The sequence below is a fragment of the Rhinolophus hipposideros genome, assembly GCF_964194185.1.
Source record: "Rhinolophus hipposideros genome assembly, chromosome: 5".
Lineage (NCBI taxonomy): Eukaryota > Metazoa > Chordata > Mammalia > Chiroptera > Rhinolophidae > Rhinolophus > Rhinolophus hipposideros.
Window position 1 is genome coordinate 52012811 of NC_138051.1, and position 144179 is coordinate 52156989.

The 144179-nt window shown below is 40.2% G+C and overlaps 2 protein-coding genes across 6 annotated transcripts in view; one reads left to right on the forward strand and one right to left on the reverse strand.

Moving 5' to 3' along the window:
* MYO1E (myosin IE) overlaps positions 1-3465 on the reverse strand; it is a 171143-nt gene extending 167678 nt beyond the window's left edge. The window contains exon 1 of one of the 2 annotated variants that reach the window (XM_081047466.1): positions 3087-3465. In XM_081047466.1, coding sequence (XP_080903592.1) covers positions 3087-3089 — 3 coding nt within the window. In that variant the 5' untranslated portion in view covers positions 3090-3465. The remainder of the gene's footprint in view (positions 1-3086) is intronic. The other variant, XM_081047467.1, reaches the window with a different exon arrangement.
* Positions 3466-48703: 45238 nt separating this feature from the next.
* On the forward strand, positions 48704-112200 carry FAM81A (family with sequence similarity 81 member A). Of its 4 annotated transcripts, none has more exons than XM_081050061.1 (9): positions 48704-48864; positions 64853-64921; positions 65911-66184; positions 83375-83493; positions 97014-97143; positions 99374-99480; positions 105466-105601; positions 107178-107373; positions 109902-112200. In XM_081050061.1, the coding sequence occupies exons 2-9, from the start codon at positions 64875-64877 to the stop codon at positions 110024-110026; spliced, it is 1134 nt and encodes a 377-aa protein (XP_080906187.1). In that variant the 5' UTR covers positions 48704-48864; positions 64853-64874; the 3' UTR covers positions 110027-112200. The 4 variants fall into 4 exon arrangements, with proteins under 4 accessions (XP_080906187.1, XP_080906188.1, XP_080906189.1 ...); XM_081050062.1 differs by having other exon boundaries at positions 48712-48864; positions 64853-64950; XM_081050063.1 differs by having other exon boundaries at positions 48721-48864; positions 107178-107334; positions 109902-111612.
* The last annotated feature ends 31979 nt before the right edge of the window (positions 112201-144179 follow it).

The following is a 144179-nucleotide window of genomic DNA, read 5'->3' on the forward strand; positions in this document are numbered from 1 at the left end:
CAAGGAAGGAAAAGAGAACATATCTTGAATATATTCTGAGATATATATTGGCCACTTCAGATTTACTAAAATATTTCAGTATGTCTAAGTCACAGAAAACCTATGAATCATAATTTTGGGGTCCGAAATAAACAGCAGAGGTATAGACAGGGGTCTCAGTCCATCAGCAGTCCAAACTGGTCACAGCCACAAAAGCTGAACTTCCATTGTGGATGATGATAAAGCCAGATTCTACAAAGGAAACCTTAAACTTTTACATTTAAATTTGAAAATTTAAAGCTTGACTTTAGTTAAAGGCAAAAGAGATTGTCCTACCCTCTTAACCAACGTACACTAAATTATAACAACATCAGATTTTTCAGTTCTTCAAAAAATTTCTATTGCCTGGTAGTGTTCTTGGTTCTCCAAAGATGGAGAAAAGTGTCCCAAAGTGAGTTTTCAGAAGGAAGATAGGAGATGATCTATAAATTGTACAATGCATTCCTAAGTCAGAAAATGGCAATGTTTCTTATGAGTCACAGCTGAATGAGTCTTGGTAAGGCCTTGGGTATAGATGGAGAGCCTTCCTAATGTACTGCCAGACTTCTTAAAAGATCATGACCGGACTCATGGTACCACTTTCTCAAGTATTTAAATCCAGTGCTCTCCTTACAGCCCAGCCAACAGTCTGATGAATTATATTCTCCATGCTAACCCTCAGTCACACCCACAGAAGGCAATGCCCCTTCTCTTCCCGTTCTAAGCAGCTGAGGGATGCAGCTGGGCAGACCCAGACACAGGTGAAACACAAAATGAAGTCTCATTCGGCTTGCAAGGGTCTTAAATAAACAAAAAATATTTTAACTGAGGTTCCTGCCTTTATTTAAGAGGCTGATGCTCTGTTCTAAGGCAACTTCACATATTTAATGAACAGACAATTCTTCAAGCCGCAGAAGAAATAAATCGTTTAATTTTTGCCAAATTACTCTAGATCCAGTAGATGGAGTGATGGCACATCTCGTATTTCAGAACAGCCAGCTGTTCCAACTTTTCTGTCAGGGAATCGTGGCCTCAGAAACCGTATCTGATGCACTGATGATAGTCTCCTGGCGGCCCACAACATGGCCATCTGTGTGCTTGGCAGGGAAGCCATCAATAGGTAAGTCACACCCTGTCCTACAATATACATGGCTACACAACTCTGGAAACCACTCTCTTCTTTAGAACATGCCTCCTCTGCACACATTTGACTAACCATCTACTTCAACAGCAATGGGCACTAATTGATCACCAAGTTTTCAAAGTTGCCAAAAAAGGTATCCTTGACTAGTTTTTAGTCTGCCCAGCAGGAAAAATACGTTAACTAAGGGAAAGTTAATTTTCTCACGGTACCACTTTTTCAAGTAAATTCAGTAAGATTCTTTAAGCTCTTGACAAAAACATTGTGTTTTCTTTTTTGTTTTTGTTTTTTAGAAATATTGAACCATGGAAAATAATTACAGCAATTCTCAAGTACTAGGACTATCACATTGCTTAAATTCAAGTGGCCAGTTAGGCAGTGGCCCAATTAGGTAGTTCCACCCTGACATACACGCAGTGCAAGTAAATTGTTCTGTATAGGGGTTCCAAATATAAAGTAAGGTAGTCTGACTTCTTAAACCCTAAAACTAAAGAGGAATTTTATTCACAGATCAAATGTCCTCTTAGTTAGGGGCAAAGGTGACATAATTTTGAACTACGTAGAAAGAAAAATCTTTGGTCAAGGCTATCCTTTTAAATATTGTTTGTTTTTAATCTTTTTTTTTTTTTTTTTTTTTTTTTTTTTTTTAATAAACACAGCACTGGGGCAAGGGCTGCTTTTGAGTTTTGTATGTAGGTTCCCATGGGCCTTTGCTACGTGTCCCTCAGACTGGTCATGCGGGATAGATTTTTAAATTACTGCTGTACTGGTTATTATTTTGACTTAGTTCCACTTTCACAGTCATTAAAAAACCAAACAAACCAGAAGAGGACCAGTTCATCCACCTAAGCAAGATTGAAAAGCAGCAAGTGTGGAAACTATGAAGCCTTGCAGTAGAACTTTTTCTTTTTTTTCTTCTGATGGACTGCCAATCTCTTCAAAATAGAGTCCTTGCTTTTGTGCTTCGGAGAGTAAAGTAGACCAAAGCCCACGAGAGGCGGCTAAGGTTATTGGGGGCGGGGTGGCTGGGGCGGGGAGTTGGGGCAAAGGAGGAAAAGTCAGAAACGAGTCGGAGAAAAAGCCAGCCACTTCCAGGTATTCCCAAAGTGCCAAAGGAAAAGGAACAAAAAAACCTCGACTTCCTCCTGTGCCAACAGTTCACGGTACACCCGAGAAGGGCCAGTCACCTCGCACCGGCGAAGGGGAGGGACGGGGGTGTTTACTCGGCCTCGTGGGCGCAAAGACCCTCGGGGCCGGCCCCGGGCACCGTGCAGGCCGGCGTAGCTCGGGGCTACACCCGCTCACTGTCGCTCACGCCGCCCGCCCCCCGCCAGGTGTGCGTCCTACCTGGCGCCCCCACCGGCCTTTGTGCCGCCTGCGCCCCCGCCAGCGTGCCGACGGCCCGCGGGACAGCTGTGGACGCGGGCCCGGCGGAGGGGGAGAGGGACGCAGCCCGCGCCGGTGCCCGCGGGCGGGAGGGGCGCGCGGGGACAGAGGCGGCGCAGCCGGCAGGCTCCTGCGCCCACGGACCGGCGAGCCACCTCCGGGCCATGGGACCAGAGGAGCACAGGAGGCTGCTCCACCTCCCCAGCAAGAAGAAAGGGATCCCCTCCGAGGGCCGTGCCCCTAAACACAGAGCGCCCCACACTCTGGCTTCCGACAGCTGGCAGCCATCGCAACCCCGCCACAAAAAGTTTTGCGACGCCGAAAGGGACTTGAAAGAAAGTTTTCCTTGGCTCCTCACTACCTCTCCCCCAACCCCGGGTTAAGGAAAGCGGCAGGAAATAAGGGCTCGCGACGTGCCGACTCCCGCGTCCACCTTCTCCACCCCTGGCCTTGGCAGCGCGCCCAAGGTGGGTGCCCCGCGCCGGGGCTTCCTGCCCCAGCCCAGGGTCAGGCGTCCCGGGACGCTGCGCAGCCAACTCACCATGGTGACTCGCGCCGCGATCGCGCCTCTGCCGGGTCCGGCTGCCGGGAAGCTGAGCTGGAACGCAGTCTCCTGGGCGAACTTCAAAAGTTGGTTCCCTTCGCCAAAAACAGGCTCTCGACACCCAAGCACTCACAGGAGCCAATGGGAACCCTGGGGGCACTCCATCCAGGCGGGATCGGCTGCTCTAGGTAAGGGTGAGACCGAGGCGACTTAGCAGGCGGGGCGCATGCTGCGGAGGGCAGGGGTCCACTCGGACCAGGTGCTCGCCGCCCGCCTGAGTCCGATGCTCTCCGCGCGTCAGCCTAGCTCCCCTGCCTCGCTCCTCTTTCTTCAGCTACTTACTCCGTACTCCTCTGGCTGAGCCTCCGCTCGGGCTGGGCAATCTGTCCATAAATGGAGAAGTCAGCTCAGGTCTGACCAATCAGGGTTTGTTTTCACAGCGTCACTCCTCAGGGAAACCGTAGGAGCCAACAAGCTTGGAGCTGCTGGAGTTTCCAAAGACCTCTGGATGCTGTAGTCCTGCTCCACGCCAGCCTCCGAAGAGCGCTGCTGACCCAGCTCGCTCCGGGTTGCCAAGACCTGAACTGTCAGGAAGAAAAACCTCTGTGAAAAAGACGTAAACCTCTCAGTTTTTGGATTTGTTTTTTTCTTTTAACGCGAAAGTTAGACTAGATGTAGCTTCCAAGCTGAAGTGGTATGATTTTCCCATAACTTTTTTTTTTTTTAGAAGAAGGAAATATTTTATCAGCATAAAAGATCAGAGTCGTGGCAGCAGCCCAAAGGAAATCCTTTTTCTTTCCAACGTCTGGATTGTGAGGAAAGTCAAAAATACCATTTCCCTCACCCCTCCTTTTACCTGAATTTCCTTAGAAAACAAAGGGAGGCTTTTTTGGTGGGGGTGGGGGGGTACATTTTGATGGTGAAGTTGCACGTGCAGTGAGCAGAGGGACAGGGGAGAGATAAGTGGGAAGATAAGTGGGAAGAAAGCATCCAACCCCAGTCAATGCATCTGTTGGGAACAATTAGCAGAACAATAGACCTGTAAAAGTACATTATTCCAGAGTGTGGTTTCAAGAAATCGGGTGGGCAGTGAGGAGAAGATTGGGGTGGGGGAAAAGCAGAATCCTGAAGTAAAGGTAGTGAGTCTGATTTTATTGTTTTAAGGGTTGGGGAAGTAACCCTTAAATCCTGATCCTGAATTTAGGATCCTGAATACAGGATCCTAAAGTTAGAATGGATGTTAAAAATCATCTTGTCTAGAATGGGTAAACAAAATGTAGTATATTCATACAATGGAATGTTATTCAACCATTAAAAAGGAAGTACCGACCCATACTGTATATAACATGGATGAATCTTGAAAACATTAAGTGAAAGGAGCCAGGCACAAAAGACTAGATATATATGATTCCATTTATATGAAAGTAGAGAATGGGGGAAATTTATAGAGACAAAAAGTGAATTATTGATTGCCAGGCTGGGAGGAGGGGAGGACGGGAGAAAGTGCTGTTAGGTATGTGTTTTCTTATTGGGTCAATGAAAATATTCTGGAATTAGACAATAGTGATGGTGGGACAACGTTGTAAATATACTAAAAAACACTGAATTGTACATTTTAAAGAGGTAAATCTTGCAGTATGGGAATTATATCTGTATTTTCAAAAATTGAAAGAAAATCATGTTGACTAAATTCTTGAAATAATCACCCACATAGTTAGGCAATAGATCTATTGAAAACCTTACTATATAGATTAGCACAGCAACTGTGAGTAGCACGGTCTCTGCCCTCACCAAACTTAAGATTTTAGAATGAAGGAGATAGTAGATAAATTTTAAAACAATAAATAATTAAAGGAAAAGTACACATATAATGAGAACTGACAGTAGCTGTGCCATATTTGGAGCTATAGCTTAGGTTAGAGAATTCATCTGTCAGCAGTCTGTAGTACAGACTGGAAAGGAAACTGTAAGACACCTGTTAAGCACTCACTGTGTGCTAGGCATTGCTGTGTACATACAGATGTGATTCACCAAATTTTCAGGTAAATCTGATTCCATGTCTCGGGCATGTCAGCTTCAGAATACAATCAGATATTTTAGGAACTAATGACCAGAGTTTACCAGTAACACTAGAAACACTACTTAGGTTGAAAATAACATGCCTAAGCCACCATCTAGTCTATGGTCAACCCTGATTACTAGTTGGATTGACATAGGCTTCAAGGGATACAGACCAAGATGTAATTATTTACCCTAAGGTTAACCCTTGGGGATACAATGAGACATTGAAAATCACTTAATAATCCATCAACAACCTATCAATCTTCGATTTATCTAAAACTACCTTGACACCATTTGTCAGTTGTATTAACATTTGAGATTTTTAAAAAATGCTTACCTTTATTTGCCCTAAAAACCTCTTTTCAGTTTCAGGAGGTATTACCAACTCTAGTAGGTGTTTGGTTTTAATGATTTTGTAATATGATTCCTTTCCAGATTGAAATATAAATATGTATATATTAATGTTTACGTCCAAGGAGTACTTAGATTATGAGATTTAGTGACACATAATCCTGATTTTGAAGTCTGGCTTTTCTACTTAACTAGCTGTGAGATCTTAATTTCTCTGAATTTCAGTTCCCTCATCCTATAAAGTAGATAGCTGTGAATACAAAATGAAATATGTATAAAGATGGTCAACAAATGTTGGTTCCTTTTCCCCTTTACTTATGCTCTGCGTCCCTAGGTTAGGGATTCAGACCTGGGTTCCTGGATGAGATCAGACAGACCGTGGCCCTCTGAATTGCGTGCCAAGTGGTCCTGCTGTTTGTGTGTTCCCTTTTCTTCAGGGAGAGTTAATAGCTTTCATCAAATTCTCAAAGATGCTGTAAATGCCAAAACATTAAGACCCCCATAGCTCTTGATCATATTTGTTATGCTTCCCTGAGTCTTTGTGTGTGTCATTGTTTTTATTGAGGCATAGGGATTAGAACTGAGTCTGACATTTTAAGGGCAGAAGTTCCGCTTCAATTCTCAAAGTAGAATCCAAGAAGAAAATAGGACATAGTGTGCGATCATGTGATAGAGCCTAAAATTTCATGGAAAATCCCTTTAAATGTGCCCAGCTCCATCTTAGGGAGGTACATTGTCAGTTTTGGCCTTGGTGACCATATGTCCTGGTTTACCTGGGAGAGTCCTGCCTTATGCCTTTATCTCAGTGAAATTATTAATTCCACCCCTCTTGTATTCCAAAAAAGGCCTAGTTTGAATGATATACTATGGTCATCCTAGATTTTTTGTCAAATTGCACCCCCTTCCAAAATCCTCACTTTTTAAAGTGAGAATTTTTTTCAATTTTATTGATTTACACTTATTTTTTTCAGAGGACTCAGTAATATATTACCAGATATTTATTCTTATTCGAAGTCATAGTAACAATGAAGTGAAATCAGCTTTTAAAATTGTAAAACTCATTCTAGACACATGATGGAGCTAGTCAGATGAGACTTTATACATATGTTGGCATGGTTAACTGCATTTCATCTGGGGCTGAATCAAAAGGAACAAAGGAAAATATCAAGACAGATAAAAAGCACAATTTCCCATATCAATCTATCAGTGAAAAAAAATCACTGCTCATATATTTTGGGAAACAATCAGTACGAAGATCATATGAAGCAATGAAACCAGGTCCCATGTTAGTACCATAAAAGAACATCAAAATGCATCCACAGCAATAAAATTAAAGAAAAATGTGTTAATGGGAAAATTAGGCCAGAAATCTTTAACAAGATGCCAATGAAAAAGAGATTTGTATCACATCAATGTGAAATGTCCTACAGTTTCTACTATTAACAGGCATCATTTATTAGGTACAGGAGGTATCAGCTACCAAGCTAAGTGCTTAATGTACACTACCTTATTTGATTTTCTATACAACTCTATTAACTTGATTTGCAGTTAAGAAACTAAGAGAGTTTGAACTAACTTGCCCAAGCCAGCATGCCTCAAATCTGTATTTTTCCCTGACTCTGCAGCCCAAACGCTTACCATCTAAGCCGTGAGACTACATACGCAAAGTACAAATGTCCATCAGAAGAAATTTCCCTAATGTAGGCCCAGGATGAATAGGAACACATTTATTAAAACTCTGGGAACCTGTCCAAACCAGGACTCCTGGAAAAATTCTCGCTGTTTTATGAGACATAAGAATTACATTTGTACAGAGAGTTTAACTCAACTTTACGCATCTTTGTTCTTCACCTGATATGTTAATATTGATTTGTGAAAAGGATATTGCAGAGAATTTCAATGGATAGATAGTGTAATATGCTGATTAATATGTTTTTGCTATACTGTGACAATTAGTGAAATATAACAATTATTTTGCCAAACTAAAGGAACAGCAAATACTCAGCTTGTAGTATGTTTATCTATATTTATTATATTTTCTCTGATTTAAGCCAATATTTTCTTTTTCTATTTCTTCCCATTTTAATTTGATTTTTTTACATCCAAAAGATAAGCCCTGACCTTTCTCCAGATTTAAAAAGATTAAATAATGAGTAACACTAATTAGTCCTCTGTGACCTGTCAAGGAGTGAAGTGTTCCACAGAAGTGAGCTTTGCAGTTAACTGAATCTCCTCGATCAATTCTAGGTCCTCAGCCTGGTTTTCTTTTTCTTCCCCGTTACTGTCAATTCATGTTATCTGATTGCATTTTATGTATTCTTGTAAGTCATCCTTACAAGATGACTGGAACAAGGCAAGGCATGTGTAAATAAATATATGCATTTTAAAAAACTAAAAAATAAAAATAACTGCATGAACCTTGCCTTATTAAAGCATCAAAACTTTTTTGACTTTAAGGAAAATTTTTCTGCAGTAAATTACATGCTTTGTTGCTTTTTGAAAATATGCTGAACATCAAGCAGCCTTGTCCCTGAAGGTTCAAAGTCATCAATCTAAATATCGATTACCTCACAGGGTTGTCCTGAGCTGAGGTCCTGGGGACTATTGGATGGAACAGCTATTTGCCCTGGACCATTTCATGGCCCTGGACCACTGTACTTTTACAATTCTCCTGTCTTTTTTGGTGTTTGTTATTTTTAAGTGTATACCCTCCATTGCCAGAGACTTTTTTCTCCTGCTATCTGCTGTTCCAGTGTAGTCTCTTTTAGTAACAAGAAGCAAAAAAAAAAAAAAAAAAGTAAAGGGTTACTTCATGAGAAAATAATTTTTAACGTATGTATGCCCAGGAGCCCAGAGAAAGCAGAATACAAAGGAAGTAGGGGTTGTACAAGCTCTTGGTCCTTTCCTGGCTTCCTGGGTTTTCTGCACAGATGGATGTTCTCTGTCTCTTCAAGCTTCGCCCAGTTACTCATAGTGGCTCCTCCACCCATAATTTCAGCTTGCTGAGTATCTTTGTCATGATCCTGACGCAGGCCCTCAGATGACCTTTCAGCAGTGTTCCCCACAGGTCCCTAGAAACTTCCCTCTTGCTCTCTTGATTCAAGTTCCAGAGACAGAAAGAGAGGGAGTGAGAGAAAGAGAGAACCTGAATCACCCAACTCAAGCTCCCTAACCATGCCACCTAGGTCACAGGTCAGTATGCTGCGGAACTATGGAAGGCTCTGCTTGAATCTGCTGTGTGTAAGTTGCATTCCAAGCAAATGTTGTCATGGGGTTGTGTCCTAAAGCTACTGCCCCATTAAAAAGAGATGGTGAATAGGGACAGAGTCTCTGAGGAGGGGACGGGGTAGGCACTCCAAATTTGGGACACTCAGCAGTTTGCCAATTACATCTGTCCACTGCCTTAACTTACACACCGTTGTCTTAGTGAGGCCATGAGGGAAATTCCACTCATCTCTTCAACAGAAAAAAATACATGGGTTTTGCAACAATCTTTGTCATTTCAACTTTATCATCATACACCTAAAAATGTATTTATATATTTAAGATGTGATATATGTTTTGCCTTTATGACCATGTACTTATAAATGTGTGTTTCTATATATGTTTATATATATTTTATATATACATAGATGTGTATGCATGTGTATTTAAGATGACATATTGTTCAAGACATTGTTTCAGACACTTGAGGGGATTTACTCTTTTTTAGTAGACTTTATTTCTTAGAGCAATTTTAGGGTCACTGCAAAATTGAGGGGAATGTACAGAAATTTCCCATATACCTCCTGCCCCCACACGTGCCTCCTCCATTATCAACAGGGGTATTTATTTGAATATAGTGTTTCTTCGTGTTGGTGCGCCCTCCGCATGTTGGCCGTATGGTTTCCAAATCACTACTGTTTCACTCCCTACCACAGCAGACATTTGCTGAGCACTTGTAGGCGCTGGCGCAGTATGCGACAGGTGCCCCACCCCCTGGGGTTCCACTCTTTCCATGCACATCAAAGGCATATACAACAAGGGCTTCCTACTTCCATACACACCGTGTTCCAGAATATACACACCAATGTCAGAGGTGTGAAATTCAAAAACAGATTTGTGCTTTTCAAGGAGAGGATTCTATTTTCAAACAGGTAAAATAAGTATAAAATTCCTAATTGTGGCTTCCCTCTTAGATATAGTCTTCAGGGACAATTTCAGAATTTAGTAGATATCCTTTAAGTTTGGGTTTCTCCATCCCTGCTGAGCAGAGTTGGCCACCTAACGTCTAAAAGGCAGCTTTCTGATTTAGGTCAGACTATTTACCTCTCTATGAATTGTGAATCATTTTCCTTATCTGTAAAAACAGATAATGATAGTGCTTGCATCATTTATTTCTTACATGGTATTGTGAGAATTCAGTAAATTAAGTCCTATAGAGTGATTAGAATAGTGACTGGTGTGGAGAGAGCACTCAGTATGAGTTTTCATCACTAAGGCTAAAGATTCACCACCTTTTGTACACCTAATGATCTCCTTCTTTGTCACGATTGTTTTAAGTATATGAGAACTACACTTATACTTACTGGAGTTCACATGGATATTTTCCCTGTAGTTCACTAATTTTGCAACAAAGCTAAATGCAACTTAGTTGGAACATAGTTAAATAAATGCTGAGGTTGACAAAGATGGAAATGAACTGTGAGCTGAGCTGCAGGCAGCACCCCCAAGAGATCAATAAACTGTTCCTTTGTTATCTAGATTATTGCCTGATGCCGTATGAGATAGATGGTTCAGGTGCATTAAGATATAATGTCCTTATCTGTACAAAAGTGAATGTACAAAGGTTAAGGGCACAGGAAATGGCCCCTCCCTTTTATTATATGAAATTCCTGGAAATCCCAAAATACTTGTACAGCCAAATGTCACAAAGTTGTGATACCGTGTTTCCCCAAAAATACAACTTAACCAGAAAATAAACCCTAGCATGATTTTTCAGGGTGCTCGTAATATAAAATAAGCCCTACCATATTTCCCTGAAAATAAGACCTGGTCTTATATAAAGTTTTGCTCCAAAATACACATTAGGGCTTATTTTATATTATGAGCATCCTGAAAAATCATGCTAGGGCTTCTTTTCTGATTAGGTCTTATTTTTGGGGAAACACTGTAGTTTTCCACAGGAGGACACTTTGATAAGGCGTTGGTAACAAAGGAATTCTGTATTTGACCAACAATGTGATTCTAAAAAGCAGCTCTGACATTTATAAGCTTCTCTAAGCTAAGGTAGTACAATTTCGCTTCAAATGGAATAAAATGGTTATAAATATGCACTTATATAAGGGATCTCAGTGGATTGAAAAGCGCACTATCGCCCCTAAAAAATACCACACGGCCGTCATAAATCCTAACTATATAAATTTGCCCTAAAATAGTATCCTAGCTCTGATAACTATTACTTAAACATTTCAGTAATAGGTTTTTTTTCTTAATTTTTATTCAATTTATAAACTGAGAATGGGTATGAGAGTGATGACAGGGGGCAGTGCTTAGAAATAATTTATAAAGGAATGAAATTAATGTTTTTTTCTTGATAAGCTTCCCTATAAAGCTAAGGTATTTAAAACCATTCCCCTAGGTATCTGGCAGAGAAAAACAAAAAGAAAGAAAGAGAAAGAAAACCAGCTAACAAAATAAAAAGTGGTTGAATAGATAAATAAAAACCAAGAGAAAAGTCACGAGAATTCCAATTTTTTTTTGCAATACGTTACCGTCGGTTTTAAGTCACAAAAATATATGCACTTCTTGTTATAAAATAAAGCACCCACATTTAGAGTGTGTAAAATAAAAAGTGAAAGTCTACCTGCCCACACTCTCTCCTACAAGATTTTCAATGTGAGGAAATGGTGCTTCCATTGGTGGAAAAGGAAAAATCAAGAGGAGGTTCAGTGAATTCGTGTTAGATGCGTTCAAGTGAAGCTAATAGAGGTTCCCAGAATCTCTGGGAGAGACTGGTTGAACCTCAGGAGCGGTATTGTCTATACTTTTGTCAGTTTTCTTTTTTTCCTTTTTAATTAAAGTTTATTGGGGTGACAATTGTTAGTAAAATTACATAGATTTCAGGTGTACAATTCTGTATTATATCATCTATAAATCCCGTTGTGTGTTCACCACCCAGAGTCAGTTCTCCTTCCATCACCATATATTTGATCCCCTTTACCCTCATCTACCACCCCCCCTTACCCTCTTTACCCTCTGGTAACCAAAAAACTATTGTCTGTGTCTATGAGTTTTTCTTTCTCATTTGTTTGTCGTTCTTTTGTTGTTTTGGGTTTATATATCACATATCAGTGAAATCATATGGTGCTCTGCTTTTTCTGTCTGACTTATTTCACTTAGCATTATATTCTCAAGATCCATCCATGTTGTCACAAATGTTCCTATATCATCTTTTCTTACTGCCGAAATAGTATTCCATTGTGTATATATACCACAACTTCTTTATCCATTCATCTATTGAAGGACATTTTGGTTGTTTCCATGTCTTGGCCACTGTAAATAAAGCTGCAATGAACATTGGAGCACACGTGACCTGAAACAATAAACTGCACAGAAGAAAACATAGTTACTGAACTTATGGACCTTGGGTTCAAAAAGCGTTTTATGAATTTGACTCCAAAGGCAATGGAAATAAAAGCTAAAATAAATGAATGGGACTATGTCAAACTTAAAAGCTTCTGCACAGCAAAAGGAACCATCGACAAAATAAAGAGGCAACCGACTGAATGGGAAAAGATTTTTGCAAACAGTGCCTCCGATAAGGGGCTAATATCCAAAATATACAAGGAACTCGTGCAACTCAACAACAAAAAAACAAAGAACCCAATTGAAAAATGGTCAGAGGACCTGAAGAGGCATTTCTCCAAAGAGGACATACAAATGGCAAATAGACATATGAAAAAATGCTCAACATCGCTAATCATCAGAGAAATGCAAATGAAAACCACAATGAGATATCACCTCACCCCAGTTAGAATGGCTATCATCAACAAGACAAATAGTAACAAGTGTTGGAGAGGCTGTGGAGAAAAAGGAACCCTCATACACTGTTGGTGGGAATGCAGACTGGTGCAGCCGCTATGGAAGGCAGTGTGGAGGTTCCTCAAGAAATTACAATAGAATTACCATACGACCCAGCAATCGCTCTCCTGGGTATCTACCCAAAAAATCTGAAAACATTTATCCGTAAAGACACGTGTGCTCCATTGTCAGTTTTCATCTAGTTGTCCTTTTGTTGCTAAACCGCTCCTTCCTAAACTTTCCCTCTTTATCTCTCTGTTGGCAAGGCTGTGGGAAACAGGTTTTTTCTGTATTTTTGGTGGGAGTATAAATAGGTAGAAGCCCTGTGCAAAGCAATTTGATACCATCTAGCAACATTACAGAATTGTGTGCAATCTCTGACCCAGGCATTCTGCTTTTGGGAATTTATCCAAAGATGTAGACACACAATGCAAATTAACATATGTCTGCATAGCATCATTGACATAGTAAAAGATTGGAAACAGCCCAAATGTTCACCATTAGTGGAACTGGTTAAATATATGAGGAGATAACATAAAATAGAATTTTTAAAATTTTAAAAAACTTTTAAAACAGAATGGGGAATTTCTCTCAAATGATATGGAAAGATTTCCTTGAAGTTTGTTTGATAAGGTAAACTTAAAGGCACAAAGCACAGAATAGTATATCAAGAATAGTATGTATATCTTTTGTGTAAGAAAAGACAGATGGGGAAATAATAAATTTATATTTATGTTTGCATGAAGTAACTTTGGAAAAGACACAAATTCAAATCCAAGAAGTGTTTGTGAGATGTGGGAGCAGGGGCAGGAGCAAGACTGTACACTGGGTATGTTTTATATTGCTTGATTTTGAACCATTGTAAACGTATTACTCAGAAACATTTAAAAATATCATTATTAAGCAGAATACATTGTTACATATGGCAGAATAATACAAAGGCTACATAGAGATGATGTAAGCAAAGATTTTGAAAGCATAAGGAGGACTTTTTGGAGGTTTTTGGAGGACTTTTTAAGGAGGACTTTTTTTCAGTTCATATGAATGAACTGGCTGGCTTTAAAAATCAATTTAGAAGGATGGAGAGTAACATAGGATATTCTAGGTATTGGGGTCTGCATAAGCAAAAGCCCAGGGTTTTGAAAGCTTATTGAGTTGACTGAAAATGCTTCTCCCCAGGACACTTTCTCAAACTCACTGAGAAAATAATGAATTAAGGGTCCACTTTTGTCTCTTTGGGACTGTAGCAAAATTAATCTAGTTCCTCAGTCTTTGATCAATGTAAAATGTAATTGATGATGTGCCTTACAGACTGTTGATATTCTATCCTCAGGTATGTCAGGTTTCATCCATTGCTCATCTTTAAGAAGAGACACCAAGTAAATGCGAAGTTACCTATGCCATAAAAATGGAATCCTAATCCATTTTAGGACAGGATTTATCAGAAAATTCAAATGATTAAACTTGATTTTTAACCTCTTTAACCTTATTCAGAAATAGGTCTATTGTGACTGAGGAACTCAGGTTTGCGTAACAATTTATTTAAGTATTGAAGTCGTAGCATGTGCCTTAGTTACATTTCTTATATTTCCATCTCTTGATTTATATGTAGTTATCTTTTCCACATGAGGAGAGCAGCTGAATATGAGATGATTCCTGATGACAGGATAAAGAAAAGTGAACTTTGTTTCTACCAAACCTCATGAAGTTGCTCAATAATCCTAAAATGACTCATTTTAGTATCTTTAAAAAATCACATTAATCCTGTTGCCTTGAAAACAGTGCTTTAGGGAAGTGAATCCAATTATGTTAAAATAACCTCTCTCTCTCTCTCTCTCTCTCTCTCTCTCTCTCTCTCTCTCTCTCTCTCTCTCTCACACACACACACACACACACACACACACACACACACACACACACCATCTATGCAAAGAACAAGAAAAGCCTTGAGGGAAATATAACAAATGTTTACATTGATGTGATTCAGATGGTAGGGGCATGGATGATTTTTTTCTTTTCCTATAAATGTTTCTATAGTTCTCCGATTTTATTTAATGAGCACAAACTATTTTTATAGTAAAAGTGGACAAGCAAAACAACCAAAGCACATATTTAAAAGCAGAGAGTTTGGTGGACCAACGCCTCGCATGCAGCTCGTCTCTCTCTTAGTTTATCTTCCAGGAAGCCCTGTTTGAGCCTGCTGCCCCTGCTCCATTCTCAGATATTTGGTCATCTATTTTGAAGCCTTCACACAATCAGCTCTGGAGGAAGAGAAACAGATGCTCAATATTCATTTTACTTAGTTAACCTGAACGCATCTGGGCCCTTTGTAGCTTCTGTTGTCACTCCAAAATCATCTTCAGGCCAGACTCAGCACTTGGTCCCATCCCTCAGTTACCCTCCTCCAAAATAAACAAATCCAAAGCTATAAGCAGTCTCCAATAAGGCAGAGTTCACTGACTTTTCTTTGGGAAGGTTAGGCAGGTTCCTCATAACACATAGTAAAATTTCCCTAAAAATACCTGTGTACGCTTCTGCTGTGTGTTCAAAGTCCTTCTCCTAGCAGCAGCTTTATCCCGCTTTGTGCCCAAATTCCTCCCATTGTTGCCTTCTCCCTCAGCTGGCACGTGCCACCTGGGTTGTCAGCTAGATTTGCACCACCTCATCTTCCTGAGGCACGTCTCCAAGGCCCATAGTTCAATTGAATTAAGTTTAATGGTCCCTGGGAGCTAGATAAAAGTTATATTCTGTTTAATGTCCTAAGCAACACAGATATGAAAACTAGTATTATAATAACAAGTTTTATTAAAAACATCAGGCCATGAGGATGAAGCTTTTATTCAATGCCTTGTAAGATCTAACCACTCTTGGGAGTCAAAATAGGGCAGTTTGGAGAGTGGGAAACATGGGAGGCTGCTCGGCAGGTGGCTTCCGCTGGACCACTGAGCCGTGTGGGCTGTGAAGGCTTCTCCCCCAGAGGGTGGCAGGGTGGGGTGGCATGTATCATAGGCCCCATGACAAGAGCACAAACGGAGCCCACAAACCACATGTCTAAATATTATGAAGTTATAAATTAAGCTAACAGATCATTAAATAAAATATGTCCTCCTACCCTGACAAAAATACCTTCAGAATGACCAGGAAGGCCAGGTTGAATTTAGAATTCTTGAACTCCTTAGAGTTCCTTGCCAGACTGTGGCAGCATGGGGAAACCACGTTTCGGCCCTCCTCCTACTTCCCTTTCTCCTCCCCCTCTTATCAGAGATTCCTTGCATGCCCATATCAACGTTCCAGCCTATATATACAAGTTCTTTCTCTGACCTCCAACACTCACTCTTAGTTGACTCCTTAAGCCTGAGGTGCACATACCAGCATTAGAATGACCATTAGAAGGACTGACTAGGAAAAGGCTTGCTCTCAGTCTGGAAGCAAGCTTGGGGATGTTTGGGCAGAGAATTCTGAGGTCCCATGAATTGTCCCACAAAAGGGGGTACCAACGAATTTGTTCCCAACTCATAATCATTGTAGGTCCTCTCCTAGATGATTTGGGTAAATTCAAGGTCAATGTCACTGTTTACTAACTGCCAGTGCTGCTAGGAGGGAGGTGGGTGGATTTCATGACTTCTAAAGGTTCTTATGCCACCTCAATGTCCTCTGCTGAACAGGATGTTGGGGGAACTCAGTGAGCCACGGTGCCACGGTCCATCCCTCACCCATTAGTGCCCTTTTCCTAGCTTTTAGCATGAGGCAAAGTGCCCCTCTGTTCCTCACAGCTTTCTGCGCTATCAGGGATGAGGATCAAGATCTTTAAAGGCAGGGCATATCAGCAGAAAATGTTAGTTTCCCTAACTTGGTCACAAATGACCTTTCCTGACACCTAGGCTGGGAGGCAGAGTGGGAGTATGAGGAGGTAAAGATGTCTAAGGACCAGAGAAGTGTCACCATGCATTCTATCTCCACACCCTTGGCTCATGTGCAGCCTGTTCTGTTGGGAGACAGGGAGATGAACTGTATCACCCCAAAGCCTCTGATCCTTTTCAGATGGTATCGGTCCAATCATGAGGCCGACAGGGCAGCTCTGTAGACCATGAGTTTAGAACTTCCAAACTGGAAGGGATGGGGGAGGGGCTTAGAAGCTGAGCATGATGCCTTGGGGCAGGATATGCTGTTGCAGTCTCTTCTCACCCCCTGACTCGGGCTAGGAGGGAGACAGGTGTGCTCTGAAACCAGGGAGGGTATCAAACCTCTCGTTTCCCATCTTAGTTTAGCTGCCAGGCTCTGAAAGTCTCTGCCTTAAAAGCTGCTAGCTCCATGGGATATCAGCCAGTAATGGTGTAAGAACTGGACACGAAAATTCCAGAGAAGGGTACACACACACACACACACACACACACAGACACACACACACACACACACAGCAATACATGAAGACCCACCCTGCAGAAGAAAATGTTTTAGGGTAGGGCAGCTAATAAGGAGTCAGAGAGTCCCTAACACCTGACTTTTCTCTGAAGCATATTCCTTTCATCCCCATCAAAAAATACACTGAAAAGTAAGTACACTATCCTGATTTTGAGCTAAATGGCATTAACTTGATACTTGCTCTGCCACTTGCATTTTCACTTTAAAAGTAGTCACTGGGAAATGCCATTGGAGTTTAGAAAGAGAAATGATGTCAACTCCTGACTGTTATGGGTTGAACAAAATGGAATCCAGGAAGTCAGGTGTGCATGGGGTTATCATAATATCATCCTTAGCTCACTCCCTTACACTGTGGAAACCCTGCACTCTTTCCACAGTGTAAGGGAGAGGACATTATAAGGCTAGGGAAGGGCTAAGGGAGGGGGAATGCAACATTCCACTGATAGTAACAGGAAATAATAATGAAGAGAAGCCTTGAGGAAATTATTCTAGAGCCTTCATACTGTTGTCTAACCTCTAAGATCCACTTTGCTTCTATAGATGCCCAACATGCCACATGGGAGAACCCCCAGATAACCATCTATGATGAGAAATCAAATGTAAGTTCTGCAGCATCTGTCTTATGAGAAGACCTCAAAGTAGAATTCTGTGGCATCACAGAAAGTCACAAAACTCAAGTCAACTCCTAGCTTGGATTTTTCAAAAAGATAATTGACATCCATGCAAGATTGCCAAATAAAATATAGGACACTTTTATTTTTATTTACTAAATCTGACAACCCTACATCTATGAGTCCCCAACTCTTCAATCTTCTCTAATTTCTTCAACAACAAAAGCTTCTTTAATGTGTGGGACTGAAAACCCGAGGACATCTGAGATCTTAGATGTCACACGGGGCCATACAGAAGATAAAAAGAAAAACTCCCATTGAGAACTAGAGAGTCTCTTCCAGTAGACTTTTCCATTGGGTGGACTTTGGTATCTTCTTTCATAGTCACACACATCTATGTCAGAATACTTGTTTTGATTGCCAATCAGGAAAGGCAAGCTCTTAAAACCAGTAGGTAATAACACCCACTCAGTGAGCACCCACTATTTGCCAAGCGTTGTGTTAGGTGCTTTATGTGTGTCATCTTGTTTCATCCTCACTATATCCTTAAAGATAACTATTTTTTTAAAAAAGATTTTTATTGGGGAAAGGGAACAGGACTTTATTGGGGAACAAAGAGTACTTCCAGGACTTCTTTCCAAGTCAAGTTGTTGTCCTTTCAATCTTAGTTGTGGAGGGTGCCATTCAGCTTCAAGTTGTTCTTTCAGTCTTAGTTGTTGAGGGCACAGCTCAGCTCCTGGTCCACTTGCCATTGCTAGTTGCAGGGGGCGCAGCCCACCATCCCTTGCGGGAGTCGAACCGGCAACCTTGTGGTTGAGAGGACGCGCTCCAACCAACTGAGCCATCCGGGAGCTCAGCTGCAGCTCAGCTCAAGATGCCATGTTTAATCTTAGTTGCAGGGGGCAGAGCCCACCATCCCTTGCTGGAGTTGAGGAATCAAACTGGCAACCTTGTGGTTGAGAGCCCACTGGCCCATGTGGGAATCGAACCGGCAGCCTTTGGAGTTAGGAGCATGGAGCTCTAACTGCCTGAGCCACCGGGCTGGCGCCAAAGATAACTATTTTTTTATCTCCAATGTAAAGATGAGGAATCTGAAACTTAGAGATGTTAAAAAACTTGTCCCAGGTCACATACATGGTAAGTATAAGAGCCAGGATGGCGGTGATGATGGTGGTGGTGGTGGTGGTGGTGGTGGTAATGATGAAGACAGGTAATATTTTTCGAGAATATAAGTATATTACGTGCAGCCAATGTGCAGAGTGTGCTATGTTCATTAACTCATTCAGTTATCACAACTGTCTTTTCTGATTGGTACTAGCATTAACTCCATAAGAGGAGGAAACTCATGTACCCTTGTGTGCGACTCCAAAACACTGACTCTACTGTGAGCCAAAACTGCTTTTGATCTTGCCTCTCCACCCACTGGGGCCGGACATCCCACTCCCACTTCTATTGCAGGTTGCAGAACACATTTGTAGACCCAGCTGCTTCTTAAAATATTAACCCTGGACGTTACTGGTTGGTTCTTGGAAGATGATGCGTGGTAAATCCTTAGCACGCAGATAGATGTCTGGTCAACCAGAGTCCCTACATTAAATCTGGCAAATTTCATGTTTTCGGGCCTTGAAAATACACTTCTTACAATTTTCATGCAAATTACTCTCAAGATCTGACATAGCTAGAAAAACAGCCTCAGCAAAAATTTTCTCAGTCTTACCTCCAGGAAGCACTTGGTTTTTATGGCCTCAATCTTAGAGAAACTTCCAGCTAGTCAAATAGACAAGTCTGGCCTCACTCCAATATGTCAAATCTGGGTTCTGTCCAACTGTGCCGCATCCTCTTTAAAGGATGTGCCTGCCCCATTGCCTCAGATGCAAGTTCAAGGTTGGAGAGACAAATCGAGGAATGAGCACAAACTTCCACCCTCCCACTTTCTCCTTATCCTATGCAATATAATTTCCCCCAAAGAAACAGAATAAAATTTCAAACATCTCCTCTTGACTTCTTCTCCTAGAAAAGCATTTCTCTCACCTCATTCTTATCTCTATCTTCAAAAGATAGTTCCCCTTTGCCCGAGAATGTCTTGCTTATTCACTGCCCAGACTTTCACCCTTCCAGGGTGGGCACATAGGAAGGTAATGGAAAGGAGGCCGAGTATAATAGTTAAGAGCTCAGTCTTTAGATTCAGGCTACCTGGGATCAATCCCAGCTGTAACATGTTTTTACATGAAAACTTTAGCACTTAGCCCTTTCTCTGCCTCTACTTCCACATCTGTAAAATGGGAATGATAATAGTCTGCGTTATAAGACTGAAGATTAAGTGAAGTAATGCATATAATACATATGAGCACAGCAGCTGGTCAATAGGCATTAATTGTTGTCACCCAGTGGGCGTTAACTCCCTGAGAGAAGGAACCCCATTTTTAAATCACATTATATCCCTAGTATCACCATAGTGCCTGGCACATAGCAAGCACCCTTAAAATATCTGATCAATGTTAACTGAATGTGTGAGAAGGAGCTGGAGTGCCAAGAGTCCTTGCTAGGATCCTCTTATAAGTACAACCCGGGCCTACACAGAGTCTGTGAGTGAAGGAGAGCTCTGCCACAGTGGTCGCAGTGTGATCACTGGAGCCAGGTGAGTCTGAGGTTGTTAGCCAGAGTAAAATGTGCACAGTCAGTGGTGGAGGGAAAAGGTTTCACGTAACGTAAGGGAGAGAAGTCATTTTATTTAGGTTACTGTGGCATTATTATTTTGACTTTCGACTATTTTACATGAGTTCTCTGATGACTATACATAAATAGGTATTGCCACGTTGGATTCTCTGACCCCTGTGATAGGGACTAAACTTGCAAAAACCCTCATGGGCATCCTCTGGGGAGGCAGGCTACTTTGTGGAGCCCTTTGGCAGGAGCCCTAGACAAGAGAGGCTTTTCTTGTTCTAAGCTGTGGCATGTGACTGTCATTTTGGAGCAGGAAAAGGAGAATCCAATGGAATACTACATAGTAAACTAACTAGTCATTTTAGTTAGTAAACATTTTGCCTCCAGTAAGAGTTATTATTGCAGCTTCTGCGAGCTAAAGACAGTGAAGGTCCAAAAAGCCAGCATATCTGGGACCTCAACACTGTAAGATTATCAGATTTGTCCAGACATTTGGACATTATGCTATTGATATTGCATAATTATTTTTTTTTTCAGGTTACAGAAATACTGTCCAGGTTTTGTGCTTCTATCTAGTTCTTGGCCATTATTACTTGTGCTTATACTTTGAAGCCTTTATCCATTACATGTGAGCCAATTAAAGCAGAAATCACACAGTATTGACCCTCTGAAAGGCTCTGGGGACAAAAAGGTGAGTGAATCAGCATAGACTCATTGCTAGAGTCTGTTAAAGAGCACATCACCCAGACTCTCTAATGTAGCTACAAATGAGCTGATCTCCCCTGGAGACACTCACTCCTCTGATCCACCCTGACAATCTGTTTCTGCAGCTAGTGATTAGAGACACAAATGCTGGCTATCGGGACTTTCCAGATTGCTTTCAACATTCCAAATGCCAAACCATCAGAGTTTTTAAAATTACTTTTGATTTGCCAAACACCACAACATCAGAACACATAGACTAGGAGATGCCAGTTATAAGACATTTTTGTGCCTGCTTTTTTGCCTTGTTGTCTTCGGTGCATTTATTGGTAGTATTATTTGACTGTTCAGTCCAAGACAGAGAAGTTGCACTAGAGAAATGGACACAGTCTTCACGATGGCATCGCCTCGAGCCTGGAAAGCCCGAGACTGGAAAGCAGCATTTAAAGTGGTTCCATAGCATTGCCTTTGGATAACTGGGCCTGGCTTTCAGTTACGTCCTAAACACATGAGGATACATGAGTGATCTGTATGTTAGGTGGGGGCAACGTTGGAGCCATCTGCATAAGAAGAAAAGTCTAAATTCTAGGAGGGCAGATTTTGTTTCACCCAGAGCAACTGTGTAATGATAACATAGGGTGTAAATGTTTTCTTGGGGTGGGGAGAAACACATGGGAGGGACACTGGAAAAGTTAGGATTGAGTTTGGCTGCATGTGGCTAAAACTCCAAAATAACAGTGCCTTGCACAGGATGGAAGTTTATTTCTCTCTTACACACGTAAAAGCAGGCGGTAGGCAGTGCAGAGTGTATAGTAGGTCCGTGAAGTCATTAGGAAACACACCCAATCTCATTCCAGGGCAAGGCTCTACTCCTAGGGTGTGGCCTGTCTTTATGGGACAACTTGGGAGCTAGAGAATCAGTCATTATATTCCAATGGAGGAAGGAGGAGAAAGGCACATCCTCTCCCTAAAAGATCACATCCCAGAAGTTGCAAACATTTCCACTTTCATATCATGGGCTAGCACTTAGCTAAATGGCCACATCTAGCTACAAAAGATGCTGGGAAATAAGAGTCTTTATCCCAAGCACTGTAGGCACAGCTTAAAATGCAGAGGTTCTGGTATAAGAAAGGAAAGGAGAAAATGGATATTGGGTGTCTGCCACTAGTAGTCTCTACTCGAGACACTGAACATCAGTGGCTGTGGACATTACAAAAGGCCCCCTGAAGGAGGTGTTGTCTGAGCACGGAATGAAATATGATCAGGGCCTCATCCAGATGAAAGGGATGTAGGAGAGGAGGAAATGGAAGGGGCAGCCTGTGTGCGGACCTAAGGGAGAGGAAGCGTGACATGTTGGAGGAACTGAAAGATGCTCCTTCTGGCTGGATTACAGAGCGCAGGCAGGAGAACTCACTCCCTAGATGACGCTTGGGCCAGTCCTCATCCTCCAGTCACGTTCGCAGGCTTCTGGCTTTCTCCCTCGTCTCCTGCTTCATCTGATTCTCCAAGTTTAAAGGGATGCGATCCCTCTAGGGCAGGAAGGGGAAGAGCGGATAGAATACCACATCCATGTTAAGAAGGCCACCTACTTTTTTCTCAAAATAAGAGAACTGAGTTTCTCCTTAAACCAGAATGAAAAAAAAAAAAAAGCATCTTAAATGGTATTCCTTAAGTGGACTCCTTGGAGAAGCTCCAGCGTGGGTGGAGGGAGAGGGAGAGGATCCCCACGAGTCTTTTTCTACCCCTCCATACCTTGAAGATAACCTCTTTCCATTACTATGGCGACCTTTAAAGGTGGGCATCTGTGAACCAGGAGACCAGGGGTGACTGGGAGATACAAAGGCATCTCCAAGTCAGCTTGTCCAAGACTGGCTCATGCTCTCACCAGCCCCCTCCAATCCATTCCCCTTCCATGTCCCCCGTCTCTATGAATCCACCTCCAGACATCCCAGAGCTCAAGTGAAAAAACTGAGTTAACCAAGCATCTCCCTCTCCTCTCCATCTCCACTGCCCTGTGCTAGTCCAAGCTACTACCTCGTGTCCTGACCTACAGCAATGGTTGTCAGTCTGGTTGCCCTGCACCAGCTCAGACCCCTCTACTGATCGTGCTACAGCCAGTGTCATCGTTTCACTGTATATGATCATGATCTCCTTCCCTCGCCACTTACAACCCGGTCGGGGCTCTCTTACTGTGGCCTTGAGGGCTTCTCAAGGGTGGGGCATGTGATCTTGGATCAAATGAATGTGTGGATGAAAATGAGAGGTCATGGACATAGGGCCCCCAAATGAGACCCCAGAGCTCTTTCTCCATGCGCGCACAAGGGAAAGAGGAAAGGCCATGTGAGAGCACAGTAAGAGGAATGCTGAAGTGGAAGTGGAGGAGGGAGGCCTTACCAGGACCCAAACCTTCTGGCGCCTTGATCTTGGACTTCCAGCTTCCAAAACTGTGAGAAAGAAGTGTCTGTTGTTTAAGCTGCCCGTAGTCTGTGGTATTTTGTGATGGCAGCCTGCGCAGACTACTACGACCTTTCTCAGTCCTGGTTATTTTATGGAAAGGTGCCTCTGACTAGAAAGCCTCATCTAGTGTCTTCTTTCAGTCTAGGCAGTGGAGATCTGGTTAGAGTTGTAAAGATGTTTCCAAAAAAAAAAAAGAAAGAGCGGGTTAGCATGCAGGGAGGTAATTGATTCTTTCCATTTGTAAACATTTTATGTCTTGAATTTCCTCCAGATCTTAACAAATGTTTTCTTCAATGTCTTTAAGACTCAATGTCAGAGAATTGATGCGGATTGAATTTTTTCTAAAGGTAAACCTCCACAAGTAAACAAGCAAGCAACCCCATTTATCCTTGGGGCTGTAGAGGAATGTAGAGACATCTCCACTTGAGAGCCTAAACTGCAAAGAAAAGACCCATTGAGACAAGAAAACGGGAGGAGAGATCCTTCTCCTCGTTCTGGTGCTGTGAGGTCCACAGTCCTAATTTCTTCTCAGCTCAGAGGGCACAGGGATCCCTCAGGCAGAAGGGGCTGTTCCCTTTGGTGTGAACGTCTATACTTGTAGCTCAATGAGAAAGTTCCTGCACTCAAAAGTCTATTCTCCACACAGCCAGAATAATCTTCTATCAATCAGATCACCTGCCGCCCCTGCCCCAAACACTCCAAACGCCTTCCCATTACACCTAGAATGAAATTTATGTTTCCTGTGGCCAGGAGGCCAACAGGTCTGGGCCCTGACCACTCCACTGAACTAATCTCCTACCACCGGGCCTGCCTCATCCTGTTCCAGTGACCCTGGCTTCTTTCTGCTTCTTGAACACACAGAACTCACACGTGGCCCACAGCCTTTGTAAATGCTCTTCCCTTTGGCAGGATGCCCTTCTTCCGGACCTGTACTTCTTTTGATCCCTCAGGGCTCTGCTAAATTGCCGCTTTCTCAGAGAGACCTTCCCTGACCACCCAACCTAAACCAGGCACCCTGTCTCCTGCATCCCCTACCCTCGTTAGCATTTATATAGAGATTTATTTGGTTTCTTGCTTTTTGTCTGTCTCCTGCTAGAATATAATGTTTGTGAGGGGAAGGACCTTGTATAGAACAGCCCCAGGCATATAGCAAAAGTTCAGTAGATAAATGTTGAATAAATGAATGAGCAGGTCAGCCTGCCAAGGACAGAGTAGGAATGGGGTATGTGAGGGGGCGAAGGATATATCTGTATGCTTTTTTCCCCCCAAGAATAATTGATACTTCATTCTGTCCATCCATGGTTCCTAAAAACTTCAGAATAAAATGTCCTCCATACACAAGGAGAAAACAAGCCATCCCGGCTTGTTTTAGGACCGGCTCCCTTCCTCCCACACTGCTGCTTTCTAGAGGAAACCTCCAGTTATCCCATTTTGCTCCTCACAGTCAGACTTGATTTTTCAGAGCTCATCTGAATCTCTCAGGAGACAGGGACACATGTGCACATCTAGTTGCCCTGATCATACCCACCTTAGAGCATCTCCTAGGGCAGTGGGCTTGGGACAGTCACCAAGAGGCCCAAAGCACCTGCAGCCTTCTGCTCTCTCCATGTACCTCGTAACAAATCTCACTTCCTTTGCCCTCACATCTCCACCCAGGAGGAGGTGACAGTCAATATCCAGGGGCCCCTGGTGTGCCTGAGAGGCTGGAAACAATGCTACAGCATTATCTTTCCAGAGCCTTCTCACTGAAAAATCCGAAATGAACTTCCTTTCCCAAGTCAAGAAACGATGAACACTCACACCTCCCTACAGGGCATCTCCACATTCCTAGTTCTAGGATAAAGTACATACTTTCAGAAGCAGTGGCTTCATGCCAGTGCTGAGCTAGGTGCTTTCTGCAAGCTATCTCATTTAACTGGCTAACTGGCATTCTGCTTTAGAGATATGCGTTATCACCTTCCACTCTACACACAAGGAGATTGAGGCTGAGTGATGTGACGAAATTTTCTCCAATGCACATCACATGATTTGCAAGTGGTCCGGATTATTATGCAGGTACTAACCACTATGTTATTTGGCCAATTTAAACCAATTTGGCCAATTTAAACCAGTTACCTACATCACTTAAAAAAAAACACAGCTTTGTTGAGGCATAATTCACATATCATAAAACTCTCCCACTGTACAGGTGCAACTCCACGATTTTTGTAAACTTAGTGCATTGTGAAACCATGACCACAATCCAGTTTGAAAACATTTCCACTATCCCTAAAATGTTTCCTCATGCCCATTTGCACTTCATCCCCACTCTTACCCTCAGTCTGAGGCAATTGCTGATCTGTTGTCTGTTTCTATAATGGAAATCATTTTGCATTGTCTTTTATTTTGCAAAAAGCTGCATCTCTTTTATGAAGACTGTTTAGTCAGTTCTCAACATTCATTTCAGAGGTGTGCTTTGGATGAACACAGGAAGGCATTGTACCTCCACTTCTGCAGGAGGCCTGGAGGACAAGTGTTGTTTGTTTGTTTGTTTGTTTGTTTGTTTGTCAACTATTCCAAGCTTCTAAGAACACATCTCTGAGTATTGCCAGGCTGGAAGTGGAGAATTGGGGTGAGGGACCCATACATGTTGATTCTTCTGTTCTTTTACTTCTTAAAACAAGTGAAATAGTTCACCTTAATTTACCGGTTTCCAGTCCAAATAGCTTCAGGAATGGCTCCATTTTAAATAAAATACAAAAAGCAACATGAAACCCTACAAATCTAATTAACAAAATGTAATCTGAGGGGCCAACCTAAAAGCCACACCCACTTCTGCCCTACAGTAAGGAAGTCCCTCCCTGCAAAGGGAAGGGAGGCAGACAGGGGCAAGGGGCCACTCCTTTTTATCCCCAGCCCCATAATACTACCCATACTGGCCATGACAACTTGCAATACTAGTGTCTGCTCCAGACCCAGGTCTCTTTAGGGATCTTGCTCTCCTGTCTCTGGACCCTCCATGACTCCTAAGATACTTTTCTTTGGGGCAAAGGCCCAAGTTACCTCCCCACGATAGAGACAGAGGAGGGAGTGGAAAGTTCCTCCCTCCCCACCAGCATCCCTGAAGACTCTGCTTCTCTGTGATGCTCTCCCTCCCTGCAGATCACTCTCAGGGGTGGTCTTTTCTTTACCAAGACAAGCCAGTTTTAAGTTTTCCTCACAGGTTTCTCTGGAGGAACGGCTGAAGGGAGACGGACTAGAAGCTTGACAACCCCCACCACCGTAATAATCATATCTAACACTTATTAAGCATGTACTATGTAGCATGCTCTTTAAGTTGTACCTGTTTTTTTCTCTTATAATGCTCAGAATAACTCTGTAAGATCAGCAGTATTATTAGCCTCATTGTATAGAAAACTATTAGTATTGTTAGTACAGATATTATTAGCATAGAAACTATACAGAATTATTATCATTATTAAATTATTAGTAGCACGAACTTTTTATTATACCTGTATTAAAGTGTAGAAATTATTAGTACAGAAAATAGTGTCAGTATGGTTATTAATATAGTACAAAAAGCATTATTAATGATTACTCTCTTATGGAAATTAATACACAACAGTATCATGTTGTTACTATAGTACAGAAATTATTGGTACAGAAAGTAGTATCAGTACCATTATTACAGAAATTATTAATTATTCTTATAATACAGAAACTGTAGTACAAAAATGATATCAGTATTATTATTATAGTAGAGAAATTATTAGTACAGAAAATTGTATCCATACTATTATTATTGCTCCCATTTTTTTCAGAAAACTGAGGCTTAGAGAGGTTAAGCCAACTGACCTCAGGTTACAGAGTTAGCAGTGGAGCTAGTGAATTCACTCCGCTCTTACCCAGTAAGCAGTACTCCCCCCCCACCTTGCAGCTGCCCCACAGAGCAGGGGATGAGTGTGGGGAAGGGAGGAGGCTCTGAGCTGGACAATCACAGTGACTAAAGAAGAAAAAAACTCCAGGTACTTTCAGGTGACTTAGAACCAACAGGGTAATAGGTAACTAATTAACCTGGGAAATAGTCCCACATCCTGTGTCCGGAAGAAAGAAACCATTTTAATAGTTAGTAACGAGTTGGAACAATGATGCATTTAAGCTAAGTTGAAGCAACAGGTATTTCTGGAGTGGAGATTTTACACTAGGCTATTCATTTTGCTTTTGACAGTTATATTGAATTATATTGGCTTTATGGTTACTTTATGGTTTTGCTCAATAAATGAACCCAAATCTCAGTCCCACAGGTCAGGAAGGAGCATGGACAGGGTACAGGCTGGGATTTGCTTTGGGATGAGTTGCTGAGGCAGCGGACATACTGGAGTCTTTCCATGTGAGGTTGTGGGCAGCTGAGAGCTGGACTGGAGAGAACTGGAAGGAGAAGCAGGAAGAACCTAGATCTGCAGCAGAAAAAAAGTGGTATGTGTGCATCTTCCAGCAGAGACCACTGGAGTTCCCACTAAGAAAAGTTTACAATTTCAGCTGGAAGCATAACTAGGGGCATGAAATTACTTTGAGTAATTATGGGAATTTCTACAGCAGTTTTCACAACCCAACTGCACCTCTTCTCCTTCAGAGCAGAGGAGAGACAAAAGTATAGGAAATGTTTTTGTCCTCTCACCCTCAGAGGAGTGAAATCACCTCCCTCCACCAGAGGAATAAAATGCTCTGTATCCTAGGTCCACGCCTCTGGTGAAATCTACTACAGCGCTTGCTTAAGTGGGTAGGAGACAAAACAGGGGAAGTGAGACTATCCCTGTGAAGAGAATGGGGGAGAATGGGACAGGGTGAGAGCGGAGGGGCCGAGGGGCTTGGGGAGGAGGGCTTCAATGCATGGGCTGGTTGTCCAGAACTGTACATGGATCTAGCTTCACTGCTCCTCCCTGAGTGTGGAAATTATGCTGGAGGGAGTCAGGGCTCCTGAGTGGAAAGGGGACTGGGGATTGTAAGACGAGAGGTAAGATTGGAAGTTTAGGGCAGATGGTGTGGCATTTGTGTTGGGAAAGGAGATTTCAGAATTTGTTGGGAACAGAAAAGACTTGCTGAAGCATTGTGGGTGTGAGAAGCAGTTTCTGGTTATTTGTGAAACTGTTTTTTTCCGTCAGAATTCCTGATCCTACCCTGGGGGCTGGTTCCAGACCAATCAAAAGCCTTCCAAAGAAACAGTGTTAGAGTTGCTCCCTTTCCCTGCACTTTGTTGCCATCTGCTGTGGCGTGGCCTGAGGGGGGTCTCTGGCATGGGGGTGGGCATGAGAAGGCAGAAGGGAGCCCTCAGTGGAGTTGCCTCTGGCCTTTCTGGACTTTCCTCTGTTGGCTTTAAAATTAGCCTTGAAGCCATTGAGAAAGGTCTTCCCTGGGCCCTTTGCAGGGAGGAGAATCAACCAAAAATTTTTTAAATTTTTGTGAGAAAAATCAGTTAAACACACTTATAACCATATTACCTGGGGTGAGATAGGGTGAGGCCAGATGCAGGTCAAGAGAGAGCAACCGGAAAGAGCGTTATGGTTTTGTTGTACTCACAGCTCGCTGGGGACAAACAGAAGCCACTCAGGGGAAAGCACCAGGGCCAGTCACTAGGTGGAGGAAGAAAGGGGAACCGTGGGCAAATACCGTATTGTGGTTTCTGTGGGAAGGCAGGGCAGGAAGGCTTAGAATTGATTACTTTGAATAATTTCAAGTGTCTCTGGGGCAGAGGGGCTGTCCCGGATGGTCTGGTACCTCAATATATAGTGGCCCAGAGAGTGAGAGCCTCATGAGGGAGGTGAGTTGGGGTGTGGATTTAATTGGCTGCACAAGAAGGGGAACTGACTGGCCTCTAGCCAAGCCTCCAACACTTAGTTATGAAGGCATTTTAAAAAACTGTATTTTACCTTGTGAACCTAGGAATGAATATCCCATTCCCACATTTTAGGAGACATAACCCTGGGAACATATACAAGTCTCTCCACTTAAGGCTAAATTTGTAGAGTTCTAAGCCATTACGTGTTGTCCATTATTCACACGCAAGAGTTCTTATTTAAGCCACCGGTAGACGGCTGTCTCCATTTCTCAGGAAAGGGCAAGGAAACCTATTTGCTTGGAAGCCACAGCTTCTTTCCAGGTGTGCCTGTCATCCTTAGAGAAGGGAGAATTGGGGGTCAAGCTGTTGTGAGGCTCCAGTCAGTAGAATAATGGCTCTCCCAAAGATGTCCATATCTTGACTCCTGAACCTGTCAATGTCACCTTACATGGCAAAGGGGAATTAAGGTGGCAGATGCAATTAAGGTTGCTTATCAGCTGATCCAGAGATGGGGCCCATCTAATCATAGGAGTCCTTAAAAGTGGAAGAGGAAGGCAGACAGAGGATTAAAGAGATGCCATGTGACAAAGGCTTGACTGGCAATTGCTGGCTTCGAAGATGGAGGAAGTGACCATGTGCCAAAGAATAAGGGCAGCCTCTAGAAGCTGGAAAAGACAAGGAAACAGCCTTTTCTAGAGCCTCCAAAAGAGTACAGAGGGCTTGATTGTGAGGGTCTCAGCCCAGTGAGACCTATATTAGATCTCTGACATACAGAACTGTGAAATATCAATTTGTGCTGTTATAGAAACAGCCACAGTTGTGGTAATTTTTTACTGGCAGCAACAGGAGTAGTGGAAAGGCTGAGAGGGGTTTCGCTGTCTGTGAGTGACTGATGGATTCCCCCATTTAGAACAACTGTCCTGTATCTCTCGCTATTAATTACATTTAAAAACAAAGATTTGTTTTTAAACAGAAATGGATTTTTTAAGGGACATTCAGAAGCTTACAGAATCTCTAGGAGGGCCATAGGCTAGACCCTGGAGCACAGCCAGGTACAGTGCCCCACTATACACACCATGAAGCTGCTTTTCTAAGACATTAAAATAAATCTATTTATTTACTTTGAAAATGGCAGGAAAAGGAAAACAGCAATAATCTGTGCTTCATAAGACGGTCACCACTGCGGGCCACCAGGGCTCAGTCTTGCTGGGGACCCTCTGAGACACTGTACAAGCTTCCCAGTGGTCTCCTCAGAGGATGGGGAGATGGGGGCTTTTTCCCACTGCCTCCTGTTCCCCATTGGTTGAGGGTTGACCCTGAGGGAGTCAATTGCATCAGTTTCCAGGTTGGACCTACGCATCAGTGTTATAAATAGATAACACTGTAAATAGAAAGGAGTAAACTCCTTTATGCGGGAGAAAGAAAGCCCTCCAGTAAGGAAGCAGAGAAGTGCATCACGTGAGGTACGAAGTCTTCAGAGCTGCAGAAACTGTGACCCACAGCTGTGAGCAAATGCAAACATGGGCTGAGGAGCTGGGGCCTGGGGCATCAACATTTTCTGCTACAACCCCTTCGAAGACACTGCCAACATCTTGCCACCACTTTCTCTCTCCATACACCCACATACACAGCAAATACATAGTATTTACCTTGTGCAGGGCACGGTGCATCTATTAATTCCCTGAGTCTTCATAACCACCCTAGCGGGTATGTTTCAAATAACTGTGATGCTTAGAGGATATTGGAATCATTCCCAAGTGTGTCGGAACAGTTCAGTTTTAAAATATCATTATGCTAGAAATGACATCTTTTACAATTATCTGACATTATGGTGAAAATTTTTAGATATCAACTTTAAAATGTACACGGTGGTACATAGTTTTGCAAAATTATTTCTGTGGGTAAGCAGCTAGAGTTTCAAAACAACCATTCTAGACTTCTGCAGGTGTGTCTTCCCCAGGTGATATGCCCAGAGTCACTAAAGAGGTTGGTGGAGGATGGGGCAGTGTGTGGTAAGGCAGTAGAGGAGCTTCCGTCATTGTCCTGAAAGAATCCTGGGAAATGACTTAACAGAAAATCAAAACAAGAGACTATAAATAGAAAGCAAGTTCGGCTCACTGAAAGTCCAGATGGATGAATGCTCCCCAGTATCTGATTCAATCCTCCCCTCCAATGCCATCCCAACCTGTCACTTCCCCTTTTATATTTACTTGATTTTCTTAATGTTGCCTCCTAAAGCTCAAGCTCTAAGTGTTATGCTTACTCTATGATCAATATAGCAATGTAAAAAAAAAAAGAGAGAGAGAGAGAGAGAGAGACTCGTTCTACTTTACCAGGAATACATTAAGCAAGGAGACACTGTTTCTTTTCTAAGGAACCAAATGAACGTCATCGCAGAAGCTTCATGGTGCACTGAGGACATAACACCAGCTATGAACATAGTTCTAAGATTGTGCTGATAGACGAGTGCAGAAGTGAAGCCACAAACAGTGGCAACAGAAAATCTACCGTATGTAGAATAGAGATGCCCTGGATGTAATTTATCCAAAGTAAATTATTGATTGATTATAAAAATCAATCAAATTCATTAGCTGTAACCCTACTTCTCCCCTTTCAGAAAACAACATTCTCTAACTTGGCGGGGATAGGCAGGTTGGTTCTATGGTCTCTCTTGAATCTGTTCTGTCCAAGAGTGAGTAAAGAAAGCTCAGAAAGATTGTTAGAATCCGGTCTGATCAGTAGCTCACCCAAAGTTGCAGACGTGGTTCTTAAGGATGGTACAATGTTCACTTCAGTTCACTTATTTGGCTATTTTTTTCTTCCACATATTCATGCTAGCACTTGGCATGGCAGGAAAAACCTTAGTGAACAACTTTTCTTACACTGATTTCTTTTTCAAACCTGGTAGCATAGGGGTGAGAGCTTGGGCTTTGAAGCCAGATGGGCATGAAGTTAAATCATCATTAGTTATTAGTTGTGAAGCTTGGCTGGTGCAGCGTGGGGGGTGCTGTCCCTCCTCACAGGGCTGCGAGGAATCAACAAGGTCATGTGTGCAGAGAGCCCAGCGCACTGGTCTACCGGGGTTCCCGGAAAACAAGGCCTAGCTGGACAATCAGCTCTAATGCGTCTTTTGGGGCAAAAATTAATATAAGACCTGGTCTTATTTTACTATAACATACGAGCGGGTGTAATGTAATGTAATGTAATGTAATGTAATATATAATAAGATGTGATGATATGATATAATATAACATAAGACCGGGTTTTATATTAATTTTTGCCCCAAAAGATGCATTAGAGCTGATTGTCTGAGTAGGTCTTATTTTCAGAGAAACACTGTATAATAAATGGTGGCCACTATTATCCTTCTGAACTGTAATTTGGTTTCTGACTGACTGCAGGCAAAGATCTTACGCAGAAGTCTCATACAAATCTTTTGGCTGTTTTGTCTTGAGGTGTAAAATCAGAAGTTGATATTTTGGTTTTAAATCACTACTGATAGGTTTAGTTACTAAAATCATTTTGTCAGTTTGATTAACTCTTTAGATTATAAAACATTCATAAATACCATCTCCTTTAATTCTCCTAAAAATCTATGAGTCAATCAAAACAAATACTATTATTTTTCTTCCCACTTAAGGAAGTAAAAATGTAACATTAAAGGATATTAAATAACTCTCATCTTTGTTCTCCCTTTTTCCTTTCTAGGAATTGCCCCTAATCCCTCTTCTATGTGCTGAAACGGCACACATATACCAGAGTCCATTGGAAGCTTTCCTAGTCTCTTTTCAGAAGGTAGCCCTGAAAGTATGAGCCATGTAATTTAGGACTTTATTACTCTGTCTTTCATTTCTTTCCAATGGTTTCTTGATGTGTGTGAGCGTGTTATACATAATATATAATATATAATTTAACTCTGCCCAGCAAGACAAGAAACCTCCTGAGGCTAGGGATCAAGCAACTTAAATATATTTTGGGTCTTACTACCCAGCCCCCTTTCCCTTTCTTGATTTCCCTCAGCCCAAAACTTGATTGATTCACAGAGAGTTTACCTGAAATGATGGCCTAGGAAATCCATTGCAAGGTAAAAATGGAGAATCACTCCTGAGGGACTTCCATCTACGAAGCAGAACAAAAATGTTCCTGTTGGGAAATCGAAATGCAAGAAGCAAACATGGGCAGGAAACATATCACTTATATGCAGCTTCTAGTGCTGATTCTGGTAATCCCAATCGTGACCGTGTAAATTTATGTGACCAGGACATGCCTTTAGTCACAGAATCCCCCAGTCGTGTCACTGGGACTATGTGTAGGTAGGGACATTTTTCTGTGACATTATGACACTGTTCTCTCTACTGCAGTGATGACAATTAACTTCATTGTCTAAAAAAATAAAACAACTTTTAACTGAGGAAAGCTAAACTGATATTTTGGGAGGCTCTCTTAAATTAGGACAGCTGAGTTTAATGGAAAAATAAACATGTTTCGTACTGAGTATCAGTGGCCTATTGTTGCATACTGAACATCAGCCTAGAAAAAAATTTCCCCTTTGTTTCTTCCTTTTTATCACATTTCTTTCTGGTTGTTTATATGAGTTATTATATAATCAAATAGATATTCCTTATACATTCCAAATGGCAAGGTGTTGCTGAGATTCTTTTATAACATAGAATTCCAGTTTCCCCCCCCCAATAATTCCAATGACCAGGACTCCTACCTCCTGGACCACTGTTTCTCATCTAGAGAAGAAGACAAGGTTCTGGAAGACTTTGTCAAGTTCTGGGGGGTCATGTTCTCTAGGCGAATGCTTCTCAGTTCTTTAATGTGCACAAAAATCAACGAGGAATCTTGTTAAAATGCAGATTCTGTTTCATAGTTCTGGCGTGGGACCCATGAATCTGCATTCTAACACAGAGTGGTGCTTGGGAAGCGATGTTCTAGAATTGGGGCTCAGTGGCAAGGCAAATGCCTGAAAGCTTGGCCAAAGATTCCTGTGTGGAAGCAGATGTGGTCCCCATCTCTGGAGTCAGAAACGTCTTTGAATCCTCAATGGCCCTGCTTTAAAGGCAGGGCAAGATGGGGAAGACCTGAGTGTTTGGAAAGAAAAATGGGTAGCAGCTCCTCTTCCTTTTTCCCTGCCTGGTAGAGACCAGGAGATCAGTAAATGTTACTACTCTGCCCTTCTGCCATCAATCTTATCTCTGTTACTAACTAGCTGTGTGACCTTAGGCAGATCAATGGAAATGATGGAATAACGGAAGAATGTGCAATCTCTAAGGCATCTGGTCCTGGTGCACCTCACTGCCTCTGGGCCCCAGCAGTCCTTAAAAACCATGGCATTGTGAGACAGCGCTTCTCGGTGCCCTGGAATGATTTCATGTGGGGCCACCTTCCTGTCCAAGAACTTGCCATTCATTCCATCATATGGACACTGATAGATCATGAAAGACAAGCTGCAGTCATAGGTCTCTGCAATCACTTAGAAGTTTAGGCGCCAAGAGAAGGAGCCCCAGAATTTCAGAGCTGGAAGGATGGTAGCTTCTTAGGGCATAGTAGGAAATGTCTAACTGCTTGGGAGCTCTCCCTGGTGCTGCCTCAGACTTCTCCCATCTGCTTTCCTCATAGAATCCTTTCTTGAATTTCTGCTCTTTTGTCTAAAACATCAGTTTAAATCCTTGCTTGTATATGTGCTTTATGTGGACTTTTCTGCTTGACTGTACCTTGTATTTATTACCGGCCAATTCCTGGAGCCTTTGGTTCTGCATGAGAAAAAGTATTGAGGTGTTTAAGCTCTCTCTTTGGGGACAGATTTTCTAAAGCATCAAACCCTGTCTTTATCTATCTATCTGTCTGTCTGTCTGTCTGTCTGTCTGTCTATCTATCTATCATCAATCATCAACCTATCATCTACCTCTGCTTTAACTTGGTGTTCTTGACCGAGAAAAGACAAGAAAGTTCATTGTGGCCATATCTTCACAAACAAAATAAGGTAGAGGCACAAAATTATGCCTTGCGCATAGCAGTTATTAATGCATGCTTGTTTTAATTGACATAATTGACATAAAGTTTACATAAAATAAAATTAACCATTTAAAAGTACAATTCAGTGGCATTTTGTACAGTCACACTGTTGTGCAACCACCACCTCTATCCAATTCCAATGAAACATTTAATGCAACTGTCTGAAAGCAAAAATTACTTGGGTGATTCAGAAGACCTTTCTGTCATCTATTGAATTCACCCGGCAATTTGTTAACTCTTAAACAATTGTAAATCTCTTAACTATATGAATTACTTTGTTTTTAATTTGCTTATGTGATAATGATAATAGCAACTATTATTCATGGACTGCCTACTATATTTTTCTATTTAAGTCTCAGAACAACGTAATGAAATAAGTATTATTAACTTTTGATAGAAAAGAACACTGAAGCTCAGAGAATTTAATTAACTTGCCTGAGCCCACACAGCTACCAAGTGGCAGAGCTGAGGCTTAACCCAAGCCAGTCTGACGCCAGGACTTGATCTCTTAATTGCAACAAAATAATGCCTCATGTTGAGAGAGACTTATTATCTGTGACAAGTATGAATTATGTAGAAAGTTAAACTCTCAGTAAGCAAAAAAAACAACAAACTGGATACACGAAAACTCAAGATTAAATACATTGAAACAAGCAGCTAACAAAACGCCAGAAATCTTTACAGAACTGTTCAAATTAAGGAGTTTTAGCTGCAAGTTTTTTCATACAATTTAAGGAAATTAATTATTTACCTGTCAGGAATTTAAAATCATTCCCTCTTTTCTCTTGCATCACTGACTTCTCCCCCTTTACTGGATCACTACTGTCAAAAAAGAAACTTGCTCTAATGTCTTCTATTTTAAAAAACAAAACAAAACAACAAAAAGCCTCCCTTGATCCTACATGATACCTTTCTGGCTACTTTCTCATTTTGTCTATATTGTCTATGGTCACTGCTTCTTTATTCATCTCCCATCTTTTCCCCAACCTGCTCCCATTGTGATTATGTCCTTACCACTCCACTGAAACAGCTTTCATCGTGGTCACCGATGATGTCCATGTTGCCAAATCCGTCACTCACTTTTGGGTCAACAACACTCTCCTTGAAACTCTTCTTTTGCCTCCTGTCACCATACACTGCTGGTTCTCTTTCACCCACACAGGCTCCTTCTTCTCCATCTCCTCTTCTGATTCCTGGTTCTTGATTCCGGGCATCTGGTTCCTCCTTCTCTGCCCAGCGCTTGGTTCTGGGACCCATGCAATTTCCCATCTGCAGGTCTTCCTTAGATGATCTCATCCAGTTTTGTGGTTTTAAGTAGCTCCTCCTATAAGCTAATGCTAATCAAATGATATCTTCTGGAGCTCCCGCATGGCTCAGTTGGTTGGAGCGCGTCCTCTCAACTACAAGGTTGCTGGTTCGACTCCCACAAGGGATGGTGGGCTGTGCCCCCTGCAACTAGCAACGGCAACTGGATCTGGAGCTGACCTGGGCCTCCACAACTAAGATTGAAGGACAACAACTTGACTTGGAAAAAAGTCCTGGAAGTACACTGTTCCCCAAAAAAGTCCTCTTCCCTTTCTCCGATAAAATCTAAAAACAAACAAACAAACAAACAAACAAACAAACAAACAAACATAGTGGGAAGGGTCTATCCCCACTTTTAAAAAAAAAGATATTTTCTGCTCAAACTCTCCCCCAAACTTGAGACTAATAGTTTCAGCTGCCACCTTGATATTTCTTCTTAGAGGTTGAATAGGCATTTTACACTTAACAAGTCTAAAACTGAGCTCTTGCTCCTTCCACAGATTTCTCCATCTCATAAATAGTATCATAGTTTACCCAGTTGCTCTGATTAAAACAACAACAACACGCACCTTGATTTCTCTTTCCTCCATCCCTAACTAATTCATGGCAAGTTGGCTTAACTCTTCTTTTACCTTGTATCCAAAATCAGTCCACTTCTACCTCCATCTCCCCTGCAACCGGTGTAATACAAGCCGTCATCATACCTCACTATGGGCCTTAAAACTAGTTTCTCTGCTTTTTCTTATACCCTCTTGTAATTCATTCTCAGAACAGCCACTAGAGCAAATCAGATCAGGTTACTCTCCTGCTTAAAACTGTCCTTTGGCTCTTATTTTAAACGAAACCAAAACTCTCTACTGTGGCTTTCAAACGCCTACATACACTGCCCCCCTGAATTCATCTAGTACCCCTCTGTCCCCGTCTCTTTCTAAACTCTACACACCAACCTTCTTTCTAGTCCCCAAATATGCCAAGCCCCTTCTTTACGCTGTTCCTTCCGCCTGAAACTCTCTTCTCCTATGATTTTAGATCACCCAGATGTCAGTGAAATCTCGCCTTCTTAGAGAAGTCCATGCTAGCCATGCTTTCTGAACTAGCCACCAGGCTCCACACCAGTGACTATCATATGGGATTTTGGTTTTTTCCATGATCCTCATCACTATCTAAAATTGCCCTGTTTGTTTATGATCTTCCCCACAAGCTCCAGAAGGGCTTAGACGACACAATGACAACTGTACCCCTCGTGCCTCAAATAAGGCCCAACTCAGTCTAGGTGCTCAACAGATGAGTGAATTGGGGCTCAAAAAAATTAAATAACTTTCCCCAAATCATCCAGTTAGTAAGAGATGAAGCCAAAATTTGAACCCAAGTCTTTTGACTCTGAATCCTGGAGTTCTTCTATTACATGAAAATTCATGTAATATATATGTTATACAATATATAACATATAACTGCCTCTGGTTCCTGACATGGAGCTCTTAAAAAATTCAGAAAACTTGTGATTTCCAAAGTGACAAAAGTTCTAGAGGCATCTTTGTTCTAACATATTTGGTCTTTGACCCCACTTCCTGACACAAGGCTCCTGAAACCCTTGTAATTGCCTGGGTGATAGGAATGTCCTTTGTTCTAATGAGGTGACTCTGGATAGGCTCCAGGATGAGGGCTGCTCTCTGGGAAGACCAAGGCATGACTAGAAGCTTGGAAGTTTCAGCTCCAGCCTCCATTCTCTTGAGAAAGGAGAAGGTTTGAAAATATATTTAATGATGGATCATGCCTATGTGATGAAACTCCATAAAAGTCCCCAAAGTACGAGGTTCAGAGAGCTTGTAGGCTGGTGGACAACTGGAGATGCGGGGCGGGTGGTGTGCTTGGAGAGGGCATGGAAACTGCAAGTCCCTTCCCACATATCTATGCATCTCTTCCATCTGGATGTTCATCTGTATCTTTTAACATATCCTTTTATAATATACCGATAAACATAAGTAAACTGTTTTCCTGAATTCCGTGAGCTGCTCTAGCAAATTAATCGAACCAAAGGAGGGGGTCATGGGAACCTCTGATTTATAGTGGATTGGTCAGAAGCACAGGTAATAGTTACCTGAGACTTGTGATTGGCGTCTGAAGTGGGGTGGGGGTAGTATTGTGGGACTGTGCACTTAACCTGTGGGAGCTGACATTATCTCCAACTAGATGGTGTCAGAATTGAGTTAAATTGTAGGGCACCCAGCTAGTGTCATGGAGAATTGCTTAGTGTGGGGAAACACCAGAAGTGACACCAGAAGTGTCAGAAGTGAGTGTTCTGCGTAAGTGAGAAAAAAAAAAAAAGACTCATAAGAAAGAGAAACACAGGCAGAGGGAAAACTGGGTAGCTTTTCCTTATACAATAATGCTTATAAAAAGTTAATTAAAATGGAAGTCTTTTTTTCTCTTGCTTTAAAACATTATTATAGTTACATGCACACATATCACACTTTAAATGAATATCTATTATACATCCAGAAAATTTTTTTGTATTAATAAAATAGGCTTTACCTTGACTATTCTATGTTTTTTAAATAATGTTTTAAACTTTTTATTTTAGGTGTGTTTTTCCAGGACCCATCAACTCCAAGTCAAGTAATTGTTTCAATCTAGTTGTGGAGGGTGCAGCTCACAGTGGCCCATATGGGAATCGAACCCGCAACCTGGGTGTTATGAGTACTGAGCTCTAACCAACTGAGCCAACCGGCCACCCTTGACTATTCTATTTTTTTTTCCAATTTTATTGGGGCATATTGGGGACTAGTGTGTTTCTCCAGGGCCCATTAGCTCCAAGTCACTGTCCTTCAATCTAGTTGTGGAGGGCGCAGCTCAGCCCCAAGTCCAGTTGCCATTTTCAATCTTTAGTTGCAGGGGGCAGAGTCCACCATCCCATGTGGGAATTGAACTGGCAACCTAGTTGTTGAGAGCTTGTGCTCTACCAACTGAGCCATCCGGCTGCCCTGACTATTCTATTTTTAACGGACTAAAACTGACAGGATAAGCCATATACTGATTTTTTTGTCAGAAAGTTGTTAAAATATATTTGGAACAATTTACTATACAGGCAATGGGTTTATGTTCTTTTGAACAAAAATGGTTTTTAAATTAGTGTCTTAAGTCCTCTGAAAAAGGTTTCATAATGCCTTTCTGAGATGGCAGAATTGTGGTTTGCTAACCACACATGTTGAATGTGCCCAAAATAGAAATACAGAAATTATGTTCTAGGAAGAGAGGCAGTAATAAGACTCTTAAATAAATATCCTGAGGATTTTCAAAATAATAGGTATATGTACTTTAAAAATACACTAAGCTTTTCTTTTAACTTTTTTGCATCGAATAAATACATATACTGGGTTTATAAAGTCAAATACAAGGTCAGACAATTAAGTTTGCAAATTCATCCTAGAAAAAGTGCTGCGTACCTCCTGGCTGAATATCATTACAGTCACCTTTGAAATACTCCCTTTGGGAAGCTATGCACCGACGCCAGTGCCTAGTCCACCCTTCAAGCAATTTTGGAACTCTTTTTCTGGAATGGCCATCAGAGCTGTTATTGTTTTATCCTTGATGGCCTGGATGTCATAAAAATGTCTTCCTTTCAATAGTTCCTTGATCTTTGGGTAAAGAAAGAAGTCATTGGGGGCCAGATCAGGTGAGTAGGGAGGGTGTTCCAATGCAGTTATTTGTCTACTGACTAAAAACTCCCCCACAGATAGTGCTGTGTATTGTCATGATGCAAGAGCCATGAATTGTTTGCGAAAAGTTCAGGTCTTCTAACTTTTTCACGCAGCCTTTTCAGCACTTTCAGATAGTAAACTTGGTTAACTGTTTGTTCAGTTGGTGCAAATTCATAATGATTAATCACTCTGATATCAAAAAAGGTTAGTAACATCATTGCAGCACATTCACGAACTTAATTGTCAGATATAATATGCTTATACTGATGTTTCTTGATCTTTCACTGTTAAACATTATCTATTGGCTTCCTACTATGGAAGATAAGGATTTAGTCTTCTCAGATGCCTCAGTCTACCTTCTGCCACATATACTTCTCCTCCCCCAACCTTCCCAATATAGTGACATAGCAATTTTTGATTAAATTGATAATGTTTACATTGTGTCTTATTTACAGCTAGGCCAGTTATGATTGTACACCTTTCTTTCTTTCTTTTTTTTTACTCTTGGCATTAATAATTGTCTCTTTTGGCCATTGGTTTAGTTATTTTTGCATCTCTCATTGGTTCATTTACAAACTTTCCAAATGAACTATAATTCCCCGCACGATGGTCAAACATATTGGGTCTATTCCTCTCTGTCTCTCTGTCTCTCTGTCTCTGTCTCTGTCTTTCTCTCTCTCTCTCCCTCTCTCTCTCTCTCTCTCTCATTTTCTTAGGATATCCTCCCTGTGCCTCTCTTCTCCTTCCTTCAGTCTGCACTGGTTGCTCTCCATAAGACCTGCTAGACATCAGTCCTGGAATTCCTTTTATCATATTCCTAAGAATGCCCTCTGCTATTACCTTGGAGTGGATCTTCCACTTCCTGGACCCATTTCTATTTCTTTTTGGTTTACTTTCTCATATACTTTACATTTCTCAGTAGATTCTTGAGAAAGGGTGCATATGGGATACATTTTTGGGAACTAGCATATATGAAAATGACCTTGTTTTGCCCTCAGACTTGATGGGTAGTTTCACTGGTTGTAGAGTTCTAGAATAGAAATAAGTTTCTCTCAGAATTTTAAAGGTACTAATCTTTCTTCCAGTGTTACTGTTGAGAAATCTGATGTCATTCTGACTCCTAATTCTTTGTATGTGATATATTTATAGTCTGGAAGATTTTAGGATCTTCTCTTTCTCTGCAGTGTTCTGAAATTTCAAAATGAGTTGCCTTGGTATGGGTCTTTTCTCATTCACTGTGTCAGGTACTTGGTGGTTCTGTTCAATCTATCTAATTCCCTCAGTTATAAGAAATTTTTTTTGGTATAATTTCTTCAACTTTAGGGGACTTACTGTGGGCAGTCTTGTTAGTTGTCCTGCCCTTCAATATTGCTTATAAGAAATGCCTATGTTGAAGATTTTTTTTGAAACCTTAATGATAGTTTTCTCTCTTTAAACTTAATAAAAGTAAGTATCTTTTGTGGAAATTTTCCTATCAATACCATTATTATTTTCTCCCCTGGGAAAAAGGATAGACTCTTTCTTGGGAAAAAGAAATGTTTAACTGATTACGTTAAGGTTTAGATACTGGGTATGCTTGGGTTTTAAACCTAAAATGAATTAGTAATAATTTTGTATTTGTCACCGAGACCTGTCCAAAAATGATGTTCTGCCTTTTAAGCACTGGAATTACCAAATTCTGTCTCCCTGTGTAAAATAAAATAGTGGAACTAATATTAATTAGTTGCTCACTATTCTGACTGGATTTGGCAGAAAATATGCCAGGAAAAGCTAAGCCCTAACTTTTGATGTAAGAGACTGGGGCAGAGATACCGGTGAGGAAGAGGGTCACATGCACTGTTGATGCTAACAACAGGCTAGGCAGGTGGAGGAAAGAATCTTAGAGGACACAACCCAGACCAGGTGTGGTGGAAGTAGTGTGGATGTCTTCCTTGTTCTGGTGATGCTTTGAAATATTACCTTATAGGTCACGACAATAAACCAAACGACTGAAAGCAGGGCCAGATAACTGTCTGGTGGTGGTGGTAGCAGGGGTGGTCATTGATTATCGAAGTCATTGCTAGCAACATTCATCCATCCTCAGAGATGTCTGTTGTGAGAAGAATGACTTCAATTGGCAGTGGGAAGAAGGAGGATGGGCCAGTGATGCCATTTCTACCTTTCTTACAATACCAAATACATAGGTAGGCAGGAAGGATTCAGATAGATGAGGCAGAAGCCATACTGTGATAATCTCATTCATTGTTCTTGGAGAAGAGAGACCTTGTCATTTGTGTTAGGTGCAGCCAAAAAGGATTCAAGATATTAGGAACTGAACATAGGTTTGATAAGGACATTGATAACTACATGCAAGGGAAAAAAGAGATGGTTTTAGGGTGTGACTGACATCAGAGGGATACTTAGAATTGTTCTAAGACAAGCAACATCATTAATAGTGTGAGGAATGAGTCAACCAGATTAATTACCAAATTCTTTCTCCATATATAAGATAAAATAGTTGAGCCAATATTAATTAGACCTCCATTCTTCTGATAGGGTCTTGGAGAAAATAATAAAATGTATATGGTATTAGATAGTAAATAATATTAAAATAGTAACTAAAATGCTATCCTAAACTCTTTTACATGAATTGGTACCTTTGATCTTCGTTAGAACCTAATGAGGTAGGCACTACGTTATTCCCATTTTATAGATGAACCTGAGTCAAAGAGAGATTAAGTAACTTGCTTAAACACATACCGACAGTTTCCAGCAACTTTACAGCATGGATCCTCCTAAGGAAAAAAAGAATGTGTCCAATTTATGATTCTAAGGGGAAGAGAAAGCTGTTTCCTGAATGTATAGTGATGATAACCTACTATGACAAGGTGGGGCTCCAGCTCCTGATAGAAAATCCTACAACCCATTCACATTGCCTTGGGAGATCTGTTATATGTACATGAAAACGATCAAAGTATATCCAAATGTTGGAGGGGAAACAAAGAGAAATACTTGGTATTTCTCTTTGAGGACAAATTGCATAATATTAATTTTATTTTAAGAGCATGATATGTATTGCCTATTAAAAATTAGGATTTAAAAATATATATCACTCTATATACCTTTCGCTGGCAAGCATGTACTCATAAAGAGCTTGCTTTAGTCTCATTGTTTAAGAAGATGCTCAAATCCCCAAACATTTCAGTCTCTGTGTATTTCAAACTAAAGATTCTTTTATCAGATTCAGTTGGAAAATTACACTAAAGCTTCACTCTTTTGCTTGTGTAGATGTGAGACAAAGACTTAGAAATCAGAATGCTAAACTTCATTTGCTGTCTCAAAATAATCTTTAATATTTATACTCTTTAACATAGGCTATCTTTGGGGGAAGGGAAGGGGAAAGGGAACAACATTTATTTAAGTCTCACTATTTATTTAAGTCTCACACACTTTAAATACTGAAGTTTGTGATGCATTTTTCCTCTCTAGTCTCATGGGGTCATTGGGAGGCAGAGGCTATGGTATTGAAGGTGCCCACATTTAAATTCAGCTCTAGCACGCAACAGCCTTGGGACCTTGGACAAGCCACGTAAAGCCTCTAAGCCTCACTTTTACTCATGGGTTGTTGCAAGGAAGAAATGGAAAACTGTAGGTAAAGCACTTAGCACAGGGCCTGACACATAAACATTAGCTATTATACCAACAGGGGCAGGGTCAAAGTGAGGTGAGTAAGGCACTCGTCTCAAGTGCAAAATTTAAGGGGGTGCACAAACAACTCAGTAACGAAGATAAATAACATTTTAATGCAGTATTTTGAAAAATCAAAAGGAATGCAAAAAAAAATCTACGATACACAAAATGTTAAAATTTTTGAAAAGCACAGGATCGATAGTCTTGATTTTTCCTGCTCCTAGCTTCAGTGTGGCTTGGCATGACACTGTATACGGTAACATGTATGTTGTACATATTGTCATACAGTAGGTATTGTCATTTCTTTTGTGTTGAACAGAAGTGAAAGTTGTCTTTCAATTCTCCTACCTGTGAGGATCACTGCACTACTTGGCAGAGAAGATGAAACAAGAGCATCAGCTTACGTGGGGCTCCATTGTCTAAATTGTGGTGTCATAACTGGCTCATACAGGTAAATAACATAAACGTAAATGTTTGCTGAACTATATTGAACTGAGCCATTGTGGCATGAAATGTCAGAATATCTTAAAGACTATATATATGTGTTCTATTTTCTGAAAATTGTTGGAAAGAAGTGTTTTCCAAAATCAATGTGCAATGGAATTTTCTGTAATGCTCAACTTGCATTAAACTGGTGTTTTGGACGAATGTGTTTTATTTTTAGGTTATTCTAGAATTTCTGCCCATAAACTCTTTTAACAAATCCTCCTTTACTCCAGATTTCACACTCTAGAGAGTAGTATTATGTTAAGGCTCAGTTGTATGCTATTTCAATACAACCCAGGCTGTTATGTATACCAGCAATTATCTAAGTTAAGACATAGATAAAATTTCCTAAATTAACACAACTAAGAAGAATCTTTTAATATTTTATGCTTTCCCTGCTGGTGGTGCCTTAATTATAGTTACTTTTTAAAAATTCTTGTGAGATAGATAGACACCAACAAATTCATAAGTAAAACATAATATTTGAGAGAATTAGCCAACACATAAAAGGAAATTATTAGTAAAAACAAATAAGCCAATTACAGTTTACTCAAGACATATGAAAAATCAATTACTTTAACATGTAAAAGAAAAAAAGGGATTTCTTTAATTCTAAGATGTTACTTTTATCAACAAAGAAAACCAACAAAGAAAAGCCATAACGAAGACTATAGGTTGTGTTAACTGATTGTTAACTCAGGTTTTTAGTTGGTTATTAAGAGAATGATGTCCCAAGGCCTGAACCCCACATTTCTCAATGTAAAATTTCTCTCATTGATGAAACATTTTAAAAAGAAAAGGAATATGGTGATAGGTGGAATTAATGGCAGGATTTACACTGAGTTAGTGCAAAATGATGTATTGTGCTCTTCATTTCTGCATGACTACAACAATACATGTAGACGCAAAGACTATTTTCTCCTGTCTTGAAAATGTCCACCCGGCACTAGACACCTCTCTATTGATTTTATTTCTCACCTTTCCTGCACTGCCAAACTTTTTTAAAGAGTGACTCACACCTGCTCTTGCATTCTTCCGGCAGCCAGTCTTTTTTTAACCCACAGCAATCTGATAACTAAAAAATACTCATGAAGGTGACTAGTGGCCTTCACTAAATTTCCTTGAGTTCTTGAATCTTTCCACCTGGAGCTTCTCTGACATTGTGCCTATACGTACGTCTCTGGTTCCTCTTCATTGTTCCCTTTGTGGGAGCCCTCTTCCTCTTTCTGGTCCCTATATGTGACCATTGCTTGCAGGACAATCCTTTGTACCTGATTACTAGTGAGGAACACTGTGTGACGACATGTGATAGACGTCACAATGGATCTTGACACCCCACAGAGTTAGAAGCCCGATTGAGAATTGTGGACTGCAAAATAAGGTGCTAACGTTTTATCTATCATGCAGGGCTCACCACCTTCTTGGCCTAACTGCTTTCCAACCTTTTTACAAATACCACTTTTGCCCCATACAAACCCTTGACCTTTACCAAATGAGACTGCTTGGTGGCCTCATAGATGCCCTGTACATCATATCTTCATGACTAGTGGTGGTGCTGATACACAGGTAGAAACAGAACTCAGCTGTGCAATAAATCACTTAAAAAAAATTCTCCAAAATGTCTAACATAATATGCTGCACAGGTAATTTGTATTTAATGAATAATATGACAGCTGTAAAGTTTATAAAATTGTTCTCTTTGATGAACTATTTTCAATAACCTTTGCCAACATAAAATAATTTGTGATAAACCATAGCTTTTTAATTAAAGTAATGCAGAAAAATCTAATTCCTGTAATGAATCATGGTCAAATGATTCTGGAAAAATAGTTATTTAAAATTTATTCTATAGAAATAGTGTATGAGTTGGGAAAAACTAGTGTAGGCTTGGGTGGCTGGTTAGCTCAGTTGGTTAGAGCGCAGTGCTCTTAACAACAAGGTTGCTGTTTCGATCCCCATGTGGGCCACTGTGAGCTGCGCCCTACACAACTAGAATTGAAACAACTACTTGACTTGGAGCTGATGGGTCCTGGAAAAACACACTTAAATAAATAAAAGTTAAAAAAAAAAAAAACTAGGGTAGGCTTAAATTATTGTGCACTAAATTTTGTCCGTTCATATTTTTTTTTAAAAAATCACCTGGAAAGGAAAAAAATGATCAGAAGTGGCAGGTTATGGGTCTGATTCAAGGACCGCTACTATGAAACTTCAGGATTCCCACTGAGGAATCCAGAGCTTGAAAAAGCTACAATTGTTTGTCTTCTTGTTAATGAATCTTTTTAAATTTTGGATTTTACTTAACGTGAATTGGTATGATTTTTAAGAAGGAAATTAAAGTCGGCCTAAATAGAAGAGTACATATATATGTGACAAGGGCCCCTCACCTCCCAGCTCCTCTCCTTCCCTACACTTGAGAGTGATGAAGTCATGGGGCAAGTAAAGCATCAAAGTTATGCTTTAAAGCCAGCAGTAGTAGCAGGATTGAGTTCCCTGTTTTATAGGTGATCCACTCTGAGGAATACAAGGACCCACTGTCACCCTTCTAGGAGGCCAGAAATGGGTGCTCTGAGGTTCTAACTCAAAGGTGGGTGGCAGGATGAAGCCAGGACATGGGGAAAGAGCAGAATAGTAAGCAAAGAGGGGAAACGAGACAGAGGGACTTTCCTGTGCCCCTCTGAGACGCACGCCCTACCCACTGGACGGCAACCTGGTAGGGACAGATAAGAACCTTTGGAACCTTTCTCAGGACTCTTGATGATGGTCTCAGGGTTTGAACTGGCACTCTCTAGTAACACCTACACACCCTTCCAGACATAGTAGCAAGTTACATATGTTTCAAATATATTTTCAGTGGCAAAAAGCCACTGGGAAACTGAATGATACTGTTATCACCATGATATAGGATTCAATTCAATATATCTTTATTGCATGCGTGCCACGTGCCAGGCGGTGGGGACCTAAGGGAGAAAAGGAAAGACTAACCACTGAGCTAAAGGGATGCTGTTAGATCCCACCTCCACATCACAGGTCTCAAGGTCATGCACTCTCCTTAGCACAAGGGCAGTGTCACATGTGTTTGTGATTATTTGATTAACGTGTCTCAGGCTATAAGCAGGGGCTGGGGGGGGCTGCTGTCACTTTTTCTTGTTCACCATTGTGTCTAAGCTTAGAACTAGGCACAGTTTCTAGAATTTGAGAGGCATCCAATAAATATTGTTGACTGAAAGAATGTTATGGATGCATGAAACGTTTGTAGAGGGGAGCATTAGCCCGTTTTATAGGTGTGGAGACAGTCATAGAATACTCAAGGCCACACAGAAGTAGCTGCTGTAGAGAGAGCATTCCAAAACAACTGCCTCCACAACCCAGGGTCTTTCTACCAGGTCGCTGCTCCTTCTCATGGGTGGAGGGGCTCAGGCTGGTGGTGATTGGGGCGGGGGGGATCAGACAGCAACTGAGTAAATACTTGCGACAGGAGGCCGTGAGGCAGGCAAAGGTGGGGGTCCCCAATCCTGCTTAAATTAAATCCCGCCCACCCAGAGGAAGCAAAATTGAGTGGCTCTGCTTGTGCATACCGTTTAGAATCCAAACAGAAAGGACGGTGGAAAGAGTTAGGACGCCCCGGGAGGGGGATGAGGTGGAAGGGAGAAGAAAGGAATGTAAGGAAGAAGGGTGGCAGCAGTTCTTTCTTGTCGCGCGTCTGTTGCGGGTGAGGCACGATCCTTGGTCCCAGCGGCGGGAATCAAGGTGTTTCATTAAGTAACCCTTGGCAGCTGCGAGGGTTAGTGCACCTGCCCAGGGGGTGCCTTGTCGCCGAGCTGTTTCCCGGACAGTGGCCTCATAAATAACTTCTCCCCATTTGGAAGGGTGGGGTAGGTAAATAAGGCTTTTTGTGGGAAAGAGGTTTTGTAAATAAGGGATGTGTGGGCTCCGAAGAGAATTTCCGCGCAACCACCATGGCTAGTATCCTAATCAGGCACCATTTCAGCACTTCTCCCTCCAAGCCAACCAGACCTCCAACGGGATTTCGTTTCCAATAAGAGAAATCCCCGCCCGCCAACTCCCGGCCGCGGGGACGCGAGCTCGGAGGGAAGCAGCAGCGCCGCGGAGAGGCTATTTTGGGTGTGGGAGCGCGGCGGGCGCAGGGGCGGCGCCGGGGGGCTGGGCGCGGGCGCGCGGGGAAAGCCTCCGGCTCCGGCTGCCACGGCAACCGCGTCCAGGCAACGCGCCCGGAAGCGGCTCGGGCGGCGCGCGGCGGCTCGCACCCCCCGGGAGCCGCGAACCCCCCCGGGCCGCGCGCGGGGCCAGGGGCAGGCGCGCCCTGATTGGACGGCGCTCCCCGCGGCGCGGGCCCGCAGCCGGGCGCCCCGAGCAGCCGGCGCCAGCGGCCACCGCACCCAGCTGCGCCCGCGAGGACATGGGGAGCCGCGGCGCGCCCGCCCCCCGTGAGGGTGAGTGCCGCGTGGGGGACCCCGACCGGGCATCCTGCGGGGCCCGTCGGTGCAAGCAACTGGCCCTGACGTTGACCTTGGGACAGCCTCCGGGGAGAGGGGCTTGGGGGACGGAGAGAGCTAGCTGCGCGTGGCCCTTGTGACAAGCTGCTGGAGAGAGGGTTAACGGCAGGCTGACGCGAAGGGATGAAGTTGGGCACAGAGCGCAACTGGCAGTGCATGTTTGCGGGGGCCGAGACAGGTTGCATGCTAGCAAACCGACAGAAGCCCGGAGGGACTGTTTGGGGGAGCTGGGGTGGTGCACGGGTTGCCAGGGGGTAGTGGTAAGTCAGCCGTCACACGACTCGGAGCTGAGTGACCTTGGACAGGTCAACCCCTCTGCTCCCCCACGCCACCCCCCCATCTTTAAAAGGAGAGGCTTGGGTTCTTGACAGGTCCACAGTGCTGTTGTGCTGTTGTACTGTGAGCTGAGAAAGGGCCCCAAAGTACTGGTTCTGCAGGTACAGGGATATACAAGGCTTAACCATGTTTATTCTACAAGGGTTTCTATTAATTGGCTCTCAAGTGGCAAGAAATGTTACCGTTTTATGGAAGATTAAGGAGAGAAAGCAGTGGGTGGTCCAAAGAGTGACATCTCAAGATGCCCAGGTTAAAACCTCTTGGGTGCTCTAATATCATGAACAAAATCAAGGTTAGTATTCCTGAGTTCTTTCTTGTAGTTAATCTAATAGGAAACTTTGCATTTGAACAGGTATAATCAAAACCCAGTAGTGGCAGGCTGTAGCAAATTAAGTGAGTCATTTCTTTAGTATGCACGAGGTTGTGTGTGTGTGGTGTGAGCACCTGGCTGCGATCACGCCCTCATCTTAAAGTCTGTATGTCAGTGTTAGAAATTATTTCATAGGAGTAACCAGACATAATGCTAGGACGACTTGAATCCACAGAAGAGCTCTCTCCAAAGCAGGGGCAAACATTTGCAGCTTGCTCTTAAATAGAGTTGGGTTTGTGAACGTAAATATATTCTTTACTGAGAACCATCCGTAGGATTTGCATGTGTGTCGGCCTTTCGGATCCTGGGATGGAGTTTGTGGATGTGCAGAGGGTGCTCCTGAGACCCAGTAGGCTGTGACACCTCTTCTATTTTTTAGCATTAGCTGGTGCCAAAAAGACACTCAGGTCCCTTTCTATATTCTCCGTTCACACACCCCTCTTCCAAGGAGAGGGAAGGGAGGAAATCCCAAGACCCTCTCACTGATTGCTGGGGTTGCCCCTTCTAGCTTCTCCAAGGCTACCCTTGATATTCATTCCAGTCTGATTTCATCTGTATAAAAATGTGGGTTGGGAAGACAACATTTTCAATGTTAATGAATAAGCTTCTGCAAGCTTGTTTACCTAAGGGTTTAATAATTTTTAATGGTTTACATGTTAGAACTCTGATAGCATCCAGATAGAAAAATCCTTACTGCCCAGGAATTCAACCACTTATACCTACAAACCCTTTAATGAATCACACCTCATTACACTAGGAACCCTCATGAACTATTCTTTCCATAGGCCTCTAACTTGTGTGTTTCCATTCTGCCTTTCAGTCTTTTGTTTCTTACATCCTGCAGCCATACTCCTGTATTTTCCTTTTTTCTGTGCCTGAGCCCATCTCCTGTCCTTCCTGTAACACCAGAGCTTAAGTGAACAGCTTCCCTTAGAATAGCCCCCTCCCATCTCACCAGAGCACGGATTGGGCTTCCCCTGACTTTTCAATGCTGCCTCCAAACCATGAATCCATCACTAACAAAGTCTTCCCTTTAGAAGGTCATGATGTCTGCTTGGGCCCCACACCGACCTTCCTTCTGGATCAGTGCTTGCCAAACCTGGTGGCCCTTAGAATCACGTGGAACATTTTGAAAAATGTGGCTCTTTAGACTCTCCCAAACATACCAAATTAGAATCATTAAGGTGGGCAAGACCTATAAATCCTTATTGTCAAAACAAACGCCAAAAGAAAAAGAAGAAGGAGGGAGGATGGGGAGAGAAAACAGAGCTTCCAGGGTGATTCTGATATACACCCAGGTTTGGAGGATCACTTCCTTTGATGCTACAAAAAAGTAACAAACATGAGCGACTAGATTGGTTCCCTTTTCTACCTTGTCTCTTGCCAGTGACTTTGGGGTTTATGTTGAGGCACCCTTAATTCATTGACCTTGAAGTTCCTGAAGGTCCTCAACATCAACTCTATGGCCTTAGTTTCCACTTGATTTCAACCACTCATATCTTGGACTTGTTTAGTCCTGGAAATATTTTCCATCTTTTAGGATCTGGACTTCAACTTGAACTTCAGCACTTCAGCCTGCTTAGCTGATTTTTCCCCCCCACCTACTACACTAGGTTTTAACCATCACTGAGGACTCTGGTGCTGTAATTGTTAGCCGTTCATTCCTTTTATGACTCCATTCCTCCACTTGGAGTCTTTATGTGCCAGCCATTTCAGTTCTGTCTGGAATCCCAGAATCTTTTGTCTTAACACATTGGACTTCTCATATTCCAGTCCTCAATCCAAAATCACTCTCATTATCTCCTTTTTCTTCTCTCAGCCTGCCAACTTATCTAGGAGAAAGTCACAAAGACCTTCAGACTGGTTCCACTGAACATTTATGCTGGCTCTAATTTCACCTAGGTCTTGCTTTTCTATTAAAGAAAAAAATTCCTTCTTTTATTAACTCCTGACTGTATTCCTTCAGAGGTTATAGCAGACTTTTCCACCCCTTAAACTTCCAGTCAGTTTTCTTTCAGGAGGTAGCCTTTTTTCATTGATAAGGTTAAGGATGTTCACATCTTAGTTTACTGCCCTCTACCTCAGTATAAGCTCCCACCGTATGCTCCTCACCACCTCAAGCATTTTTCTTTACCCATTTTTGTCCTTCTTTATTTCCTATTTCTCTGAGGAAGAAAATGTCTCTAAGTCCCCTGCCCAAGTTAGCCCACATACACTCCATACTCTCCAGTCTCTGGAATTCTCTCCTTCCTTCTTGCCTTTTTTGGGAACTCGCTCCATTTGTTATTCCCTTTCTCCAGTTTCTTTGGTCCCTCCTTACCCTGCCCCAACCCTCCCCCCACCATATATTCCAGTCATAGTTCTCATAATAAAAGAAATTTGGTAGAGTCCCAGTTCTCTTCAGTAGAAGCTTCTGTGATGGTGGAACTATTTTATATCTCTGCTGTCCAATATGGGAGTCACTAGCTACATGGGACTACCGAGCACGTGACATGTGGCTAGTGTGACTGAGGAACTAAATACCTCATTGTTGTTAATTCTGAATGAATTCCAATTCAATTTACACAGTCCGATGGGGCTAAGGCTACTGTACTGGCTGCGCCGTCCTGTACCCTGTTGCTGTGTTGAACTGCCCTCGGATTGCCCTCCCGGGACTGCCCACTCGTTTCCTTTGGCCTCACCCTTACCTCACCTTTCTGTTGAAAATGCTCTCTTTAAGGGCTCCAGTGGCGGGGTCCTGCTTGCAGGCCTTTGCTCTGACTTGCCCCACCCTGATTTCTGCCCCATCCCGCCGCTGGTAGTCAGTGTCCTCCCGCGCCTCTCCCTTTCCTTGTCCCTTGTCACTGGTTATTCAGGTGCAACTCAGACCTCGTTTATTTCGTTTGTTCTCCTGACTTCTGAATGTGGGATTCTGTGGAATCTGGGGGCCTTTTTCTCTTCTTTTCCTGGCCTTCTCCCTTTTCCCTCTTTCAACGTCAACCTCACCTCCAAGCTAAGAGTAGTTTCCTGGGCAGTCACCCCGGAGCCTTTCTGGGCACCGTGGTTCACTTGTATCCCTTTAATCCTCACTCCAGCTCTATGAGGCAGATACTCTTATCATTCCCATTATGTAGGTGAAGAAATTGAAGCAGAGAGAAATGAGAACCACTTAAGTAAGGCACTGGTTGTTAAGGAGCAGACCTGAGAAAGGAATTCTGGCAATCTGACCTTAGAGTCCTGCTTTTAACCATATTTAACTCAGACCCCCCAGATGCCTTCAGTTTACATTTCTGGCTCTACCCTCTCCCAGATTCCATTCAGAATTTGATAACCAGATGCCTGACTATTTTATCTCTGAACAACTCTTCATCCTAGCTTACTTAATCATTTTTCCTTTTCTAACTTTTTATTTTGAAGTAATTCAGAGTTACAGAAGTTGCAAGAATAATTTAAATAATTCCCACATACCTTAAACCCAAATTCTACAAATATTAACTATCTACCACACTTCCTTTATCCTCCTTGCTCTATCACATTCTCTCTCTCTGTACGCACACACACACACACACACACACACACACACACACACACATGTTCTTATAATTTTTCTTGAACCATTTTAGAGTTTGTTGTAGACATGATGCCCCTTTACCTTCTCCCTTCAAACAACAAAAAAAAAAGAAAGAAAGAAAAGAAGGGGAGGGGCGTTTTTTGCATACCAAGCATCCAAAATCAAGAAATTAACATTGATTCTGTACAATTATCTACAGACCTTATTCAAATGTCACCAAAACACCAAATAATGTCCTTTATGGCTAAAAGAGCAAGGGGAATCTTTTTTCAAAAAGTCCCTTCCTGGTCCAGGATGCAGTGCTGTGTTAGTTGTCGTATGCCTCTTTAGTTTCGTGTAGTCTCGTCAGTTCTTCCGTTCTTTGTCTTTCATGACCGCGACACTTTGGAAGGGTACAAGTGGGTTATTTGGTAGAATACCCTTCAACTTGAGTTTGGTGTTTTCTCATGATAGAGCCAGGTTCTCTCTTGTTAGGGAGGCGCCCTACAGGGGAGGGACCGAATCCTTCTGAGTGCATCCTGAATGATTTTCGTGCTGTCGTTCTTCTCTCTGTAACCTGTTCTTGATTACTTGGGTTATTCTGACTTTTCTCCTCTTCTTTACTCTCACATCCAGTAGGTCGTTGAGTGTTGAGGTGTTGTGCTGCCTACACAATCTTCCTTAAAATGTCCCTTCCTTTTCGGTCTCCCTGTCCCTCTCCTGTTTCAGACTATTGTGGAGTCAAGGCTTGCTTGCATGGGTTGAGCAACTATCCCAGCCTTATCTTCCCTGACTTACCAATAGGAACCCCTGTACCTGGTCCTTTTCAGTCGTCAGTACTTCCTCTGCTTTGTCTTCCGTGGACCCTTTCTCAGGCTGCCTGCATTTGCGTCACCCACCCTTTGAATATCCAGCTCAAACACCTGCGCTTCAAATGCTTTTCCTGATGGCCCAGTTCAAACTGATTCTGCCTTCACCCAGAGGCAATGCCTGGTTTGTACCACTCATGTGGCATGTACCAGTCTCTCCACTCTTGCGTGGTAGCTTGTCTGTTTTATTTCCGTATTGAATTGAAGTTCCTGAGTGCGGGGGCAGTGTCTCGTTCAGTACTGTAGAGGCTCAATGAATATTTGTTGACTGGACTCAATTACTGGATTAAAATCATTGAGCGAATGCGCAGGATGACCTTAGAGTTGTCTGCTAGCATCTGGTACATGATGGTGGGTGGGAGACCCACGCCTTCCTCCAAACGTCACATGGTTGGGGGTTCAAAATAGGACTTTTTAGCAAAATGATGGGTGATTCAAAAAGGTATTTCCATGTTGTGAGTGGAATAAATGATTTTCCCCGATCTTAACGTTGTATACTTGTGTCGAAACAAGGAAAGGGCATATTTGATTTAAAAATAAAAGAAGAGTAGAGAAACCTAACATAGCATATTAAAAATGGCCCGTGTGTTTCTTCACATCCCAAATGAGCAGCTGAATGTGTGAGCAGCAGTTTCTCAGGCTCACATCCTCGCTTCCGAGCCCTTCAGCCACCTGTCTCTCTCCTCTTCATTGGCTGGCCTGCTCTCTCCTTTGCTCTCCCATCATGCCCTTTCTCCATGCTCCTTCACGCTTTCTCCTATTCCTGATTTCACTCTTTCTGTCTGTTTCTTTCTCTTAATAACTCTTCTATTTTTCTCCCTCTCCCCATATTGATTATTTTATTTTTTAACTTATTGTATGTAGTTTATGTGCCATGGGTTTTAAAAGCAGGTGAAAGAAGATAAAACAATTGCTTTTTATTACTCAGTGGTCTATTGTTGATTTTCCCTGCATGGCTCAGTGGTTCTCGGTATTTTAAAAACGCAGTTATCGTGATAATAAAACGGTGTATTTGATTACCTTTCTGGTACACCGGGAACGTTACTGGGAATGTGTTGGTTGACAAACATCAGAAGGTCTGAACTTTTCAATCTCTGTTAAGATGAAATTGGTAGACGAGGTCAGAAATCAGATTTGAACGTGGTGAGTTGTCGAGGTTATTAGAATGAAAGTGTTCCTCCTCAAGGTGTGCCTGTACTTGCTGGCTGGCGGTCAGCCTTTTCTCCCTCTTAAGAACGCTTTTGTACAGATTAACATCTCCTCTGGATAAAGTGACTACTGAAGTGAAGGCAAGATACTCTGCTGCTTAGCTGAGTGGGGCTTAAGCAAAAAGTGTGTTTATGTGGGAGAGAATGTGTGGGGGCTGCTGTAGCATTATGGAATTCTTAAAATTGTTTAACTGGGAAGATGTTATTCAGAAACTCCTGCTGCCTTCAGCTTGTTTTTGTTTATTTCAGATTTATTTTTTCCCCATTTTTAATTACCTCTGGGAGAGCTCAGGAGACCTCCCCTGCTCTCTCTAAAATAGTTATAAAATTAATGCACTGAACTCAAGCCGTTACTCCAAATAAAAGAGTCTCCTAGATTCCCATGTTCGGCAGAGAAGTCCAGCGCCTCCCACTGCATTTAAGAAAAAGGGCAGAGACTGGAGGGAGGCTCGCTCTTTCTTCCAAGCCCAAATTCTTAGCTTTTTAGTTAGAAATTCATATAGGGTAGAACCCAGAAGTCGCAACGAACAGTCTATCTGCATGAGTGTACAAAGTCATGCCTCCCCTCCTTCTTGTGATCTTTGGTGCATCTGGGGGTGTCAGTAGTTTAGTAGGAAGAGAGTTTTCGCCAGCTTTTAGTAATAATTTCTCTGTTCTAGCTGTCGTATTTGGCAGATTCCTTTTTTAACACTTGGTAATGTGTCTTCTCTAATGCCAGAAAGAAAAGTTGCCAAATATAGCTGTTGATCATAATAAAAACCCCTAAAAGTAATATTAAGACACTTCTTTTTCCATGTGCGTGCATGCATGCGTGAGTTCCTGTGCACACGGCAGGGCAACCTAAGCAGTCTGCCAAGTTCACACAGCTGGAGGGAACCTTGAGTCAGCAATCGATAGGTCATTTGGGCAGAGCAACTCAATAATTAAAATGATAGGCCTCACCAAATTAGAAAAACAAGCAAAGGAATACATATTTAGGAGCGTCTATGAAGAGATGCTGTGCTGAGCTTCACAGGGGTCACTGATTCATATGCTATACAGTCCCTGCTGCCCCAAAGCAGGTCAGTTTGGGACAGAATCTATGAAAAGTTCAAATAACAATAGAAGATTTAAATAGCATTTCAAAATAGCTGTTATTAATAGATGAGAACAAAAACCAATCTATTTTTGTAGGGGTTCTCCTACAAACATTAATAACGTTCCAAGCTGTGGAGAGTGGATGAAAACAACATCGGTGGGTTCTGGGGATCCAGATGATTCCAGTTCATTTCCGACTCCATCTGGACCTGACCCACGCCACGTGTATGGTGCAGATTTACTCGATTCCATCAGTTATTCAGTAATCCCTGCACTGGCTAGCAGGCCACCATCCACGTTTGGAGCATTTTGAAGTTCTTTTTTTTTTTTTAATGGATGAGAAGTACAGCCATCCTTCACCTTTCTTCTTTCAACAGAATTCCTTCCCCTTATGAGTGTGACAGAGTGGCAGGGAAAGAAAACAAGTCTTACAAAGAGGAATCAAGGCCACTTTCACAAAAGGCCTTAGAAATATCCATCTTGGGAGCCTGTCGAGGGCCTCACACTGTCCCTGGAACTTCAGGCTTTGGGAATGCGGCGCTGGGGCTCACCCACGTGGCAGCCTTAGCCCCTGGGCCTGTATGTGATGCCTGCTTCCCTGATGTTGGGGCAATCCAGGGCTTCAACGAGGGAGTCAGTGAGGGTACTGGGCTCAAGCCTCATTATGTGCCACAGGGAATGGGTAAAAATTAACAGCAAATGGTGAGTCGTTCAGTCGATATAGAATTTCAGTTTTGGAAAATGAAAAAGTTCTAGAGGTCTGTTGCACAGCAATGTCCATGTAGTTAACACAAGTGCTCTGCACAATTGAAAATGTGTAAGACGGTAGACCTTCTGGGATGCGTTTTTCACCTCAGTTAAAAAGAAATTAATAGCAAACTTATTTTAACTGAATCGTATTATCTTTTGAACCGAGAATCAATCAGCCTTGTCTCTTGGTTTTGATAGCTGTAAATGGACAATTTCTGATTGTTGTTTTTTTGTTGTTGTTTTGTTTTGTTTTTGCTTATTGGTTTATTCTTTTATTCAAGAAGTTTTTATTTAAATTTTTGTCATTGTGAAAATAGCACACTTCATTAAAATACTTTGAAAACTAGGAAATGTAGAATAAAAATGGACCTATTGCCACTATTTATATTTTGATTCGTTTCTTTCCACTGTTTTGAAAAAATATTTTAATAGTACTCCTAGTACTGGAGTACTGGAACCTTGCCACACTTTCCCCAGAATGACAGGGATTTCTGGGTTGCTAGGGTACCGTACAATTGAAAAAACATCTCGAGGTGTGTTTGGTAAGCTTCCTTTGCCATTGACCTAATGTGTTCAAGTAAGGACATTTGGATGTGAGGAAGCCCGACTTCTTAGATACTGTGAAAGGCCTTATCGTATTCCCTCTTTTGATGATGTGCCCAAATATCCCCCAGGTCCGCTTCATAACAATAATGCCATCTATTTCCCCAAATATGCTAGCCCAGTACATTTCTTGCAAGGATGGCTCATCTATTCTCCAAAATTCTGGACAGGTACAGGGACAGGGAAGCTGCCTGTTAGGAAGACAAAGTGATCTTATTTGTGCTGTTTTATTTTCTTTGCACATAATTTAGTGGCACGGCCCCAACCTGAGGCCTGTCATTAGTTTATGAAAAGCTCCTGCTGTTATCAGTGGTTCCTCTTGGACCTTCTTATCAGTCTAGATACTTCCATATCAGTGGAAACACTGATAAATTTTGCCTCTCCAAATTCTGCTTTTACTAGACATGCTGTGTATCCCATCCCCCTTTCTGGTTGCACATTCATTCTGTAGTCAGAATATAATTCAGTGGATTCAATTCAACATTATGAAATGACTTCATTTCATTCATTTATCTTTGAGATTCAGTCATCCAGCAAGCATTTATTGATCAGCTACTATGTGCCAGGTGCTTGGGCTACGGCTGTGGACCCTATAGCTTCCCCTGGAGCTCACAGTATAGAGCCAACAACTGACATTGAACCAGGAATCCCAAGTGTGCTGACTGTCTTGTGGCAGTTGTGAGTTTCAGCAGTCTCTTGGACCATTCGTACAGATCCGCTGTAAGAATGTCTTCTTGATTCTTTAGATTTCATTGTCAGAGTCTCACCTTAACTTCAATTTTGAAAGTAACTTGCAGTCTGCCCCACTGGCTTTTTACACTACCTGCATCATTTTATAGAACAAAGGAAAGGAAAGGAAAATAAGAGACCAAAAAGTTGAACTAAACCGTGATTATAAATAGAATTTCAGTGTGAATGTCCATCAGTAAAGGGCTGCCTAACAATTATGGTATGTCCATTCCATATATCCAATATCCATACGGAATATCATGCAGGCATTAAAATTGTGATGTGTATCTTTATATATTGACATGGAAAGATGTTCATGATATAGTGTCAATTGGGAAATGCAGGTTACACAAGTAGAGAGTATGATTTCCCTGGTTTCAAAAAATAAAATTATAAGGGGGTGAGGCGATGGGTGAAAAAGGTGAAGGGAAATATAGTCAGTAATATTATGATACGTTTGCACGGTGACAGATGAGTATTACAATTATTGGGGTGATCACATTGTGAGGTACAAAAATATTGTAAACCTTAAACTAATATAACTAATATAATATTATATACCAACTATAAAACTTAAACTTAAAAAAGACTTAAAACTTAAAAAAGAAAGAAAATTATATGTACTCGTATGCTGAGGAGAGATCTTAAAAAATATAAATTGATATAAACATCAGTAATTTCTGAATGGTGATTTTTACTTTATTCTTTATGCCTTTATGTAGAGCCTAAAATTTAATATTACATACTTTATTAATCACAAAAAGCATTTTTCAGCTTAAGAAAAGTGGTGTCTTAAAATGTCCCAAATTTCTTCGTACAAAATACAAGTGTTGCAAATCATTTTTTTTTTCACGTATGTGCTCTGGTTTCAAAAATACAAGTGACAATAGCATTGCTTCCGTCCAGCTGTTACCTCAGTACACATTGATGCCAGCAGGAACAGCTTTGAACAAATGAAAGGGAAAAATGCAAGTATATAATAATTTCCCCACTAACCCCACACACTAAACAATCTAATAGCTCTTTAAACAAATGAATACTATTTGCTGAACCTTTTATGTAAAGTTTTATTTAAAAATAGCAATATTTTTGCTCAGATGTGATGAAGGGACATCATCCAGGGCAGGGAAAGGAACGGCCCTTATTGGAAGCATATCTGGTGCCCTAAGGCCAGGTGCTGTTCTGCATGCTCCATAGCCTCCCTGTGGGTAATGCCTGGTGACGTTCCTTCCTGGGTGCGTGATGGTGGCCCAGTTGGACATTTCTACATCTCAGTTTCCTCTGGTTAAATGGAGATAATAAGAGCAGTCCCTTCACAAACGATTGTGAGAATGAATTCAATTCCATACATGGAGTCCGGTTCCTTGTATGTCTGACGCAGGATAAACACTGCATGAGAGTGAGCAACTGTGATTTACGTGGTCCCCCAGCTGACAACCTAAGGCCAACCTGCTAGGATCATATAGTTAGTGGGGAAGCCAGGAGTCAAATAAGGGTCGTTATGACCCCACCACCCATGTTTTCCATGATAGAAAAGTGCGTTGGACTGTAGTTGTGAAAAGGAAGCGTGAGAGAAGGAGGGAAAGGAGACACAGATGATGGAAGGAAAATGTACAGTGGAGGTGGGTATTTAAGAAAAAGGAAAGGGCAAAGGAAAATGAATGGAGAGCAATGAGAGGTAGAAAAAGAAAAAGAAAATTGGAGGAGAGGAGGCAGACAGAAGTGAGGGAGAAGAGCCAGAAGAGAGTTGGGGAGAGAGGAATGAAGAAACTCTGGGGGGCCCCTCAATCCCTAGCTCCCCAGGCCCTGTGCCGCCATCTTCTCTATGGGCTGAATTCCTGGTCTAGCCTCTCCTCCCTCTCACCTCTTCTGACTTCTGCCTACTCCACATACCCTCTCAGCTTGCTTTTCACCATCCTTGAGTTTCACAACTTCCTGATAACTCCTCACTGCCCCAGGACAAAGCCCAAAGGCCTCAGCATGGTGTAGAGATAAGTTAGAGAACAGCTCCACCTGTCTTTCTAGACATACCTTCAACTATTCTCCACCCTCTAAACTTTCTAATTTTAACTATAGGGAAATAGGCTTTTTTCTTTTCTACACCACATTACGACGACTTTATTCATAAATGCTTTACCTATTTTTTTTTTATTCTGACACTCAGCAGAACACATCTGTGCTGTATTTTAATAGTAAATTGAAAAACTAAATTTGTATATGATTGGTATTTAATTTTTCAGTAGAAGTTTTCATTTTCATTTATTAAATTCATGTATCATTTACGTTAAAATTATACTGCAGGTATTTCTACCCAGTGTCACCTTACTTATAAAAATATTATAATTGATTTGCATTCATGTCTGCTTTTTCATTAAAATGTCATATATTCATACATACATTTGAGAATATATTCATATATATACTATACACGAGGTCAGACAATTAAGTTCGCGAACTCATCCTAGAAAAAGTGCTACCTACCTCATTGCTAAATATCAATGCTAAACATCAATACAGTCACCTTTGAAGTACTCCCCTTGGGAAGTTATGCACCAACGCCAGTGACTAGTCTACCCTTCAAAGCAATTTGGGAACTCTTTCTGTATGGCCATTAGAGCTGTCGTCATATTACACTTGATGTCCTGAATGCCATCAAAATGTCTTCCTTTCAACATTTCCTTTATCTTTGGGTTAAGAAAGAAGTCATTGGGGGCCAGATCAGGTGAGTAGGGAGGGTGTTCCAATGCAGTTATTTGTCTACTGACTAAAAACTCCTTGTGTATTTTTGTGACGCAAGAGCCATGAATTGTTGGTGAAAAGTTCAGGTTGTCTAACGTTTTCATGCAGCTTTTTCAGCACTTCCAAATAGTAAACTTGGTTAACTGTTTGTCCAGTTAATACAAATTCATAATGAATAATCCTACTGATATAAAAAAAAAAGGTTAGCAATAGTGTTGCAACAAGTTGGCGAACTTAAATGTCAGACCGAGCGCGCACGTGTGTGTGTGTGTGTGTGTGTGTGTGTGTGTGAATCCTTATAATCACAAATAAGTATTTGGGTTTAGATAATAGCATTTCACTTTACTCTTGTGTGAATCCTCAAATTCTATTGATATATTGCATATTTTGGGCATTATGAGTTTTCTTTTTCTGGTTTCTTTCAATTCTTTTCTCTTTGCTTTACCTACCTGTCCCTTCCTCTAATTTCCCCTAATTTTTTTAAACTCATAAACTGGAGATTGATATTTTAACAGCAAAACATGACACAATCAAAATAACATGCAACCCAGACCTGCTTAATGATGACGTAGACCAACTTGCGGTACTAGAGATCAGATTTATAAATGTGCAGGAGCTGGTGACCTCAGGCAGGTAAACCAGAATGGACAATGGGAAGATCTGGAAATGATCTTTGAGAAGCTATTTAGTCCAGTAACTTATTTATTTGCTATCCTTATTCAATATAGATCCCATCGTTCAGGAAAAGAATCATGATTCCAACCAACCAAGCGATGTAACAGATAATTACTCATGAAAAAGGGGCACCAATTCTAAACAGACCTCAGTATGTGTTGTGAACTCATGCCACGTGGCACTTCTCATCATAGACAGTGCATAGCTCTTGGTAATAGGAAGGTTTGTTATTTAAGGTAATTCAGACAAGCAGTGGTAAATAGACTCCTTTCCAGAAAGTTGATGTTTCTGGGCTTCTGTAGCTCAGGCAGGATAATTCCAGTTGGATGAAAAAAGGAATCCAAAAATCTCCCTTCATTTACAGATATTATATTGAGTGTTACTGTTTAGGGTGCAGAATCAGTGAAGAACTATACTTTTTAACTAAACCATATTCTCGAATGCCTCTCTGGGTGCAATTTCTGATACTGGAACATTAGTCATGCTCTCATTAACAAACATGTGTGGGGTCTTCTGGGTCAGCTCTATGTCTATTAAGATTTGCAATGTGCTGTTAAGGAGCATATAATTTAGTAGGGGAGACAGACTATGAAACAGCTAACAATAATAGCATAATAAGTAGTATATAATGCACAATAAAGAGCTGCAGAAATACAAATGAAGGAGGCATTTTATTGAATTGAGGGGCTTAAAGGATGAATACAAGTTTTCTAGGGAGGCAGGGATGGGAAGGCATTTCTAATAGAGCACACAGGCCAAGGTCTGATGGCAGCAAAGTGTATGGTATGTGGTGGGGAGAGTGGCAGTGGGTAAGGTTGGAGTTGACTGGAGAGGGTGAATCTGGGAAGAGTGGCCAAGGATGAGGCTGGAAGAATGGGTTAGGAGTAAAGGAAGTAGAGGTAGTGTTGGAGTGTGGAGGAGAGAGGGTGTGGAACAATCTCTTCTCTCGACTTTGGGAAATCCTAGTCATTCTCATCAGTTCTTCCCTGACTTAGCTGCTACCCAGAAAAAAAGGAAGCCCTCTCTTTTTTTCCTCCCAATGTGTTTTCTTGATGTTAAAGAAAAAAAAAAAATTATTGAGGTATAATTGATGTATAACATTATATTAGTTTCAGGTGTACAACATAATGATTCGATAGTTGTAATAATTGCAAAATGGTCACCCCAATAAATGTAGTTGACATCTGGCACCATATGCAGTTATAAAAATTTTGTGTGTGTGATGAGAACTTTTCAGATTTACTTTCTAATGAGGTAGTGTGGCCTCATTAGAGCGGTCTAAGATTTACTTTCTTAGCAACTTTCAACTATGCAACACAGTATTATTAACTATAGTCACCACGCTGTACATTACATTCTCTTGTCTTATTTATTTTATAACTGGCTGTTTGTACCTTTCGAATACCTTCACCCATTTTGCCGCCTCCTCTCGCTCCCTGCCTCTGACAACCATAAATCTGTTCTCCGTATCTATGAGCTTGGGTAATTTTTTGTTTGTTTTAGTTTTAGTTTTGAGATCTCACATACGAGAATAAGTGAGATCATATGGTATTTATCTTTCTCTGTCTCACTTACTTCACTTAGCATAATGCCCTCAAGGTCTATCCAACTTGTCACAAGTGGCAAGATTTCATTCTCTTTTATGGCTGAATAATATTCCATTGTATATATACCACATTTTCTTTATCCATTTATCTACTGATGGACACTTACAAAGTTTATATATCTTGACTATTGTAAATAACGCTGTAATGAACATAGGGTGCACATATCTTTTCTAGTTAGTGTTTTCTTCCAATGGTTTTTTTTGTTTGTTTACATGGTTTGTTAGCCACTTATCCCATTGTTTTTTGGTTGGTTTAGAAGTCTACCTTTCTCTGTAGGCTGTAAAACCTTTGAGGGAGGGGGTTTTTGTCTGGTTAGATTACTTGGCTACATAATGGGTGCCAAATAAATGTTTCTTATGTTGGGCTATTCTATAGATTAATATTTTAACTAAGGTATTTTACAGCTTTAAAATGGTAAAGGTTCTATGATTCTAAATATTAACATCTTCCACACTGTCCTAATTTTATGTCATCTAAATGGCAGAAATTATCTTCACTGAAGAACTTCTTTGGCATCATAGCTTGTTTGGCATGAATCACTTTTTTTCTTCAATGTAATTTGTTTAAATTCAAAGTTCTTTGTCTAGGAAAGTGAAATGTTCACATTGTGAAACCCTAAAAATAACACACTGGAGAGATGATGCCAAAAAAAAAATGGTTTCAATCAGAAATGCTTTCTGAATCCAGCATCTAAATGAGAACTAATTACTGAATCAGATCACGGTTACTAGGCATTCATTGTTTTAAGGCAATTAACAACAGTATTGAGAAACCTAAGTAGTGAAATATTTTAAAGACCCTCCAGTTTTGTTCAGATTTCTAATGCGTTGTCATGATCAAATGTTTTTTATATGCAAGTTGTAATATGAGTGATTCTATCTTATAATAAAGTTTTAATGAGGAATGTCATTCTCATTCTCTTAGTGGATGGAATGGTTCCTCCAAATCAGATCATACATTGTTTTATGTAAGATTAATTTAGAAACAAGTGCTCTTATTTTGCTGTGTAACTTACTAAATTTGCTGAAATTAAATTTACTAAGGTAGTTCCCTGTAAGTTTCTACGGAGAAGTAGAAGATTGAATGAGCCTATGTAAGAAACTATCTTGTTTCTGTAAAAGTGGTTTCTCAAGCTTGAAATGCAGATATGGGGTGAGGAAACTTAGGAAACTCCATTTAACAATCCTTTTTCATCTATCTAGCAAGGCTTGGTGGTATTAATTTTAGAAGCATTTTGATATTGCTTGATTCTTTTCTCCTTAGTTAAATATTTGCTATTTATTTCATATCTAAGATATAAGGCCTTTAATAATAAACTGATCAGCATGTCAGCATAATCTATGACCCACTTAGTAATTTAATAATGTGCTTCAGAGGTCATTTAAGTGCTAGATATAAACTGTTAAATAATTTAATGCTTATTTTTTCAACAGATGTGAATTATTAAAAAGAAAAATGGCCCAACGGAGCACTGTATTTCCTTCTATTGTCACCAAGGAAAGGTATAATATATGGAAAATATGCATCTAAGGTATACTTTTTCTTTCCACGAATCCCATCAGGGCTGGTAGTGGGTGTGATGGTCATTGTAAATGAAGCCTTGCAGTCGTTACATTATCCAAGAATTATTTTGTTCAAGGGCAAGACAAGTGCTGTTGGTCCCATCTCCAGCTTTGAATGTGTAGGATACTGTGGACCGCTCAGTGACTATGAGAGGTGGAGATTTCAGTAGCCCTACAGTTGTCCTTCTGGTCAACAGTAAAATATAATTCTGGAGACCTGGGGCCTGAGGGCCCTTTGAAATCAGAACTTGCAGTTTGGGTGTCCATAGGCCAGTACTGGCTCACGGAGGTACATTGTTTGACATGCATCATCTTAGATACTTTGTAAATGAGTTGTTAACACTTAAAAATCAAGTGATTTCACATACAAGTCCGGATTTCCTGGCTCTTCTTGAAACATCAGGGGATCTGGAAAAATGGACCTGGAGTTTCCAGATGGCCACGCATGGATGGAGCAGAACTGTGGCTCTTAGTTGAGGAATGCCCTTTCCAGTTTTCCAAAGCCCCCATCACTCCCTATTGCATCTACGTGGTGTGCTTCACTCATTTATGTCACCTGCCTGACCCTTGTGGGCACTTTGGGTTTGTAACCACTGCTTTAAGAGAAGGGAGGAGGAGGGCATGTCAGGATATTTTGTTAATACACTTGATCTTGATAACACAGCTTATACTGGGGAGACATCTCAGTATCCTGCTTTTGGAGGTCATGGAACCTGCCATCGGAACACTTTACTTTCTGGGTACGATTGTTTAAAGATGCTGCTTGGCTTGCGAAGAAAACTTTGGGGCAGAAAACCCTGCCTCCAACCCCATTTAGCTTGTAGGGGCAGATAATTTGCATTTCCTTCTCTGGGCAGTCTTGCATCTGGCTTTCAACGTGACTTTTTCCTGATTTACAACCCTAGTAACGCTGCGGCTTCTTCCCACAGACGTGTTAGGACCATGCCCCGTCACAGCCAATCCCTGACCATGGCACCCTACTCCTCGGTAAGCCTAGTGGAGCAGTTGGAAGATAGGATCCTCTGCCACGAGAAAACCACCGCCGCCCTTGTGGAGCATGCCTTCCGGATTAAAGATGACATTGTCAACAGTTTGCAGAAAATGCAAAACAAAGGGGGAGGCGACCGCTTGGCCAGGCTTTTCTTGGAAGAGCACATCAGAAACATAACAGCCATAGTGAAGCAGCTTAATCGGGATATTGAGGTAAGGTGTGTGCGTTGGGTGGGTTGCATTCCTTCCCACAGACTTGCTGTATGTGATGGGGTGGGCAAGTCCAATTCCCACCTCCCAGCCTGTGCTGCCTTCACACCAAAGCTGTCTGTCTTGCCTATTCTTAATGATCCCCAAGGAAACAGCTTGAACAAATATCCTAGTTCCATTTATTCCAGTATTTGATAGCAGTTACTGTCAGTGTTATTTGTGCTTAATCTAAATTTACCTTGCTGATTATTAAGTCACTTTGTTTTGTTTGGCTCGCAATGGAGAGAGCGAGAACTAGTCAAATATTTTCCCTGTAAAACCCTTCATATCGTTAAAGGCAACTATCAAATAAATTACTAGGTCAGCCTTTGCTCTTCAGATTAAATGTTTCTAGGTCATGACAATTATACACAATACAGTTATTACTCAAACAACCTAGAGATTTGAATTGCTTCTCAGACTTCCCTTTTATTGCTTCATTTTTCTCTGCACTGAGCCCAAGAAGAAGCCGATATTGTCTATTTTTAGGATTTATAAATTTATTGCTATTTATTAAGCAATCACAGCGACCGCATAATTTAGTTCAGAAAGCTTAAGATCCTTTAGGACTTGGGCTTCCATCACTGAACAATGTTAATATCCTTCACATGTAATTTTTAAATACATGATTAAAAAGGATATGACTATATTAAGGAAAACCTTTGTTTCAAGTCATGGAGATTGTATCTTAATTATGCTTAGGAGATTAAGCCTCATTTGTATGTGTGTGTGTGTGTGTGTATGTGTGTGTGTGTCAGATTTGTGTGTGTGTGTGTGTAATTTAACAGCCTTATTGAGGTATTTTAAAAGCCACAAAAATTCACCCATTATAAGTGTATAATTCAATGACTTTTAGTAGATTTATAGAATTGCGTACCCATTCAGTTGTAGAACATTTCTATCACGCCCAAAAGGTACATTTGCCTGTTTGCAATCAATCCCTACCTTCACCCCAGCTTCAAGCAACCATTAATCTGCTTTCTGTCTCCATAAATCTGTCTTTTCATATTGGATATTTCATATAAATGGAATCTTATGAAGTCTTCTGCATCTGGCTTCTTTCACTTAGCATTATCTTTTTGAGATTCAGCCATGCTCCAGCATGTTCTTTTTATGTCTGCGTAGTATCCTATTGCATGGATATGCCACATTCTGTTTGTTCCTTCATTAGTTAATGGACATTTGGATTGTTTCCAGCTTTTAGCTGTTATGAATAAAGCTGCTGTGAACACTGGTGTACAGATCTTTGTGTGGGCATGTGTTTTCATTTCTCTTGGGTAAATTGCTAGGAGTGGTATTGTTGGGTCTTACAGCAAGCTTATGTTTAACTTTTTAAAACATAGTCAAACAATTTTGCTACACCATTTTACCACTCACCATCAGTGTATGAGATTTCCAATTTCTCCACATCCTCACCAACACTTGGTATTATCTATCTTTTTAATTATAGTCGTTATGGTGCATGTGTAGTGGTATTTTATTGTGGTTTTAATTTGAATTTCCTTAATGACTAATGATGTTGAGCTCCTTTCATGTGTTTATTGGTCATTTGTGTGTCTTATTTGGTGAAATGTCTACTCAAGTCTTCTGTCCGTTTTTTAAAAATTACTTTTTGTTCTGGTAAGATATTTCCCATTCGAACCATTTTTAAGTATACAATTCATTGACATTAAGTACATTCAAAATGTTGTATGCAACTATGACCACTATCCATTTCCAAAGCCTTTTGACTACCTCAAACAAAAAATCTAAACTCTGTTCCTGTTAAACAATAACTCCCTATTCCACGCTTCCCTCAGCTCCTAGTAACCTTTATTCTTCTTTCTATCTCTATAAATTTACCTATTCTAGGTATGTCGTATAAATGGAATCATACAGTGTTTGTCCTTTTGTATCTGGGTATTCACTTAGCATGTGTTTAAGGTTTATCCAGGTTATAGCATGTGTTAGAATCCACTTTTAAATTAGGTTATTTATCTTATTATTGAGTTATAAAAATTCTTTGTATAGTCTAGATACAAGTCCCTTTTCAGATATGTGGTTTATAAATATTTCCTTTCATTCTGTGGCTTATATTTTCATTTTTTTACTGGTGTCCTTTGAAGCACAAAATTTTCAAATTTTAATGAAGTCCAACTTATCAGATTTTTGTTTTTTTTTTATGGTTTATACTTTTAGTGTTGTTCTTAATCACTGTTTGCTTAACCCAAGGTCACAAAGATATTCCATATTTTCTTCTGAAGTTTTAGTTCTTACATTTAGGTCTGTGATCCATTTTGAGTTAATTTTCATGTATGAAGTAAGGTAAAGGTCCAAGTCAATTTTTTTCCATGTGGATAGCCAAGGAAAATCTATCATTTCTTCATTTGTTCCTTTGTTGAGAATCAATTGACCACAAAACATAAGGGCTTATTTCTGGATTCCATTGATCTGTATGGTTTTCCTATGCCAGTGCCACATTGCCTTAATTTCTTCTAACGTTAGAGTACATTTTGAAATCAGGTAATGTAAGTGCTTCAACTTTGTTCTTTTCAAAATTGTTTTGGCTATTCTAGGTCCTTGTTGTTCATTTAAATCTTAGGATCAGCTTGTCAGTTTCTGTAGAAAAGCCTGCTGAGATTTTGACAGAAGCTACTTTGAATATATAGATCAATTTGGGGAGAATTGCCGTCTTAACAATATTGAGTCTTTGATCATTTCAAACTACCAACTTTTGGTTTTATTAATTTTTTCTATTGCTTTTCTGTTCTCTATTTCATTTATTTCAACTCTATGTTATTTCCTTTTTTCCTGATTGCTTTGATTTAGTTTGTTTTCTTTCTTTTTTTTTTTTCTAGTTTCTTAAGGTAGAAGCTTAGGTTATTGGTTTGAGCATTTTCCCCCCTGATGATAGTGTTTAAAGCTACAGTGTCCTCTAACTGTGTTAGCTGCTCCCCATGAGTTTTGATATGTTGTGTTTTTGTTTTCATTCAGTTGAAAATATTCTAAAAGTTCCCTTATGATTTCATTTTTGGCTTATGTGGTATTTACAAATGTACTGTTTAATTTCCAAATGTTTGGGGTTTCCCCAAGTTTATTTCTGTTGTGGATCTCTAATTTAATTCCATGTGGGCAGAGAATATACTTTATATATTTTTAATCTTTTTTAATTTACTCTTGTTCTATCAATTATTAAAATCTCTAACTCTTATTGTTAAATTATCTATTTCTCCTCCCAATTCTGTCAGTTTTTGTTACATGTATATTGGGGCTCTGTTGGTAGGCATGTATACATTTATAGTTGTACATATCTTCCTGATGTATTGACCCTTTTATCATTATAAAATGTCTCTCTTTGTCTCTAGCGATATTTCTTGTCTTAAAGTTTATTTTGTCTGATATTAATATAGCTGTCCAGCTCTTTTATAGCTATTGTTTTCGTAGTTAATTTCCTTTTTGATAATTTTCACTTAGCTTATGCTTAAGTGAAGTCCTAGTCTACCACATGGTTACCAACTTCCCCAGTTCTTTGAGGTTCTCACGTATCCTTACTAAGGACCGAAATTCACTCAAAATTGTACCCTAATTGAAGTGCATTTGTCTTTAGGATTCTAAAACTTCTGATCTATACTTCTTGGGCTAGTGTTTGTTATTAAGGGAACGTAGTGGATCTTTGTTGCTTTGGAGACTGATGGCATCCATTCCAATGTCCTTTAGCCGCAAGAATTTCCTTTCCTTTTGGGATTTACTTTTCTTCCATTGGATGCAGACTGGATGGCTGTTAATCGCCTTTTTAACTAAAGAGGATTAGTGTTCAGAACTCAGACCAGAACACTGAGACTCTCACTTCCTGGAACTTGAAACCTGAGCAGAGTGATCCAAAGCCTGGAAATGGCTGGAGGGTCTGCCCTGTAGCAGCTGTACCTGCAAGATACTGGCCAGTGGTTCCTGTTGCCTAGACCCTAGGAAATGCCTTTTGTGTCTTTTTCTCGGTCTGGATCCCCAGCTGCCCTGTTGATTGTGTGCACCTCTCCCTTATATCCTTCCAATAAATTCCAGTTTCCCCTCAAAGTTAGTCAGAGTCCGGTTCAATTGCCTACAAAACAAAGAATTCTAATGACATCAGAGGGAGCACAGAAAATTTAAGAGATTGCCGTAGACAATTTACTTGTTTTCGGAAGGTGTATGTCTGTATTTATAATCATCTTTCCAGTTTTATATTTGAGTGCTAAAGCAATTTTGTCCCAAAGGCTGAATAACTTGCCAACCCCAAGTTGGCAACTTCACAAAATTGAAGAACCCCAAGTTAAACATTTCAATTTTGAAAAGGGTTAAAGATAGATTAGGGAGCTGATAGCTCTGCCACACCCAAATCTAGAGAAGGAGACAGATAAAATCAAAGTGGGGATAAATAATGATTCTCAAGTTCTCATCTCCTCAACCAGTGACAAAGCAGTGTGCCATTAAAAAATACAAACACCTCTATGTATCATCTTAGAAAATCATGTGACCTCCCCAATCTTTCCATGCCCAGCTTTTCCCTGTGGGTACTCAGCTGGGTTCCCTTTGCTTATGTGGGTGGCGGACAGTCTAGAGCCAATCTATCCTGGTAAAAGCGGAGAGTAACTCTACTATTAGGAAACCCTGGACTTATTTTTTCCTGTCAGTGTAAGAGTTGATGGTTCTTTAGCTGCACCTGTGGGATCTGGGGAATGATTTTCCCTTTGGTAGCAGCTTCATACTAATCCAACAATCAGAACCACTTTACATATATACCTTCCAACGTCAGCTGAGCCCTCAATGCTGTTTAATAGTTCTTTTATTCTAGGAAGTCTTCCCTGCTAGTTTCTCTTCACTTCCCTTTCCCTTAAGTTATCCTGAGCACCTAGCACTTACCACTATAACAATAGCATTTACTGAATGGGATTGTTTCTTTACGAGTTTGTTTCCCTTGATAGATTGTGATCTCTTCAAAAAGAAACGGACTCATCTTTGCATTGTCCAGCACAACGTTTGGAGAAAAATGTCACGAATGCTTATTAAATGAATACATGCCCAATCAGAGTGAAGCCAGTTGCAGATTTGCTGGTAGCAAGGACTAGCAGAGACCCTGAGGTAGTCTATGCAAACTGCATTCCTTTTCAGAGGAGACATCAGAGGCCCAGGCAAATGAAAGCACTTGTCTGAGGTCTCAAGGCCAGTAAGTGACAGTGCTGAGGCTAAACCCAGATTGTTAAACTCTAAAAATATGCTCCTTTTACTTTTCTACTTTGCCTCTTGGAAGTTCCTCTAGAAAGCCTGATCTTAGGTAACTAACTACCAAATGCACAAGCAGTGCTATTCAGCCATTTTTTGCTTCCTGAGTATTTCTACTCCTTCAGGAAGAATTTTTTCATAAAACTAGGTAATTTTAAGTGTAATTCCCACTAGATTCTTCCCTGCCCCATCATTCCTTTAATACAATTTCATTGAACTGCTCAGCTAGAATCATTAGCAAACATACCTAGGAATCTAAGCTCATCAATCATTCAGACTTTTGCTAATTATTTTTCTTTCAGATGTGTTTTTAACACAATTTTTCTTTAATGTATTTCTTTAAGATGATTTTATAAACAATGTGCAATGTAGCAAGTTTTAATTGCAATTCTGCTATTTTTCCACCTGAAACACATTTTATTTGATGATTATTCTTGCCTTAACCAGACAGCACTCTTTTCCATTTACATATATTTTTGCAGTGTGCAGTTTTGCAAAGGAAATATTGATTTCCATTGTAGAGAGGGAAACTGAGTAAAATCTAAGTCTGCTAAACAATTTTACTTTGCATATATGAGAATTTACGTTTACTGATAATAACAATATGTCATTATACGGTAAAAGAAGGAAGTTTGGAAACTTAATGGACTGATACGAAAAGCTAATTGCATAGTTATATATATATATATATATATATATATATATATATATATATATATATATATATATATATGATCCTAAGCATGTTTAACTAAACATATCTAAAATTAGGATTCTTGATAAAATAACAGAATTGTGACATTGTAGCCAAAATTTAAAAAAATGAAATTGTAGTATAGATTAAATTTTTTTTTTTTTAAGAAAGGAAAAACCTGTATTAAAATCGTAATGCTCAATATATACTGATAACAAAGATAAATACAAGTCATGTGCATACATATTTTGGCACCCCCCCCATATGTGATTAAAAATTTTAAAATACTAAAAGAAAGTCTTCATAAGTAATATAAAATTGGGAGAATGGGTGTTATATGCAAAGGCAATATTTGCATATTTAAAGCAAAGAGGTGTGAAGATAGTCACATTGTATTTAAATGATGTGAAAAGTGTATTCTTTTGTCTGTAGATTCTTAATGAATTTCTTCTTTAATTTGCCTGGTTTTAAAATTATTCTCATTACTGGCTTATACTTATTTTTCAGTTCACTCTTTAAAATTTTATTGGATATTTGTTTTGAAAAAAACGTGTCTCTGCAGGTGGTTTTATATTACAAAACTAAAACTGAAGCCATTCTTAATATATAAAGCTTTCTCCAGGCTCCCTGATAGAGCTAGTCGAATTGAGTTATGTTAATACTGCATCTTGGTAAATTTGAGTCTTGCTGATTCTCTACCATGTGGCTCTGAGCACAATTATATACAGGAAGAAAAGTAAAATATATTGTTAAATTCTTAGCCTATAACATCCTCAAGAGCTAGAACTGAGCCTTAATTTTTCTATTTTTAGCACATAATAGGAGCTCGATAAATGTTGCATAACCAAAGGCTCCAGGGTCCTTGGCCCTTCCAGAACCCTGTAATTATTGCCCATATTCTATCAGCAGATTCCAATGTCAAGAACACAACTCTGATGTACTAGTTAGTACACAGTAGGTACTTGATAAATGTTGAATGAAAGAATTATTGTTTTAACATATTCCCACCCATTGTCTGCATTGGCAGTTTGCCTTGTGATGTGCAGTGTATCATCAATTATTTATTCCTTAGAAACTTTCCACGAATTATAGTCATCATTATAAATTTAGAAGTGGTAATGCAGTCAACTAGGAATTTTACATGTCTGAATTATCCATACTGTCTTTGATTTAAACTCTTACGAATCACTGGAAGACAAATCCTGGTGAGCAGTCCATGGCCCTTTTGTTGGTAGTAAGCTTTCCCTTCCATTCCAATTTGAGGGCTTGGGGAAGTGGTTGGGACCCCCATGTGCCCTTAGCGCTTTTACTATGTCTTTGGGGAACCAGGCAGTGGGGTCTGCTACCTGGCTGGCTAGGATCTGCAGACCTATTCCTGGGTTCCATGTGCTCAGGCTTCATAAGGTCCTACTAGTGTGGGGTGTTGGCTTTGACTTAGTTGGGTTATGGGAAACTGTATTAAGCCCTCATTGAATTGACCAGATTATACATATATTGCTAGTTTAACAATTTGTGAATGAGCAACTGCAGAGTTTTTTGAACTCCAGTGATGAGAGCAGAGTTGAGCTTTACTAGCATGTCACAGCAGAGGTGTGGACAACAATGTCAACGTATAGTGGGCTAGACAGACGGGAACTTGGTTCAGTGTGCATCTGTCACTGTCAGCCAGGAGAGAGCCTTGGTTACTGGACTTCATGTATTTTACTTAAAAAGGGAATTTTGGCCTGTAGCTCAGTGATCTTGTCCCATTGGAACAGGTATATCAGCAGATGGACTTTGGTGATTATCACCTGTATTAGTCAGGGTTCTCCAGAGAAACAGAACCAATAGGAGCTAGTTATTGACTGATTGAGTGATTGATTAAAAGGTATTGGCTCACATGATTATGGAGACTGAGAAGTCCTACCATCTGCTGTCTGCATGCTTGAGACCCAGGAATGCTGGTGTAGTTCGAAGGTCTAAAGAGCCTAAGAGCCAGAGAGCTGATAGCGAAAATTCCAGTCCAGGTCTGAAAGCCTGAGAACCAGGAATGCTGAGGGTAGAAGGTCAACATCCCAGCTCTGTCAGGCTGAAAGCAAATTCCACCTTCCTCCTTTTCTGTTTGGGCTCTTAAGGATTTGGATGATGCCAGCCCACATTGAGGAGGGCCATCTGCTTCATTCAGTTCACCAATGTAAATGTTAATCTCTTCTGGAAATACCGTTACAAAAACACCTAGAAATATTGTTTAACCAGCTCTCTGGGCATCCCATGGCCCAGTCTAGTTGACATAATTAGTCATCACATTATCCAAATTCATGTTGTTTTAACTCTACTCACTGTATTTGGCTCGTCATGTGGCTTGACTCTAGGGGATGAAGACAGTGAATTGAATGGAATTTGAGTATTTGTTCAGTTTTGTTGATTGAGTTTTTTCATTGTACATTAACAAATTGGTGTTTTGGTGTCTGCACTTGTCTCCCATACATTTTAGCTTGTCTGAGTTCATCTTTGAGGACCCGATCATCTTTAGGTATCAGCTAGCTATAGTCTCTGAGCCTTCAATGTGGAAGACCAAATTCTGGAACATGGAGCTAAATTAATTGATAAATTACTTAGCTACCTGTGGAGAACTAGGTATTGTTAGAGGCACTGGAGCCTCAGGAGGGACCCAGACATACAAGGCCCCTGTTCTTAGGCCTGCTGCACACTCTAGTGGCGTTTCGGAGCGGGGGTGGGGGGGCGCTGTGGTAGTACATGCTAAGTAACCAAGGTGAGACAAGGTTAGACTTTCAGCCTAAGTCAAGGGCTATGATAAGATAAAATGATGGAATGTGATTGTGGGGCTATTTTAGGAAGGGTGGTGGGAACATAAGGTGACATGTGAACTGAGACTGAAATGACAGAAAGGGGCCAGCCACGCCAAGGTGGTGGTGTTGGGGGAGGAGACACATAAGGAACAGAACATTCCAGAGAGAGGGAACTGCAGGTTCCAAGACCATAGTAGGAAGAAGCTTGGCATGTTTGAGGAGCAGCAAGAGGACCAGTGGGACTGAGTGTCATGAGCTAGGGAATAGGACCAGATCATTAGCCTTGAAGCTGTGATGGGAAGTTAGGAGTCTGGAAATGGGAAGCCATTATTTAATTTTAAGCAAAGGAATTTAATTCATTCACGCTCTTGGTGCTGGGGTTATAGTTGTGGATAAAACAGATAAAAAACTCTTGCCCTTGTGTTGCTTACAGACTGATTAATGTTTCAAAAAGGTCATTTTGGCTACTGCATAAAGGACTGAAAGGGAGCAAGAATGGAGGAAGGGAGACTGGTTAGGGGCTGCCATGGCAGTTTCGGGGCAAGGTAAAGGCAGCTTGGATTAGGGGAGTCACTATGGAGATGAGAAGTGGATGGATTCTGGCTCTGTTTTGGAGGTAGAACTGACAGGATTTCCCCCCAGGTTGGCGGGTAGAGAGACTTCTGTTTAGAACTAGGCAAGTTTTAGGGGCCCATTGCATGTCTAGGTGGAAATGCCAAGAAGGCAGTTTGCTATATGAGGCTGGAACTCGGGGGAGTTTTAAGTCCTAGTGTGAAGATTAAAAAGGCATGTAGGGAGATGCTATCCTATGAGGCCCTGCTCTGATGAAGTTGGGCCTTTCTCCGGGTGATGCTGGAGTTACACTTTCACTTCCAAATCCTCACAAATCTAGCAAGAGTTGGAGAAGGAGAAACACAGCTGTTTCTTTCCTGGTCATTCCTAGGTAACACTGGCCTGTCTGGAGGGTGAGACCCAGGACATGTGTCCTCATCATCTTTCTATAAGAAGCATGACGTCCACTGTGGGGCTGACATGGGGATGCCATTCCCGGCTGCATTTGGGAAGGGAGCTTCTTTAAAGACAGGCCGTATCTTAGAAAGAAATTAATGAAGACTTGGGACATCACTTTTTCAAGGTGGTTGGCCTCTTTCTGCTTGTGTGAAATATGTTGTTGTATAGATTTAGGCCACACTCTTAGCACCCTGTAGTCTTTCCTGCTCCAACTGAGCTCCCTAAAAGCAGGCCTGGCGCCCAGCACATATTAGGCATGCAGAAAACAGTTTCTTGAATTGAACTGGAGATAATAGAGAGTTGATGATATACTTAGGGTTGTGAGCTTTTTAAAGTAAATACATCATGATAATTTATTGTTCCAGAATGACAATTAGGGAACATCATTGGCTTTACAGAGGGATTGTTTTTCTAAACCTTCATTATAGAATTCCTTTAAATAATATGTTCTCTAATGCCTTCTGTTTTCACATAATCTTTCAGTAATGTGAATATTAAGCTCAGATATAATTCTTTTTTATTATTCAAAAAAGCATTTCTAATACAATATTTTATTTCTCTGTATAAGGATTCTGAAAGTTAAATGGGCTTTTCTTATTTCACAGCATAACCCTCCCCCCCACACACACACACGGAGCATATACACACTTTTTTTTCTGGTTATAAAAGTAATGTAATCCCTCCCTAGAGATAAATAAAATGTTAATTCTAGTATTATTTTCTATATATCTTATACACAGCTGGAATCATGCTGTATATTTATTTTGTACCCTTTCTTTTTGCTTAACGTTAAATTGTACACATTTCCCTGGTTTTTATTAGGTTGGTGCAAAAGTAATTGCAGTTTTTGCAATTATTTTAACCTTTTAAACTGCAATTACTTTTGCACCATCCTAATAAAAGCCCTCTATGAACCTCTTACCAGTTACGTATAATGTACTGTGTAGATAGCTTGTAAAATACATAGTATGTAGGTTGCATTGTGAAGACATTTTTATGCATACATTTTTGTAATGTTTCTTATTATTGTCTTTAAAACTAATTCTAAGACCTAGAGTGATGGGGTCAAAGGTTATAAACATTATGAATATATTTTGACGGATCATGCTTCATATCAGGAAGGACCAACAGTGCATTTTCAATTTTTGATAGACATTTTAGGATCATAAATTAAAAATATTTGCTTCTTTAATAGATAGAAATGGTATGTTTTGGTAGTTTTTAATTTTAAATAGATTTTATTTTTTAGAGCAGTTTTGGGTTCACAGCAGAACTGAGCAGAATGCACAGAGTTCCCACATACTTCCTGTCCCCACGCGTACACAGCCTCCACACCACAGTGGTGCATTGTAGGGTATGATTTTTATTTCCTATTTCTTTGCTTACTAGAAAGGTTGAACTTTTAAAAAAAAATGTGTTTAGTTATTTTTTTAATCCTCTTTTTTGAATTGCTCTTCATTTTCTTTGCTTAGTGATTTTTTGATTGAGAAACCACTCAGATGAAATGATTGGTTAGAGCCTTTGTCATTTGCACAGTATCTAAGGCAGCGCTTCTCCAGGAATGGTCTACGGACCATAACTGTCTGGGCCCTTTTCCTAGCTTTGGCTCTTTTGGGAGTGGGGCCTGGGAATTTGTGTGTTTAACAAGCCACGTGGGGATACTTATGAACCCCAAAGATATGTGAGAACCCCAAGTCTTAAGCCTTATTGTAAACAAAGGTTTGGAGCATTCCATAAAAAAAGAAAAACAATAAGTGTTACATTCTATTAACTATAACTAACGAGGGTTACTTCCTATTGAAGGAGAGCACACACCAGCACCTTTTCATCAGTGGGAGAGTGTCAGAACCGATTAGTCAGATCTGAAGATTTTTTTGCAAGAATGTATTGGGATGACTAACGTTTTGTCATTCACAGGTGATTGTAACTGGTTTGCATGCTTAATAGAGCAAGTTCATTCAGAAAAAGCTAGAAACTATGGCAAGTAACAGATAGGTCTAGCAGTTCCAAATTCCTTTCAGTGAAGGTTTTTTTTTATGGTTGTTGTTTTTTTAACTGTCACTGTAACTCCATCTATAGTGGCTCCAACTAGGTCTCCCATAAGGAAAGCTGAATCCTCACATTCTGAATTTCTGCTTTTTACCAGGAAGTTTGAAAATTCTAAACAATGTATGTAAGTTCATTTATGTTATACTTAAAAATAGTTAAGAAAAGAGAGCACAAAAACAATTCATGCAAATTATATTATCTAATGGGGCTTTCCTGTTCATTTGCAAATTGTCAGTATATCAGAAATCATCAAATTTTTTGAAATAAATAGTTACAAGTAGATACACATAACTGTATCCCTAAGAAACCCCTAGATTTGTGCAGGAGGTAATGGGAAGGTGGTGGCTTAATCTAACTCCAATGAGCAGAAAACAAAAAGAAATGTCACACCAAAGGGAGGCCCAGCAGCTGGAGAGTACAACACTTTAGAACAGGCCTGAACGAAATAGGAAACAGGTAGACCTTGGATGAACAATAATTAGGGCATGTTATGGGCTGAATGTTTGTGTCCTCCCCAAATAATATGTTGAAGCCCTACCCCCGCTCCCCACCCCATGTGATGGGCATTTAGAGGTGGGGTCTCTGGGCAGTAATTAGGCTTAGATGAGTTCATGAGGGCGGGGCTGCCATGATGGGATTAGTGCTCTTATAAGAAGAGGAAGAGAGACTAGGGCTTCTTTTCTCTACCATGTGAGGATTCAGCAAAAATGCAACTGACTACTAGCCAGGAAGAGGGCTGTCCCTAGAATGCTACCATGCTGGCACCCTGGTCTCAGACTTCCCAGCCTTCAGAACTGCAAGAAATAAGTGTTTGTTGTTTGTAAAACACTCAGTCTGGTGTTTTGTTATAGCAGCCCCCACTGACTAAGACTAAGCACTTCAGGAAATCCTGGTACAACATAGAATTCCTTCCCTGAACTTAAATCTTTAAGTCAGTGGACGAACTAGAGACAAGGATGGTTACTTTTATGAATTGAATTAATTGCCCACAAGGCAAAGTAGGAAAAAATGGTGAAATATGAGAGCCAAATACAAAGAGAGAGGAAAAATCTATACGGAAAAAGATACAAGACAGATCCAGGATACCCAGCATATGAATAATAGGGGTTCCAAAATGAGACAAAAGAAACAGATGAAGAAACCATAGTTACATAGCAGCAGAAAATTTACCTGACTTGAAAAAAAAATCTGAGACTACAGATTAAAAAGTTCACTGAGTTCTAGGTAGAATTGAAAAAAAAAATTTTAAAGAGCTACAGTTAGGTGGCTCCTTTATATTTTATATTCAGAATATTTTATACTTTAATATTATATTTTATATTCTGATAAGTTCCTGAACTCCAAAGATGGAGAAAAAAAATCTTACAAGCTTCTAGGTACAAGGAGCCAGGGTATTTATAGAAGAAGAAGCATCCGACTTCCTGTCAGCCTTGACATTGACTGGGAGGAAAGGCCTTTAAGTCAAGAAATCTATACCCTTTCAATTTATCACTCACCCTTCTGGGTGAGGGAAGGATGATTATTGACATGGCAGGAATTCAAAGAGTCTTTCATCCAAGTGTCTGATCTGGGGAAAATGCTAGAGAAAAGACTAACCAAAACACAGTGAGTTTGCGCAGAGACCCTAAGATAGGGGAAAAGGAAAAGGAAAAGCACAAAGGTAATCAATGGTCCTTAAGACAAGATCTATATCATTTCATGTAAATGGGTATTGAGAAATGCCTGGAACTAGGTCACAAAAGTGCTAAAAAAAGAAAAAAAAATTATTGGAGTAGAAAAGACATTCTACAGGCGAAATTCTAATGATAGCCCAACTAGAAGTATTGAGTTATGTTAGCAAAACCTAATTGAGGTGGGGAAGGGCAAGAGGAGAGAAAAGTAAAATACTTTCAAATAAGTCATCTGGGTTTGAAGGGTGAAGGAGTGAGGACAAAAAGGTGGTATAAGTGTCACATGTTGAGGAGAGGGGGAGAGTCGCGTGGGCAAGAACAGAGCCTGGAGTAGACGTGTGTATGGTTATGAACGTTGGGAAAGGGAGGGTAACCATTCATGGAGTAGCAGTGTCCAGGAATATTCTCCAGTTAACAAGGGGAGGAAAGGCAATCAATGGTAACCTGATTAAACCAGTCAAAATTAGGAAAAGGAGAAAGGAAACAATACTGAAAAGCAACACAAATTGTAAATACAGAGGGTGCCAAAAAAATGTATATACATTTTAAGAAAGGAAAAAACTGTATTAAAATTGCAATACTCAATATATACTGATAACAAAAGATGAGTACAAGTCATGTGTATGCATTTTTTGGCACCCCCCTGTATCAAGTGAGATGAATGGAAACACAAAGATGAATGGAAAACACAAACAAATAAAGCAACGTAGGGTCATGATTGAAAGCAGTCTGTGGAGCCAGACTCCCTGGTTCAAATCCCAGCTCAGTCAGTTTTTGACTGGCTTTGGGCAAGTCACTTAACTACTTTGAGATTTCACCACCTGGGGAATGGGGACGATAGTACTACCTCATAGGGTGTTGTGAGGATTACATGAGTTAACATACCTAAAGCACTTAGAACAGAGCCTGGGGTACAATTAGATCAAACAAGTGTTTGCTTCATTATTTATGAAACATAGTATCAATGTTAATATTAGGTTAGGTGAAACTTAATATTAAAAGCACTAAAGGAGATAAAGAAGGTTGTTATATAATGGTTATGGCCACTTATCATAAATCCGTATGTACCAAATAAAATGGCAAAAAATATATATTAAAAAGTATTAAAAATGTGATAACTTAATGAAAATACTTTGCAGTAGGAGAATTCCTAATACCTTTATCACAGCCGGAGAGATTCAGTAGATAAAAATAAATAAGATCTCACAATGGGATTTATAGATGATGTAATACAGAATTGTACACCTGAAATCTATGTAATTTTACTAACAATTGTCACCCCAATAAATAAAAAAATACATTAAAAAAACAAACAAATAAAAATAAATAAATAAATAAGATCTAGGAAAAAATGAATAATGAAATCAGCAAATTCAGTCTAACAATTTTGAACTTTTGTTCCTTGAATAGCTTTTTTTAAAATTACAGTTTATTGGAGTGACAATTGTTAGTAAAGTTACATACATAGGTTTCAAGTGTACATTTCTATAATCCATCATCTATATATTGCGTTGTGTGTTCACCACCCAGAGTCAGTTCTCTTTCCATCACCATATATTTGATGCCTTTTACCCTCATCTACCATCCTTGAATAGCTTTTTGCATGGAGCATTTAAAAAATCAATCATAACTAGATGGGAGAGTGTTAGGGGCTGAGTTAGCAAGGTGAGGGGATTAAGTGCAAATTGGTAGTAACAAAATAGTCACCAGGATGTAAAGTACAGTATGGGGAATATAGTCAGTAATATTGTAAAAACTATGTATAGTCAATAATTTTGTAAAAACTAGACTTACCAAGGGGATCACTTCATAAATTATATAAATATCTAACTAATGTATTATATACCTGAAACTAATATAAAATAATATTGAATGTCAACCATAACAATACAGTCACAGAGGTATAAAGTACAGTATAGGAAATATAGTCAATAATATTGTAATAACTGTACAATGTCAGATGCCTAATAGGCTTATTGGGGTTATCACTTTGTGAGGTATATAAATGTCTAATCACTCTGTTGTTTTGTGCACGTGAAACTAATAAAAAATCAATCATGTTCCACAAGGCAAACCTTAATATATTCAAAACATTAAATATGTTACAGACCGTATTTTTAATCATAATCCAGCACAATTAGAAATAGTAAAAATGATGGAAAAACACTTAACTGCTTGAAAATGAAACACAGTTGTAAGTAATCCTTAGATCAAAGAGGAATTCAAAACTGAAATTAAAACAATAAAAAAGAAAACACTTCACACCCAACCTATGGACACAGAAAACACTATACTTAAAAAAAAAACACAACTTCATTATTAAGGAAGAAATAATAAAAATAGAGGAACTTAGTACTCATCTTTTAAAATTACAAAAAAGAATACAACCAAAGAAAGCAAGAAAGAATTAATACATATTTAAGCTGACATGAAGCAAATAGAAAAATTGTTTTAAAAATGGTTGTAAGGAAAAGGCTACAAGAAACCACAAGCTTTTTCTTTGAAAAGAAAGAGAAAAGGTGGTAGTTGTGAGGGGGAGTGTGAAGGACAGAATGTCGTAGAGGAAGTGGGGTGGGGAGGAAGAGGTATGCCAAAGAACAAGGAAATGTTCAAAAGAAACATCTGATGTAACCTTTTGCTTCTGAGAGGTCTCCGGCTACCTAGGACTCAGGTTTTCTAGTCTGTCTGCCTGTTACAGTGCTTCAGCTTCAGCTGCTTTCCTGTTTGGGGCAGGCAGCATTGCACAGTTCTGGGGCCAGGCCACTAGGTCAGTCCTGGCTAGCCACTTGCTCCCTGTGTGACTATGGACGTCTCATGTCAGCTGTGGGTAACATGGGAATCCTGCGTAGCTCCCTCACAGGGGTCCTGTGTGGATTTGGTCCATGTCAGCAGCTCCTACTACGTGCTCACGAAACCCCAGGTATAGCCTTATCATGTCTATCATTCCTTTGAAGATTTCCCAGGATGGATGCTCCATGAGGTCATGCTTCTATGTTGGGTCACTTAGTCTTCTGGCAGTTCTGCTATCATGTCATGTCTTTCCTATGAGACACCATTCTGCCATTCCAGTGTAAATATTGTTATTGAATAAGTGCTAGAAAGAAGATTGGCCTTTGCTGTATTTGCTGCCTTATATGCCTCATCTTATGCACTAGTCACAGTGGCCTTAAGCACGGTTACCACTCCTATTATCAGACGAGGAAAAGGAAGCTCAGGAACTTTACACGTTTGCCCAGGATCACACAGTAGGGGAACTTTACGCATTTACACAGTAGGGGGAACCGCAATTTGGACCTGTCTGATGTCCCCACTCCTCTCTTTCTCTTGCTTTGTTACTTCCTAATAAATATAAAGATTGACTATTAAAAAATAGCCTGGAAGTGGTGGGAAGAGTTTTGAATGACAGACCGAGTCCAGCATCCTTGTGTGGGCTCTGCCTCTTCCTGCAGCTGGACCTCTGTCAAGTCATTCGACATCCAAGTATCAGCGTCTTTATTGGTAAATTAAGGGACTTGGTGCAGGTATGATCGCTAAGGTCTCCCTCTCTTTCTAAGCCCCTGGTTCTCTGTATATGTCAGGTGACTGTTAAAAAGGAGCCTCTTACGAAAGAAGTTAAACAGTCTTATTTTTGCCCAAAGAATGACATGGTTTTGTGGCATTATGTACATTCTTAAGTGACTCCCTTGTGGTGTTTTGTGTTGCCCAGGTACTCCAGGAGCAGATCCGTGCCCGGGACAACATTAGCTACGGAACTAATTCTGCCTTAAAGACTCTGGAGCTGCGTCAGCTCTCCGGTTTGGGAGATCTTCGAGGGAGAGTGGCAAGGTACGTGGTCAAATGTTTGGGACGCTACTCCTTGCAAGCTGTTTTGCATAAACTTCATTTTAGTGGGGAATATATTCATGACGCCCCAAAGCACATTCTTTGCATCCTTCTCATACATCACCTCCTTTGTTGATAAAAATCTAACAGTGGGAGTTAGACCTGGTTATGAGCAGGCTGTGATTTCTTGTGTGCCTGCGATTGGAGTTGTGTGTGTGGAAGGAAGTGATTGAGCAACTTAGGGGTGGCTCAGCTGACCCGTGTCATTGGCAGGGGAAGATTATATTTATTGAATCCAATAATACAAAGTTGGGACTTAGATTTTGCATGTCTTTTTTAAAATTTAATTTTTCTTGTGATTTATTTTTTATTATTTTTCAGTTACCATTGACATACAGCATTATATTAATTTCAGGTGTACAACATAGTGATTGGACATTTATATACCTTAGACATTTATATACGAAGTGATCACCATGATAAGTCTAGTACCCCCCTGGCACCATAAATAGTTATTACAATATTATTGACTATATCTTTATTTTGTTTTCTGAAAGTATTGGTCCGTGATGGATTGGAAATTTTCAAAAGAGCTCTTTCACCTCAGATAGTATGAAAAGTGCTGTTTTAACCCTACACTACTTAAGTTGTGCTCGGTGGACCCACAGCATATGTCAACTGGGAGCTTGTTAGAAATGCCAGCAGCCCCTAAAGTATTTACCGGCCTCTTCTGCCCTCTGCCGCTATTAAGGGTAAAGTACAAGTCTACACAGAAGTGGAGTTTATAGGCTATTCAAACAGCCTGAGGTGAAGTCAAGAGTGGTCTGCAAAGGGTGGGAGCAGAAAAAAGGAACTCACAGGATCCAAGGCCTCGTTGAAGCAGAGGGTGGTCGTGTGAGGAGGTATTTGTATAGACAACACCTGAAGGGCTTTGCACGTTGGGCATGTGTATTTGGGTCAGTTTAATAGCACAGGGCTCCATGGATTGAAAGGAAGCCTGGTTGACCACTCTTCTGTGGTTTTTCTATCCTTGCCCCAGTGAGTCTTCTTAGTATGACCCTTGGGGGTGGAAACCCTCTGACTTCCTCACCTCTACCCTTGCACTGTACCTTTCAGCAGTGATCAACTGCGTGCTATTCCCTGCATTGGCATACCCTCCTATCTATGCCTTTGCACATGCTAGCCTTATACCCAGCATGCCTTTCCCCCTTCTTTTCCACCTTCTAGTCAGCCTTTAAAATTCAGCTCAAATGTCACCTCCTCCAGGAAGTCTTTCCTGATACCCCACTCTCCTGAGCTCCACTAGTGTTGTCTGTTCTGTTTAATCTCTCTGTTGTCTTCTCTATCTTCGGGTGCAGTACTATCTTTTATTTTTCTGTCTGGAACAGTCCCTGGAAAACAGTAGATAATAAATGTTTGTTTGGAAGAGTGGATGATCTAGAAAATCAACGTAATAGGATGGAAAAAACTTGAATCCTTCCTGTGGAGATTGGCTTAAAAGAACCCCCAGCTCTGTGGAACCTCTCAGAACAGTGAGGAGTTAGAAGAACTTCAGAGCTGCCGGGCAGAGTAAGGCTTCAGGAGAACTGTGAGGATCTTCCCTGGTCACTTTAGTTGCAGATGAAGAGTAAGTGAGGCAATATATGTAAGAGGCTTAGTGCAGAGCATGGAAGGGAGTGAACGTACAGAAAATGGAGCTATTATCGTTATCTCGGGCAGCAGCAGTAAAATTATCCTCAGCTATGAAATTCTCCTGATTCTAATTACAAACTGGAGAAATTATTTTGAAATACTTCTGGTAATTTTATATTTTTCTTCTGCAGTTTCTTATTAACTTCTCTACCCACCTTGTTCCTTCTCTGTAACAAATACTTTTACTCTGAAATGATCAAAAAAGTGTGTTGTGAGTGCCACATATTTTTGTTTTGTTCTGTGGCTATATATTCATCTTTCCCCTAAAGTGCTAATGAGACATTGATTGTTGAAATAAACTCATGTGAAATAGAAATTCTTTGGCAAAGTGTGGGCTTTCTTGCATTGATTATGTGATTGTGTTGACAGAGTATATATGAACTTTTTCAGTGATATCCTTAAATTGCTAACTAGCCTGCTATATTATTTCAGATTTTATTCCATAGTGTTTTAGATCCATTGCTGATATAATTGATGGGAAACTTGCCCTGATACCTCCCTTGTAGAGCCAGCTCGGAGGGCCAAAGGCAGATTCACCATTGACATGAGAGATACCCGTATCCCCACTAAGCATAGCACATCCTAAAAAGGACTTTCTCAGAGTTTCCCCATTTCTCTTAAAGCAGACCTCAGAGACTTTAGCTTTCCTGTTCTCACCAGAATATTTGGTCCGTCATTAGGTCTGTCTTCTTCATTTTTCCAAATCAGTCGCCCCATCCACGTTCCTCTATGAGGTTTGTTGCATGGTGCCAGAGCGTTAGAGAAGAATCTGTGTATGGAGGCAGTTGCACCAGTTTCCATGAGGTAAGCAAGCCCAGGTGCAAAGGAAAAATAGATAAATTGGACAGCATCAGATTAGAGATTTGGAGCTATTATAAATAACACCGTTATGAACATTTACGTACAAGTTTTTGTGTGGTCATATGTTTTCATTTCTCTTGTATATAAATATACCTAGGAGTTGAATAATAGGGTAATTCTATTTTTAACCTTTTACGGAACAGAACAGCCAGACTGTTTCCCAAAGTGGCCGCCCCGTTTTCCACTGCCCGCAGCAGCGTATGAGGGCAGTCTCCACATCTTCACCAACGCGTGTGTCCTTTTGATGATAGCCACCCTGGTGGGTGGGCAGCGGTATCTTGTGGTTTTGGTTTGCATTTCCCTTAATGACTAATGGTGTTGAACATCATTTAATATACGTATTGGTCATTTGTATCTCTTCTTTGAAGAACCGTTTATTCAGATCCTTAGCCCATTTTTAAATTGGGTTATTTGTCTTTTTATCATTGAGTTGTAGGAGTTTTTTTATATATTCCAGATGTAATTCTCTTATCAGATATCTGATTTGAAAAAAATCTCCCCCGTTCTGTTTTCTTTTCATTTTCTTAATTGAGTCCATTTGGTTCTTTAAGAAAACATTTCTATCTTTTTATTGATATTCTCTACTTAATGAAACATTGTCATTATACCTTCCTTTACTTTGTAAAGCATGTTTTCTTTATTTCTTTGATCATGTTATATTTATAATGGCTGCCTTCAGTCTTTGTCTTTTAAATTTGACATCTGTGCTCTCTCACAGGCAGTTTCTTTTGCCTGCTTTTTTCCTTGTGTGTAGTTCACATTTTTCTGTTTCTTTGCATGTCTCAAAATTTTTGTTAATAACTGGACATTTTCGGTAATGTATTGTTGTAATCCTGGATATTGACACACACCCCCCGGGTTTGTTTTTGTTGTTGTTTGTTTAGTGATTTGGTTGGACGGTTTTAATTATGTCTGTTTACCCCGCAATAGGAGCCTCTGATGTCACTGCTCAGAGGGTGCGCTGTCACCCTGCAGTGACAGTGGTTTTAGCAAGGCTCTCTTTGACTGTCTCTTTCCCTAATCTTTTATTAAGCTGTCTGCCTCTGTTGTCACACCCAAATCTTAGGCTCCACTAATTACTGGTAGATTGTTCTAGTGTTTTTGGTTTTTTTAAAATTTATTGGGGTGACAATTGTAGTGAAATTACATAGATTTCAGGTGTACAATTCTGTATTACATCATCTATAAATCCCACTGTGTGTTCACCACCCAGAATCAGTTCTCCTTCCATCACCATATATTTGATTCCCCTTACCCTCATCTCCCTCGCCCTGCTCTAGTGTTTTTGATAATGCTCTGGAACACAAATTCCTCTATGGCCTGATTCAATTAAATTATTACCAGCTCTTAAGGGCTAAAGGATATATAAATACAGTAATTATGTGTGTGTTTATGCATATATGTATTATAATACGGAAGATGAGTAATTTAATGTTTTAAATGTCATTGCTTTTGGTGTGCTGTGCCACGATGTCACAAGCGGTAAGAGTTCTCCGTACACATGTTGCCCAAGTTGCAAGACCTTTTGAGACCCTGTTGGACTTTTGACTGCCTCCCTGTCATCCCTGATCTGATGGCCGCCTGATGGCCACAACCAGGAAATAGCTGCCCAAAGACGGGCAAAGGGAAAATTGGGAATGAGAACATTATTGGTTCATCCGTAATATAAAACATCAAGGATGAAATAGGAGAACTGATTCATTCCACATTCTTGTTTAACTGAAGTTATTGAGCATGCACACAGCTATGTTAGGACCATAGGGCTATCTTTCATGACTGGTTTTTAAAGAGACAAGAATGATGCATTTGATTCAACTATTTGCTGAAATAGCCATATTGCTTTCCCCCCTTCTTTATATATATATGTTACATATAAATATGTATTTACATATAATTTCAAACATAAAAATGTGCAAGTGTCACCATTTGTTAAATTTTTGTTCCATTTACTCTATTATTCTTTCATATATAAAATTTTCTTCTGAAACATTTGAGAGTAAGAATAACATAGTTTTTATAATAGCGTAAGAAAACCAGAGTTGATTTCACTAAGTATGTTTTCCGGTGGGAGGCTTTGATATCCACCCCTTCCAGCCTCGCTGCCCTCTCTGCCCCTTTATTTATAAAGGTACACAAGTGATATGTACTAGTGATAAAAAAAAAAATGGAGGCTCACTAGTCCCATCTCTGTTTTACTCTTTAGAGGTAACTAGTGTTAACAATTTGGTGTCTGTACTTTTAGGATTATCTCATACATAGTTATAAAAATAACAATTTATCATTGTAGTAATATAATGATTTGCAGCAGAATTACCTAACAGTGTGACTTTAATTTTACAAAGTATTATTCATATTATTCATATTTCCACATGATAATATATCATGGGCCTCCTTCCAATATGCACATAGATCTAGCCTACTTTTTAATTGGATATAGAGTATTCTGCTCCATGTATGTACCGTAATTTAATGTATTTAACCACTCTTGTATTAATGAAAATTTATGTGGTAGTATTTTTGTTTCCAAGTGAGACACAATGCTGAAGCCAAGCTATAGCTAGTGAAAATCATGAGCTATGAACTTCAGGATAATTTCGAGATCTTTCCGAATAACTTTTTCACACATATTCAGTCCCTTGAACAGCTTTGTAAAGATGGTGCAACTGGTCTGCTCTAGTGATACCTCACAGTTTCCACCCAGAAAACTTATCTTTGGATTGGAAAATAATGCCTTTCTATATTATTTTTGTATTTCATGGTATGTTAAAACCTCAGATTTACACAAAGATGATTTAAATAACATTTTGCTAAAAATTCGTGAACTCAAAAAAGAAGGGTCTGTATTTGGTCTCGTTTTTAACCATTATTTGTGAAATGGAGGTGATTTGTGAGGACTAAGTGAAATAACACATGTCAAGTATCTTGTACAGTGCATGGTATATAGTAAATAGGCCTTATATTTATTCATTCACAAATACTTATTGAGCCTGTACTCCCCGCAAGACAATGTGCTGGACAGTAGAGTTTTAGTGATGAAAAAGTTATCATCCCTCCTGACATGCAGTTTGTCTTTTATCTAGCAGGGAGACAGACGTGAAATAATTTACTGCAAAATAATTATTTAATTTCTCTAATGACTCAGATTATTTAGTTTGATTTTTCTTTGCTCACAGTTTTATTTCTTTGGGGTTAATACCTACAGAGGGTGCCAAAAATATATATACACATTTTAAGAAAGAAAAAAACTGTATTAAAATTGTAATACTCAATATATACCAATAACAAAAGATGAAATACAAGTCATGTGAATACGTTTTTTTGTCACCCCTGGTAGATCAAAAGGTACATAGAAATATATTCATCTTTCAAGATTTGGGATACATACTGCCAAGTTGCCCACTAGAAAGCTTGTAAAATTTGTTTTTCCACTTGCATTCTACAAACTCCAGTGTTGGGCTTTAACATTTAAAAAAGATTACCAGTGCAAAAGAACAGTGGCATAATTATTACTTTAATTTGTGTATATTTTATTATGAATATTGAAATTTTTGAATGCACATATGCAGTTTGTCAGATTGTTTTAAAATATTTTTTAGTGTTTTAAACATTTAAGCCAGTGTTTTAAAAAAAATCTGTCCTAATAAATTTTTTTCTGTTACTTCTAAAAAGAATTGTAGCATTTTAACAAAATAACTGAGCTAAATAAGTTGTTTAAGTTAGAGAAATTGTGAGGCAGTACCATGTGAGGACTTAAGAAGGGTGGAATAGTTGAACTCGGAACTTACTTTCTTCAGAGTCTACAATAAATTATATTTTCCAACATTTTTCTCAGTTTGCTCACCATTATTTCTTGCTCCCACCTCTTCTCTCTGAGTGCTTTTTTCTTCTGACTGAATTACATTTTTTAGTGACTCCTGTATGGGGTTGTGGGTGATACATTTCTTCATCTTTGTACGTCTGAAACTGTCTTTATCTTTATTTTGCACTTATTCTTGGATGGTAGGTTATTTTCCCTCAATTTTTAAAAGATATTTCTTCTCCATCATCTTGTGATATCTATTGTCTTCTGATATCTATTGTGTCCTGTCAGTCTTATAGTCAGTCTTTGGTAGGTTACCTGTCCTTCGCCTGAGTTATCTCACCATGCTCTATTTATTTTTACTTATCCCACTTTGTATTCATTAAATACTTTCAAGCTCATGTCTTTCCTCAGTTTTAGTTGTTGCCAGCACTCACACTTTAAATACTGCTTCTCTGTCATTCTCTCCATTTCCTTCTTCTGGAACTCCTCAATTCTTCCTTGACCTATGTTAGCATCTCTTTATTTGTCCTCCTTGTTTCTTAACTATTTTTCATGTTTTAAATCTGTCTTTGATGCATTCTGAGTGAACTGCTTGATACTACTCTCTAATTCACTAATTCTGTCTTCAGTTATGTCCAATCTGGAGTTTGTCAGGTCTATTAAGATATCTCATGTAGCAGAATACTCTATGTGTACTTTATTTCCAGGATTTCTAAGTTTTTTTTCTTGTCCACTATTCTACTTTCATCTCTGTCTGTTTTTGTTTACTAATTTAGAGTTCTCTTGATAGATGTTAATCTGTCTTTGATTTTTTTTTGGTATCGTAAACATATTTATTTTAAACTCATTTGATCCCAGTTTGTTTGGTTTTTATGTTTTCCATAGCTGGTAGAGCCCCACTAAAGCCTCTGGTTTCAGTTACCCTGTCATGAGTGGAGCCAGTTCTTGCCTCAGTGGCCCCGTGGGAACTAAAACTTCTTACTTTCAGATATAGAGCCCCAATAAACCTTCAGTACCAGCTGTAGCAAAACATGCTTTGCTCTATCTTCTGAACCATCCACTTTCCACTTTCTCCCATTCTTTTTTTAAGTGTCAGCAGTCTTCTAGAAGATGCTAGCATATTGGGTGTGACCATCTGTAAATCAGGCCTGACTTTTTCTCCTTCAGTCCACCTGGTCATCAAAAACTCAAGAAGCCATAGGTATGAGTTGAAGGAAAGCTGGCACCGTAGCAGGAGTAGATGCCATGGGAGTTGGGGCTCATGTAATTTACTTATGCCTTTAGGACCTGTTCAAGCCTGATATCAGTATATACCCCTTTCCCTCAAAGATGGAGTGCTGCTCAGTGCCCACCTTTATGGCTTGGTACTCATGATGGACTTCCCAGATTGCATGGTCACTTAATGTCCCATGGTGTGCCATCTCTACTATAGTCTATTAGCAAGCCAGCAGCTACTTCTTAAAGCATCAGTGATTGTTTTGGACCAGGGGATGAGTTTGCTCTAAGTCCTTAAAGATCCATTCTGTGACTCTCCTATTAGGGCTAGACAGAGGCTTCCTACACAACGTAGCTGCCACTAATACTTTGAGCACTACAGGAATCGTCAAGTTGGAAGTCCCAGAGGGGCAGAGCAGCTTTCACTGCAGCTTAGACCAGCTGCAGGGCTTTCCCCTGATCTGGACCCCACTCAGAGCATACAGCCTTACGGGTGATTTGGTAAAAGGTTAGGAGGAGCAGTTTCAAATGTGGTAGAAATTGCCTCTGAAATCCAAAGAGACCCCAAACTTGAAAGGGCAGAAGTGGGAGAGATTTCTGGTCAAGATGACAAAGTAGATAAATGCTGTGCTTGTAGCCTCTAATGATCACATCAAAATTATAACTAAACTACAGAACAACCATCACTGAGAATTGCCTGAAGTCTAGCTGAACAGAGATCCTACAACTAAGGACATACAGAAGAAGCCACATGGAGACTTGTAGGAGGGCCAGAGACATGGAAAGGGCTGGTACCACACCTATGTGTGGCAAATTAAAATGGGGAGGGATGTCTTGGCTGCAGAGGTTCCCCCTGAGAAGTGAGGGTTCCCAGCCCCATACCAGGCTCCCCAGCCCAGGGTTCCAGTGCCTGGAAAAGAAGTCTCCACAACTCTGTGAAAACCAACAGAGTGTGACAGAGTCCCAGATGTTCCTTTTTAAAGGGCCCCTACACAGACTTACTTGCTGATGGACTCAATTGCTCTGAGCTCCAGTGCTGGAGCAGCAGCTTGAAAAGTACCAGGGACATATGGGGAGGAACTGAATTGTCAGGCTCCAGGGTGAGGGCTGGAGGGGCAGCTTTCTCCCAGGAAGAAGTGCTAGCAGAAGCCATTCTTCCTTTGTTGAGCCCTCACTACTCCAAGCATGCAGATGTAGGCACCATATCTGAGTCTCTGTTAACCTGTGTGATACTGTTCCCCGCCCTCTGATTCCCCGAGACCCTACCCCACCCAACTTGCAGGCCCACTGAAGCCACTTCCAGTGGCTTATCCATACAAATGGCCTGTCTTGGCTAATGCTGAGGACTTTCCTAAAATCTCTCAACCCCACACAAACAGCATCTGGCTCAGTGTACCTCATACTTCTTGCTGAGCAGCTACAAGCCTGGCATTAGAGGAAGCCAGTCTCGATTTGAGGATTGGCCTCTCCCAGGCACCTTCAAGTCCAGCGCAGGTGGTGGCCATCTGTGGATTGTTTTGGGGCTCATTCTAGGTGGCCCCAGGCAGGCTGCAGCTGAACTCAGTGATTTCGAAGATAAGGTAGCAGTAAACACCTAATCAGAACAGCAAGAAGAAGAAAGAATCAAAACAAAAAACATTTAAGGAACCTCTGGGACGACATCAAGTATACCAACATTCGTATCAATGGAGTACCAGAAGGAGGAGATACAGAACAAGGACTTGAAAACCTATTTGAAGGAATAATGACTGAAAACTTCCCTAACCTGGTGAAGGAAATAGACATACAAGCCCAGGAAGCGCAGAGTCCCAAACAAGATGAACCCAAAGAGGCCCACACCAAGACATACCATAATTAAAATGCCAAAGTTTAATCCTAAAATTTATATGGAACCATAAAAGACCCTGAATAGCCATGGCAATCTTGAGAAATAAGAATAAAGTGGGAGGTATAATGATACCTGACTTCAAATTATACTACAAGTCTACAGTAATCAAAACAGCATGGTACTGGCATAAAAACAGACACATTGATCAATGGAACAGAATAGAGAGCCCAGAAATAAATCTACAACAATGGAAGCAAGAATTTACATTGGGGTAAAGACAGTCTGTTCAATAAATGGTGCTGGGAAACCTGGACAGACACATGCAAGAAAATGAAGCTGAACCACCTCCTTACACCGTATACAAGAATAAATTCAAAATGGATTAAAGACTTAAATGTAAGATCTGAAACCATAAAACTTCTAGAAGAAAATATAGGAAGTAAATTTGCAGGCATTACCCTTAGTAATATTTTTACTGATATTTCCTCTTAGGCAAGGGAAGTAAGAGAAAAAATAAACGTGGAATTACATCAAACTAAAGTTTTTTCACAGCAAAGGTAACCATCAATAAAACAAAAAGGCATCCTACTGAATAGGAGAAGATATTTGTCAATGATACATCTGATAAGGGGTTAATATCCAAAATTTATATAAAAAAACAAAACAACTCAACACCAAAAAGATAAATAACCCAATTAAAAAATGGGCAGAAAACATGAAGAGATTTTTCTAAAGAGGACATACAGATGGCAAACAGACATATGAAGAAATGCTCAACCTCACTATTAGAGAAATGCAAATAAAAACCACAATGAGATATCACCTCATGCCAGTCAGAATGGCTATCATCAATAAATCAACAAACAAACAGTGCTGGCGAGGATGTGGAGAAAAATGATCCCTCATGCACTGCTGGTGGGATTGCAGATTGGTGCAGCCACTATGGAAAACAGTATGGAGGTATCTCAAAAAACTGGAAATGGAACTACCTTATGACCCAGCAATTTCAGTCTTAGATATCTATCACAGAAATTCAAAACACTAATTTGAAAAAATGTATGCACCCCTATGTTTATTGTAGCACTATTCACGATAGCCAAGACATGGAAACAACTGAAATGCCCATTGGTAGATGACTGGATTAAGAAACTGTGGTACATTTATACAATGGAGTATTACTCGGCCATAAAGAAGAATGAAATCTTGCAACAATAGGGACGGACCTAGAGAATATTGTGCTAAGTCAGAGAAAGACAAATCCATATGTTCTCACTTACATATGGAATCTAAAGAATAGAATAAATGAAACAACTAATCAGAAACAGTCTCAGAAATATAGAAGAAAAACTGAGGGTTGCTAGATGGGAGGGAGGTGGGGATGAGGGAGAAGGTCAGAGGATTAGAAAGCACAATTGGTAAACACAAGGTTGCCATGGGATACAAAGACAATTTGGGGAATATAATCAACAATGTTGTAAAGATTTTTTAGGGTATCCGATGGACACTTGTCTTATTAGTGAGACCACTTTATGGACGGTGTAGATGCCTGACCACTGCGGTGTACACCTGAAGCTGAATAATAATGAATGTCAACTATAATTAAATACATACATATATAGTCAAAGGATGTAGAGTACAGTACAAGGAATAGAGTCAGTGGAACTGTAACAGCTATATACGATGTCAGAGGGGTAGTAGATTGGCGGAGAGGGGTTATCACTTTGTGAGGGGTATAAATATCTAACTATTACATTATTTTGTACACCTGAAACTAATAATTAAAAAAATTATTTTAAAAAATGTCACAGTTTGAAGACAGAGAGAATCTTAAAAGCAAGAGAAAAACCATTAATTACTTACAAGGGAGCTCCCATATGACTGTCAGCTAATTTCTCAACATAAACTTTGCAGGCCAGAGGGATTGGCAGGAAATATTCAAAGCGATGAAAAGCAAGGCCCTATAACCAAGATTCTTCTACCCAGCAAAGCTATTATTTAGAATTGAAAGACAGATAAAGAGCTCTTTTCTTCTCTTCCCAGAGAAGAAAAAGCTAAAGGAGTTCATCACCATCAAACAAGTATAACAAGGAATGTTAGACGGACTTAAGACAAAAAGCAAAGATAAAAAATATGAATAAAATGACAATAACTACATATCTATCAACAGTTATTTTCAATGTAAACGGATTAAATGATCCAATCAAAAACATAAGGTGGCTGAATGGATAAGAAAACAAGACCTTTACATACGCTGCCTACAAGAGGCTCACTTCAGATCAAAGACACACACAGACTGAAAGTAAAGGGATGGGAAAAAGCTACTTCATGAAAATGGAAACAACAAAAAAAGCTGGGGTAGCAACACTTATACCAGACAAAATGACTTTAAAATAAAGATTATAACAAGAGACAAGGACCCGGTAATCCCACCTCTGGATATTTATCCAAAGAAACCCAAAACACTACTTTGAAGGGACATGTATATTCATATGCATAAGACCTGACACAATAAACTGCATTGAAGAAAACGTAGGTACTAAACTTATGGACCTTGGGTTCAAAGAGCATTTTATGAATTTGACTCCAAAGGCAATGGAAGTAAAAACTAAAATAAACGAATGGGATTATATGAAAGTGAAAAGCTTCTGCACAGCAAAAGAAACTATTGACAAAATAATGAGGCAACCAACTGAATGGGAGAAGATTTTTGCAAACAGTTCCTCTGATAAGGGGCTAATATCCAAAATATACAAGGAACTCATGAAACTCAACAACAAAAAAACAAACAACCCAATTGAAAAATGGACAGAGGACCTGAAGAGACATTTCTTCAAAGAGGATATACAAATGGCAAATAGACATATGAAAAAATGCTCATCGCTAATCATCAGAGAAATGCAAATGAAAACCACAATGAGATATATTCATATGTTCATTGCAGCATTATTTACAATAGCCAAGGTGTGGAGGCCACCTGGGTGTCCATCAGTGGATAAATGGATAAAGAATAAGTAGTACATTTATACAATGGAATATTACTCAGCCATAAAAAGAATGTAATCTTGCCATCTGCAGTGACATGGATTGACCTACAGGGTATTGTGTTGAGTGAAATAAGTCAGACAGAGAAAGAGAAGTACCATATGATCTCACTTATAGGTGGAATCTAAAGAACAAAATAAAGAAAACAGAAACAAACTCATAGAGACAGAACATTTTGAGGATTGCCAGATGGGAAGGGGGTTGGGAAGATGGGTGAAGGGGGTAGAAGAGATTAAGTGGTACAAATAGGTAGTTACAAAATAGTCATGGGGATATAAAGTACAGCATAGGGAATATAGTCAATAATGTTGTAATAACTATGTATGGTGTCAGGTGGGTACGAGACCTAACAGAGAAATCACTTCATAAGTTATATAAATGTCTAATCACTATGTTGTACACCTGAAACTAATGTGATACCTTGTTTCCCCAAAAATAAGACCTAGCCGGACAATTGGCTCTAATGCATCTTTTGGAGCAAAAATTAATATAAGACCCGGTATTATATTATATTAAATTATATTAACTATATTAATTATATTATATTAATTGTATTATATTAATTATATTATATTTATATATTATATTATTTTCCCAGTCTTATATTACAGTAAAATAAGACTGGCTCTTATATTAATTTTGCTCCAAAAAACGCATTAGAGCTGATTGTTCGGCTAGATCTTATTTTCGGGGAAACACAGTATTGTATGTCCACTGTAATTGAAAAAAATTTAAATTATTTAAAACGAAAAGAAAGGACAGGGGTGGTACTGGAGAATGACGGACCACCTCCGGCACACTCTTAAGTGTTTTGTAATTGGGCCCTCACTGCATATGGGTTTGTATATGGCTTTGTATTCGTGAGCCTTGTAAAGCCTTTGCGCCTTTGATGGTTACATCTCTAGTCTTATTAAGCACATCCCTGTGGTTTAACTTAAAAACCACAATGAGGACAGCTCTCTGAATTCATATGATCCTCTGTTAAAAAGAATGACTCATAGTGCATTTTGTATTATTATAAGGAAGCCTTAGTGCTTGTTTTTAAACTTTAACGCGAATTAGCTTTGGTGTTTGCCTGGGCAGATGTGACGCCAGCATAGCCAGACTCTCCGCGGAACACAAAACGACCTATGAGGGGCTCCAACACTTGAACAAGGAACAGCAAGCTGCCAAACTTATCTTGGAGACGAAAATCAAAGATGCGGAGGGACAGGTATGACATATTTCAGGTAGCCATTTAAAAGTGTTAATTTGTTCTGAGCTAAGAATAACATGATATTAACTGTTTCTTATAGGAGAAACTACCATGTTTCCCCAAAAATAAGACCTAGCTGGACCATCAGCTCTAATGCGTCTTTTGGAGCAAAAATTAATATTAATATAAGACCCGGTCTTATTTTAATATAAGACCGGGTATAATATAATATAATATAATATAATATAATATAATATAATATAATATAACATAATATAATATAATATAATACCGGGTCTTACAATATAATATAACATAATACCAGGTCTTATATTAATTTTTGCTCCAAAAGATGCATTAGAGCTGATGGTCCGGCTAGGTCTTATTTTCGGGGAAACACGGTAGCTAGGGTACCCAGCATAAGCATCTCTTTTCTTTACTTCTTCCATCCTTCTAAGTCACTAGAGTGGTCCTTCTTTAGGATGGCAACCAAAATCCCACGATTTTTCGGTACACTGTTAATTTCAAAGATTCTTTCCCTTCATTCGTAAAACAATTAATATATTCCAGAAATTCTAAATTATAACTCCAAAACTGCTTCTTACACAGGTTAGTGATCAAGCAGTCTTTTACATGCCACTTGTTCCAGTTTTTGGTTCAGGAAATAGTTACTATATTCACTGGGACCCATCATACATTCTACCTAATCCCATAGTCTGTTTGTGGGGAAAAGATAGGACAAAGCTAGGGGGTATGCTGGCTAATGAATTTCAGAGTATTTCACCTTGAAATTCCAGATGAATTTCACAAAGCAAACTTCTTGGCATTTCACAGTTTGTTTTATGACCACTTAAAAGTTTCCCGGGCGGCTGGATGGCTCAGTTAGTTAGAGCGCGAGCTCTGAACAACAGGGTTGCTGGTTCGATTCCCACATGGGCCAGTGAACTGCGCCCTCCACAACTAGATTGAAGACAAGCATAACACTGAGCTGCCCGAGGGGCAGCTGGATGGCTCAGTTGTTTACAATGTGAGCTCTCAACAAGGTTGCTGGTTCAATTCCCACATGGGATGGTGGACTGTGCCCCCTGCAACTAAAAACTGAAAACGGCGACTGGACTTGGAGCTGAGCTGCACCCTCCACAACTAGATTGAAGGACAATGACTTGGAGCTGATGTGCCCGGGAGAAACACACTATTCCCCAATAAAAAATAAAATAAATGTGTATACATTAAAAAAAATTACCTTAAAAATAAAAGTTTCCCTTTGCCATAATAGGGCCTGTCTTTCTGTGACTTTCCCCAAGTATCGGCCCTACTACTCACTATTCTTCATTTGAAGAGAAACTATTCTAGTAAAATGGGATATCTGGTCAATTTATTGGATTACAAATACTGGTGTCCTCACTACATCCAATAAATATCTAAATCTACTTATGTAAAAAACACAGATATTATAAAACCATGAAAAAAAGAGAATAAAATGTCAAGTCCAATAATTTTTTTCAAAGAATGAGTAAGGATAGAATCATTACATCAGAAAATAGATGCTAAGGGAACATTAAGATTCTTGGTAGCCTAGCCACATAAAATAGATGTAGAAATCCATAAAAAGAGATATACTTTTTCTTTGTTCTGGATCTGATAAATACTTGTTCCAAGAATCATTAAGTAAGGAACATTGAAGATCATAATTTTTTGCAGAAAATAAAGACATTTCTTATAGCACTAGTTTTATGTTAAATGTTAGTAAAAAGACAAGGGAAAAATAGGTAGGCAGTGGGAGAAAGGAGTAGGAAGGATGTAGTTTACAAATTATATTTTCTGATGACTGAACAGTACGGAGGTAAATCTGGGAACTTAATGGATTTTGTAAGTGATAAGTATTCCAAATTCTCTGTGACCAGCAGCCACATTAATAGTAGAAATTTCACTGTGAAAAATGACTATATTTTGTGCCAGTAGGTGGAAATAGTGTTCCTGAGCAGGAACTGGACTAGCTCATCAGAGAACTGTAAAGTTTAGTGCTTCATGCATAATGAATATTTCGGCAGTGCCACTGGTCTTGATTTTTGATGGGTGTGTATGAAAGCAAACAGAAGGGGAAAGATAAAGTGAACTCCTAAATGAATGTATTAAATTAGATAGAATCATCATGCCATTTGACTACAATATTGCTTTCTAGGTGTTTTCTGAAATTACCTGTGAGAAGCTTTGATGTAATAATTTACAAGCCAAGTCTCTTTTTCAGATTTCTCAGCTTTTGAACAGAGTGGACTTGTCAATATCAGAGCAAAGCACCAAACTGAAAATGTCCCACAGAGATAGTAACCACCAGCTTCAACTTCTGGATACTAAGTAAGTAATCAGTTTATAAACATTTTTTTGGTAAAAGTTCTTTATGAGCTTATTCAACACTAGTTTTTTTCCTCTTTGTTTTTATCTATTGGACAAAGTGAAAACAATACTGGAAGTTCAAAGGAAAAATTTCCATGTAGCATGCTGTCACTTTACCTTCCTAATATTTGGTTTTAGTAATAATAGTTGGATAATAACTCATCTGTTGATTCAATAGATATTTATTGAGCACCGGCTGGGGTGCTGAGGATCAGTAATGAAGAAAAACAGACTCTGTTCTTATCCTTGTGGAGTTTATAATCTAGGCATTGGATGAGCGTTGATCAAACAATGACTAAAATAAGAGTTTGCTATGTTATTACTAATGTAGAAAAGTGCTTTGAAAGAAAGGTACATAGTTGTGGTAGACTGAATAATGGCCCCCCAAATATTACCACGTCCTAACCCCCGTGAGTATGACATCTTACATGGCAAAAAGGAACTTTGCATATGTCATTGAGATTTTTAAATCGGTAGATTGTCTTGGGTTGTTTGGGTAAACCCGATGTAACCCTTAGAGTCCCTATAAGAGGGAGGCAGGAAGATCATAGTCAAGAAAAAAGGCAATGTGACGTGGAAGCAGAGATTGGAGTGATGTGCTTTGAAGATGGAGGAAGGGGCCACAAGCTTTGCAAGCTGGAAAAGGCAAGAAAATGATTCTCCTTTCAGAGTCCCCAGAAGGAACCACCCCTGCTCACACCTTGACTTTCGTCCAATGAAACTGATTTCAGACCTCTGGTGTGCAGAACTATAAGAGAATAAATGTGTTGTTTTAAGCCACCAAGTTGGTGGTAAGTTGTCACAGCAGCCACAGGAAACTAATACAGTGGTGCTATGAGAATGAATCACAGAGGCCTGGTTGTAGGCCTTTCTGAGGAGGCGATGTTATTTGAAGTAAGAGCTGAAGAATGAATGAAATTCACTAGGTAAAAAGAACACAGGGGATGAAATAGCCTATCTTGGGAGAAATGTGGCATAAAGAAACTGCAAGATGGCAAAGGTGGCTAGAACAGAGATGTGAGGCTGGAGAGGACAGAGGCCAGCTGGTAGGGCCTACCAGGCCACAGTCTAGACTTTGTGTTTCTCTCTTTGGTGCAATAAGGAGCCATTGCAAGATTTTAAGCAGATGAAGTGGTATAATCAGATACATGTTATTTTTTCATTGGCCTTGTTTGCACTTGGAAATGGATCACAAGGAGCCAAAGCAGCGGTGGAAATATCAGGGAGCACTGTTGCAACACGGGGGAGAGGTCTGCACCAGGGTGATTTTAAGTTAGCGGGTTAGTGCAGTATAATTTGTTACACTTTCACATTTTGTTATGGTGACATTTTAAACTACACTTGCCCCCAGTGAAACTCATCTATCAGAAAACCATACACTTTTTCCTGTTGTGAAGCTTCGTGAGTTTCGCATATTCCTGCCAGAGCAGAGCCTGCAGTGACTACGTCTGTATCTGTGTGTGTACTTGTGTGTGTGTATACACACATATATGTGTACTTAATTTAATTTTTAAAGATGACTTCAGTATGGAACTTCGTTAGAGACTTGTGGAAAGTTGAAATCAATCATTCTCCAGGCTCTTATATCTCATTACCTCCACATTTAATGCTGTTTCAGGGTTGTTGCCAGTTTAACAGGAATTCTCTTAACGAAAACCATGTTTCTTTTCCTCTAATTATCATATTTATATAATTATTGAGTTATGTCACCATTTCTCATAGATCCTACAAGCTGGCCAACCAAGTACAGAAAGATCGCTCCAATCCTCTTCCCTCCATCACATGGGAAGAAAATAAACATCTTAGTAGTTTTTCTTCTGTGAATTATTGCCTTAGGAGGTATTACCGTGTTTCCCCGAAAATAAGACCTAACCAGAAAATAAGCCCTAGCATGATTTTTCAGGGTGCTCGTAATATAAAATGAGCCCTACCATATTTCCCCGAAAATAAGACTGGGTCTTATATTAATTTTTGCTCCAAAAGACGCATTAGGGCTTATTTTATATTACGAGCATTCTGAAAAATCTTGCTAGTGCTTATTTTCCAGTTAGGTCTTATTTTTGGGGAAACACGGTACTAGTCAGGAGACATGAACATCTTTATTTTTCTTCCTACAATTTGAAGTTTAGAAGCCTACACACAAAGGCTGTTCACAGAGGAAAGGAGACAAAGCCTGGGGCCTATGTGAGGTAGAAAGCGACCCAAAAGGTGAAACCTGGTTGGATTAACTAGGAAAAATCCCATCCTATTTAGAGATCATAAGGAAACTTACCTGTCTAAATCTTGGCTCTGGGTAGAGGAGTGAAAGTTATTTCTTGAAAATTCAGGACCACAACACCACCTTTAGATGGATTTAGAACTAGAATTCACATTACCCAAGTCACTTGAAGAAACCTACAGTGGATACTTATCTTAGAAAGATACTGATTTGGTAGTGGCCTGAGATGCCTAGCAGAAGCAAATGCAAATCTTCAGTCTTCAAGTCTTCTCACAGACAGATGAAATACTAAGGAACATGAATTTACAATCAAATATTGTAAAACAATACAAGGAGAAAAGCCACATAAGTGATAGAGTCAGGAGAAACAACAAAAAGCAGAATCAGACTGCTGAATATTGCATATATAAGAATTATTGGATAAAATAAGTATATAAATGTATGCATATGTATTCACACACACACACACACATTTTGAAAGTATGTCTAAGAGATGAGAAATTATCAAAATGACCAGTCAGAATTGAAAAACAACCAAATAGAACTTTTACAAAATATAATAATTGACAATAAAAGCTTGTCACACCTCTGACCACACCTGATAGGGAGTCTGAACAGTGGCCCCAGGTAGCCTTGGAGCCCAGCCTGTGGCCCCATTTGATGGTTGAGAACAGCCTGCAGCTTTGCCCAGGCATGGAACCGAGCCAACAACCCTGCTTAAAAGCAGAACATGGCCTGTGACCCTACCTAACCAGGGATCCCAGAAAATAACTCCACCTGATCCCAGAGCACATCCTCCAGCCCCACCCAGTTACAAGGTACAGCTGGTGGCCCCACCAGACCAGGGAGTCTGGCCAGTGACTTCACTGAACAGTGAAGCACAATCAGCAGCCTGTTCACTTGTGGAGTATAGCTTGAGGTCCTGAATGATCCTGAATCCCAGCCTGCAGCTCTGCCTGAACCTGGAGTCCAGCCAGTGGCAACATCTGGCTGGGAAGCAGAGCTTGGGGCCCCACATGATCATGCGCATTTGCACAGCCGAGCCTGCTGTTGTTCATGAATTTGGAGCCTAGCCAGTGGCAACATCTGGCCAGGAAGCAGTTTGGGGCCCCACCTGATCAAGTGCAGTTGTGGAGCCCACCTTGTAGTCCTGCCCAATCATGGAGTCCAACCAGCAGCATCACTTTGCCAGGGAATACAACCTGCAACCACACCCAGGCAGAGGTAATTGCAGAGCCTAGTAGTTAGAGGCTCACTTGACTATGCTTCACTTGGCTACTGGCTCCACTAGCCAGTACCCCTACCTAGCCAGGTAACCCAGCCAGTGGTCCCCACTACCTCATAGCATGGACAGCATTCCTGACCGACTAGAGACCTAACACGTATAGAGAAGATTTGACCCATCAGGAGCAGAATACACATTCTGAAGTGCACACAGGACATTCTCTAGGGTAGATCTTATATTAGGCCACAAAACAAGTCTTAACAAATTAAAGAAGATTGAAATCAAACCAAGTATCGTTTTTTGACCACAATAGTATACAACTAGAAATCAATAACAAGAGGAAAACTGGAAAATTGACAAATATGTGGAAATTAACCCATTCCTAAATAATCAATGTGTCAAAAAAGCTCAAGAGGGAAATAAAAACTTGAAATAAATGAAAATGGAAATGCAACATACCAAAACTTATGGGATGCGGCAAAGGCAATTCTGTGAGGAAAGTTTACAGAGATAAATGACTACATTATGAAAAAAGAAAGATCTCGAGTAAACAATCTAACTTTATACCTCAAGGTACTAGAAAAAGAATAAGAAACTCATCTTAAAGATAGCAGAAAGAAGGAAATAAAGAATAAAGTAGAAATAAATTAAATAGAGAATAGAAAAACAATGGGAAAAAATAAGCAAAACTAATTGCTGATTTTTTGAAAGATAAACCAAATAGACAAAACTTGAGCTAGACTAACCAAGAAAAAAAGAAAGAGAACTCAAATATATAAAATTATAAATAAAAGAGGAGACATGACAGATAATACCACAGAAATACAAGGGATCATAAGACACTACTATGAACAATCATAAGTTGTTCATGGGTAAATTCTATCAAACATTTTAAAAATGATTAATGGCAATCGTTTTCAAACAAGTTCAAAAAATAGAAGAGGAGGGAACATTTTCAAACTCATTTTATGAAGCCGATATTACCCTGATACTAACGCCACAGACAAACACAAGAAAACATCCCTGATGAACACAGATGCAAAAATTCATAATACCTCGTAAGCTATATAAATATTTAATCAGTGTATTGTACACCTGAAATTGATACAAAATAATACTGAATGTCAACTATAATTGGAAAATTAAAAGGGGGGAAAAAGGTGCAGGGGAGTGAGAGGTGCAAATTTCCAGGTATGAAACAAATAAGTCATGGGGATGTAATGTACAGCATAGGGAATATAGTCAATAATATCATGATAATGTGGTATGGTGTCAGATGGTTGCTGGATCACTTCTTTAAATATATAGTGTTGAATAACTTTGGTATACACCTGAAACTAATATGATATTGTATGTTAGCTACATTTTAAGAGAAATCTTAAAAATAAGCGCAAAATCCATGAAGAAAAAAAAAGATATTCAAATTAGAGAAAAAGAAGTAAAATTATCCCTGTTTGCAGATGACATGAACTTATATGTAGAAAACCCGATAGAGTGTACCAAAAAAAATGTTAGAATAAATGAATTTAGTAAAGCTGTCATGATCTGTGGTCAGTCTCCCTGGTCAGGCATGGCTGCAGACTGAGCTCCACAGTCAAGCGAAGCTACTGGCTTGGCTTCCTGTCCAGGTAAGGCCCAAAAGCTTTGTTTTTAATGATACAACCAAGAAGTTGTACTTATCACTTCTTCATGTGTCCCATTGCCCAACTTCGCAATATGACCACACCTAGCTGCAAGGGAGGCTAGGAAATGTAGCCTCTGGCTAGACAGCCATGTACTCGGTCCACATTTGAGGATTTCTTAATAGGGAAGAAGAGGAAAACAGGTATTGCAGATAATTAGGGGCTTCTACTACAATGGGTGTTCATTTTATTATTTTTTTAAGTTACATATGTTCTTTTGTACCTTTTTTACATTTCAAAATAAAAATAATTAAAAAAGTAATTAAGGGAAGGCAGCAAGTGTGAAGTGTTATTTTAATGAATTTGGAGAGGGAGAGGACTAGAGGAATAGAGGGTTATGTTTTTTCTTTCACTTTTAGTTTTGATTGCAATAGGGAATATCTGCATGCAGCAAGAACAATTTGGAGAACATAAGAGAGAAAGGGATCCACGGGGAAGAGCCCAGGGAAAGAGGGAAGCCTGGATGGGAACTGAGACACTATGTCCTCTGAGCTGGGAGCACTGAGAACTCTCTGAACTACAAAAATTAGCACCTGACGTGGCTCAGTGTCACTGTGTGACTCCTCAGTGCCCACACTGTCAGCTCTTCATGGGTAGGAAGTATTATCAGTTGCTTTTTATCTGTTGTATATATTCTTTCCCTCCCCACCCCTTCCCATTTTAGCGTTAAATGTAATTTTAAGAAAAAGTAAGTATGTAATTCTGAGTGAGCTGAGTTTAACGCTGACATATTAATGAGAATTTTGATAGTTGTAGCCTGAGGTTGTTTGATGTCATTTTAAAATTGTTTTACATTTAACTTGCAAACTTTCTTATTTCAGATTTAAAGGTTCAGTTGAGGAACTCAGTAACCAGATTTTATCTGCACGAAATTGGTTGCAACAGGAACAAGAACGGATAGAAAAAGAACTTTTACAGAAAATTGATCAGCTTTCCTTGGTTGTTAAGGAAAATAATGTAGGTATTAATGTTTAGTAATAACACGTTAAAATTATTTGGTGTGGGTCTGCAATGTTTGAGTAATACCTAGTATCTAGTAACTTACCATTGATTTATTTAGCACCACATTAATCTGTTTAATTGTGTCTTGCGTTAGAACCCATTTCCATGGTTCATATTACTTCTTTGTATTTGTTATAAAGAGATGGAGCACTTTGACTTATTTTAATTAACAAAGGCTAAAGAGAAAATTTCAATATTTTCAGCTAAGATGAAGTAAAGTCAAGACCTTAATGAGCCAAATAGTCCATCTGCTTTTCTAAATAAAACTGACAATTACAAACTTCATCCTAGCTTGTTTTTAATTTCATCATCTGGTAAAAACAGCGTTGACTAGGTACCCCTCCCTCAGGCCCCTCAATCACACTATAATCACGGTGCAACATGTAAAAGAGAATCCACCGTTTTCTTTTCCATCTTCGTTCTCCTTTTACTCCACTCACCCATAGAACTTAGATTTGCAGAACTGCTCAAAAACCGTATCAAGAAAGCCTTGCATATGTAATATTCAAAATCAGTAGACTCTGAAACTAGTACTTGGCTGGCACATGTTTTGGTTTAGTTATTAATATTTAGCCTGACCATCTCCCTCTCCCTTCTCTTTCCTTGCACTGCTTCCTCCTGTGGGACTTCGAAGGACAAGCGATGGTGCAGTTTGCATCTCTGGCTCTGCTTTCTCAACACCCAGCTGTTGAATTGCAGATGCATAGAACAGCATCAGGAGAGCTTTGTCTTGCCCACTGTCACCTTGGTGTTTACAGTCCTGGCCTCCAAAGCTCACCTGTCGGCATGGATTCCCATAAAAATGAAGCATGGTGGAAAATAAAGGAAAGAAAATATTTAATATTTCAAATATTTCTTCAGGTGTCCGCCATATTTTTATCAGATCTACTGATTGATTTACTTAGATTCATACTACTGTATATTTAGGCCTGGGTCTTTGGATTACTGTTATTTGTCCATGTGAATTGGTTTAATAACTAACAGTAAACCCCATGGTATTGGTGGCTTTAATAGGATAGAAGCTTATTTCTCTTTCACATAGAAGATGTCTGGGTGTAGGGATTACAGGGCTGATGTGGTAGTTTGTCAGTCCTCAGCCACCCAGGAGCCTTCTGACTCAACTCTGCCCGTCCCAAAGAGTGACCCTCGTCCTCACAGTTCAACATGTCTGAATTCCAGGAACAGAAGAAAGAAGGAAAGGGCAAAGATATGCCCCAGCTGTCTTTTAACTTTTCCTGGAAGCGGCCACATCTACTTATACTTATGTCTCATTGGCCACAAGTTAATCATATGCCTACCCCCAACTCAGGAGACATAGAAAATGTAGTCTTTATTCCGGGTGACCTTATACCCAGTTAAAAATCAGGGGTCCCTTATGGAAGAAATGGAGAATGGACATTAGGGTGACCAACAAGCAACCTCTGTGATTCTCTTTCCTGCAGTCTGTTGTTAAATGACCTTATAACTGATGCAAATGAAATACAGTCTTACTTTTTAGAGTAATCAGTGCGATTCTTATCATGGATCTCAGGGAGCCAGTGAAAGGGACATGGAGAAGAAGCTCAGCCATATGTCAGCCAGACTTGACAAAATAGAAGAGAGTCACAAGAAGCATATGGAAGTGCAGAGAACAAAACAAGAAGAGGAGAAGGTGCACGGGCGAATCAGCAAGCTGGAGTTACAGATGAGTGAGTCCATGAAGGAAATGAAAGCAGAAGTTGATGCTGGTAGGCCAAAAAGAAAACAGCTCTCGTGGTTTATTTCGTCTTTGATCTAAAAAGCAACTACTTAGTATTCCCCTACAACTGCCCATGAACCTGGCTAATGGTAATATCAGTGAGATGTCCTTAGGTGAGTTTCTGCGTAGCTGTGCTGTATTGAACTAAAGCATTGTTTCAATTCCATGTACATGAAGAGCCACCACGAGAGACAGGTAAACAAAACGAAAATTGCTTAGCTTGCAACTGTGCACTTTAGTGCCATTCGCGATTCTTTCCGTTCGTAGCCAAGGTCAATATGTCTCAGAAATAAGCACATATCTTTGAGAGGCTTTTGAAGGCTTTATTGTATACTGTTGGCATGATACCACAATGACAACGAATGGTTTTCCTTTACTTAGACATCAACAGGCCCATTAATTCACACTTGTTTAGAAGAAAATGTTAGAACTGATTTCAACTTCTGAAGCACTGCCACATAAAGGAGGGATTAGATACACACTCTGAGTCAGGAATACAGAACTGGAGCCAATCAGTGTAAGTTAACCAAAGACAGATCTTAACTCAATATGAGGCAGAAGTATTGCAGGTCCTTGAATAATGTCATTTTATTCAACATCGTTTTGTTACAACATTGATGAGATGCCATGGGAACTTAGCTCGTGTTTATGTCAGTTAGCCTATGGTAAAATTGGTTTTGTTGTAGTCATTTTGCTTCAAGTTGCAGAACCTATTGATGACATTAAATGGGGACTTACTGTATCCTCAATTAACAGGTCCTGAAAAGACACTGGTGGCTTTGTGAACTGAAAACTCTTTGTTAGTAAAGTATTCAAATGGAGGCTGGTTGATAGTGGTCAGGAAAGAAAAGACAGTTTTGTAGTGTGAGAAGGGGGACAAAATTATTTCCTAGCTCCTTCCAATTTCCATAATTTTCTTCTATGGAATTGTGGTATTTTGGCCACATGGAGATAAAAATAGTTATTTATCCCAAGGATAATTTTGTTGTTATCATCAAACATTTATTATTTTATTTAAATAGAAGCCACAATTAAATTTATGAATTGAAGACCTTATAAGTATAAAAATGAATTTTCTTTCTTGGTCTTTTAGGCTACTAGAACATGGTGTTTAATTTCATCCATGTTTAACTTTGCATCATTTCCTGAGTGAATTTATTATCATTTATTCAACACTGAGGTTTTTAACATTTAGTACCTCATAAGAAATGCATATGAACATTTTTTAAATTAAAAATATTTATTTTTTATTACACAATTAATACATTTCTTAATAAAAAAACGTAAAGCACCAAAAATTTTTTAAAAATACCTTCTTTCACCCAGAGGTCATTTTTATGTATATCTTTGTATACATATAGGCTATATGCTTTTTCAAATGAAGATTCATGTTATACATGCTGATTTGTAACCTTCTCTTTTATTTAGTAATATGTGTATCTTTTCATTCAATAACAACAGTATTTTTAATTAGTAATGTTTATACTTCTTTTTCATGAACTGCCACATAAAGAAAATTTTATGAGAGAAAATTCTAAATTTACTAATGAAGACAAGACGTTTCAAAAATTTATTTTATAAACCAATATAAATACAGAATAATATAAATACAGAATAATATAAAATGCTCTTTTGAGGGGGAACTTTTTTCTTTTTTATCTTTTTTATTTTAAAATAATTTCAAATTTAGAAAAACTGTAAGGACAGTCCAAAAACTCTATTTATCTTATCTTTCCTCTAGGTTAACCAATTGTTAACATTTGGGAAATTTGCCTAACCTCGTGTGTGTGTGTGTGTGTGTGTGTGTGTGTGTGTGTGTGTGTGTGTAATTTTTTTTACTAAATCATTTGGGAGTACATTTCAGAAATTATGATGCCCTTTTACCTCTTTATTATTTCAAACTATATACTCTAAGAACAAGAACGTTCTCTTAATTATAGTACAGTGTAATATCTATGAAATGTTTTTCAATGTTCAGTTTTCAACTTTTTCAATTGTTTCCTTTATAGGACCTTCCCTGATTTAGGTTCTAATCCAGAATCACACGTTATATTTAATTAGCGCTCTTCTTTATTTAGTCTCATTTAATCTGAATCAGTTCCTCAGTGATATTGACATCATCAAAAATACAGGCCAGGATTTTGTGGAATGTCTCACAGTTTGGGTCTGTTTGCTTCCTCTCAATTAGATTCAGGTTGTAGGTTTTGGACAGAAATGACACAGAAGTGATGTGTCCTTCTCAGGAAACTTTTTCAGGAACTACCTGATGTTAGTTTCTCCCAGTACTGGTGAAGTTAGCTTGGTTAAAGTGTAACTGCCAGATTTCTCCAAAAAGGAATAGGTAGGGAGATACTTTGAAGCTATGTAACTATTCAGTTTCCCATCAAACTTTTACTCCAGTACTTTTAGCATCTGTTAATAATTTTTGCCCAAATCAACTATTACTACATGCGGTAGAGTTTGATACAGCATTGTTTTATTAATATTAACTCTTGTGAAATTTACCTCTTCTTAAAGGATTTACAGCCATCTATGAAAGCATAGGATCCCTCAGGCAAGTTCTTGAAGCCAAGATGAAGCTGGACAAGGACCAGCTACAAAAGCAAATCCAACAGATGCAGAAGCTGGAAGCTCCCATGTGAAGGGAGTTGGGACAAGGACCTCAGCGGTGGTTCTGGGAGCTCGATACGTCTGTAGCCAGGCTTTTGTGGCATTCGGGATTGTTCTAGTCATGGCGTGCATGTGCCAGGAAATGTGTATTCGTAGGCCTAAATGTTTACCTTGAATCTTGAAAACACTCAAAGTATTAAGTACAATTTTGACCACTTTATTCCACTTCTCTAAGTTCAGATTTGGAAAGGCCTTTATCCCCTTCATGTTATGAATGAAAAGACATAATTTTCCTTCAAAGCTTGATGCTCTAGCCAAGATTTTACATTTTGAAAAATGTCATGGTGATTTTTTTAAATTAAGAAACTAATGAATTATCACAGAAATGTGTTGCTCCTCACCCTAAAGAAAGAGGACGTCCTGATAGATTAGAATTCAACCTTTGAGTCCATATTTGGATTTTGTTATTGTTGTCTGTGCATTTCTTATATTGGTTATCTTCTTATAAATCTTCCGTCTTTTGGAGGGAGAACGGACTCAACATTTGGGAAAAAAACCTCACCACTTACGTAATGAAAACAGTTTAAAAACTGAGAACTGCCATATAGATTACAAATTAAAATGGAAACTTCAGACAATTATTTAGATAATGCAAGGCACAATATTTACATCAACCACCTAGTTAAACCAGGTTTTAATATTGAAAACGTTTTTCAATTATCCACAGCCTGTTTAGTGATAGCCATATATTTAATAATGAAATGGTGGTTAACAGTTTGTTTATTGCACAATTAATTGTTCATCAATCATAATAGAATGTAAGAATTTTTCAGGCTTTATGACCTCCTCTCTAAATGTTTCCAAAATTAGCACAAAGTGCTAAGGTTTATATATACTTACTGTATTCTTGTGCCTTGGTTTTATCACGTTAATGCACTGTACCCTATAAAAGTTTTGCAGACAAAATAGAAGGCATGATAATACATCAGAATTATGATGTAAAAATGGGATCCTATGTATTTTTTAAATTCTAAAAATTTTATCACTGTTAAGACATTAGTCATTCAGTATTATTAACAAAATAGAAATTCATACTTTTGTATGGACAGAGAATCAAATTGATATTGTATTTATAACACTGTCAGGAAACTTTCATTTTGAGCAACTTTAGAGACCCTGGGTGTTTTATTTTCATTCGCCATATTTGATTAGTCATTGAAAATTGGCACCAGTGCTGTTTGTTCACCTATGTATGTAAGAACTGATAGTGAGACACATGCCGTTTTAACCTGTGAGGGTGCCCAGGAGAAAGGAAACAGAAATACTTTTAAAATTTTAAAAACTTTTTTGTTGTTGTTTGCTGAGGACTCAGGAAAAATTAAAGCATTTTCTATTTTTAGGATAAATCATAAATGAAATATCTAACTGGCTATTACTGTTTACCCGTATAAAATATGCTGCTAAAGTACATACTATCTTACCCTCAATAGCTTGACAAAATTGTTTTTTAATTTGGAATGGAGTATTCATTTAAGGAATATGTCATCCGATACGTACTTCCTTATTTCGTCACAAATCTTTGCATCTCTATATAGGAAGACTATTTCCACTAAACAGTAAAAAAAAAAAAAAAAAAGGCTAACTCTCTTTTGCAATCAGAAAGTGAATTTCTTTTTGTGATAGAGTCACCGTGTTTAGTTCATGTTTAAGCACAAGCCACAGCACAGAGAGCCACGGCCCCTCCAGCATTGCTCTCCTCTGCGGTCTCTGAAAAGGAAGAATCAGCACCAGTGACACCTGGGAAGAGGGGAACAGAGGACACCTGCTGGACTCAGGTAGAGGGCGTGAGGTGAGCAGGTGACGCTTGGCTGTCCGCTGAATTGCTCAGGTGCTTCTGATGCTGCCAACTCCACATCATGAGCCCTGGCAGGGGTTCTCCACCGCGGCTACATGTTGCAATCCCCTGGGGAGTTCCAAAAGCTATTGGTGCCTGGGCTGCTCCCCAGGCCAACTAAGTCAGAACCTCTGGGAGGTGGGACACAGGCATCAGTACGATCATGGGCCCCTGGGTGATTCACGCACTGGGGAGGTTGTGAGCCACCACGCTACAGTGTACTCTTATCACCAAAGTTTAAATGAGAATCAGCTTCCGTGTTCTTTCCTTTACCAGAAATTTGCAATAAAAAAGAATAAAATTTCCAAATGTATGTGATGCATGATTTTTAAAATCCTTTTAATATGAGGCGAACATTTCAGAAAAGGCCATAGGAAGTGCTCCTCTTACCTTTCTATGGAAAGCCTGTGGTGGTTGAAATAATGTGCTCCAGGTCCTCCTGGCAGACCTGCTATGGACTGGGAAGTCATGGGAGCTGCTCCATCTGTGGGTCCCTGAGGCTCCTGGGCCCCTTCTTGGCTCTGGAATAAGGCCAGATGTAGTTCTTAGTGTGTGCTGTGTGCCCATGCTGCCACCTTGGGGTGTGCTAACTCATTTCATTATAATTACAATGAGTTGGGTTAAGTACTCTTCATACTCCATTTTACAGATGAGAAAACCGAGTCACCTAAAGGTTAAGCAGCTTGCCCCATATCCTGCAGCTTGTAAGTGGGAGGCAAGATTCAAACCAGGCAGACCATTTCCGCAGCCTAGGCACCTAACCAGCACACTCTTCTACCTCTAAAGATATATCCTTGCTTCCACATAACTCTCACTAGACAGGCCATCAGCTGCAGCCCCGTGTCTACATGGCCTTATAGTTCTGCCAACTGAGTTCCTTTGCTTTTTAACGCCCAACTCCAAATACCTACGATAGGCAATTGCATTAGCTCTGCTTAGATCTTCTGGTATCAGTGGAGGCAAGGGAGGTGGGGTCATTTGGTGCCACAGGACTGTAGGGTCACACTCATTTCATATGAGTTTGGGTTGTCCTCAGCAGTGGACTGTGGCTCTGTGCACCAGGACTTGGCTTGTGTTGGGTTAGTACAGAACAGAATAGGAAATATGGCTCCCTCTAAATTGTGAGTACCCCACTAGGCTTTCAGCCTGAAAAAACCCCCACAAATCACTCATGACATACTGGAAACTCAATAGTAACTATACAGAGTGTTTCTGTCACAGTCCTCTTTTAGCCGTGTGACCTTAGGAAGTTCTCTCTCTCTCTTTTTTTTTTTTTACTGACCACTCTTATTTTTATGACACCGATTAAATACAACATACATGGTAACTCATGGTTCTACTATTTTATGGAAGCTGCATGACAGGTTTGTCGTCTCTTGTGCATTTCCCCCACTTATTCTACACAACACTCAGGAGCCCTTTAGACCCATGGAAGAGAAAAACAAAATAATCTAGCTCCAAAGTCCTCCAGAATTCCATAGGCAGTTCTCCTAACCTACTGAGCCTCAGTTTTCTCATCTGCAAGATGGATATTATAGTAATTTAAAAGAGGGGGCTAGTTTATAATTTTCAAAATGTTGAAGTAGTTTATGCAATACCGGTTATAAAGTGGTAAAAAATGGGATGTGGGAGGGGAGATATTGGTGGTGTAACAGAAAGTATATAAAGGTCCATGGCTTGGTCTAAAGTGTTCCATTACTTTCTGTGATCATGTTTGGGAAGTGACTCTATCTTCCAAAGAAAGTATATTTCATCCTGAGACACACAAGAGCAGTAGACCCTGGATGAAGAGATAAGTAGACAGGACCGGAAGGGGTCCCTGAATGTGGGGAAGAGCTGGGCAGATCCTCAGGCCAGTTTCATCCCTGGAGCAGGTGTGGCCCCCCCAGGCCTGAGCCAGCATTGAGAGTGATGGGACGGGTGGGATAAGAGCTGGAGAAAGGACAAAGTCCACATCAGGAGGAATAAAATGTGATACAGAGGCTGAGGATGTAGAGCCCAGAGTTCAAATTGGAAATGAGATCCAAAACAAGGGGCTGGGCCTTGAGGCTCTTTTGTATGTATTGGAAGAGCCAATGTATGGCTGGGCTAGACTCACAAATGATGTGTGTTGTGTGCAGACAATTGTCAGCTCCGTAGGAAGGAAAACCTGGCAGGTGGATTCAGAATCCCACTGAAGAGTGACATTAAATATACAGAATTACAGTTATGATGATGTGTCTACTATACATATTTCTCATTCTGGGTTTTGGGTTGTTAATCTCAAAGACTTTGTCATCCACATAAATCTTTTCCAGGTATCCTTTTATACCCAGGCAGACCTGCTTGATTATTAGAGTCAAGTTGCTGGCTATGGTAGACAGTCTCAAAAATGTCTCCCAATGACCCCCATCTCCTGGTATTTAACCCCTTGTGCACTCCCTCTCCTGGAGTGTGGGCTGGACGTATTAATGGGCTTCTCATTAATACAATATGGCAGAAATGATGACTTTCCACTTCTGAGATTAGGTTATAAAAGGACTATGGCTTCCTTCTTGGTCTTGGTCTTTCTCTCTGCCTCTCTTTCATCACTTGTTTTGGGGGAGGCAAGCTTCCATGTTGTAAGAAGCCTAATAGAGATGGTCATGTGGAGTGGCAAGGAACTGAGGCCCTCAGTCCAATAGCCTTAAATGAACTGACCCTTTAACAGTCAGGTGAGTAAACTTAGAAGTGTGTCCCCCTACCACCAAAAAACGAAAGCAGAAACTCAAACAAATAGTTGTACACCTGTGTTCATAACAGCATTATTCACAACAGACAAAAGGTGGAAGCAACCCAAGTGTCCATTGATGGATGAATGGATAAGAAAAATGTGGTATATACATATAGTGGAATATTATTCGGCCATAAAAAAGAAGGTAATTGTGACACATTGCTACAGCATTTATATTATGCTAAGTGAAATAAGCTGGTCACAAAAGGACAAATATTGTATGATTTCACTTGTATGGGGTATCTAGAAGAGTCAAATTCATAGAGTCAGCGAGTAACATGATAGTTGCCAGGGGCTGGAGGAGAGAGTGGAGGACAGGAGTTAGTGTTTCATGGATACAGAGTTCAGTTTGGGATGATGTAAAAATTCTGGAGATGGATAGTAGTGATGGTTGCACAACAACGTGGATATACTTAATACCACTTAACTGTCCACTTTAAAATGGTTAAAGCAGTAAATTTTATGTATACCTTACCACAATTTTTAAAAAAGAACAAAAGAAGAAGTGGATTTCCCAAAGCCTAAGTTGAGCTTTCGGATGAGACTGCAGCCCTGGACCGTTTACTACAACCTCATGAGAAATGCTGAGCCAGAGACACCCAGCCAAACCATGCCCGTGTCTGATCCACAGAAACTGTGAGATAAATTGTGTTGTTTTTAAGTCACTACATTTTGGGGTAGTTTGTTATATGCAGCAATAGCTAACTAATACACTAGCACTGGGGAATCTTGACAGGATTATTTTGTGGAAATGCTTATTTCTTATTGAGCTACAAATTATATGTACATATATAAAAATATATGTAATCTCATTTAATATATTTTCTGAGCAGGAAATGACCTTAAAAAATGGATACTTAATGGCATATATACCTCATCACATTGGATCTTTGTCCTGTGTGGTATGTGTTATTATTTCCCCTTTGTGATGGAGTAGATTACAGAAGACCATGTAGCTGATTAATGGAGGAGCAGGGATTTGAATTCCTATCTGTCTGTCACCAAAGCCCAGGCTGCCATTGTGCTTCAAGATAAGCCAGCACTCGAGACATAAAGTGATTTGCTCAATATTCCGCAGCTGTTTGGAAGCACAATACTGTCTGGATCAGTGGTTCTCAAAGGGTCCCCAGCTCAGTAGCGTCAGCATCACATGGGAAATTACGAGAAATGCAAACTCTCAGGCCCTACCCCGGACCTACTGAACCAGAAACTCTGAGATGGGATCAGCAGGCTGCTTTACATGACCTGCACATGATTCTAATGCAAGTTAAACTTGAGAATCATGGGCAGCTGGATGGCTCAGTTTGTTAGAGTGCGAGCTCTTAACAACAAGGTTGCCTGTTCAATTCCCACATGGGCCAGTGAGCTGCACCCTCCACAACTAGATTGAAAACAGCGATGACTTGACATCCTGGAAAAACACACTGTTCCCCAACATTCCCCCCCAAAACAAATTTAAAAATTTGAGAATCACAATGGAGATCTGCAATGTAATACAGTAGTCGTTAGTCACATGTGGCCGCTTACGTTTAAATATAGATTAACCTGAATTAAATAAATTTAAAAATTCTGTTCCTCAGTTGCAGTAGCCACATTTCAAGTGCTCAATAGCCACATATGGTTAGTGGCTACAGTATTGTCCTGTAAAAATGTAGAACTTTTCTATTATCACAGTAAGTTCTATTGGACAGTCCTAGTCTAGAGCAATAATTTCTTCACTTGCAACTCTGTCTACAACTCTACTTTCATTTGTCAGTCTAGAATGAGCTTTGGACTTGGAATTTTCCTCCAGCCTCATCTCTACAATATCATGCCGGTTGTCCCATTAGAAATCGTTTCCCAGGTCTTTGTGTACTCGTATATTTTGTCTCATCTGCCAGTTCTGATTGTTGGACATTGCTGCCTGGAGCACTCTATTAAGAAAGATCGGGAAGCTGGTGCCAGACTTGAAGGAAGAGCCAAGGAGGAACAGCCAAGAGAAGGTGGGGTGCCTGCCTGTGTGCTGCATGTCTGTCAGGGTCACTCCAGGACACTCCAGGTCTGTGGGATGCCTGACGAGGGTTGTGGGCCAGATGACTCTTGAGTGTGTCTCATGCTCTCTGGTGAGAGGTACCTGGCAGGCCTGGGATTAGAGTGAGGCAGAGTGAGGCCCTCACCTTGGAAAACTTAAAGTGACACCCACAGCTCTGTAATTAAGATAAATAAGATGTTAATGCACTAATGCAATTTTTAAATATCAAAATTAATGCACAGAAATGCACGATGAACAAAATATCAAACCCTAAATAAAGATGAGATCCAACTGTGCTGTGTGGAGCCACTTTGAAACTGAGATAAAAAGAAAAATGTGTTCCCTATATACATGTTTTATGCAATTTTATTTAAATTTTTGACATTTTGATCATCATGAATTTTGGGGGTTAATTTGGCTTTTAGAAATACTGCACTAAAATATTATTTATCTTGATGACTGAAGATTTTGGCTCCCCTCCTTACATTTAACATTTGAGATGAGTGTCTCACTCATCTCACCCTAATCCCAGCCCTTCCCAGATGTCTAAACATTTGCAGCTAAATTCAGTGCTCAGTTATTGTAATTAGCTTCTCTCAGACATGTCCGATGGCTTTAGATGGTCTTGGGTCTGTTTTAATCCCTAATTGTCATGCTTTGGTTAATTTTCAAACTTGTGGCTCAATTCTTGGAACTAGTTTGGGACACAAAGATCTGACTCCTCTTTTGAGATGTGGAGGAAGAGAGGCAGGGTAGCAGGGGTGGAGGGGAGTGAAGATGTTTGCAAGTTCCCTTCACTTGCTGTCATCACAGAAATGTGAGCAATCTCGCCAGCCCTCTGGGATTCACTGCCTTTTTCTGCCTCCACGTGGAAGGACTAGAAACTCCTACGGAATCTGTTTCAGTAGGAGCAATCCAGAACCAAGGTAAGCCTCAGTGGAAGCACCGTTGGAGATCATTAAGCTCAACTTTCTCATTTTCTAGAACAGGAAACTGAGTACCAAAGAAGTTAGAAGGTGGCTTTGCAGGTGAGTACCCACTATTGTGCCACTGACACGCTGGCCGGAAACTCACATGTCTGACAGACTGCGCCACTGCCCGAACCATGTTGGACTACTACGTGCTGAGTTTCTGAAGTAAGACTTCAGCCTTCTTCACTCTCCCCACAATGATCTCAGCTCCCTCAACCTACCTGGACATTTTTACCGTTTTTTCCACTTGCAGTTTTCACCCGAAGAAGAAGGAAAGGGAAGACATGTTTGTCAGCTTCCCTCTCTCTTCCTCACACTCCCCTGGGGTGAAAGAGAAAGCTTGGCTTTCTGTTTCTCCTTCCTCTCCAGAATGGCCTTCCACTCAGTCATACCCGCATCATTCCTGGGGATGGGGTGACCTTAAGCCCCTGATGGTAGAAGGGGCGTTCTCTGCACCACAGAGGCAGGTTTTGTTTGTGATCTGGCCTAACTTCCATGGCTCTTGCCAGTACTAGGAACTAAAGGAATTTAGAAAATTTGTTCTCACGTAACAAGGCCTGGCTTTTAAAATTTGTCTTTCTGTTATTTCAAGATATCTATTCTGAGTTTCAAAACTAAATGTGGACTGCTTTCTCTTTCCATTACCACTGTAACCACCCTTGTTCCCTCTGGGGCAATGGATGCTTCTGCAGAATAGAGGGTAAGTGGACGTCAAGGAAATGCCAATGACACAGGTAAATTAGTATATTAAAAAAACAGTATTACCTCATTACATATACCTGTATGTACTCTCCCTAGACTGTGATCTATGTGAAGGCAAGGCATAGTTCCCCAAATATTTCAAGTCATGACAAGACTTGCAGATGAACTAGTTTCTGGTTTCCTTCTGTTGTGTCAGTATATCAGCTCCCTGTAGTACAGCTTCCTACCCCATACTGATTAGAAGGTCGAGTCAGTGGTTCCAGACGGGTTAAGGTCTTTGATTAATGAAAAGTAAAATGAATTAATTATTGTTTAATGCAGTTTTAAAAAGCAATCTTTCTAAATGGTCTGTGTTTGGGAATAAATTCCAAAAAGAATGTAAAACTATTGGGGACCACTGAATTAGTTGTTCATTGAGCACTCCATGTAAAGGGTTTTTATACACATTATCTTTTTTACATGTTATTTCTGGGCAGTGTGGAAAGTAACTTTTATTGAAGACCTCTCTTAAACAGGTGTTCTGAGAACTAGACAATATAGATTTCTCTGACTTCGTAAGACTCGGGAAGAAGAAATCACTTCAGTTTACCCTCATTTTGGCTTTTTTTTAACTATAGAAACTATGCAACTATAAAGTCTATCACTAGATGGAGCAATAGGCTAGATTTTTTTTTTAAAGAAAGAAAAAGAAAAACCTATACCCCACTTTACTTACCCCAACTTTCAAATTTCTTAAATAATGATGACCTGATACATGGATAAAACTTTGTCATTCACAAATCCCTTTTACCTAAAATATTTAGCCCTCATAACTCTTGTGCTACTAGTACTATTCTCATTCTCAGATGAAGAAACCCAAGTTACTAATTTTAATCGAACACCTACTATGTGACAGACTCTTCAAAATACATATCTCATTCAATTTAGACAACAGCCCAATAACTAAGAAATTACTGTTTCCATTTTACAAATAGGGAAACTAAATCTCGAGGAAGTTTAGTCAAGTTCATAGAGCTGGTGAAGCAAGGCCGAGCACCCAGATCCATTGATTCCAGGTCTAGTGTGTTTCCTACAACAACCTACAGAAGCTTCCTACAGAAGTTTTACACACCTAAAACTTCTGAGGAGGAATTTCTGTGTCAGAGTCTTCCTCTGTGCAAATCCAGTTAAGTCTGCGTTTCACAGCTGCAGAAGAGGAAGAAGGAGGATGAGAAAGAAGTGGAAGTCAACATTATAGCATTCGTGTGTAGGAACTCATTCATTTCAGCCTGAAAAAAAATCCCTCTTCCCTTTCATGACTCTTCCTGCCACATTTCTCAGGTGTTGACAGCTGCTTTTAGTAGTTCTCTACCGCCTGTGGTAGGTAGTGGTGGGTTGCTTGGCCCTTTGGGTAAAGTTCATTATTCTCAGATTGAAAATGTTTGTGGGTGGTAAGATGTTCTCTCTTTACATTGTGATTCCCCCCTTCTAGGCCCTGAATCCCTCTCAAAAGATAAACTGTGTTCTAATGCCTAGAAAAGAGACTAATTGTTACCAGCTATTGTTGAAGAAATGGTTATTACTGAACGTGTATTCAAATATAGGAGTAGATGGTGTTGTTTGTATTTGAAGCATTAGTGAATCAGCAAATAACATTAAAATATATGGAACACTAGTTATTATCATAAAATTGACTCTCAGTAGTCCTTCTGTGACTTGGCAGATGGATTATTCTAGAAATGTCAGTTATGGTGACTTTTGTACCCACAACTCTAAATGAAACTTCCACATAGTCTCCATTGCCCAGATGGTTTATGTCCCTGGTCACAGCTAATTGGACTAAGATAGTCCTATCAAAGATAGTCAATCAGAGGCGAGCTAATAATCTCTGATATGATTTGGTTCAAAAAGCTGAGTTGGGCCTATAGTTATTTAAACTTGCGTGTTGTCCCTCCTGCTTGCTAAAGGATGAGGTGGTGAAGGAAGGTTGGCATAAATTAGCTGATGGGTTATGTGGATGTATATTCTAGAGCTGCTTAGTATACATTCCAGGGGTCTTGGTTTGAAACCTATGTCTAGGAAGGAATAGGGAGAGAGAATTAAAGTGATGGAGTGAGATCCAGGGACCCCTTACCTTCCAGGAAAGTGGCACGGCCTTCTGGTGTCAGGCAGGTGACTGTGCCTCCGGCTTTGACCCTGAGGCTTCTACAGACAAAAGTGAGGCCGCAGATACAGAAAGAGCACCAGGCATGGAGTTGGAAGGCTTGTGTCCAAGTCCTCACTCTGCTGATTACAGGATGTGTATCCATGGACAAAAATATGTTTTGTTTGTTTGTTTTTTAGCTTTTATTTATTTTAAGTTTTTCCAGGACCCATGAGCTCCAAGTCAAGTAGTTGTTTCAACCTAGTTGTGGAGGGTGCAGCTCACAGTGGCCCATGTGGCGATCAAACCAGCAACCTTGTTGTTAAGAGCACCGCGCTCCATCAACTGAGCGAACCGGCTGCCCCCAAAATATAAGTTTTAAAAGAGCCATATGAATACATGTTTGCTAAATCACAGTAAATTAATAATAATACCTCTAGATGTCTGTGTTTCAGACCTTAATGTATGGAAGAATTCTTGAGGAATTTGTTCCAAATGCAGGGTTTCCAGGATCCACCCCATAGAGATTCAGCTTTAGTAGTTCTGGAATTTGAACCACCCCATATGTGAGTCTGACTCAGGCAGTCTTTGGATCACATCTTGAAAATCCCTGCTGTGGATGAAGGAACAAAAAACAGGAGACAAATCCATTCCAGTTGATAAGGCTTCTTCTGGATGCTCAGTCAGACCATGGCCACAGTCCCGGGTGCTAGAGACTCTGCATATTTGGGAGCCCAGACCACTTAAGGAGAAAACACCCGACTGGAGTCAGCAAGGGTCTTCCCACCTTCCAGAACATCAAACCTCGGTGGGAAAGAATGAACCCAGGAAGGAATAAGCCAACCAAACAGAAGGAAAGGTGTTGGGTATTTCTTGAGAAATCAGACAGAATAAAATGTAGTAGGAAATAAGTACATGAAAAGATGCTTCACCCCCTGAGTCAACAGGGAAATGCAAATTAATAAACCACAATGAACTATCTCGACCCCACTAATATGGCTAAAATAAAATAGACAGTAACAAGTGTTGGTGAGGATGTGAAGAAATTTGGAACTTTTGCGCACTGCTGGAGGGAATGTTAAATGGTGCAGCTGCTGTGGAAAACATTGGCATTTCCTCAAAAGGTTTAAGTTAGAGTTACCCTGTGACTCAGCAGTTCTAAGTATATTCTCAAGACAATTTAAAACATACATCCACACAAAAATCTGTATAAGAACATTCATTGCATCATTATTTGTAATAGCTAAAAGGTGGAAACAACCCAAATGTCTATCAACTGATAAAAGAATAAACAAAATGTCACATATACATCCAATGGAATATTATTTGGCCATAAAAAGAGTGAAATTTTGACACATGGAAGGACAAATATTCCATGATTCCACTTCTAGGAAATGTCCAGAATAGGCAAATCTATAGAGACAGGTTAGTGGCTACCAGGGGCTGCAAAGGGGAAAGTATGAGGAGTAACTATAATGAAAATGGGGTTTCATTTTGGGCTGATGAAAATGTTCTGTATTAGAGGGTGAAGATACTCTGATGATATTAAAAACCCAATGAATTATATACTTAAAAGGATGAGTTTTATTGGTGTGTGCATTGTATCTCAATAAAGCAGTCATTAACACAACAGTCAAAGAAGAAGTAACAACTTCCATGAAAAAATGTAATAAGAATAAATGCCTTTGAGTTCAAATACAAATGGGCGGAGGTGAACATCTCCTTTTTCCTAGCCAGCATCCACCTTCTTTTAGTTGACAATCTCTGGTGTCTCTGAATAACTAGCTGCTTCTTACTGGTCCTGTTGGGAGTATTATTCACAGGGCCCCTGACCATCCACAAAAGGGGCAAATGACCCTAGCGAAGCTGGATCAGACTCTGGCGTGGAAATTCGAACCCTGAGCCAAGTGGAAGATATTAGGACTGAATCGTTCCCAGGGAAGCACTTGAAAGTTTCCAGCTGAAATCCTTGGAGCTTGCCCCATTCCTGTGCTTAGTTTTGGGCACAGTCTTCTAGTCCAGTTCTTTTCTGCCTAGGTTAGCAAGAATTGATTAAACAGGAGTTGCTTGCAAAAGGAAACCTCAACTGATACAATGATTTAATGGTGGCTTAGCAGGGGCACATGCAAAACATCGAAGAATTTTAGCATCAATGTTAGTAACAGCAACTTACCATTATTAATCATTTCTGTGGAGCTGGTACTGTGCTAAAAACGGAAAATGCTTTTTCTTATTTAATTCAACCCTCGAATTGACTTCAGGAGGGAGGTCCTACCTTGGCTCCAGTTTATACAGAGAAATTAGGTAGAGTTTCTGAGGTCATGAGGCCAATAAGTGTTGGAATCAGGATTCAGGTCTACCTGAATTTGGAATAGAGCTTGTCGTGCAGGGTGGCCTGCGGGGTCTCCTGTCCTGCTCCTCATATAAGAACGCAGGATATGGTGAGGCCAAAAAGGAACACCCACGGAGCCATAGATGGGGGAGTCATACTACTATATTCTCGCTGGAGGCTGGGTTGGAGACACAGGAAGCAGGAGCCACACTGTTCGCAACCCTCTCTGCACCGCTTGTAGGCTCAGCCACCATCTTCTTGCTAGCCCCCATTTTCTGCTAGAGTAGCCACGGCAGTTATATTAGTGCCTAATGGCTCACTGGTTACAGCTGACGGCCAACTAGCCACAGCTGATGGCCAGGCAATCACAGTTGATGGCCATTTACTACCTGAGCCAGAACCTTTACATGTGAGGCCGAGAGCCTGGAAACTGCTCTCTGGGGCTCTGTCCCCACAGAGCTCCTAACCACTGCTCTGTGCTGCCTCAAAAGGAATCAACATTGTGAATGGCTGCCCAGAGCGAATGGGGCCTCAAAACACTTGAGAAGTTCACTGTAGCAAAGCATGTTCTGCCTTTCTCTGGCAGAACTGCAAGAAACCATACTTAAGATGCTTTATGGCAGAGTTCTCAACGCTGGCTACACACTAGACTCACTGGGGGAGCTTTAAAACCACTGATGACTGGATCCCACCCTGTGATGTAATTGGTCTGGGGTGCTATTGAGGAGTGGGATCATTTTCCAATTTTCCAGGTGATTCTAATCTGCAGTCGTGGTTGCCAACCTCTATTTTTTTCAAACTGTAAAGGGCATTTTATGGGCCTGTGACTCTTGTTAAACTATAAATTCTGATTCAGGAGATCTGGATGGGACCCAAGAGTCATGATTTTAACAAGCTCCAGGTAATTCCAAGTAGAAAGTCCATCTCAAGTGGAAGTGGTGACCAGCCGCCTAGAGCTTGTTAGAAACCCAGACTCCTGGTCCCCACCCGGACCTGCAACCCGGAGGGAACCACAGTGAGAGCCCAGATGATCTGTATGCATATTAAGGTAAGGGAAGCTCTGTGAGCCCAGCGCCTGTTTAAAGAAGAACGATTAGGCTAATGAGGGAATTCAGAACTGAAGCATATGAGCAGATACAGAAGGAATAGAAGATGTTTAGCCAGGAGGGAAAAAGAAAGGACAAAAGGAGGCAGGTAAGTGCCTTCACTCTGGAAGGGCTGCACCCAAGGAAGGGCTGGGCACCTCGTGTGCTCCAGAGGAAGCACTAGGAAAGCAGGAGGACTCATTTCTGTCCTGCAGTGGTGGATGGTTTCCCCCCGCCTTTGGGGGCTACACTTCTTGTTTCATCAAGGAGGATCCATTCCACTAATTATGGCTAGAGGGACTTAAGTACTGTAAGGATTCGATGACTTTTAAGCTCTCTTGATACTCTGAAATTCCGAGTCTATATAGTTGAGGTGGCAAGATTGTTGGGTCACCTGGGGACTTGTCAGTGCCTATGAAGCTGAGGTGAGATGTATTGGAACTTGGGTTGGAGGTCAGGACAAGTGCAGTGTCTTAGATTGAAATAGATAAAAACCAACCTAATGTGGGGAGGTGCCTACAGAGGAGAGACGTGTATCTTACACAAGTGTGTGTGGGAGGAGACTCTGGAAGCCCCTAAGCCTGGCAGAGGTGACCCCAAATTTCTCAGCCCCTGACTTCTCTCACATGTCGTGCATGCTGTGGTTTCATATCTGAGATACTGAGGTGGGACCAGAGACGGGTGGGCTGTGAGGAGCAAGAAAACAGGAGCCGAGGCTATGAGTTAGGGTGGGGTTGGGTGAATGGTGTTCATCCTGCCAGAGAAGACGGTCTTGGATTCGGGTGGCCTGGTGCTGGTCCTTCAGATAGATGCAACTCTAGAAAGGGCAGGGGGACAGTAGCACTGTGCCTTCCTTGGGTGGAAGCACTAGAGTCAAATTATTTCAAGTGGTGTGGGTCAGAGTGAGCAAGAAGCTGAGTGACTACAACCAGCGATGGCTGGGATGCAGAGGGCTGGGTCCCAGGTGGCTCCACAGATGGCAGCAGTGTAACTTTTCAGATCTACCTTCTCCAACTCCATCTTTTGTATGACTCAGTTCCCCTCTTTGCCTCTGTGTGTCTCTTATGTCTGTCAATTGGCTCCTCAGCCTCTTTGCAGTTTCCACAGCCCTGGAAGGTGGCTGGGAGAGAGCCCAGGGAGCCATCGAGGACACGTGGCTTCAGGGTGTGCAGGGGCTGTGGCCTCGCTTTCCTAGACTAGACAGAGACCTTGGATAAGTCACATTCTTTCAACCTGAACAGATTTTGCTTACATATTAAAAACCCAGGACAATTCATTTCTACAAAGGAACTTCCTCTTTTCTGTCTATCTTGAAACATGAAGCCCTCTTGGGCAACCTTGCATTTTTTTTGTTTTGTTTGGTGGACAGCAAAATTCAGAGAAATATTTGCACCAGGTTTCCAAAAGCCTGGGTTCTCATGAGAGCTCAACTGGGACTCTGAAAATTTTCCTGCTCGCATCATAGAGGGCTTCAGCTTGAGCAAGGGCAGTGCCTGGAGGGGGGTGAGGGTCGGAAATAGCAGCAGGATGTGCCGGGGACGTGCTCGGCCTTCCTTAGGAACCAACTGCTCAAGTCTTAGGGCAGGTTTCACGGACCTTACTCATGGACAGGGGAGCTTCAGACTTTCTTAGAACCTGGGAAAGGCCAGTCAGGTGGACAAACAGTCAAATGTGCTGTAGCAATGGAGGGGGACTTGTTTGGGATTTTGTCTTGGTCAACCAATGTGGGGGGAAGTGAGGAGGCAAAGGGAAGCAACGTGAATTGAGTTCCTATTTTGAACTGTGCCATGTTCTTATGTCTATAATTCCTGATAAAACTCATTTTAGAGATCAGAAACGGGCTCGCAGAGGAGGCATGACTTGTCCTAGATCACCACCCAATGAGCTGTAGAGTTGGGGTGCCCAGGGCTCTCTCCCATTCCACATAGGTGCTCTTGCAGATGCTTGGGCCGCCTGTGGGGGGCCTTTCCTGTTCGGGTGCCTTCACTGCTAGGACACTGCGTGGAAAACACTTTTAGACCAGAAGAAAGGGCCATTGTTCTCTATACCAAGCCCATGATCCGGGTCAGAGCCCGTTGGCTTTTAATCATTTTTCGGCTAATTATTATAATTCCAGGAAGCCAGTCTTTGATTTCAGTTACTTTCTGTTTGTTTTGCTGCTGGTTTGTATTAGAGGCCTCACAAAGGAGGAACTTTCTCAGAGTTAAATGTTCTACGGACCCCCCTTTTTAAAAAAAAAAAATCGATGAGATGAATGTTCTGTTGTACCTGCTGCTTGAATATCTTCCAGGCAACAATTGTTGTAGCCCTGCTCCAGGGGATGTTAGCCACCTGTGTCTTAGAGCACAATAAAATGGACTTCTGAGGACGTTTCAGCTCACCTCTGAGAAGGGTAGGAGTGACTGTCTCCTCAGGTTCTGGTTTTGGTCTGGCTCTTTGGTTCATGCTCTCAGCTATGCTGACAATGAAATCTCATAGCTCTCCCTAAAACTGGCTACATGCCTGCTATGTTCCAGGGACATCACTGCAAAGTCTGCAAGAAACCATACTTAATGGGGAAATTCTTGAAGCTATACAATTACTCCATTTTTCTAAACCAAGAGATGATTGCAGCAGTGTGTTAGCAGATCTCCTACTGCATCCAGCAGTCAGAGTGTCCTTCTAAAACTTAAGTCAGGTGATGTCATTTCTCCACTCATGGCCTTCTCTAAAGGACCTAAAAAGATCTACCGGGCTCTATGTTATCTGCCCACCCCACCCCCACAGACACACAATTTCTTCTTTCCCTTAGGGCTCTTGGGCTCACCTTGCTTTTTGCTGTGGTCATATTAGCTTGTGTACTCTTCCTTCAACAAAGCAAGCCCCTTTCTACATCAGGGCCTTTGCACTTGCTGTTCCCCCAGATATCCACACAGGTTCCTCACTTCTTTCAGATCATTACTCAAAAACGACCTTCTACATGAACGTACTCTATAAAATTTTTCTCCCTCTACCACTCCCTCTCCCTATCTTTCTTTATTATTTTTTATATCACTTAAACATATATTGACTTAATTTTATCTATTGCCTGTTCCTTTCCACTAGGATTTAAGCTTCCTAAGGAAGAATGTTTGTTTGCTTGTTTGCAGAGAACATTGCTAAGCAATAACAGGTGCTGTTGAATGAGTAGGTAAATGAATGGGGCCTCAAATGCAGTGCTTTCAGGGACCAGTTAATGCAACATGCATGTATGAAGTGATGGATTAAAAACAATAGAGGTGGAGAATTGGGGCATGCATGCTCCTCCTAAAGGCGTTAACTTTAAAACATCAGCAATAGTAATCACGAAACAGTCCAAGCTAAACTAAGCCCATTGTTGGGCTGCAAGTTTGTGACTGGGTATGTCAGACCATCAGATGTCGGAGCCCTGGACTTCCCTAGAATTGATTTCAATAAATGGCTCTGTGGAGAGATGCCCCTGGTTTTCCCTGAGGGATCTTGCAAAAAATAGTTCTATGACTCTGTCACTTGGCCCATTCTAGAGACATCGTTGAGATACCATTTGTTACATCACATCTATATAAGAAATTTCTTTCTCCTATTGGTATTGGGTCAGGTATGTGTTTTTCAAACCATTTTTCTTTTTTAATCAGATCCTAGGATTCACCTCACTCATAGTTTTGGGGGGTTTTTTTAGCTGGAAAATTTAGAAAAGACATTTTAGCCCTTGTTAAAGGCAGAAGACTTCCTGGCATGCATTTTATATTAGCCGTGTTCTGTTCCTAATTTCTTGTTATGTCCTGTCCCTTTTGTTTCATTCCTGATTTTTGTTGTATATTTTAATTGTCTTCTTTTTAGGATAAGTGTGGCATAAGTAAAGAAAGAAATGAACTGAATACTAACTTGCTCAGACTTCCAAGAATGAAAAACATTCAAAAGAAATAGTTCTATTTTTTTGTTTTTTGTTTTGTACCCTCACTAACACCCTCTAAATCAAAGATGACAAGAGCTGTGACAGTCACTGGAAATTGGGAGAGAAATGAAGTGGGATCTAAGAGGGACAGAGGGAAGGAGAGGAGATGAAAGAGGCTGAAGAGGAAGGTGGAAATAGTTGGTGAGAGAGGGAGGGGCAGAGCTTTTCCTGAAGCAGAATGAAATCGCTCTACTCCAAGAATTAGTTTCCACCTTTTGTTATAGAAGATCAGGCCTCAAGCAATACGAAGGACATTCCTCCAGTGACCTGGCTGACCACAGGTGCTATGTATACATGCGTTGAAAGAAGTGTAGCTTCTCCAGTTTGGTGGATTGGGCATGTTTAAATGGTCCTTTTTCATGTACAGGTTCTGGGCCCCTTAGTCTCTTCATGACTCACAGACAAGAAAGGGGGTCCCACCCAGCAGTGACTGCTCAGTAAAAGAGTCACTCGTTATTTACTATTATAAGCCTTCCCATTGTTCATAACTCAAGGACTTTGTATTTGTGGTAAAGAAAAATTCAGGCACATACCTGAGCCATGAGCTGGGTAAGCACAATTGTAAAACTGACAGCAACCTTGATACCATGGCTTGGCCCCCAGGGGAGTTATCAGAGGAGAGGTAATCATTCTGATGATCTGACTCCATGTACCTAGGAAACGTCCAGTGTTTCCCAGTATCCATGATTGGATAATGCATTTATCCCTAGCACAGAGTAAATGTTGAACCACGCCTGCATGATCACCATTAATATGTGTATTCTAACACCTGTATTGATTCTGTGTTCCCTTGTGGCAAGAATGTTCCCCTTCTCCCTCCAGGAAGGCTTTAATCTTGAGCATTGCCTGACAGCCTGGAAGCCCTTTATGACAATTACCAACCACATGACTTATGTTTACCCATTGACCATCGTTGATTTAAGTGAATGATTCTCTTCTCCATGCTTCCCTTCCGGTTTTTCTTATACGCACCCCTCCAATTTTAGAAAGCACCCCCACTAGGGGGGTGGCCCACCTTTTACTCAAGTTTTTCTCGTCTTTTCTTTTGGCAGGTATCTAAGTAAACAAATTCGGCTTCTTATTCCAGCTCCCTATGGCCAGAATTCAGTTTAAATAAAATGTATCAAGCACCTTCTATGTGCCACATCCTGTTCTAGGAACTGGGAATACAGCGGTGAACAAAACAAACACTCCTTGCTCTCATGGAGCAAACTTTGCAGTGGGAAAAAATGGGCAATAAACCAAATAAAATAAATAGGTGGTGATAAATGCTATGGAGGTAAATAAACCAGGAAAGGGGGTAGGGTGTGCATATGTGTGGAGGGCTTTCCTGAGAAGATGACCCTTGAGTAGTGACTTAGAGTGAGACTTGTGGATGACCGGCCGTGTGTGTTCACGTAGTGGAACACGAGTGAGTACAGAGGCCCTGAGGAAGGGAGATGGTGGTGTGGCAGGAACAGCCAACAGAACCACGGCTGGAGCCACGGGGAAAGGAGAGATGGGAAAGGGCTAGGAGAGTGGTTTGAGACTTGAAAGGGGTGAAGCAGATTAGGTAAAAGGCCTTACAGGGCTTTGCAAGGAAGTTTGCTTTGACTGAGTTGAGAGCCATTGCGAAGATTGTGAGTCAAGGAGTGACATGACCTGGCTTGTATTTTCGCTTGTTCCCTATTTTAAACCATCAAGATTCAAGATGGAAGTTCTAAATTGGATGATTCTTATTTTGTCTTAGGACAGCGACCAATAAATGGATCCTTGGTTCTATTTAGAAACATAAAGGTAATAGTGGTGAGTTGTTACACTTCACAGAAATGCTTTTTATACAGAATGCTTCATTTAGTCTTTTCAGCTAGTCCCTGCCTGAGGTATGCATCATTATCCATTTTTATTTTAAATTATGTTTTAAGCAAAGTAATATACACAAGATAAAAGTCAGAACCAAATGGTACAAACAATGAAAGACAGGGACTCCTTGCTCATCTCAGCTCTGTCTCATTCTGAGACCATTTAAGTGTCCCAAGGGTCCATGGATAAACCATCTGGCACGGAAAAGCCCGGAAGTTACATGCCCAGCCCAAACGAGATGACACGGTCTATTCTGTTCTGTGCCTTACGTTTTTTTACTTATTAATCAATCTTGGTGCTTTTTCATATTTGTACATAGACTCTATCCCCAGTCTTTTTAATATCTGCATAGAATTCCACGGCACGGATGTATGACATATTAAACAAGATATGAAAATCTTGGGAGATAGGCAGAGTTAGTGTCAGTTTATAAATGAGGAAACTCTGGTTCAGAGAGAAAGTAACTGGTCCCATGTTTTGCAGTTTGTCAAAGAGCTATGCCCCAGGTCTTCCGACTCCGTTCTTTATCTTTTCTGTCATAACAAAGAAAGCATCAGGAGGGACAGAAACAGAAAGCAGATTCCCGTATTTCAATGTGGTGGTGGTGGGGGTGGTGCTCTCAGGCTGTCAAGGAGCCACCCAAGAAAATCTCCTGCTTCCTGTCAGTAAGTAATCGCTTTTATCTTCTTAAGCAATTGCACAAGGCCGAATCTTGGAAACTCTTAAACCAGGGGAGCAATTAAGCTGTCAGGTTTGAGATAACCCAGTGGAGTGATTGCAACAATCCTGAACCGCTCACCTGTTTGCATTGCTCTGTCATTTCCGCAGCCAGGTGCTGCGTGTTAGCCCAGGTGACCTTCCTTCAAGAAGTAAAGGGAGTGACTGATAAAGAAGTTCTGTCTTTTTAGACATTTTCTATTTTCAAAATGGGTGGATCCTAACCTTTTTCTGATTATAAAGAAAGTGCATGGTCATAAAACCTCCATGTATACACATAATTCATGTATGTAAAATAGAAAATGAAAGTTTTTTGTGTAATCCTCCTAGTGTAGGGTAGCACTGTTAGTGGTTTGGGTCTGTCTTTCCAAGCTTTTCTTGCATGTTAGCATGTGTGGGTATGTATGTGTGCTTCCTGTTTATAAAGATGAACTGTGTTATTCATATTCCCCTACACCGTTTTCATTGATTGACAACTGTCATGGCTATATTCTCATGCTGTCTCATTCTTTCTATGCTCTAATTTTTTTTTTTAAGATTCCAACTACTCTGTTAAAGTGCTTTAATGATTAATAATCTTAACTACCATAATGCATTCATGATTATTTTGGTTTCAATTTTTCACTCTTAAAAATAGAACACTGGTAAACATACATGCATATATTTCACATGCTCAATTATTCTGGGGGGGAAATCAAATTCGATTTGTAAGCTAGAAGTCAGGGGAGCCAGGCTTCCTTTCCTGCTCTGCTATCTTAGATGTGTTCTTACTCTGCTATGTGATATTAGGCTAGTCCCTTCACCTCTGGACCCTTTCCAATGGCAAAACAAAACAAAACAAAACTTCTAAATGTACTCAACATTGGAAAGCTGGGCCCTGTGGGGACACTGAGAGAGCAGAACATGTATATGTCCCCTAAAGCATCGCAACCCTGGTGACATGACACATGCATGTGGTCATGCTTCCCACCAACCTCCCACCACAGAGATAGGCAAGGTCTTGATAATGGATAAGGATGGCAATTCAGAAACAGCCTGAGCAAAAGCAGGTGGGAGAGTGGTGGGAGCATTTGGGGACAGTGAAGAGCACAGTGGGCTGAGGTGCAGGTGAGTTGGTGATAAAATTAAAAAGGCAGTTGGGTGGTAGTAGGATCTTGAAAGTCAGGAAAAGGAATCTGGCTTGACTTGATTGGAAGGCAATGAGTAGTCCTGAAAGATGAGGGTGGTGTTGGAAATTCAGATAACCCAAATGCCTGTTTTTTTGGCCTGTGGTTTGTTCGTACAATAAGTAGAAAGTACGTGTGTATATGTTTGTGAATTTGCATTGAGATAACACTTTAGAATAGCTGAAAGGCATGTAGACTCTGTCCAACATAACCCTTTGGGTTTGATAAGGGAACCAGGACCCAAAAGGAAGCAGAGCCTTGCCCCAGGGCGCACACATGTACAGCTGTGGACACACAACCAGGCCATGCCACACGAGTGATGCTCTCTAGTTTCACTGTCGACTTTCTGAAGACCTATAATATGGCAGCTTGGGAAAAGCACTGAGCTTGGCATCTAGAGGTCAGTGTCCTCATTCCAACTCTGCCCCTGCCTGAGGTTTCCAGACATTCTCAGCCAGCAGTTTCCACAGGCAAAAGATGTTGGAGTAGAGCCTATGATTTGTTTTTTTCCTCCACCCTGACAGTCTGAATCATACTTTTGCGTATTTTGAAAAGCCCTTTTGTACATATCAGCTCATTTGATTCTTAACCCAACTGTGGGTACAGATGGAAGGGATGTTACAGAATAGGAAATTAGGGTTTAGAGAAGGATTAAGTGACTTGTTCTGGGGTTTTTAAAAGTAAAGAGCTGAACTGAAGTTCTGAACTCCTCTTCCAGTGCCCTTTCCACTCTGTTACACCACTGAAAGAAAATCACTTCCTTTTAGCTGTCTGTTTGTTAATTCATATCTTCTCCAAACAAGATCCACCCACACTTAAATAGAGGTTAACATGGGCTTGCCCTCTTGGAGATAGTCAACATTGTGGGTTAAAGAAGAGAGAGATACATTCCAAAAGGAGTGAAGATTTAAATTTAAAAACTAAAATCATAAAAGTACTAGAAGAAAACACGGGAGAGAATTCCTTTAGATGCTTAAGTGGGGATAGAATTTTCTAAATATGACTCAAAAGTAGAATCCAAGAAGAGAAGGCATATACATGTGACCACATTAAAAACAAACAAAATGAACACTTCTAATTGGCAAAACAAAACATAGACCATGAGAAAAGACAGAAAACAAATGGCAACCTGGAGAAAAATAGCTGCAACTCATATCACAGAATAAGAGTGAAGGTCTAATCTCCCCAGTGTGGAAAGAATTCCTAGAAAATGAGAAGAAAAGCATTTAAAATTAAAAAAAAAAAAAAAAAAGATGTGCAAAGAATGTGAAACAGTTCACAGAAAAGGAAATAAAAATGTCTCTTCTACATATGGGAAGATAGGGCTCAACCTTACACATAATCTAAGAAATGTAAATTAACATTATGCTGAGATACCAGAGTGGCAAAAATTGCCAGATTTAATAACATACTGTTGCCAAGACTGTGAGGGAATAGGCATTTTCATACATGGCTGGTAGAAATGCAAATTGGTTCTGTATTGACCACATCTTATCAAAGTCACAAATACACACTTTGTCACAGCAATTCAATCCCTGGAGCTTTATCCTACAGATACATATGTGTGCTCATATGAAATGATGTATATGCAAAGTTATTCGTTTTAACATTCTTTGCAATAGCAGAAGATTAAAAGCAACCCAAATGTCCTTCAATAGAGCATGAGCCATGATACATATATACAAAGGAAAACTGGGCAGCTGCAGAAGACAGTGTTTATGGGGAAAGATCTCCAAGATCTTTTGTTAACTAAAAGACAAAGCAAACAAGCAAAACCCAACCAACAAATATCAAGGGTGAATAATAACATTATATCTGTATCTTGTGTAAAAGAGGGGGTAAGAGTATTATGAATATATGTAGTCACACAGCAGCCTAGCCGACTGTCCCCCCGGGGTCTTTCCTCAAAGGAACTTTCCTTGAGGAAAAGTCTGTGAGACTGTGCCTTTTTAGGACTTTGCTTATCTTTATGTTTTACACCTCGTGTCTCTCTGTCTGGTCCCCAAAAGATGGTTTGCCGCCAGTGACGAGTAAGATTCCCCACGGGGGGAACAACTCAAGCCAGGCAGAACTGAGTGGGGACCTTCAATGAGCTGCCTTAGAAGACGCAAAAAGGAGCCTTGCCTCCCCTTTCCCCCTGCCTGGGAAAAGCCATTGCTGACTCTGGCTTTCCTCTCTCACCTGATTGTGAGAGAAGTCATGAAGGGAATAAAGATCAGTTCTCTCCACTTATCTCAAGGGAACTGTTACAATATGAGAGACTTGACCCTGAGAGGGCACATACCGTAATTAAGACATCATGGGACCTTGTGCTTCGGCTGTTGAAAGACAAACATTCATGATTGGAATAAACATTTTTCTGCTATGATGTATGAGTCTCACAGACCTTGTAAGAAACAATGTTACTTTCTTGTATTTATATACTTATCAATAAAAACCTCCAGTCGGCTTTATTCTGGGCTCCAGTCTTTCAGAACTGTGAGACCCCTGGCCTTCTGAGATTTAACTGCATTAAATGTCTGTTTGTTTCTTTCTTAAAAACTTAACCCAAAACCGCCCCTTCTCGCACCCTCACTGCCTGTGTTGTGCTGGACGCGACAAATATATATTGATGTGTCCTTGTATATGCATTTTAAAAAACTCTGTTAGGATACATAGAAAACTAATAAAAGTGGTTTTAATAAAAGAGGATGTAGGCAGTGGGTAACAGAGAAAAAAGGTGGGTGACAGCAGAATTTTTCATTGTATACCTTAAAATACCCTTCTATAATGAAATATGACACATACAAATAGAATAGAAAATATATTGCCCTTTGTATCTTTTCATCCGGCTGTTGTTTAATATCCTTTGTAATAAACCAGTAATCTACTGAGGATATGGATTTCCTGGGTTGTGTGAGCCAGCAAATGAATCGAAACCTAGGAGGGGGTTGTGAGAAGTTTTGATTGATCATTAGTCGTCCGCACAGGTAACAACCTGGGCTTGTGTTGGGTCGTCTGGTTGGACTGAGCACTTAACCTATGAAATCTAATGCTATCTCTAAGTCGATAGTGTCATAATTAAGTTGAATCATAGGACACCCAGCTGGTATTAGAGAATTGCTTGATGGTGTGGCAAACCTCCTCCCCATATGTTGAAATTGGATGTGCAGAACTTAGAGGGGCTGTTAAGGTAAGGCCCTGGGAACTTTTTTATACATGTATCTTGGTAAACATGTACACACATTTCTGTTGGTTATATATCTATGACTGGAAGTGCTGAGTCACAGAGGATATGTTCAATGTCAGTAGATGCTCCCCAACTGTTTTCAAAGTGGCTATATCAATTTTTACTCCAACACTGTAGTGTGAGAGGGCTCTGTTACCTCACATCCTCACCAACACATGGCATTGTTAGCTTCTAAACTTTAGCCATCCAGCAGATCTGTAATGATGAGTCACGGTGGTTTTAATTTGCATTTTCTGATTACTAATGAGGCTGTGCACATTTTCATGTTTATTGGCCATTTGGATATCCTCTTTTGTAAATGTCTAAGTCTCTTACCATTTTATCCTCTTAGTTTCTTGTCTTTTTTTCCTCATTGAAAAAAAGGGATGTTTTGTTATATACTCGTATGTTACAAGTATCCCCACCTCTGTGGCTAGCCTTTTCATTCTCGTTCATTCCCTCCCTCTCTCCCTCCCTTTCTTCACTTGGCAAAATACTGTTCTACAACTTGTCCTTTAAAAACATATCCTGGGGATGTTTTTATTAATACATATAGAGCTCCTTTCATCTTTTTATAGCTATATTGTGTCCTATTATATGAATTTACCATAATTCATTTAAATACACTTTAATTAGACCCTATTGATGAATGTTGAGGTTGTTTCTACAGCTTTACAATTGATAATCTCATCCTAACATATTTTTATACATATTTAAGTACTTCTGTAGCATAAGCAGTAGCACTGCAGGTCATTTGTTAGTTTGATAATTATTGTCAAATAGCTCTCCAGAGAGGCTGCCCCTTACCTAAGCACCTGTTTCTGCACAGTCTTGTCTATGTGGTTCTGTCAGACTTTAATGTTTTTAAATCTAATAGGCAATAAATGGTGCCTCAAAGTAGTTTTTTTTTAAAACCCAGCTTGACTCAGATATGATTGACATAAAATAAATGGCACATATTTAAAGTGTACAATTTGATAAATTTTGACATATGTATACATTTGTGAAGCCATCACCACAGTCAAGATAATGAACATATCCGTCATCCCTCAAAGTTTCTTCCTGTTCCTCTGTACTCCCTTCCACCCTAATCCTCCTTTCCCCTCCCTAAGCAACCAAGGATCTGTTTTCTATCACTATAGTTTAATTGGCATTTTCTAATTTGTTTATCTATTTACCTTTTGATGGACTCTTGGGCTGTTTCCAGTTTTGTCTTTCACACTGTTAGAAAAAAGCTATCACAGTCATTTCACATACAAGTCATTGTATGGGCACATATTTCCCTTTCTCTTGGGTAAATACCTAGGAATGGAATGGCTGGGTTACATCACAGGTGAATAACTTTTTAAGAAGCTGCCAAATTGTTTTCCAAAGTAGTTGTACTGTTTTTCATTCCCACCAGCAGAGTGTGAGAGTTCCAGATTCTCCATATTCTTAATACTTGATATGACCAATCGTTTTCATTTGGGCCATTTTAATAGGTGTGTAGTGATATCTTGCGGTTTTAATTTACATTTCTCTAATGACTAATGACATCGATCATCTTTTCAAAGCTTTTTTGGTGAAGTGTCTATATCTTTTCACTCCTATATCTTTTTTGGCGAAGTGTCTATTTGAATCTTTAACGCATTTTTATGGGTTAAAGAAATAAGCCTTTTTTCCTCTGGCTGCTTCTGGATTTTAGGATGGTCTCTTTGCCTTGGTCCTCTGCAGTTTTCTTACCAAGTGTCTAAGAAAGATTTCTTTTTATTTATTCTGCCTCAGGTTGAAAAGACTTCTCAAATCTGTAGATTAATGTCTTTTATCAGTTTTGGAGGATTTTAGGTAATATCTTAGTGAAGGTCACTTCTGCCCCATTTTCTCTCACTTTTTCCTCTGGACTCACATCAAACATATGAGACCTTTTCACTGTATCCTTTCTTCTCATACCTCTCATCTGCATAAATTGTGCTGTTATTTTTTAGTGTTCTTTATAGTTTCTGAATTTAAGTTTTTTTCAAATATATTCTTTGTAAGGATTTCCCTCCAGTCTGTGGCTTGTCTTTTCATTCTCTTAACAGTGTCTTGGAAAGCAGAAGTACTGAATTTTGATGAAGTCCAATTTATCAATTTTTTCTTATGTATTGTGCTCTTAATGCCACTCATACTTAAAAAACTTTTTGTGTTACACAAGGTCACAAAGATTTTTGTTTATAACTTTCTGGAGACATGATATTTTTAGATTTTACATTTAGTTCTATGATTGATCTTTTAGTTAATTTGAGGTATGTACCCAAGCTTCTTTTTTTTTTTTAATGTGAATCTTTAATTGAATGTGAAAATTTAATTTCAGGGTCATTTGTTTAAAAGACTATCCTTTCTCCAATGCATTGGTTGGCTTGGTACATTTTTTTTTTTTAATCAGCTCATATGTATGTTGTTTTTCCTAGACTCTTCTATTCTATTGATCTACTTGTCTGTCTTTATGCCATGTTATGCTGTTTTGACTGCTGTAGTTTCATAACTCTTGAAATCAGATAGTGTTAGCCCTTCAACTTTGTTCTTCTTTTCAAAGTTGTTTTTGCTACTCCAAGTCCTTTGCATGAATTTTAGAATCAGTTTGATAATTTCTATGATTAAATTGGGATTGATTGCACTGAATTTATATATCAATGGAAAGCTGTTAAATTGGTGCTTTTACTCTTTTGCTGATAATCTTAGGATCACAGATTCATTTACATTCCTTATGTGCTTCTTTTAAAAACATTTTCTGACCATGTTTTGTTTCTTTTTTCTTTTCTTTTTTATAAATTTTATTGGGTAATATTGAGGAACAGTGTGTTTCTCCAGGGCCCATCAGCTCCAAGCCGTTGTCCTTCAATCTTAGCTGTAGAGGGTACAGCTCACTGGCCCATGTGGGAATCGCATTGGCAACCTCGGCGTTAGGATCATGGCGCTCCAACCACCTGAACCACTGGGCCAGCCCACGAAAGATATCTGTGAGCTGGTTGTTCAACCTTTGATAACTTGATATGAGGCACGATAAGAGTATTTCTTTTCCTTTCTTTTCTTTTTTCTTTTTAAAAAGATTTTATTGGAGAAGGGGAACAGGACTTTATTGGGGAACAGTGTGTACTTCCAGGACTTTTTCCCAAGTCAAGTTGTTGTCCTTTCAGTCTTAGTAGTGGAGGGCACAGCTCAGCTCCAGATCCAGTTGCCATTACTAGTCGCAGGGGGCACAGCCCACCATCCCTGTGGGAGTTGAACTGGCAGCCTTGTGGTTGAGAGTCTGCGCTCCAAACAACTGAGCCATCCGGGAGCTCAGTGGCAGCTCAGCTCAAGGTGCCGTATTCAATCTTAGTTGCAGGGGGCAGAGCCCACCATCCCTTGCGGGACTCGAGGAGTTGAACTGACAACCTTGTGGTTGAGAGCCCACTGGCCCATGTGGGAATCAAACCGGCAGCCTTCGGAGTTAGGAGCATGGAGCTCTAACCGCCTGAGCCACCGGGCCTACCCGAAAAGAGTATTTCTATCAGGGAAATTGGCAAGCACTATAAATTGGGGATTTCCCTATTGATTTCTATTTGGTGCAGAGCCTTATTAATACACTGATCTATTTATCCAAAAAGGTTAGGAAACGAATGTGGCCTGATTTACTGAAAGTTCTATTTAATGGGGATTTTCTATGTTTACTACACATGGGTAATTTATTTTTAAACAATGAACCCATAACTATAGAATGAAATTACACCTCAAATTACATGGCACATAATTTATCTTTCTTTAAGCTTGATTATGCATCATAAATTTTTAATTAAAGTTTATTGGGGTGACAATGGTTAGTAAAGTTACATAGGTTTCAAATGTACAATTCTGTAATACGTCATCTATATATATCACATTGTGTGTTCACCACCCAGAGTCAGTTCTCCTTCTATCACTATATATTTGATCCTGTTTACCCTCATCTACCCCCACCACCACTTACCCTCTGGTAACCATTAAACTATTATCTGTATATATGAGTTTTTGTTTCTTTACTTGTTTGTCTTGTTCCTTTGTTGCTTTCAGTTTTATATCCCACATATCAGTGAAAGCATATGGTTCTCAACTCTTTTTGCCTGACTTACTTCACTTAGCATAATAATCTCAAAATCCATCCATGTTTTTGCAAATGGCACTATTTCACCTTTTCTTATGGCAGAGTAGTATTCCATTGTGTATATATACCACATCTTCTTTATCCAGTCATCTATCGAAGGACACTCTTGTTGTTTCCATGTCTTGGCCACCGTAAATAAAGCTGCAATGAACACTGTAGTACATATATCTTTACAGATAAATGTTTTCAGATTTTTTTGGTAAACACCCAGAAGAGGGATTGCTGGGTCATATGGTAATTCTAGTCTTAATTTTTTGAAGAATTTCCATACTGCCTTCCATAGTGGTTGCCATCATAATCTTGATTAACACCAACTATTATTGTGCAAGCTGTAGCTGAAAAGGTGTTGGAAATTGGGTAAATGAGTCAACCTAATAACATTACTGGATTTTTTCTTTTTTTAATTCATAGAAAAGTCCCAATATCACCTTCTCATTTGTTGTATTCGTAGCTTAAACAAAAGAGAGAATGTGGTTTGGCTGGGAGTAGTGGTGCGGCACAGAAATATTCTCTTTTATTTTATTCTCGATAAATGAGAAGGTGCCAACTTGATATTATATTGCTGCTGAGCTAATAATGAATCTAATGGTAATAAAAACCTGATTATTGCCACTTTACTGATAGCAAGCGAACTCCAGATGTTGTAATAAACCTCAATCTTTACAATTTCCCATAAGTTGGAAAATAAAACATTCCAAATCAAATGAATATCTTAGGGAGGTAACTTATCCTGGTTCAAGGAAAACAGGCATGAGATTTTTTTCCTACTACTTAATTTTTGCTCTCTAAGGACTCGATCAAGTGTCTGAACTTAGGAAAAAGTGCCAACCTTATCTAACACTTTTACTGTTTGTTAAAGTATAAAAATCACTCAAAAGTCACCCACCATTGTATAGTAATGTTTTTTTCTTTCTTTTTCTTTTTACTGACTAGGTATATGTGTACACAAATGCACACTTTGTACTTCCATGGGTATAAGTGTTTGCACTTTAAATGTACCAATTCTAAATTAATTGAAAGTAGCATAGACTCATTCACATAATTACAACTATTGTTTTCCTTAAGTATCACAAAGTCTAAGATTTTGAAACAATCAGGGTCTAAAGATGCTTCTGAATCACTTTCAGCCTTTAACAGCCCACGCTGTCACTTTCCCCTGCCCCAATATCTGTACTTGCAATCTCCATCTCTTTAGCACCTTTATGAACTGAAAGTATAATTTTAAGGAATAGTGAAAAACATGAGGGTTGTCATCTGCATTTTCTATTTGATTTAACTCAGACTTCGTTTTTATCTCTAATTGAATGATATAATGCTAGAAATTAAATGGCTTCTCTTGGAAGTCACGCAGATCCTTTAAACAGATGCTCATTCCTGAGTGACAGTCCCTCAAGATGCATGAGTAATCTTTCCAACTCCTCCAGTCTGAAAAGAATAAGCAGTTTCTACTATTTGCATTGCTAGGTAATCTTTTGTGTATCCAACAGATTTTTGTTTTAAAACTGCATCAGTACTGAGAAGAACACACCTCATTTTTGTGGCATTCCTAACACAAGCACCTCGTGTGAATCCCTTCAGAAGGAAACTTCAGACATAATCTACATAATAACAGGTCTGCACTCTTCCAACATATCAGTGTCATTAAATACAGAGACTGAGGAAATGTTTAAGATTGAAAGGAGATGAAAAAGATATGACAATTAAATGCAGTGTATGATCTAGAATTTTCTTTTGCTAAGTACTTAATTAGGACAATTGGGACAAAAAAATTGTGAGTAAGCTCTATAGATTAGGTCGTAAAAATCTGAGTAGTGTCATGTTCTTTTCGGATTGGTTGGTGGGGAGATATTTTTACCTCACATCAGACCCAGTCTTCCCTCCTCACTGAGACGATCTTTATGTTAGACCTCAGCCTCATGGGACCCCATTCTGGCTGAGGCTGGACTGGGCCACAGCCAGAGTTATGTGGGTGATAACCTCTCTGACCCTGAGCCTCGTGTCATCACACTAGTGACACAATACCCTTTTCTCTGTGATGACTATTGACAGCATAACATTCTGCTTAACCACCAAATGACTGCATTGCAACTTTTATCAAAACAAGATGAGGGCCGATGGAGAGAGAGGCTGGCCACAAACCTTTGCCTCTTCTCTGAATGAAAAGCTCTATGCTCAGAAAAAAAAGAAAAAGGAAAAGCATTGTATCAATGTTAATCTTCAGATTTGGGTAATTGAATCATGGTAATTTAAGAGAATGTTCTTATTTTCAGTTAATACAAATTGAAATATTTAGAGGTAAATAGACACCATGTCTCTAACTGACTTTCCAATCGTTCATAAAGCAAACAAAATATATTTGAGGAATCTCAGTGAAGGGTATAAGGGAATTCTTTGTACTATTTTTGCAAATTTTCTGTTTGTCTGAAGTTGTCAAAATAAAAAGTTAAAAAGGAAAGCTGCATTCTGATGTAATCACTTTGAAGATATTTTAGGAAAGAATGAAGAACCCAAATTAACATTAAAATTTTACTGTGGGGAGCCCCATAAATGTGGCGACGAATGTAGGGACACCTCTGCTGCCCAGATAAGTTTACACATGTACAGCAATGACAGCCATCTGTGCCACAGCTCATCCCTTTGCCTAACAGCCCTTTGATGTAGGTTGTAAGAAGATAATACTGTGTTTCCCCCAAAATAAGACCTAGCCAGACAACCAGCCCTAATGCGTCTTTGGGAGCAAAAATTAATATAAGACCCGGTATTAGATTATATTATATTAAAGACCTGGTCTTATAGTAAAATAAGACATGGTCTTATATTAATTTTTGCTCCAAAAGACACATTAGAACTGATTGTCTAGCTAGGTCCTATTTTCGGGGAAACATAGTAGTAGTAAATACTGAGCAGCTAATTTTATGTTAAGAAATTGCTCTATATTATTCAATTTAATTTTCACAAAATATTTCTGCTTTGGGGAATATCTAAGTGTTTTAGATTGAGGAAATATGGCATTGATATTGATAGCTAGAATTGATAGGACCAGAGATGAGGAAAAAATTGGTGCCAAGAATGACTCCTGGTTTCTTATAAAAGCCATTGGTGTAATTTACTGAAGGAAGACCTGGGAGAGAAGCTGACTTGGTTGGGGGTGGGGCTGGAATATCAAGAGTCTAACTTTAGACATTATAAGTCCAAGTACAGGAGATATCTGAAGGGAGAGAAATATACAGATCTGAATTCCAGAGGAGAAGGGCTGGGAGTTGGAGAAATTTGTCCCTCTCTCAGTCATGGAACATTTGGGGTGTGTGTGTGTGTGTGTGTGTGTGTGTGTGTGTGTGTGTGTGAGATTAAGCCAAGAAGAATGGAAAACCCCGGTAAACGTCAATTGTTCCACATTAGATGAATTTTGGGGGATTGAGTATTAGGGCTGAGGTCTGTGGGAGACCTTGTGTGTTTCACCTGCATCCTTGGCTCTATACTGAGGCCGAGGATGCCTTCTGGGGAGGCCTAAAGGGAGACAATCACAGGAGCAAGAATGACTTCTCAGCAATTCCCAGCCGTTGCCGTTTTTCTTGATTTTGAATACTGAACTTATAATAGATGGCAGGATCTCAATCTATATCAGGAACAAAAGTTACTGAATATTGTCTCAAATTGAACACATGCAACTATGTTGAGAGATTTACCAGAAAGAATTCCAAATGATTGGAAATTGTTATCTAAAGTTATATCAATAAGTATTATCGATTGCTGTGCACAGACTTATTTTCAAGGCCTGATACGCAAGACACACCACCACAAGCCGGGATGAAGGGCTGAAAGAGTTTTATTACAGAGTGAAAGTAAGTAAGACAGAGATTAGGGGAATATATTATCATACCACTAACAAGCAAGGAGGCAATTCATCATACCACCAGGGCCCAGTCAATTAGAGTCGTAGAAACAGCAACGGCCTTTCATCAGCATGGGCAAAATCCCAATCGAGTAAAGTTATCAGCACGGGCAAAACATTATGCGCAGAAACAGCATGGGCCGTTCATCAGCAAGGGCAAAACATCTTGCAGCAGCCGAGGCGGGCCGGGGAACAACCACTACTGCTATGCCTGCCTCGGCTTTCTGGGGTTTTGAGGACTTCACTAACAACAGCGGCAAGGAGCCAATAAGCATACGTGTTAACAAAACAAGGAACTGGTCTCGGATCTGGCTAGGAGCCGGGGCCAGTCCTTGGTACCAGATTAGATGTATTGGAGCTCGGCACACCTGCACCAAGGCGAAGGCCAGGCTCCACATCCTGTAAATATTTTCTTGGTCCTTGGGAGGGTAGCCAATCCTCCCAAGGCCAAGCACATATCCCAGGCACTGTGAGAGTTTACATCCCCAAATGTTCCCAGGCAGACCTTCATATATTCTATTCCTAACAATTCGGCCCTAGGGCTGCGTGGGGACATAAGCATAGTTTACATGGCGGTTTTGAAACATGAATGCAGTGTGTACCTTTTGTATGCGATAGTACATCCAACAGTTGCATATACATAATGACAGTAAAATGCTCACAATGACTAATAGGGGAGTAAATATTGCATTAAAATACTTATGCGCGGTTGTGCTGGTGAATAAAAAATCATACCAATGATGATTGGAGTCTTGGGTTATAATATGTGAGAGGCCCTTCAATTTATTACTGACAATGGTAGTCATAATCCGATGTTCAGCGAGGGACTGGGCATTATGATCTAGGTGGGTTTGTAAGAGTTGAGAGTTCTGTAATATTTCAGCCAAGGACAAGTGTATATAGGTAACAGGAGGCTGTAGCCGCCGGGGAATCCAAGTAAGGGATACATCAGCCTCTAAATCGGGGGGTTAAGTAGAATACATCACCATTCCAGTGGAGCAACTCGAGATGCTGCAGGCATCCCGAGAGAGGGGAGGGCAATCCCATGGCGGCTAGTTCGGCAGCATTAGAGCTAGCAAGGCATATATGCTGTGGTTCTATTTCATATAGGACAGAGACATTGGCTATGGGAAAAATCGTTAAGAGTACATAGATGAACAGAGTGAGAAAGTAAACAGGGTTCCATCATTGGAAATAAACCATTACATGCAAAGCCTTTATCTGTAGATATACACTCTGTAAGCTTATAAGTACTATTATTATTATCTATATGGGTGCCTTCAATGCGTGGCTGTAAAAAATAATTCCCCTTGATAATGGGTAGAACATGGAAAGAGCACAGCAGGTTAGTTATTATGGGTATATAACAAGTTACAGTGCCGACACACCATCCAGAGG

Coding starts and splice junctions, on each gene's coding strand:
- FAM81A (XM_081050061.1), top strand. CDS start 64,875: ATGGCCCAACGGAGCACTGTATTTCCTTCTATTGTCACCAAGGAAAG. Junction 97,144..99,373: donor TCAAAGATGCGGAGGGACAG/GTATGACATATT, acceptor TCTCTTTTTCAG/ATTTCTCAGCTTTTGAACAG. Junction 99,481..105,465: donor CTTCAACTTCTGGATACTAA/GTAAGTAATCAG, acceptor TTCTTATTTCAG/ATTTAAAGGTTCAGTTGAGG.